General features: G+C 46.5%; 4 protein-coding genes across 7 annotated transcripts in view; 2 read left to right on the plus strand and 2 right to left on the minus strand.

Moving 5' to 3' along the window:
* LOC147239966 (chromobox protein homolog 2-like) overlaps window positions 1-3,446 on the plus strand; it is a 5,821-nt gene extending 2,375 nt beyond the window's left edge. Inside the window, exon 6 of the mRNA XM_086194465.1 lies at window positions 1-3,446. This exon is cut by the window's left edge and continues 559 nt beyond it. Within this exon, the coding sequence (XP_086050591.1) occupies window positions 1-812 (812 nt within the window). The 3' untranslated portion in view covers window positions 813-3,446.
* Window positions 3,447-9,674: 6,228 nt separating this feature from the next.
* On the minus strand, window positions 9,675-11,287 carry nog3 (noggin 3). The gene has a single exon (XM_086195329.1). The coding sequence runs from the start codon at window positions 10,901-10,903 to the stop codon at window positions 10,238-10,240; it is 666 nt and encodes a 221-aa protein (XP_086051455.1). The 5' UTR covers window positions 10,904-11,287; the 3' UTR covers window positions 9,675-10,237.
* Window positions 11,288-21,976: 10,689 nt separating this feature from the next.
* ankfn1a (ankyrin repeat and fibronectin type III domain containing 1a) lies at window positions 21,977-110,273 on the minus strand. 4 transcript variants are annotated; one of them, XM_086195371.1, is made up of 25 exons: window positions 110,089-110,273; window positions 108,761-108,888; window positions 107,791-107,991; window positions 104,398-104,609; window positions 99,592-99,872; window positions 83,919-83,956; window positions 67,378-67,479; window positions 60,507-60,702; window positions 55,523-55,733; window positions 49,835-50,029; window positions 47,526-47,639; window positions 46,529-46,626; window positions 45,280-45,370; window positions 43,352-43,459; window positions 39,036-39,135; window positions 37,431-37,563; window positions 36,806-36,922; window positions 36,434-36,649; window positions 36,171-36,337; window positions 34,267-34,438; window positions 33,781-33,949; window positions 32,682-32,848; window positions 26,884-27,106; window positions 26,610-26,802; window positions 21,977-26,349 (listed from the first exon to the last, which is right to left on the minus strand). In XM_086195371.1, the coding sequence occupies exons 2-25, from the start codon at window positions 108,874-108,876 to the stop codon at window positions 25,530-25,532; spliced, it is 4,440 nt and encodes a 1,479-aa protein (XP_086051497.1). In that variant the 5' UTR covers window positions 108,877-108,888; window positions 110,089-110,273; the 3' UTR covers window positions 21,977-25,529. The 4 variants fall into 4 exon arrangements, with proteins under 4 accessions (XP_086051497.1, XP_086051498.1, XP_086051499.1 ...); XM_086195372.1 differs by lacking the exon at window positions 110,089-110,273 and adding an exon at window positions 109,678-109,832; XM_086195373.1 differs by lacking the exon at window positions 110,089-110,273 and adding an exon at window positions 109,499-109,628.
* Window positions 110,274-118,018: 7,745 nt separating this feature from the next.
* Window positions 118,019-121,569, plus strand: LOC147239969 (transmembrane protein 100-like). Its single transcript, XM_086195217.1, has 2 exons — window positions 118,019-118,175; window positions 119,063-121,569. The coding sequence occupies exon 2, from the start codon at window positions 119,099-119,101 to the stop codon at window positions 119,564-119,566; it is 468 nt and encodes a 155-aa protein (XP_086051343.1). The 5' UTR covers window positions 118,019-118,175; window positions 119,063-119,098; the 3' UTR covers window positions 119,567-121,569.
* Window positions 121,570-121,896: the final 327 nt, after the last annotated feature.

The following is a 121,896-nucleotide window of genomic DNA, read 5'->3' on the forward strand; positions in this document are numbered from 1 at the left end:
AGAACTCTCTGTCCGAGCTGAAGCGTTCCATCTCAGAGTCGGGCAGCAGCAGCTTCAAAGGGTCTCCGCTGAAACAAGGCGGATGCTCAGGGTCGCCGGGCAGCATCGGAGGAGGTCAGTCGGGCCTGCAGCGCCCCCCGCTGGGCCACAGGAGGCAGGAGGGGGTTCAGAGCGGCTCGATCCAACACAGGCAGCAGGCTCATTGCAAACCGTCGTCGTCCTCACCTTCGCCCCGAGACCGAGCCAACCAGGCGCTCAGCCTCCGAACGCTCAACCTGCAGAGCGTCAGCAAACCACCCAGCAGCAGCGTCCAGGGAAGCAGCGGCGGAAGTGGCGCTGTGTCCAGGTCCAGCTTACGGAGCGGAGGAGGCCTGGTCGTGAAAGGAGCCGCCATGGGGATGATAAAAGAGACTCGAATGTCAGCTGGGGGGCAGCGCTCCTCTCTACCAGCAGGTGGCAGTGCAGAGCAGGCCAGGAAGGACATGTTGTTAGCAGGAGGCGGCTCCGGGCGAGGGAATGGCAGCGCGAGGCTGGAGGACAGGAAACAAAACCGGACCCTGAACGAGCTCAGCACCGGCGACTCTGACGAGAGCAGCAGCAGCGAATCAGAACAAGACGCCTCCATGTTTCCAAACAACAGCAGGCCCAGCTTCGGGGACGACGCCACAGAGTCGGATACTGAAACAGACTGGCGGCCGACCCGGAGCCTCCTGGAACACGTGTTTGTCACTGACGTCACAGCCAACTTCATCACGGTGACGGTGAAGGAGTCGCCAACCAGCGTTGGGTTTTTCAACTCTCATATTCACTGAAGAATGTCAGCGACAAGCTTAAGGACACTCCTCCTACCACAGCCTTCAGGGTTCCTACTCCTTCCTGTGTCGGCCATCTTTAAGCGCTGAGGACAAACACGGACTATCAGGATGTAACACGAGACAAAACCAGCGTGAGATCAAACTTCTAATTATGTTGGAACGGCGTTGGAACCCTGGCGATTAAATGCTGTTCACACCTCAATTTGAAATGCAGTTTGGCGAAAGAAAAAGATGAAGGTGTGAACCGTCTCAACAGGTTCTGAGCTGATCAGGATCTGACTTTGAACAGGATTCAGGTTTTCCTCATCTGCTGAGTCGTGATTCCTCAAGAGGTCTCTGGAACCAGGATGTTAACTGGGAACCTCGGAAAACTGAACCAGAAACAGAGATACCCTCAGGGTCTTCGAAGGTGTGGTAATTATTCTCTAAGTAAGGCCTCAAAGGTACAACTTGTAGCGGACGGAAACAATCTTCATATTTCACTCTCCCGATCAGTAGACCAGCAGTGTTGTGTTGAGCGTCTTCAGTCGACGCGCTCAGTATGGGACGCACCATAGCTCAGGCCTCGTCTCAACTTCCCCCGCCGTCGAGCTCCGGACAGAGCTGGTAACCTCCCCGGGTACCGACGCCGAGCTCTGGTACAGCCACGGCTCCCTCTTGAGGAACTAAATGGTATAACGTGACAAGCCAGACCAGCGCTAGCTAGCTGAGGCTAAAATTACCACCTTAACTTGAATGTCCTTTACAAAGGTCTTAAATGTTCCTCTTGGCCTTTTCGTAGGATGAATATTGTTAAGTGATAATTTAATTGTCAGATGTATAAAATGTTGTGTGTCTGTGTGTGCACGTGCGTTTAAAGCTCTTGACTGCGGAGTTCGCAGCGTCAGTCAGTCATCAGGAAAGGAAAACACGCGGCTCATGCTAGCAAAGCTGCCGTTAGCTCGTCGCATTACCCGTCTACGCTGCCGGCCGAGCTTAAAATTTTTCAGCTTTACACTAAACCACATCAGTCAGGTTTAAATGAACAGTTTAGATTAGCCCTGCCCACTTACCAGAAGCCCCACCTACACTGGAGTAAGCCCCACCCATTCTTTGTACAAATGGAGCTCTCCCTCATCTCCACATTTGCTGTTGGTCACGCCGCCTCCACGCCGCCGCAGTGTTAGATTTGTACGACTTTGGTTAACTACTTAAACCCAACAAAATAACGACTTTCGGAGCTGCCGTCACAACCTACATTTAACACCGTTGGCGGCCAGCTAAGCACAAGGATGGAGGTGCCGCCGAGGGCTGCGAGGAGTCAGGCGACTGGCTTTTCGTTCACTTTTTCTACCTTCCGTGGTGCTGACTGGACCTCTTGAGTAGTCGGCACGCTGCAACTCGCCGCTCTGTTTGCAGACTGCGTTTCATTCAAGGTGAAAAAAACTGGGGTTGAAACCCCCCGGATGGATGCACACCACCACCACCTCTGCAGTGCCTCAGGTTCTCTCACAGCTCCCAGCAGGGCCGCGAGCCCCCCGCCGCCGGCGGTCAAGGACGTTGGTGCTCGTCTGACCTTTCTCCAGACTAAACGTGGCTTTACATCTGGGCAGCGAGATGTTGGGGAAAAAAAACATAAAAAGAAACAAAACAAAGGATGGTTTAGTAGAGTTTCATCCGTACGTCATCGGGGTTCGCACAGTCTGAAGAGTCTGGAAAGGAGTTAACGAGAAGTCTGACCTCTAGTTGATGGCTCTGATCATTAGAGATACCGCCATGACACGTCCTGTTCCTAATTTAAAAAAAAATAAGGATTATTGATATTATTTGTTGGTGTCCTGGTAATTTTTTTCTTTTTTTCTTGTTGGGTCATGGTCTTTTCCAAGAAACAAGCGAGTGAAAAATGACCAAAAAAAAAAGAGAGAGAGAATTATCCAATTTGCAAAAAATAAAGCTAGATAAACATTTAAAAACAAGAAATATTTATGATTATTTATTGAACCTTTTCAGCACCTAGACTTTTATTTTTTTTGGGGGGGGGGGTTCTATTTTAACATCTTCTGGTGTTTTTTTTGTAAAATAATGAGGTGAACAAAACCAATTTTATCAAAAACAAAAAAACAAGATGAAGCCGCGTCTCTGTGGGGTCCAGAACGTTCTAAAGCATGAACGATTAAACCAAAAATCTCCGTTTTCTGAAATGAAACAATCCTGTTGCTGTTTTTTTTGGGGGGGGGGGGGTGTCGTTCTGGTGAGCGACGGCTGTTGTGTTCTTTCCGTTGTATTTATGGTCGTGAGTTGTCGTGGAGGCTGTACGAACCCTGCTGCACATATCCAAGCGTTTCGATCTTTCAGTTCCGTTGGGACCAAAGTTGTGACAAATGTGAATTATTTTGTTGTTGTTATTGACAGTATTCTTTGCACTATGTACACTTCAACTGATTCCTTCATCTCAGACCAGACGTTCCACTTGTATTTATCTGTTTTCTACCGTTTGAACACATCTTGCCGTCAAAGAGTCTTTTGGAGCTCACGCGTGTTAATTTATATTGTAAATAGGGTTTTTTTTCATGTGATATCTGGTGCTCATATCGGCGTACTCGTGTGCCTCTCTGCCATTTTGAAGGTATTTGAAATAAACCAGAAGTACCTAAAGAATGTGGACGTGTCGGTGTGGAATCATTGAGGGTTTGGTTTTTGCCCTCTCGCTGTTCTCGGTCCCACCAGCAGGTGTCCCCGTTGGACCTGTCAGTGCTGTAATTCAGTAGAAGAAGAGGCTCATGCCAGCTGAACATGATGCTGCTGGTGAGAGAGAGCAGCTACGGAGGCCCAGAGGAGCCAAGGGTTCCTCTGAGGAAAATAACAAGATGTGGGTCTGGTTGTGTGGTGGCTGACACACAGGAACGGGTCGAATCAGTTTACAGGAGAGTTAATTAATAATGATGATAAAAAAGAATTTGCTCAAACTCCATGACTGAATCAACAAACTGAGCGGCACAAATGATGAATAAACAGATCAAGAAACTGAGCTGATTAATCAATGACCTGAACTGCAAACAAGAAATGAACTCGATCGGTATGTAAACTAATCAAACCGATTGATAAACCGGGTGAGGTGACGGATAAACTGATCAAAGTTATGAGTCGTTAATAGATGAATCAGCAAAAATAAGGTTAATGTCAATGAACATAATAATGGATTCAGCAACTGAGGAGTAATCAATCGCCTGGATTGATCAGTGAGTCCTGCAGATTGAAAAATGGGGAAATGTCGGTGAGATTTATGTCAATTTATCAAAAAAAATGATCAAAGCCAGTTGATTTGTAGATGAATCTTAATTATGTGAAACTTCTCAAACAAAATCAGTGCGTTAATTTGATCAAAGCAAACCATCAATCACTCATCAATGGATGAACAAGTGATTGATAAACTGACTGACACCTGAGTTGATGAACGAAGCACACAGGTGGTAAAAACCAGCAGGAGACTGGAGTCCATCTACAGAAGGAATCAGAGTCAGCGTGAAAACTGATCAAAGCGATCAATAAACCAATAAACCCAACCACAAACGACCTATCGATAAACTGATCAAATCTTCTGATTCAATCAAACGAAATGATCATCTGATAAAAACAAGCGATGAACTGAAAAAAAGTCATAAAAGGATCAGAAGAAATTAAAACCAATCAATTACTAAACCGATCACATTTACCAATTAATAATCAAAGGAATTTTAGAATAAACCGAGCAGATGAAATCATCCAGCGGAAGACAATGACTGAACAGACTAATAAATCAAGTCACACGTCTGGGATGATAAACACTGAACGAACGGATCAATAAACTGAGGTGATTGATTGATGCATTTGTTTGTGATTAGAGTTCAATAATCTGTCGGGATTATTGAACAGAAGTAATAAATGAACAAATCAACAAGAGCTGCTAATCTGAGGTTAACATTACAAAAATGAGTAGCTGCATGTGTGTGTGTGTGTGTGTGTGTGTGTGTGTGTGTGTGTGTGTGTGTGTGTGTGTGTGACTGACACAAGCTATCATCCCACAAAGCTGCAGATTCAGTGATTTACGGTCGGAGTCCTGCAGAGGTGGAATTTTCCCAAAATAAGTTTGAGTAAACAGGCAGCGACAGAGGCGCCCTCACAGCACGCTGGTATGCATAAACAGTTTGAACAGTGCGGGGCAGTGTGATCACACACACACACACACACACACACACACACACACACACACACACACACACACACACACACACACACACACACACACCCGCTACATCGCAGCCTCACTTTAGCTATCATCACCTCTGCAGTTTTTGCCAGATGCGGAAAAGTAACTAAATTACTTTTTAGTCAACTACAATTTGAAGTACTTGTACTATAACTGGTTGTCATAAAACATGGAGGAGTAATTGTTTTAGTGGTATTATTGCATTTGAATCTCATTCTAACTCATTCAAATAATTCTAAGGAACTTTTTTAAAAATAGCTTCCGTATCAACTGAGACTTCTGACTGGACTTCAATGCTTTTTTTCATTTTGTTCCAATGAAATATTCCTACTTCTTCCAGTAACTTCCATGTCATGTGACCCAGTGCCTCTCCATCTGGACCTCTTCTTACTGCATTGTGCAGTTTATTCTAAAAAGTATTTTTAGTGGCATTTTCAAGGGCAATGTTTGCTCTTCGCAACCCTGACAGACAGACAGACGGACAGACAGACAGACGGACAGAAAGACAGACAGACAGACTGACAGACAGGCAGATGTTACGCTGAATTATTCTGTGGATCTGAAAGGAGGACAGACGCGTGGCAGCAGAGGGACGAGAGGACCGATGTTCCCACCTGACGCATCATTAAGAAATGAGACGGAGCTCACGGAGATCCACAGGAGAACAGACACACAGGGAGGGTAGGCTGGGATTACCTAACAACAGTGTGTGTGTGTGTGTGTGTGTGTGTGTGTGTGTGTGTGTGTGTGTGTGTGTGTGTGTGTGTGTGTGTGAGAGAGTGTGTGTGTGTGTGTCTGGGCCAGAGGAGTCTCCCTGTTGGCACAAAGACAACCAGACTGTCATCAATCTGCTGCTGTAATAACACTAGTAACTGTCAACACAGACCTGCAGCCTGTTTTCTCTCTCTCTCTCTCTCTCTCTCTCTCTCTCTCTCACTCAGTCTCTCTCTCACACACACAGATCTCTCTATAGTTTCGGGGGACACTCTTCAACCACGTCTAAATCCAAGCGACGAGACGAAGGCTCCAGCCTCTGGTCGCTGGAGTCAAATGCAGGTTTTAATTCACGTTGGGACAAAAATGAACGGCGTCACTGAATATTAAGAATAAAGCAGCACAAACAAAAGACTCATTGAATCTTCCAGTGCTGTGAGCTGCACCTCGATAGAGGAATTTTTGGAGCAGGTACCAAGGTGCGTTCCAGGGACCGATCCCTGCTCCAGGGTGGGGGGGGGGGGGGGGTGAGGGGGCGACTGAGAACATGTCTGATAGCTCAGCTGCTTGACTTCTATGTCTGACAGCGTTTCTGCCAAACTTCCAAAGCAAAAGTGTCCGTTTCACCAAGTACCTCCTCATGTTCATATGACAGATGCCTCCTAGTGGCAACAGCGATTATGACAGCGTGAAGGGGAGGATGGGGGTGTGTGTGTGTGTGTGTGTGTGTGTGTGTGTGTGTATAACATGATCTCTGGTCAGCTGTAGACGTGCGTGCCCGTGTGATGTGGTCATGGATCATCGAGTGGTGGACACACACAGACTTCTGTTGTAGTAAACAAGAACCTCAGTAGAATCCAGCTATTTCCCGTGTTGCTGCTGGAACAGCAGGTGGCGCTGTGCCCCCTTCCAGCTGAAAGCAAATTTCATTTTGTGTCAAGATGAAATTACAAACGTAACGTTTTGTGCGACAGACTCCGTAGCGGGACAGGGGAATCACATTTGTCGCTTCTTCATACAAGTTCAAAATATTCAGCATCGGTGTCAAATTCGCCCCAGTCGATCACCTGACGACAAATACACACCTCGACAGTCTCAGCGACAACAACTCACCGAGCTGCGTACGTTTGGCATTGAAATGTAGTTCACCGATGACGACACGAGCGCCTGAGACCGTCTACCTGCTCCCCACAGGACGTGCGACTGAGGGCCAGTCAGAGGAAGGCTGAGGCGACGCCACGTTCCTGGTGGTCGGGGGCTTCCAGCAGGCTCTCAAGGTGGGTGTTTTTAAGAGGACCTACACAGACGGCAGGTTGACTTCAGCCGGTGGTGCGTGTCTGTGTGTGTGGGCGAGTGGACGCTGGCGGCAGCCGGGCCTGGCGCTGGGTGGCGGCAGATGCCAGCTGTCTCCTCACACCTGAGTGAAAACCTTGAAACGTCTCGGTGTGACATCCGGCTTCTCCCACTGCTGCCTGTCAGAGGTGTCCAGTCAGTTTCCACAGAGTTGCATGTGTGTGTGTGTGTGTGTGTGTTTGTGTGTGTGTGTGTGTGTGTGTACCTGCAGGAAAGTGTGTTACCAGAGCTCAGAATAATCTACCCCAGTGGTCACCAACCTTTGAAGATGTCTACACTCTAGATTGTCCTCAGGTGTGAACGTGAGTGTGAGTGATCATCTGTATCAATGTGGGACTCCTGACCTTTCCAGGGCAGTGCCCCCCCCCGCCTCTCTGACAGCTGAGATAGGCTCCGCCCCCTGCAACCCTGAAACAGAACGATGGGTGGACGGTTTAGGACTCGAAGCCTAATAAAACAATTTTTCAGATCAAATGTGAACAGAAAACAGGGGATTCACAAGTGCCTGTTTTGCTGGGGAATCGAACCTGCGGACCACAGCACAGGGGATGGAGGTGGAGGTGGACACGTTAGCAAAGAAGCCAAATAGCATGAGCGCTGGCGTCAGTCGCTCGCACATCGGCTCACTGTTGTATCATGAACTGCCCATCGTGTCAAAACGCCCCAACAGAGACGGGATTTCAAGGGTCACATGACACATCTCAATCACGCCGTGTGAGGAGGTCGTTTATTTGTTTTCCACCTTGGCCGACGCAGGATGCTGCTGTCATAATCACCATGGCAACTAGAGGGCATCTGTCAACTCGCTCGTCCTTCACACCAGTGATACTGAGTTGTGTCTGGTGATTATAGCAGGAGGAGGAATCGGAGCAGCAGTGCGAGCTGCCCGTCAAACACTGACATCAAAGCTGGACTCTGACCTTGACCTTGAAACCTGAGGAGCCCCCACCCACACACACACACACACACACACACACACACACACACACACACACACACACACGCACGTCCTCAGATCTCCGTTCATCTGCAGACAATACTAGACTCAAAAAGAAGCAGGTCACACGCTGAGTCCCTAATCGCTTCAGATCAGCAGAAGCTTCCCATCCTGGTGGAACCTCGTGGGCGTCAGTGGAGAAAAATCTCGTGATAAAAAACGATATCAAGGACGCCAGCGACCTCCTGGCGCCGCCAGATGAAACCTGCACGGCAGCTTTGAACCCGCAGCAGCAGAACTCCTAAAAAGTCTTTTCATCGACATCCGAGGGAGAATTCAGCCATTTTTCTGTGATAAACCTGCCAAAAAAAAAAAAACGCAGGGCTGAATATTCACCATCATGGTTGTCATGACGATGGTGGCTGAAATCAGAAATGTCAAAACGACCCAGCACACGAGTGAAATTGAAGAACTTCACCGTGTCGGTTGACTCTCTGCAGCCGGACGCTCAGCCAGTGAGCGGAAGAAGAAAAAATCAAAGTGAAAGAGTAACGGATGACGCCGCCGGTCTTACACGCCACCGCCGCCACCAGCCCAAAGATGTTGGAAATCCAAGTTGTTGTTAAAATAATTGACTTTCAACCAAAGGATCATTGAACAATGCTGGGGTTTCTCCCTGAGTGGACGTTACCACGACGACCTCAAACACTGAGGTTTTGGTTGCGACATTTCTACGTCGAGGCGGTGAAGACTCGCCACTGGGAGGAGTTTTAGCCGCTACAACAAAACTTCAAGCCAAGCTTCAACCAAAAAGGGGAATTTGAGATGTTTTCCTGTGTTGCTTCTTTGTAACTTCAAAACGTAGAAGGCGCCAGCCACGAATACCGAGCTGGAAGTTACTGGAGACTGACGGCCAACGAAGTGACGGCGCAAGCATCTGTAATGATCAGGTCGTCTTTATCCAGCCGGACGCTGGGTAACCCACGAACACTTGGATTTCAGTTGCACACAAAGGAACTCCCCCCACTCTGCTCTCGCTCACTGTAGCGCCGAGTGACCAGCTGGAGCTTTCAGCTGAGCCCCATTCGCTCGCTCGGGTTTGTTAGGCTTTGTTTTTGGGGGCAAAAGCCACTCAACCAAGCCACAAATTCAGTTTGATGCTGCGTTCGCTTGCTATGCATCTCGGAAACCAGCATGTGTGTGTGTGTGTGTGTGTGTGTGTGTGTGTGGGGGGGGTGTTTCGAGTTAATGAGCTCTCAGGGGTGGGTGTGGCCCGCCTCGCTCGCACCCCTGATGTTTCTCTATATGTCTGAATGTCTCTGGTACACAGCAGATCAAACCAGACAGGAAGTCACAACACAAAAACGGCTTAGCACCTGGTTGATTTTCAAAATAAAACAGCCTGACAGACACTCACAAAAAATTGTACATACATCTATATACATACATACATACATACATACATATATGTGTGTGTGTGTGTGTGTATCGCATCACGACAAATGAAGTGGAAACTGCAGGATTTTCAGCACTGCTGAGACTTTGACCACAATCACAACATGAAAAACTCCAACCCATTTCACTCTTTAACAAGTTTTGATTTCTTTTTTTGGGGTCTTTAATCTCATCATCAGAGCCGGCAGGCGAACTGTCCTGAGTTCCACGCCAGACTGAATAAATAGAGCAACACAGGTCACGTGGTTTGTACACCAACTTCCCTTTTTATTCATCAGCATCAGACTGATTCATCCGCTTAAGAACGGAACAATAATCAATAGTCATTCATTTCCTCTAAAAAAAAAAAAATTGGTGTTGAATTCACTTTCCAAACATTGTGGGGCAGAATTCCTCATATTTCTCTAACAATAATAATAATAATAATAATAATAACAACAATAATAATAATAATAATAATAGAAGTAAAAAAACAAACATAATTTGTCAAGGCTTCAGAACAGACATTTCAATTATAAATATAAACAGATACAATCAAGGTATGATGATCAAATACAGTAGATTTGATTAAATACTAATACATCAAATATACAGTAACAACATGTACAGCAAATATACATTCTTACACCGGCAGTGCTCTGCAACACTAACTGTCTTTGTCTGATGCTGAAACTGAGTGGAAAAGTTTCTTCACTTTGTGTTTTTTTGTTTTTGTTTTTCCTCTTTTTGGAGTCGAAGTCAGTTGGCGCACGAGCACTTGCACTCGGATATGACCGGGTACTGGACGGGTATCCAGGCGCATTTCAGACTCGCCTTCTTCTGCAGGCAGCGCCATCGCAGGATCGTAAAGTGAGTCGATTTGGCAGGTTTGCAGACCATCCCTTCAGGGACCGAACAAGACCGCTTATTGTAGCAGCTCCCGACCTTCACGTAGCGCGGCCAGAACCTGCTGCCCAGGTCGTTCCACGCGTAAACAACCGGGCAGAAGGCGTAAGACCACAGCCACAGTTGGAGCCTCCTCCGGAGTTTTTTACTGGGCTTCTGCTTCTTGCCGTGCTGGACCTCGAACTCCATGGCCCGGATCTCTTTCGGCATCGCCCCGGAGAGTTTCTGCCGCAGCTCTGCGTCGCTCACGTCCTCGTTCCCCGCGTGTTTGTCCTCCGGCGGGGACACGGACATGAAGTGTGGGTCGAAGTGGCTCCCCAGAGAGCTCCGCAGCTCCGTCTCGTTCAGGTCCTTCTCCTTAGGGTCCAGTACTGGATCCGGGTCCTCCTTTAAGTCCACTATGGGGAGGGTGTCACTCGGGATGGGTCTGAGGAGATAGTAGTGCTGGCACATGCTCTCCTCTATCCTGGAGCCCAGCGACAGCACGAGCAGCAGCACGGCCAGGAAATAGTTCTCCATCTCCGCCGTACAGTTCCCGGGTCAGACGCAGTCGCGATACTCAGGGGTCTTCCTCCTTAAAAATGAAAAGAAAAGGCGCTCCGGGTTCCCCCTCGGAGTGTCTGGCTCCAGGGAAGGTATCCAAGTCTGAGCCGAGCTGGGGCGCGCAGCTGACGCGGCGCTCACACCGTGGGAGGAACCGCGGCGCGACACGCTCCAGAACTTCTGCGTAACTTTCAGACAAGAGGAAAGGTGTCACAGTCCAGGACCCGGGTCCAGAGACTGACTCAGCCCTGAGCGCTCCCGGTCAGCAGGTCCCGGGGAGACATCACTGCTCTCAGTCCACATGTTGGCGAACCGGCTGCCGCTGCCGCCTCTGGTCCTGCCGCAGCCGAACTGACGGCGCCTCTGACTGCACCCAAATATCCAGCAGGGCGGTGATGTAATCCCGCTCTCTCCCTCTCAATGTGAGGGCTCAGACACCCGCAGCCTCCGAGTTGACCGCACCCCCCCCCCCAAAACACACACACACACACACACACACACACACACACACACACACACACACACACACACACACACACCGTAACCATACTTTACGCACCAGGAGGCATGCTGGTGCGTAAAGTATTAATAATAATACTACATGAATATTATAAATACACAGTAAGCAAATTAAAACTTCCCATGTTTCAAATGAATATCCGACTCTCCAGGAAATCATAATCCTACAAAAAGAATACTTCAGTTACTCCAGTACTAGCATTAGTACTGCATCATCTGACTGAGGACAGGATGCTCATGATGTCACAGTGATGTCACTGGCTCATTATTATTGATTATTGTTGATTCAGGACCAGGAAATTACAAGCAGGGGCGGGGGGGGGGGGGCGCAGAATCTCAAGCTGAGTACTACAACTACGAGAAATAAAACAGTAAGTTATGTAATTGCTTTTTTCTGCAGCGTTAGCAGTCACGGCGCCAGAGGAACCAGATCAGCAAACCCTGGAATCGGTGCCCTCAAGAGTTCTCTCAGTGGTGGTGGTGTAGCAGTGTTGGTGGTGTAGCAGTGGAGGTGGTGGTGGTGTAGCAGTGGAGGTGTTGGTGGTGTAGCAGTGGAAGTGGTGGTGGTGTAGCAGTGGAGGTGTTGGTGGTGTAGCAGTGGAGGTGGTGGTGGTGTAGCAGTGGAAGTGGTGGTGGTGTAGCAGTGGAGGTGTTGGTGGTGTAGCAGTGGAGGTGGTGGTGGTGTAGCAGTGGAGGTGGTGGTGGTGTAGCAGTGGAGGTGGTAGTGGTGTAGCAGTGTTGGTGGTGTAGCAGTGGAGGTGGTGGTGGTGTAGCAGTGGAAGTGTTGGTGGTGTAGCAGTGGAGGTGTTGGTGGTGTCGCAGTGGAAGTGGTGGTGGTGTAGCAGTGGAGGTGTTGGTGGTGTAGCAGTGGAGGTGGTGGTGGTGTAGCAGTGGAGGTGTTGGTGGTGTAGCAGTGGAGGTGGTGGTGGTGGTGTTGCAGTGGAGGTGGTGGTGGTGGTGTAGCAGTGTTGGTGGTGTTGCAGTGGAGGTGGTGGTGGTGTAGCAGTGGAGGTGGTGGTGGTGGTGTTGCAGTGGAGGTGTTGGCGGTGTAGCAGTGGAGGTGTTGGTGGTGTAGCAGTGGAGGTGTTGGTGGTGTAGCAATGTAGCAGTGGAAGTGGTGGTGGTGTAGCAGTGGAGGTGGTGGTGGTGTAGCAGTGGAGGTGTTGGTGGTGTAGCAATGGAAGTGGTGGTGGTGTAGCAGTGGAGGTGTTGGTGGTGTAGCAGTGGAAGTGGTGGTGGTGTAGCAGTGTTGGTGGTGTTGCAGTGGAGGTGGTGGTGGTGTAGCAGTGGAAGTGTTGGTGGTGTAGCAGTGGAGGTGGTGGTGGTGGTGTTGCAGTGGAGGTGGTGGTGGTGTAGCACTGGTGGTGGTGTAGCAGTGGAAGTGTTGGTGGTGTAGCTGTGGAAGTGGTGGTGGTGGTGTAGCAGTGGTGGTGGTGTAGCAGTGGAGGTGTTGGTGGTGTAGCAGTGGAAGAGTTACCTTCACCTCCACCTTTTTGGGGGGAGTCTTTATGAGCTCCTCTGGTTGGCGGTGTCCTGTGTATTTCACAAGTGTCCCGTCCACTGGACACCCCAGTGCGCATTCGGACGGCTCCAGAGATCTCCTCCTCCTCCTCCCCCCTCTCCTCCTCCTCCTCCCCTCTCCTCTCCTCCTCCTCCCCTCTCCTCCCCCCCCCTCCTCCTCCTCCTCCCCTCTCCTCTCCTCCCCCCTCTCCTCCTCCTCCTCCCCTCTCCTCTCCCCCCCTCTCCTCCTCCCCCCCCTCTCCTCCTCCTCCCCCCTCTCCTCCTCCTCCTCCCCTCTCCTCTCCTCCCCCCCTCTCCTCCTCCTCCTCCCCCCCTCTCCTCCTCCTCCCCTCTCTTCTCCTCCCTCGCTGCTCCTCCTCGTTCTCTCCATCACGCCGAGTCTGATGCTTTCATGATGATGGATGCTAGAGCAGCAGCATCCAGCCACCGCTCAGCCAGCTGGGACATGAACACTGAGAGGAAGGTGACAAACTACAACCACAGTCAAAATAAATCCAGCTCTGCCAGCACTTCCATCTTCAACTTGCTTGTCAGCTGTGAAATATGAAAATCGACTGCCGGGTCTCGGAATATAAATCAGCCTGAGGCGAAACGTTTCCTCTCAGAGCTTTCAACTTAATCCCTCCAGTGACTGAAACGTGCGAAATTGAATCAAGAAGGAATTCATTTCATTCCCAGTGAGAAATGTATGGTTGTCAAGGTGGATACGAGAGCAGGGCAGTGTGTTCTGGAGTCCAACTATGAAGAATGAAAGGAGCACATTAACTCACGCAGCTGATAAATGAAGCAGAAAAACACACTTTAATCGTCACAATTCAATTAGTCAGGCAGCCGCCGGGCTCCCGCGCCCGGGAGGCTGGAACCGTTGGAATGTTTGCGCATGTTGTAAAGGTTGAATTATGAGCCTGACAAAAAAACAACTCTTGTCTAATAGCGAAACAGCCGAGCCAAGATAAAGGGCCGACTGTGCTGGGCTGGACCGCACCGAGACAGGGACAAACAAGCCCTGAATGTGGGGCGCTGGTTCCTGTTGGGAATCCCGCTGCCGAGGGTTTATGTGCCCACACGGAGCTGTAACACGCCACTACTGCAGGACTGGGCGTGACCTATGACCTCCACACGCTTCTTTAAAGTAATGAGTGACACGTCCGCCTCTCAGGAAAACACACCGTTATAAAAATCCCATTAGAGGCCCGTGGAGGGGGAACCCCCATCAGCTGCAGCATGATCCGCCCAGAACTCCTCAGACCCAAAGACCTGCACACGGACGGCGGAACTGGGTCATAGCGGGGGTCCGACTGTAACAAATGACCCGTTACACAAGTAAACCGCAATGTTTTGGTCCCACTGGGAAACGAATCGGTTCATCTGGGAGTGAACATCTCTCTCTCTCTCTCACACACACACACACACACACACACACACACACACACACACACACACACAAACTCTTCCCCAGCCTGGTTCAGGGAAACCACCGCGTTCAGGACCGTTCTAAAGTCAGAACGCTAGCAAAGAACCCAGCAGAGGTCAAATTACTGTAAAATTCGGACTATTGCAGTAGTAGAACAGTACAAGAACAGTACAAACACATTTTACATTTTTCACAAAGTCGTTGTGTGGTAAAATATTTCTAAAATACATTCATAATGTTTGCGTTTCTAGAAGACGGCATCTTTCAAGCCGCGTGAGACGTTTGACCCCAGAACTTGCTGCTTGTTTCCTGAGTGACCCTGCGGACCGATTTGTCTTGAACGCAGCATAAAGCAACGTGTTTGGGGACTAAATGAACGCCGACCTTTACCTGAGGAGTCCACGCCTTTCCAGAGCCACCGATGAAACCTGCAGGCTCCGGTCTGCAACCTGGAGAAGGTGAAACTATGGGCTTTTAAACTGAAGTCTTTCATCTGGAGACTTTTTCTTCTTCTGCCCCCCCAACCCACCACCCCACCCCCGTCTGTGGCTGAATTGCTGTATTTGGGTAATTTTCTGGCCGGCTTATGTGACAGCGTGTGACGGGCGCCGTTAAACTGTCATATCTTGGCGAGAGGAAGTCTCTCCAAGAGGCGATGCTAAGATAAGACTTCCTCCCTCTTTGTAAATCTTTCATCCTCCACTTCCATGTCAGGGTCACCGAGGGAGACTCAAGGGGTCCTCGAGGACTCCAAGGTTCCAGGAAAAGTCACCACGAGCCCCGAGGTGAGAGCGAAGCCACGAGGAAGCCGTGAAAGACGCCGTTTACAAGGCGGCTCAGCAAAGCGTCGCCTCAATAATCACGTGACTGCAGGAAAAAAAAGACTCCAACTAATCAGGTTTTGCTTTGGCATCAAGGCGGCGATCTTTTAGGGACCAGCGGGGGACAAGAGGACTGTTTTTATAGTCTAGAGACGATTGTGAGAGCTTGACAGCACACTCAAACATGGTATCCAAGGAACAGTTCCATGTTCCGTGTCTCACTACTTCATCACGTCTCAGGAGGAGGCGGGAATTGAACCAGGAACCTCTCCATAACCACAGCAGCCAATCTGGAAAGTGTGAACGATGCGAAACGTCGGAACCAAACATGGTGGAGGGGTGTGGAAGGGCTGAGGAGGAGGCGATGACGGTTCAGGCCTGAGGAATCATAGCGCCACCTGGTGGCTAGAGGAAGTAAACCTGACGTGACAAACATCCCAACGGGAGCCAGCGCCACCTTGAGGACGCAGAAAGTGATATTTCTGCCCCATTCTCGAAAAATCCAGATATCATCTGGCATCACCTTGCTCTTGTTCTGTGACACACACACACACACACACACACACACACACACACACGGGGGGGGGGGGTCTTTGAGTGTGTTCTGTGTCTTAAATTAAATGCTTACAGCTCATCCAGACATTTCTTTGTCTGGATTTTCCAAAGACAGCTGAGAAAAAAATCCCCTGCGTTTCCAGCGCGCACCACACCAGCGTAGCAGGACGCTACCTGGCGGGGACGAAGGCGCTACGTCCTTAAAAGAGATCACAAAATGGCGGCAGATTTCATCAGGTCTGGTCTGGTAGAATATTTGCACACTTTTTTTTTTTAGAGGAGTCGTCTGTCCACACTACGTCCTCTGCCTGACAACCGTCAGCTGAGACGCTGCTGGGCCCGGGAGACAGGACGTGACTCTGGCGTCAGACTGAGGTCAGACGCTGGATGATGCGTGCTCCCTCCGTTTGGACCTTTCGGGCTCCTGTGAGGATTTAGAAATGATTGATTTGCTCTTCTCGTGACTGTGGTCAACTTATTCAATATCTGTAAAACCAGCCACGCCAGACGCCGCCTGGATTTTGACGGTTGTCTCTTGACTTGCGAGAGTCCAAAAATGATGGGGTAGTTCAGAATATTTCTCTGTCACATTGGATTCAACAAGTGAAACCCTCGAAACCCAAACTGAATAAACTTCAGGGTTACTGAAGTGAGCTTTTTTTTGGGGGGGGGGGGTGAAAAAAGGAGTGGAAAATTAAATTAAATATTCATCTTTGAGATTCAAATAAACTCTTCCTTCTGTAAACCTCAGGACGACGCTGACTATGAGCAGACTCGTGTTCACATGATTCACTGAGACACTTGAAGGTTGAATCATCTTAAATCTCTGCACAGTAAAATCACTGACGGGGACATTTAGTACCTGAGGACATTCTGAAGACGTCCTCTGGTTTCTCTAAACCCCTGAACACATCTCAGGCTCAGAAATGTTGAGCTTTAAAGCGATTCTTCACACAAAAACAGTATTTTGCCTTTCAAAACTCAATAATAGGTGTCTTGAGCTCGTAAGGGATTTTGTTTTCTTTCCTGTATGAAGTCTTTGAGCCTCCAGAATGCAGGAGGAGCCAGCCTAGTTAGCATGTATAGTTAGCATGAAGCTAACGGGTATCTGACAGCTAACCACAGCAAAAACTGTTCAAAAATATTAGTTTACAAACTGCAAAGTTCATTGTCCATTATAATCCAGGCCTACTTTATCCGGCTGTGATAAAAAAAAACAAGTTTTGGTGGATTGTGGACTTCCTGTGGACTTCCTGTTTGCTGTTGTTATCTGCCGGTCGCTAGCTAAAGCACGCTAAGTACGTGTGGCTGGCTCTTTCTGCGTTCTCGAGTCACAAAGAAGCAGTAAAATCTTCACGAGCTCCAGACACCTATTTTTGTGTACTCAAAAGGCGAAATACACTTCTCGGATGCAGTCTTTGCTTCAAGCCCCGTAATTTCCCCTATAAGAAAGTTTAATTAGCTCGTTAAAAGGACTCGTCTTCACTCTTCGCCGCGCAAAACTGCAGAATCTCAGTCAGTTTGGCTCAAACCAGCGGAGGTGTCAAGAATCCCTCTCGTAAGCCGCCGTCAGTTGTGATGTAGAACAGCGTCTGGTTTCAGACATGAATAAAACATTACAGAAAGACACACACACACACACACACACACAAAAGTAGAATGTGCTTATGTTTTGTTTTCGTTTCTGGAATTTTAATTGAAAAATCTGTGAAATCCACAGCCGCGTAGAAACATGACGTCAAGTCCAGCGGTCACATTCACTTATCATCAAAAGCCTGAAACTGTCATTAACATTTTCCACAGTTTGCTCCTTAAAGAAGCCGAGTGTTTTTCTCTTCTTTCCACGACACACAGACACACATCCACATGTTCTGAATCACAGTTTCCTTTGATTTTCCAGAAGTCGGCGGCGATACGGCCGGCGCAGTGGATCACTGCTTCCCTAGCCTTTGACGGCTGGAGTGTGTTTGTGTGTGAATGTGATGTTAGAACACGGCGCGGGTTTAATCTTGATGGCGAATCAAAAGGCCTCCCAGGATGAAGCACAAACAGGCCGCTCGATTCGTGACCCGGCCAGATAACGACGCAGCGGGAAAAAAAGAAAAGAGTCCTTTGTTGTTGATGTAATTCAGCCACAAGCGAAAGCTTTGATGGTGATACAACAGCGGCAATTTGGACGCTCCATTTGGGTGAGAAGGCTTCAAAGTGGCACACACACACACACACACACACACACACACACACACACACACACACACACACACCACTTGGACTTGTAGTTACATTTAGACGCTGAACTTCCCTTTTATTTTTGCTTTTAAATGGCTCATTTGATCTCCTGCATCGAGATTTAATAAACATATCAAAGACTCTAATTTTATCATCAGGTGGTAAAACGGGTCATGTGACCTTAACAGCGTTCTTTCACGCTTCTCTGATGACGATTTCTGAACTGTTGATGGGATCGACGACTCCACCGTTATGGGAAGGTTCTGGAGTAAAACGTCAGGATCGGTCATAAGCAGGGGGAAACTCAAAGACTGGAGGAGCGTCTACCTCCGCCGTGGCGAGCTAAAGCCGCCGTCGACAAGTAGCGACGCCCTGTTGGCTGTTCAGTGGAGTGAAGGAGGCGAAACCGGATATCTGGATTTTGCATGAAGGAGCAGAATGAACATCGCTTCCTGTGACCTCTGGGCGGCGCTACAACTTTAATTCAGCTTGAGGACGTCTTCAGGACTCAAAGATCTGACCACCTGGATTCCAGTCACTACACGTTCCTGTTCTAAGGTCAGATATCAAACATGGCCGCCTCGTTCTGAAGGCATATTTGAGACGCAGCTGGTTGACCTCTTGCAGTCACTTCCCCCTGCCATCAGGTGGCGCTGCAACTGATCTGCCAGTTGGTCCGGAGCCAAACCTGAGAACTGATAACCTGTGGCGCCGCTGAGAGAAGTCAAACTCCATTGGAAAAAAAAGAAAGAAAAAAGTATGGCGCGGTCGAACCAAAGAGGTGAAGAGTTGAAAGCCATCAAAGAGAAAAGCGTGAAGGTCTGAAGTTCAGCAGCTTCTCAGTGCTGCCGCCTGCCTTCACCTTCAAAGCCAAACTTCACCACAAATCTTAGTTTGTTAATCAGTGACTCACCGCTCCACACCTGGAGGCCACGATGACGTTCCTCCTCCCCGGCTCGACTTCTCTGTGAATCCAGAACTTGGAAAACTGGCGCCAGCCGCCTGCTGCTGGGAGCTGCCGGAGACCAAGGATGAAACAGAAATGTCCGTTGACGAACTCTCAAACACCTCACCCAGGTCCCCTCGATCCAGTCGATCTGACTTAGAGACGACCTCACTGGAGCGGTTCTGGGTCTGCGGTTCCACGGCGTGACCACATGTTTGATCTCAGCTGACGCCACCTTGGCTTCAGCGTCGAATGTTTTACTTTACAGGATGTGGTTTGTGCAAAACGCTACATTTTTGGAGACGTTTTAAAAGAGACACTTTGACCAGATGATGGACCAGAGCGTCACACAACCAAGCGGCTGGTTTTGTATTTAGAGGCTGATAGACGGTCCCGTTGTGCTGATGTTCTCACAAGAAAGAAAGACAGACAAACCTTTCAAACCCAACAGAGTTTTGGGGGATCAGAGAATCAACGACAGCAAAAATACTAACAAGTATTTCATGAGAAGAAGTTGATGGAAACATCAAAATTTGAATGAATTAGCGACGTAGCTCACCAGGTGTTATCCTCACGGACACTTTGTCCAGATGTTGTCTTCGTCTGTGGACAGCAAACGTGTCGGTCAGCAGCTGGCGTCAAAGAACGCGCCGCTTCCTCAAGACCTCTCTCTTTCCTGCTGTTAAGACGCCTGAAACGAGGTCTTCTTCCTCTGCTCCTCTACAGCCAGGCACGATGTTTACACCGCCCCCTACTGACAGAAACACACAGTGTAGCTTTGTTCAGTCCCACCACATTAGTTGATGGAGCCTCATTTCTTTGAGTGTAAAGATGGTTTTAAAGTCCAGACACAACCAAGACAGACACACAAAGCGCAGCAGCAGATAAACGCTGTGGCTGAAATGTTCTCAGGTAAGTCTGCAGGGTTGAGGACGTGAACTCCTCGTCTCCCCGTGACTGCGTTCATACGTGTTCTTCACGGAACGAGTGAAGAGGGACGTGTTTATGATGAGGAGTGTGGTGAAAAGAACCCTCCGGTGGTTCTGATGAACTGGACGTGATGCCTGAGGAGCCTCGGGTCTGCAGCAGCTCCACCGCTCCTCTGAATGAATGCGTCTGCCTCCTCTCTGACGGACTCCTTGTGTGAGGAGCCAAGTCCTTCGGCAGCGAGGGCCGGGGGAGCAGCGATCCTGTGGCTTGGACCGACGCTCCTAAATGCTTCGAACGCTCCAGCGGGAAAACTCCCTGCCAGCGGTGGTGTGAGATTCCAGTTGGTTCACACCCTCCCACACGGCGTCCGCCGACCGCTGCTGCTCGGCCTGCCAGTCAGCAGCCGAGCGGTCGGTCAGATTCCTCCGACACCTACAGCCGCAGCTCTCTGACACGCTGGGCCGACCTCAGCGGGTCACAGGAAGCGTATCTGTTCAGGAGGAATTTGGCTGTTTTTTACCAAGTAGTTTGTGTTTTTGTGGTTTGACAGCAGGATAACCAGGAAACTACTGGAGCCATTTTCACGAAAGTTAGTGGAGGGGGCGGAGCCTGGGCCAAAGAAGGGCCCGATGAACTCTGGGACACGTCTGATCAGGTTTTTTTTGGTGGGTTCTGTTGTAGTCAGCAGGATGACCTTTCACAGGTGCTTCACATGTCCATTGCTCTGCAGCTCATTTGTGATTGACGTGTGTTAGTGAGGCGGCACGGTGGAGCAGTGGTCATCCCTGTGACCTCACAGCAAAAGGGTTGTGGGTGGAGCCCCAGCTGGAGCACGGGGTCTTTCTGGGTGAGTCTCCATGTTCTCCCTGTTCCTGCTGGGTTCTCTCTGGTACTCCAGCTTCCTCCACAGTCCAAAGACATCAAGAGGGACCAGGTTAATCCAGACTCTAAATTGACCGTAGGCGTGGCTGGGAGAGCCAATGGTTGTCTGTCTATATGTGTTGGCCCTGCCATGGACTGGTGACCCGTCCAGGGGGAAGGCTGCTGGGATAGGCTCCACCCCCCGCCCGACACCACCACCCTTGACAGGGTAAGAGGTAGAAAATGGATGGATGGGTGTCTTAGCGAGCTCTTCACCCTGTCTCTCCTCACACCACAACAACCAGTAAAGAAAACTCAGGTTGCTACAGGCGATCTGAAGTTCTACCACAGAGCTCCAGGACGCACATTTCGATCAGAGGTCAGAAATGTCAAGTTGAACCCATTGACCTACCGTGTGCAAGAGACGCACTAACAGAGGAGTGACATGGTTATGTAGGCCAACCTGAGAGTTAGTGTCGCCGTGGGTCCCCAAATGTGCAAAGCTAACGTTATGCTAAGATCAAGCTACGGCACCACAACTAGCTTCTAGCTTTTGACATGAGGACGTTGAACGAAAAACCTCTGCGGTCTCGTTTAGCTACTTAATAGCAACCGCCGCTCAAGCACACATGAAAAACTCACTTCAAAGTGTGACGCATTTTTATTGTAGAAGGAAACATTCAGACCGCAGGCCTTGTTTCAAGCGTTTAACCAACAACCTCACGGACTTCGTTGCGACTGAACGGCTCGTGAGGTCACGCTAACTTATTCTGGGTATTAGGGCTCTTTTCAGCAACTTTGGCAATGCTTCTTTCCTTGATGAACCAGATGGACTCCGACAAAAAGAGATGTTTCGAATGAATGTTTTTGGTTTTCACACTTAATTGGAGTCTCCTCTTTAGTCTCATTCACATTCTTGTCTGGTATTTTAGGTCCACTGATCAAGTTTGTCTCCTTTTGTGTCTCATCGTCTGTTACATTAAGTCCCTGAGTCTCTGGTCAGAAGGGAAAATGTCTCACGGTGCGACAATGAGGTCTTGTGAACCTCGTTTCCGATCCTCTCGTATTTCTCTTTTATCAAAATGTACAGACAGATTACGTTCCTGATTTATATTCGCTCATGAATCACCACGTTAAGTCAACGTCACAGATAAAGCAGCCAGCTTGAACTCTGACCCGCGGCGGCGTCCCGCTGACCGCCGATAAAAGACAAACTCCAGTCTGAGTGCACAACATCCACATGAGACAGCGTTTATTCCAGCTGTGAAAAATACATCCATTCACGTGACTTCAGAGGTCGCGGGATGATAAAATCCACGAAAACACTTTTCAATAAAAACATAGTGTCATTTGATGCAAATAAATAAGTTGAAAAGGCCTGTTGGGATAAATGACGTCTGTGTTGGAAACATGAAGATAAAGGAAGCGTGAAGGGACAAAAAAAACACAATATGAGAGAAACCCGCCGTTACAAAGCAGACGAATCGATCCGTGTCGGCGTGTGGGCTGTGTAGCGTTGGCGAAGAACCTCCTCAACGCAGCGACGCAGACATAGAGGAGAGCTCCTGCAGTCTTGAACTTCCGGGTCTAAATGTCTGTCAGCGTGTCGTCCGTGCAAACAGCAGCTGCAGTTCTGAAGCTCGGCGCTGCGTACGCCGCTGTGGGTCCTGGGAAAAAAACGCACCTTACCCACCAAATAGACCCCCGCCGGAAAAACCCCCAAACAATCAAACGTTAAAATAAACCCAATTCCACGTCAGCCGATGAGCTCAATGCTGCTGTGTGAGTTCATGCAGAGCGTAAAAAGACCTGTTGACAGTCAAAGAAAAGCTGTGAAAATGTTACAAATACAGCAAACACGCAAGCAGAGGTGGAGTTTTTCATGTGGGTGTTTATTTGGTGCCCCCGCCCTCCCCACAGCAGTACACCGGCGCGCATCAGAACCGCCGCCGTTTGTCAGCGGAGGAGCGAATCAGAGCTCAGCGAGGTTTCCAAAAGAAATGAAAGGGCCGACAGACGCGCGTGTTGCTGTGGATGATTGACTCTCACAGTTCTTGTGAGTTCAAAGTCATCTGATCTGCAAAGTGGATGTTGAAGAGTTCGATGAAACCTTCTAGGCATCATGGAAGCGACGGGAGAGGCATCAGTCGGTCTGCAGTGAAGCTGTGAAGCATCGTCACACTGCCACACCAGCAAGAACCTGCAACTCTCTGCTCCTTTATCATCAACACCTTTGAAGGACATCACGTAAACGGACATTTATAGTCAGTAATGATAAAAGCTGCCACAAGTTAATGCCCAACCGCATCATCAATAATCAATTAGCTTTTATTCCGTAATTGCAATGTGCAAACATTAAAAACGCACTTTTAAAATACTGTGCATACATTTGAAGGATCTGTGCATGTTCCAACAGCTCGAACACCGATGTTGTGTTCAGACCAAACGTGAGGGCAGTTCTCCTCTCCCGGGGTTACAACTTGTGTTTGATAAAACCACGCCGTCAACCGCTCTCACCCAGGAAAGAGGAGAAGTTCAGGGTCTTACCTCCATGTAGACGCACCACTTCTTCCCTTCATCCTCACGACTGAGACAATCACTGCCTTGTACCTGTGGAGGTCGCAGGTGTATCGTAAAAAACAAACCGTCCCGACAGTTTTTACTTTGACTGAACTGCAATCAAACTGAGCAAAATAATGCCAAAGCATAAATACGGTGATGCTGACTTGTACAAAGTATGAATGCTCGGTCAGCCAGGTCGGTCCACAAGATGACAAGCACACAACTTCAAAAACGCTCGTTTTCTCAGTGGAGTTTGGCTCGGATCAACTTCAGTCCCCACCGTTTCTGGCCAGTGATTTTTCAACGTGTCCTGGTGATTTCTGCACCATTGCCTGGCATGAAAACGCGTCTTTCACAAAACCGCTTCGCGTTTGGTCTGAACTCAGCATTACTGGCAGGAGTACTGTTACTTTTCTAAAACATGAAGAATACAGTTGCAGTTTCTGGTGCATGTTGTAGGTAAACAACGAAAAAAACCCAACATAAAACTCACCGCTGACTTTTTTTGGAGAACACTACAGTAAACGTGGATGTTTGTTACACCAGAGAAATCAAACCTAAGCGGAATAAAAATGCAACAGCACAACACAAACATTGTCAGGTGCGACTGCAGTGGGAGTCCGAGGAGTAAAGTGCAGACAAACGGACATAGTGACATCGTCATGCTGAACCAGGAGGAGGCACAAACTGGACAAAATAAACCGACAGCTACAAGCTACTTCATGCCAGTAAAACACAGCTCTGACTTATTCAGAAACATTCCAGGTAAAATAGTCATCTATCAGTCAGAGAATACAAAAATACTTCCATGTTTTAAGGTTTCTAGTGGTCCACGTTCAGTGACTGAGGCAGGTCACGTTTCAGACTCAAGGGATTCATAGATACAGATATATATTTTTTTCTCTCTCTCTTTGAACTGACCACAAGTTTATTCCACCACATTAAGACCCGATCGGAGCAGCTCAAGATAACACTGATTGAAAGATTCAATCATCACAGGTGACCACAAACAAAACAGACTGTACATTCACTTCAAGTAAATCAATGCTCTGACGACTGGGCCGCCGCGGAAAAGAAAAGACAGGGAAAAGAAATTTGTAATGTCGATGTCGATTCTTTCAGCGATTCAAGAGTTAATCTGAACTGGGAAATAAAAGGTATTTTTAACAAGCCGCATCAAACCACTATTTTTTTGGTTGAGTCATGTGCAAAGTTCCCGGAGAAGCTGTTTAGTTACTCGTTGCATTGATTATTTTCGTAACAGTCGATGCCATGGGTTCTGAGGCTTGGCAGAGTTGAACCAGCAACTTCAGTTGTCTCTATCATCCACAGAAAGCTCTCATTGGCCGTCGTAACACGCCGCGGCGGACGTCACTGCGGCGAGACTCGGAGACGGAACAGTGATATGAACCGATGTCCAGATACGACGCTCGCTCTCGGCCTTTGACCAGCCTGTGAGGGTGTTTTGAAGCCACACTGGGAAGTTTTCCCCTTCAGCTAAAGATGGAGCTTCGTCACATTTCATTTCTTCATAAAAATCCTCACTTTACGTAACGATGCAGTCTTCATGGCCACGCCTTCTGTCTTGAGTTTGTAATTTGAGAGGATATTCAGCCTTACAGTTGAATTTGTCTCATTTTTAAGGTTCATACACATTTTTTTTTACCAATAACTCTGAATTTTGATTTATCAACATGTGTATGCTTGCATCAGAACCTCAAATCTGAGGGGGATGTGATAATAGGAGAGAAAAAACTAAACAAAAGAACGTTCAGACTCTACAGGTCCACTGCAGGAACTAACTGAGAGGTTCAAGAGCTCCTCAGGTCCTTGCAGACTAAACCTGTACCTGCAAGAACTCTGGGAAATCGCCAGGTGGCGCTAATGTTTACAGGAACGCGTATGTTTCCCAGACAACAGCCCTGAAGGAGGTCCCACAGGGTTGTTCATGTAATAATGTCGAAAGTGGTGAAAATGTTATACTTCAAGTGGTGAAGACAAGTCGGCCTGTCTAACTAACCTTTACGTGCCTCTTGCCTACTGCGGTGCATCTCCTACCAGGTGCTGTGGTAGGGGTTCCCCCACTGGCCTCAGGGACAGAGCTCTAGACGGTCTTCACCTGGAGAATTGTGCCTCTCTAACAGTCCTGACGGCTGGAAGGGAACCGCTGTAAAACAAGATCATGCCCAGTGTAGCTTCAAAAACCCAAACATCTGATCCGTCCATCCAGACTGCTGCCCGACCCTACAGTGTGCTGCTGAGTATCTCTGAAACCTGGGTGTTGGTTTGGTCGTCTGAGTCCACGTCCTGAGCACCGGCCTCTTCTGGCTCCTCGCTACCAGATTCTACCTGTGCAACAACCACCGACACCCCTGCAGCCTTCAACGTCTCGGTCATCTCTCCCTCCTGCTCTTCCTCCCAGCACCTCCTCTGGTGGTCTAGCGAGAGCTCCTTACAGGGCTCAACAAAGATTCTGCGTATATGGGGGTGGTTCTCCCTGTGGCGGCCCTTCCGAGCCTCCAGGACACAGCTGGCGTGGCTTACATAAGTGTTGCCCTGCACTGAGGGTAGATCCGTGGACATAGGCAAGTCGAGGTCATGCTGCTTGGTGTAGACGCCCTCAGATAAGGACCCGGTGTGACTCTCACTGCTGTGGCCGCGGAGCCAGCGCTGTGGCCCGCTGAAATACTGGCCCCTGTGGCTCCTGGAGAGGAGTTTGCGTTTAGCAGGGGGGTTGGAAAGGGCCCTTAGGGGTGGGGTACCCTCCTGGTGGCTCTTTGAGAGCGAGAGGCCCTCCAGAGTCTTGGTGGTGTCAGACAGTGCAGGGGAGAGCGGCAGGGATAGTGGCAGGTCTTTGGAGAATCGGGGGGACAGGGGGACAGATGGTGAGGTGGGAAAGGTCCTGGAGAGGGAGGGAGAGCGAGGCAGACTGGAGGTAGAGAGAGGGAAGTCTTTGGATAAAGAGGGGGAGTGGGGGAGGCGGGGTGAAGATAAGGGCGCATCTTTAGGCTTTGCATCCTTCACCCCTGGAGAGAGGGGGAGGTCTTTGAGAGGGCAGCTGTACCTGAGAGGGTAAAGGAAGAGCATCCATCAGATTATCAACATGGCGGACAAAGTGAACGATGTTTGGAAGACTTTTACTGTAAAAAAAACAACAATTTTATCGGTATACCAAATTTCTCAAGACACAATGGGGGAAATGGGGGAGGTTTGTAATTGAGGGGAAAAAAGTTCCAGTTCCAAACAAGACGCTGTTCTAGACCTGCCCAGGACCTTTGGGAATATGCAGTATGTACTGTACGATGCCACAAACAAACAACTCACCTGAGCTCATGGATCTGGAGAACGTCTGGGGCACTTCCACCCAGCGAATGCATGGCCTGCTGGGATAGATCCTGGGACGGAGAGTAAAGCAGGTCCAGTTCACGGGGGCTCAGGGCGTCGCTGGAGTCATAATCGCTGTCAGTCGGCAGAAAAACCTCGGAGGAGCCATCTTCATCTGAGCCGAGCAGAGAATCTGCGAGCGCAAAGAGAGACACTGTAGAGGTGCAATGTTTTCTTTTGAGTATAAAATCAGACACATCTTCTAACGTCGTACCGCTGATGGCTTTCCTCCTGCAAAGTTCTGGTGAGGGGGAAGGTGTGGGCAGGTAGTCCATAGTAGAGGAGGTGGAGTCAGTCTTCTGCTGGTTGGAGCTACTCTCCGGCACACTGGCATCCACCAGGCAGGTGATGGGCACGCCGCCACGGGGCTGCTTGTAGCGGGCGTACTGCAGTGCATCTGTGATCCAGCGAAGATCACGACGCACCTCGTCCAGCTGCTACAGAAGAGCCAAAGATAAACCAATTATAACCTCTTAAAGTTGTAGCTTTTCTGCAAGAATCCAACTAAAGCTCAAATTACTTGTGTCATTTATTTGGCTTGAAAAACGAATCACAGGATTATCAGTGTCTGTCTGTATGCAGATGATACGTTCATATATTTATCATTTGGAATCGGCTCTAAGAATAACTGCAGGCCTGCTACCACAAGGCTCCGTTCTGATTTCAGTAGAGCGAAAAAAAAACAAAATTGTTTTAATGATTTGATCGGGGAAAAAATGATTAGTTGTACTGCAAAATACTGCAGCTTTCCTTTATTTTCCTTCTTATGTCTGACGATATTCTAGGAATGTGTTCACGGTCTAGAAATGTGAAAGCAGGCTGACATTGATTTTGTGCAGCTCCTGTTTTATTTTGGATCTTTAAATTAGAGTGAAACATATCAAGAGCGAGCGAGCACACACACACACTGACTGCAAGGATGACCTGGCTGGAAAGAATGCCGAGCCTGCGATGGAAGAGCGGGAGTCTCTGCGGCATAAAAACATGAAGGGGATTCCTCTCCGTCCCACAGAGACGCTGAACTTCCGACCTTTGTTTGTTTACCAACAACATTTCTCACTGGTCTCGTTCTCTCCCGGCCTCACATGCACGTCATCAACAAACTGGTCTACTCACAGCTGTCATATCATCGAGCTCTGATTAAATATTGAAACAAATCAACGAGACTCGCTGACGTATTTCCTTGAAGCCACGCTGAGGCTCAAAAGATGTCTGCATCGTGTTTCAAAGGTCTGGTGTGCAGAATTTAGGATTATTACATAAATTATTGTCAGAAATGGATTATAGTGTTCATAACTGTTTTCATAACTGGAGGACACGTTAATAAAATGGTTTAAACCTTGCTTAACTGACACGTTTCGCTGCCTGCGACGGCGCGGCACGACCGTCAGCTACGGTGGCAAATAATGCCAGGTTTGGGTTCATGGTTCTGCTGCGTTCAAGCCCTGAACGGCGGTCAACTAACTTTTATGTTGACAGCAATCACATTTTGTCAGAACAGATTCGCAGTCGGTCTATTGATCAATTTGTTCCCCCACCCGCAGTTTTGATTCATCGTTGATGATTTCAGTTCTTCAAATGATCTCTCAGTTGCGTAAAAAAATGGCTGAATTTGTAAGAAATATTCCTGTCTAACTGCTGCTTTAATTACAGAATTTGGAGGAATTTTCAGAAGCCTGTAATTAGTTGATGTGCCACAGACAAAAGGTTGGCATTTTTGTTCACGTCAACTCTGCTAATGTCTCCAACGGTTTCATTTATACGGGTTTATGGACACCTGTAATGCTCTTTACAACCCAAAAGAAATGATACTAAAATTTGGGCAGAACAACAAAGGAGGTTTACTCAAACTGCACCCAGATCACATCATTCCAGGGGACCCAGACATCTTCCCTCGTCTGATGTATGCTAATGTTTAGCAGCAGGAAGAGACGGTCGTATCTGTGACTCAGTTAGCCGTGAAGAAGAAAAGCCACATGTGGAGTGTGCAGACGTTGCTGCAGACAGCGTCTGCTGCTGTCTGAGCGCTGAATATTTTCCCCCATCAACATGTGGCGAGTCTAAACAAACTGTCCAATTAGACGGCATCACGTCATCTTCACACTAACCCACTTTCACTGCTACGCAAACACACACAGAGTCGAGACCTCCCAGATTGGACGAGCGGGGCGCTGCTCTGTGAGTGTATGTGTGTGTGTGTGTGTGTGTGTGTGTGTGTGTGTGTGCGCGCGCGCGTGTGTGTGTGTGTGAGATCGGTCTTTGTGGGGACCTCAAGGGCATTTTTAGAAAGTGAGGGCATCTTTGGAAAGTGTTGACATGTTTGCAAAGTGAGAATATTTTAAAAAATAACAAGACATTAGCAGAGAATAGAACATTTTTCAAAGTGGGAACAGAAAAAAATGGTTATTTTTGGAAAGTTGAGGACATTAATAGAAAGCGAAGGCATTTTGGAAAATGAGAACATAAGAAAGGGAGTGTGTTTTTTAAGCTAAAGTACATTTGAAGGTTTTTTTGGAAAGTGAGGACATTTGTAGAGAAAAGGCCATTTTTAAACTGAGGACTTTATTTACAGATCCTTAAATAGAATATTTCTAAAATTAGAACTTGAAGTGCTGCCAAGCCAAAGCAGCTTGAAGATAAAAATAACATGCTCACAGTGAAGCATCCTCACGTCTTTGGTGGAGACATGACACCACATCCCTGTCGTGAGCTTTTCCCTTACAAACTTTGATAGAAACAAATGATCAACATTCTCTCAGGCTGTCAACATAGGAGTCCACAGTTCACATGCAAAGGTCGGAGCTGGAAGTTTGAGTGGGGAAAAGTACTTTTTCTTTGTTACAGCAACATTTTGAGTGAAAGTGCCACCTTATAGGCAGTAAATTTAGCACATAACTGGAGAGGAGAACAAGAAACGACGGATCGTTTATAAGATATTAAACTCTTCCTCTTTGGCCTTCAATAATGTTTGAAATTTTTACAGTACTAAAATGATTAAAAAAAAACAACAACTTGTGTTGAGAACGACTGTAATTCTGCCTGAAATTTTTTACAACACTTAAGAAGTACAGCTGAATTTGGAGAAAGTTTATTTATTTGGCAAACATCAGGTGGAAAGGGGTGTGGCCAGTGTTGTTAGATGTGCGATCCGAAGTGAGAGGTGCTTTGATTGTGGCGCTTTCCCGCCAGTGGGCGTTTATAAAACCCGCATCCCGTGAATGATGTCGCGCATTGAGCCCCTCAAAAAGATGATTAATTCTGCGGTATGAAGAAGAGGAAGAAGAAGAAGCAGAAGAAGAGGAAGCAGAAGAAGGACTCCGTCCATGTTAAAAGGGTCTTCACACCAGCCTGACGAGTCAGTCTCCATTTTTGGGTGAAGACGCTCCTGAGACGAGGACGTTTGTGTCTGTTGTTCATCTGCCGTTTGCTGTCTAATTAGTGCAGTGTGAGGTTAAGCATCAGGTGTAGAGAACTGTCTGACCGTGACGCCCTCACAAGTATAGAAGAGTGTCTTTAATGACACAACTCCACATGCTCTGATTGGTATTATTTTTTCCCCTGACATTCTCTCACCCGCTCGCTCTCTCTCCCTCTCTCGGAGCAATTTGTGGTCAGGGGGGCCACTTTTTTCCAGACTTTAAAATCACAGACAGAGCAAGACGGATGGTTTTACACACACACACACACACACACACACACACACACACACACACACACACACACTCCTCTGGCAGCGCTGCCATTGGAGAGCACCCTCGTGGTTTTGTGGTCGGTGTCCATTAACGGCGGCGGCGAGCTCTTCACAGAGAAAAATCCCCAGAGGCGTTTACTTTCATACTTTCATACTCTCGGACGTGTGACAGCGCAGCAGCCAGTTGTGGACTTCTTTAACACAAGAAAAACAAGCTGTTTAACAGCTAATACGGCCAGCAGTTAGACTTTATTACATGGCTAGCAGGGATACGCGGCGCTGCCCCGGCAAAATTAACTTGTGATGTCCTCTCGTGCACAATTACATGAAAACAAAAAACCCTAAAGACAAATATAATTCAGTTCTACTTCATTCACTCATAATACAACAATGTAATGCATCAGTTCTGCCTTGAATTCAACTTCAAGTCAAGTTTTTGTTGACGCTGTGAGTGAGGTGATATTTCCACTTTATTATTGAGGCTGTAGCCAGTGGAGTTGATGTGCTGGACAGAAAGGTGGACTGGCAGAAAAAGACGGCACGGAGCAGCCGCCAGGTGTGTAACAGTGAATAAAATGCACCCTGAATGAATAAAGATTAAGAAAACAAACAAAAAGTGTAAAAGCCAATATTAAGATGCAAATAAATGCAAATGATATGAGGCAAGAATCTTCCCATCGGCTAAGAAATTACAACCCCTGACACGGCAGATGGTTTGTGATACGGAACCATCTGGTAAGTCCTCCGTTTTGAAGAGGACGCTTTCAAGAAATACTCACCAGACGATTGGATGAGCCATCTGTCAATCACAGGCTAACATCAACAGATCAGAGCAAGCAGAAGCCAGTCGGTGCAAGAGAGGAATCATGAGCTGCGTTCTTGGTTATTCACTTAAAGAGGAAACACTCCCCAGCTCTGAGGGAACCGATGCTCTAGCAGCGTCTGCGCTAACCCCTCGCCGGCTGCCATTGTTGCTCATGTCATTAGACCGAAAACCCGCCTGTAGCTAAAAGTAGCTCCTCCCTGATTGGCTGAACCGGGAAACTTGACTTGAAGCCTGGCGAGGCGGATTCCTCTGTGAATCCAACAACCTCGCATGGTCAGAGGATCTATTAATCCATACTGGGCAACTCCCACAATCCAGTCACCAGATGCTCAAAGCATTCCTCCGGTTAGATGGAGACAAAGTTTGATCATTTTTGGAGAATTACGATGACCTGGATAACGGAGAATATTCACAAACACAGACAAAGAAGAAGTCCTTCATTCAGAGAGCGCGAAGAGAGAGAAAGACGGCGCTCACCTCAACAATCTGCCATGAAACAGGAAGCATCGAGTTGGAAGCCACAAGTTATCCTCGAGACAATGGATGACAAAACATGAACTGGGGAACGTTCCCCTGGATTACTGGATCAGATTACCAGAGGAGATTAAACTAGACACAACGCGACCCAAAATCAAAGCTTTCTGTTGCAAATCCCATCCCTTGACAGAGGAACGTCTAAAATTACATTAAAAATCTAAAAATGGATTTCGCACTCATTTTATGTCATTTTTCTCAGGGAAAAAAGCAGACTTGAAATAAAATCCTGAAAATGAGCTTCATTAAAACGCTCCCTCGTTTTTCCAGTAAATGAAGGGCGGCAGTGACGTCGGTCCCGCTTTAATCAAGTTGAATAAATCAGAGTGTTAAGAAGCTGAAACCACACAACTTCTCTCACAACAACCAGCTGACTCAGAGCTGCAGACGTCTTTTCATTTTGAACACCATTACCAACCATGACAGAGGCTCCATTTAAAGAATCTATTAGAGGATTCTTTGTTTCACAGCCAAATTAGCGTGACTTTTCCATAAACTAGTTAGCAGACTTTTCCCATTCTTTCTGCTATTCTTGCAAAGGCAGGCTGAGAGTGCAAGCGCAACAAAGAGAATCAAGCAGCAACTCGGACAAGGAGTCCCACTAGCGCCCTCTAGGGCCACGGTTGATTCTGTCAACATAAGCTCATTCCTCATCGGCTCAGAGGGGGGATACCTCTGAAGGTCCGAACCCACACCAGCCGCTGTTGCAGTCACGCAAACTCTGTATTTTCTTTTCTCATCGCGCTATGGTGGCATTCCTCAAAAGTATCTGTAATTGCAGAATCTCCATGGAAACAGCTCCACCGCAACAAACAGAGCCAGTGTGGTTGCTTCACTCCCGCGCTACACGCACGTGGCGTAACACACATCTCCACTGTGTTTTAGGTGCAGGCGTTCACAAACAGGAACGAAGTATCGGCGCTCGTCCACTGGGAGAGAGCAGCGTAGGTGTGCTTCTTACCTGGATGTAGTCCAGTATGAGCTGATGTCTCTGTTTGGCTGTCGCCACCTCGCTGTCTGTGATGGCCTCCCGCAGTGCCTGCTGGGTAATGAAGGCATCCAGGTCCAGCACGGAGGACAGACGGCAGTACAAACTGATGAACTTCTCCTTGTAGGTGCAGAAGTGCACTGAGGGAGAAAATAGAAGAGGAAAATAATTCCAGGTGGATTTAATTTGCTGGTGGAAAAGGACGCAAGAACGTCCAGAAAAACAATCTATAAAGTAGTTTTCTAAAAATGTATTGTTAGCAATAAACCAAAACAGTGTGGGCGTGTATATTTCAGCTTTTCAGGTAACTGAGAGGAGAAAACACGAAAACATGGAAGCCACGACGACTGAAAGAGAGACGCTTGATCAACAATGAGAACTTGAGGACCAATTTTCAGATCTGTGTTGCATTCAGCGTAGCAGCCGATGAGGAGTCAGTGTGTGTACAAAGAGAGAGTATTGTGCAGTGTGTATGGGTGTTTCTGACACATTCTTGTGTGTGTGTGTGTGTGTGTGTGTGTGCGCGTGCGTGTATGGGGTCAGCAGAGAGGCCGTCCCGCTGGAGCCTGCAGACTGATTTAGTGCTTCTCCCTGCAGACGGAGGTGTGTTTGTGTGTGTGCCTGTGATAGTAATACAGCCCAGTCTGTCCCTGCTGATCCTCCTGAAAACACACACACACACACACACACACACACACACGCAGGACAGCACCACACGAAGCTGAGCTGCGTTACAGACACAACAGGATGCCATTCACTGAGACCAGAGCCTCCATCAGCCGACCACTGCTGGAGAAATTCGCTTGCTTCACGTCACACAGCAACGAATGAATGGTCATGAAAAGGTGATGTGAGTCAGCATCATTGGTTACATCACCAGAATGTGAGGAAATGACACAAGTGTCAACATGATGGCAAACAGCGACTTAAGTTAGCATGCTAATCAGCTAGCAGCGATCTGACCTGTATGGTAATACCACTTGGTGCCTCAAGAGGTGATAGTGAGACTATATAGTGTATGCATAGGTGTGTGTGTGTGTGTGTGTGTGTGTGTTTGACTGCAAGTTGTTACCGAGCTCAAACATCTGCAGGGGGAGGTGGAGGAATCCCGACAGTGGGGTGTAGGGGTTGGACTGGCCAGGGGCGGAGCAAACATCGTCTGCAGCCGGTAGAAGCAGCAGGAAGGAGACGCTGTGACCGAGCTCCACCACCTCCTGACTGTAGAGACGGAAGTGACGGGCCTATGCACGCACGCAAACACACACACACACACGCACGCACGCATGCAACACACACACACACACACACACACACACACACACACACACACACACACACACTCATTCCGTTACACACTATATCAAAGCAGGTGTGAAAAGTGCCTCAGATGTAAAATGTGATGCCACCTGATGAACTGCTTGCTAACCTGCTAAGTGAAGTACCAGCTTCGTGACAGGCGATCTGTTACATCTATGCTCATATTTGAAGTACGTGTTCTTGATCGCCTCTGTTACACACCGTTGTTATTAACTTGAACCATGTTAAAATGGTGGAGTACCTGGTGCAGAGGTAGGTTGATGTGTTTCAGCAGGGATTTGATCGCTGTCTGAAGCTCGTAGTACAGTAAAGGGGCGTGGCTTTCTGGCCTGGGCTCCGCCTCCTCACTGTCCTCTGTGGTGGGGTCTTTCTCGCCTGCAGCTGACAGCGTCTGCATCCAGTCCCACTCCTCTCTGATGAAGAGAGAACACCATCACTATCTATTCATTCAAAACTGACCCGTCCACTCTCCCCCTGGAACTCTTGTTCGTTCAGCCTGAGGTTGACGATCAGGAGCGTCCGAAGCTCAGTCGATTGCTATCACCTGTTTTCAGGTCGTGCCCATTAGCATTCTTCTAGTTCTCCACTAGCAAAAGCTGGTTTTACACCTCGCAACATTCCTGAGGGAAACCCTCGTTTTGACGATGATCTCGGATGTTGTTTTTGTGCTTCATCTGTTTACTTTCAGTGCCTGAAGTACACTGAAGAAACAGACCCTGGAAAAACAAGCAAAAACAAGGCTCAAAGACTTTCTGGAGTATCTCAGTGATTCTTTTCTCTTTTTTCTCTCCCTTTGCCACCTGTATTTCTCCACTCTTGTACATCGCCAGTTCATCTTACCACACCATCCCAGCCATTGCTCCGCCCCCTCCAGTGCTCAGGGGAGCACCAATGCTTTCTCTGTCACAGTTGGAGCCGTCCGCTCCATCTTTTCACCTGACGGCGTGGAGTTTCACAAGGAGGTGGTAGCATGTGGGAATATCCTGTTATCCGCCCCCACCCCCCCGTCCCACAGCTCAGCTCCTGAGTCTCTGAACATGTTGAGGAGCCCCGCCACAAACAAACACGCTCTTTTGGTCTAATTTCTCTCAGACTAAACAAGCAGATGGACACTGCTGGAGGTTATTCTGTTCTTATCAGTCTGCTGGGAGGTGACTGACTCATTCAGCTTCTGCCGCTGGTGAAAACTCCGGCCTGATGGTGGGAGTCATCTGAACATTCTCGCCTCCTCTCGGGACCTCAGATTGAAAACACCGGGTTCATCTCTCCATCACGATTCTCTTTCTGTACATTCAGCTCCTTCAGCCTTGAGCCGCGCGCGTATTTTATCCATTCCTTCTTACTTCTATTGTTAACCCTCAGCAGTGAAAGCTTCAGAGTAAATCAGCTTTGTATTGACCCTGAACCCCTGTGTTTTATAAACTTACACTGAATGAGTTGACGGTACCGTCAGAACCAGCAGGTCAAATCAGGTACATTAAGCTCATACAAAAGCACACAAGGGCATATTTGACGAGGACCTGTTTTGAGCTGTAAACTGGATGAAATCTTTCATGTTTTCACTTACAGGTGCACCATTGTGCGAGGAGGGAATGTTAATGCATAGAAATACTTTGAACTTTATTGCCAGATGCATGTTGTTTTGAAGAGCACAGCACAAGCAGTGACCGGTCCGGTCCAGAACAGAACAGAAAGCGCTGACTCAGACAATCGATGGCAGGCGAATACCTGCAGCCTCGTTTCGGTAAAACAGACTATTTTGGAAACGCTGACTTCCTTTTAAAGGAAAGTAAAAGCTTAGCCATCCAATAACAAGGCTACTACGATGGCATCAATGAAGAGGGTGGTTCTTCTCATGTGAGGGGGTTATCATTATTATTTTCTTAACTAAATTAATTCAACCAGGAAATCCCCTGAGGTCAAGAGGCCAAGAATGTGTTAAACGTGTGTGTGTGTGTGTGTGTGTGCGTGTGATATGTTTGATAGCCTGTTGTATTCTTTTTTTTTAGCCTACTGCACCTTAAGGAGTTCATTTTAATTTCATTGTACAGTGACAACAAGGACTTGGTATTCTTTCTGATAAAACTCAGAACGTGTTTAAAAAAGTGATGTGTGTGTGTGTGTGTGTGTGAGAGTGAGATGTACCTGGACACGTTAGCATTGTCTCGTATGCGGGTGTGACAGAGCATGTTTGGGGTCCTCTGGGAGACCAGGACCTTGATCTGGTCCACCGAGCTGCTGAGCTTCAGGTAGCCCAGGTAGAGTCCCGGGGCCAGCCGGTGAGTGCTGCGCCGCTGATACGCCAAAATGTCCTAGAGGTCAAAGTTCAGGTTTTAAAAAAGAAGAAAAAAGTGGCTGAATTAGTGAGTAGAAGATTCTACATTCTACTTCTTCTTCTTCCTCCTCACCTGTATGGTGATGATGAGGATGTCGAGGGCGTACGGCTCCTCAGGTGTGGACAGAGACTTCCTCTGACTCTGCAGTTTGGTCACCTGCATCCACTTCCCACTGAACAGTGAGTGCTGACTCTCCGTATCACGAATGGTGACCAGCAGGACGTTGCCATGGCGATCCTTGATGGGCTCGTAGTGGACCCGACCCAGGTTGTGAGTTCCCAGGAGATTCTGCGGGTGGGGCGAGTCAGAATTCATCTATTCATCTAGCGGATTTATGAATTGCAGAGCAGAATGTTTAGATGTTGGTTGAGAGACTCCAAGTGCGTTTGGGAATCTTAAGCTGAATAAAAGCTCCATGATGTCACTTTGAAGTCAGAGTCCCACCTGCAGTTGCCCGGCAGCGGTGAGCATCTTGTGCCTGGCCTGCAGGGTGGAGGATGACGACATAGAGACCGACATACTCTGTCTCAGCCACCGCACGTCCTCCCACATACAGGACAGCTGCAGAGAGACGCAGGGACAGAAAGACCGAGTCATGAGGCTGCAGCACCTCGTAAACTTGCAGCTACTAGCAACCTGATGTCTGGAGAAACAAGTCACTGATTAAATCCCTCCTGGGCGAGTTGTTCAGTAAAGCCCCAAGATAACTACTGAATAAGCACAAAGACTGACACCCAGGGCTGCAGCTCTCAGTAACAAGCCCAGCTTCTATAAAGCCCAGTGGTCGGCCGCCACTTGAAGAGGCAGAAAAACCTTTGCAGTTTTTTTCCCCAAGCCATCCTCGAGTCCCAGTGGACATTTGAGCCAAGACTGAAGAAATTCCCTCCATGTGCTCCAGAGACAGAGTGTTAACAGAAGACCTGAAAACATGATGACCCTGAGAGGTAAAAAACCCCCACAGCTCCTGTCTTTGACTGGACAGTGACTGTGTGGAACAGACGGGTCAGTTTATTTTCCAAACTCAGAGAATCTGTTGAAGCTTGATGTGTGCGGAGCCAGCGGGGAGCACCTTGGTGAACCAGAGGAAGTCTTGCATGAGGGAGCTGCTGTAGGAGTCGTCCACCTCCACGATGGGGATCTGGTCCTCTGCCGTCACCAGTAAACTGTCCTTGTGGTAGAACACAGCTGCCAGGTAGATCCCCCTGCACACAGAGTGGTACATCCCACAGTTTAAAAAAAAAACAAAACCAAAAACTAGAGCTGTGGTGCATCATATGACCGTGACACACAGCTACAAATCCTGCACGTGACAACACTCTTCTATGTAGTCAATATTGAGGATGTGGATTCAAGATTTTGTTAGATGAGGTATCAAAGAGGAAGCATCTGAATGGCTGACAGCTGTCCATCAGCGAGCTGCTGACCATGAACGTCTTCTGTTTGCTCTCTTAATTCTCAGGCGCTCAGTGTGTCCTGCAGTCCGCCTGACAGCCGCTGGAGAAGACCTGCCTTCCTCAGATGGAATTCTGCCGTCTGTGTTTAACCAAGCAGCTTTGACTGTGTGTATATGTCTATATATACACATAGATATACACACACACAAATATATATAAATATACGATTGTATTTATTGACAATAGACAACATAATTTGCACTGACACATCTAATTTCTGACAGGAGAGACGACAGAGGATACGGGACTGCTGCCAGCAGGTAGTTGCGATGTAAAAACTCCTCCGTCCCTCCATCAACGACTGTCCTCAGGACAACATGAGGGGCTGTGCTGTTTGTTTAAGACAAATTTCCTCAGGGGAAAGTAAAGGTAATGTTGTCTATACTGGCGCTGATCGAGCTGCAGTTTCAAGTCTCCTCTTCACAGTTGGACTTCCTGACTGAGATGCTGTTAAGCGACTAGAAGTTCTGTCGGGCAGCTGTTCACTCTCTGGTCTTGTCACGATCGCTCACCAGTGAGGCTCCAGCACAGAGCCTCAGAGCAAAGAGGATATTTGAGGACACGACCTGTTCCTCCTGCTGCCGTCTGGCCTGAGATATCGAGGTATCCACAAATGTAGCTACAAGCAGACAGCGGAGCAGCTTTTTTCGTCTGACTCATCCTCCACATTAACCGGAGTTATCTGTTCATAGCTGCATCCCTCCACCAACCAGTCTCATGCAGTTTGCTGCACATGATACAGTGGATGAGGTGCAGGCTTCAATCACTCACTGCCCCCTCTAGGTGAGCTCTATCATGCCACACAGGGGTTGAAGATAGCACTTCATAACCTAGGCTATTAGTCAGGCGCTGGGCATGGCAATTCTAGATTGATGCCTGAGGCCACGCTGACATTTCACCTGAAAAGTCAGATTCCACAGACATGGACAGAGGCTGAGGGCAGCTTCTTATCACTATTTTGATGGATCGTTTCCTCATGATAACTGAGACTTTTGTTCTCTCCTGAGCTGCCATTTGCTTCCTGGAGATCACCAGATAAATGATCACATGAAAACCGGCTTGGTTATCTGGAGATAATCACCTCCAAGATCTCCACATCGCTGCATTAACAACATATTTACAGGCTCTGCGCTTGTTGGCTTCCATGCCCGGGAAGTTTGTTTTACAGACAGGCGGCATCCCAGTGAGACAAACATCACAACCAGCTGAACTGCACAAACCTTTTCAGTGTTTTCACAAACTTGTTGGAGGAGTTGAAGAGGTGTTTGAGACTTCTGGAGACCGACTGCTTCCTGCTGGGATTCTGCAGCTTGGACGTGTCTACGGACGAGAGAGTTCAGATTTGATTTGACGCGCAGTGAACATGCAAAACATGGCTTGGCTTGAGGATGTGACCTGGTGATGTCACTCTTGTTGGAGGTGAGCAGTAGCGTGTGAGTGTTTGTATTGTTTACGAGGTCTGCGGGGTTGAGCCACTCTCCCATGTCTGACTCAACATTATCTTATCTCATTCATTAATTCAGCCGTCTATCTCTTTTCCCTTCCTCCGTCCTTCTCGCGTCCTCTCTGGCTGCCTCCGGCCGTCCTCCTGCCACTCAGCGATGCCAATCTCCAGACCGAAGCGCCCCCTTCTTACTGAGGCTGATTAAGCGTCGCATAATGACCGTCCTGTAAACAGACGGCAGACGTGGAGCCGTCTGATGCTCACAAACGACCCGTGTAAACATGTCCAACGCTGTTACAGACCACAGTACAGACAGACCACAAGATGGGGGAGGAGGACTGGAGCACTTTAACGTCAAATCTGGACTGCAGCAAAAAAACAGGAGACTTAAGGAGGCAGGAGCTGAAACAGAGTTTTTATAGAGAGGCAGGGTGAACAAAAGAAACTAAAATGTGCATAATGTGACCTCTAACCCTTCTCTGTATGCTAGGGGATGCAGTCTTTTGACATGTTGTGGGTGAGGGTGAATTAAACAGGAGTAACATGCCAGATATTTTGGGGAGATGCACTAATCGTCCATTATTTTAGTGTCAGACAAGCAGATGCAGACCCTTCTCTCCGGTGCGTGACCTCGGAGGTCCAGACCACCATCAGACGGCTGACTGCTAGTTAGCGTAGTTGCAAAGTTCCTGTAAACGAATAAGGCTGTATGGAATTACAAATACTTTGGTTGCTCGTATTTTTTTATATATTTATAGAAAAGTACCAAACTCCGTGTGGATTTTGGGAGCGCATTTGTGATGAAAAACAAACAGGAATAAAAACAGAAATAAGAAGTTTAGTTGCAGGAAACACTTTGGCCCAAGATGTGTGTACAATAGGTTTGTTTCCAGTGTTGAAAACATATGAAAGACTATCGAAGTATTTCGAACATTTGAGCACGAGATATTAAAGACAGCAATTTGATAAGTGCCCTTCCAAAGTATTTTACCTGGTAATGTATCTCAGGAGACTGTAACTTGGAGACTAAAGGTAAAAGTTCAATAAAACCAGCTGGACTGTATTATTATAAGAAAAAAAGCAATTAATTAATGTTCCCAAAACCTACATGTGCTCTGGCCTACGTGGGGGTGAAGTGGTTCTGTCGGCCCCCCTTCATCCACACGAGCTCACAGCTGCCATGTTTCTGCGAGGCCCTGCGTGACATTACATTGATACATTTGTCCCGCAGCGTGAACTGAGCGCTATCAGAGAGTCGTCCTTGAGCCCGACGCCTGCAGCCGAGTCTGCCAAACGTCTGAGGAGCCAGCCGGTTTTCAACAGGCCATTCAGCAGCACACATAGCCTGTTATTTCAGTAGCAGGTTGAGGCTACCACCAGCACTCTGCGCCTTTAAAAGGTCTCTATGAGTTGGCAGCGCTGGAGGCTAACTGGCTTTGACAAGTGGATAATATGACAAGAGTGCACCGGCCTACTGTGCAGCGCTGCACGTCACTCTGAATAAATAAAGAAATGAGTTTTGGTTGGCGCGAGCTGAAAAACATGATTGGAGTTGATTAATGAGGCAGCCACCTTTCCATCTGACGAAGGGCGAGAGCAGCAGAGGGAGGGCAGCTTGTTTGGTTTAGTCCCTGAGCCGTTCCATGAGCCTCTAATCTTCCTCTACAATGCCGTTACTTCAGTTACCTAATTATTAGGGCGATGACAGGCATCACCTAATCACACCGATAAAAGCTGGGGGGGGGGGGCGAATGACACCCAGACACATGTAGACGGCAGCTGCCAGCAACATTTCAATCCAAACTTCTCGGAAATCTACAAAGAAAAATCGAAGTGAATGTGAAGAAGACGCAGCTGCATGAATTCAAAGCTTAAACGACAGAAAACCAGAAAAAAAGCATGACATTTGGGTCGGTTAATGGATTCCTTTGAGACGTTTTCATTATCATATAATATTTTAGTTATTCTCTGAGTTGTCCAGCCCTCGCCAAGCTTTTGACAGTGACTGAAAGACAGATGTGAACTGTAATTAATTTCTTCTGTGTGTTGTCAGACCTCCTCAGAGTCAAACTGCCGCTCCTTCACCTCCCTACGTTCCAGCAGGTAGTTGGCGCTTCAGACTCCTTTTTTCCGGGCGTCTTGGAAGAAGTGAAATTGTGATATCTCCTTTTAGCTTGCAGGCAGTCAAAGCCAGGCGGTGAGGCTAACACAGAAGTCGGTTTTACATTCACACGCACCAAGAACGTCTGTTCAATCGGAAGCCTGCGGGCCGTCATCGCCCCGCTGATCAGTTCTGACAAATGCATTTGATCGAACAACTCCTCGTGGCTCACTTCAAATTAGAAACCAGAGTTGAATCACAGCTGGTAAAAGAGTTGTTTGTTTTCAAGCTCCGTACAAAAGAATGGCTCAGTGTGCCCATACATGAGAGAAGGACAGCTCAGGTTCAGCCCCCGAGACCTGAGAGCACTGACAGCACAATCTGGTGGAGCAGCCCTGACCTACAGATCAGCAGTGCATCTGCAACAACATCTCTTTGTACTAAGCTAAGGCTGACACAAACAGTGGGCACGAGCACACACACCCACCCACCCACACACACACACACACACACACACGAATTAAGATATCCAGATACGCTACTAAATGAGCTCTCTCTGCTCAATAGTGGTGGCTTTGTAACTGCACCGATTCATTTCACACATTTATTTTTGGAGAATAAATTGAATAAATACACACCAGCGGAGACGCGCGGACACATACACACACATGCACGCGCTCACACACATTTGGGAGTGTACATTACATATTCACACACAGCTGGGTAATGACTATTTGAGCGTGTTCTCTAAGCCTAAATTCAAATTGTTGTTGTTACACTTTGCACTTGAATGAGTGCAGCATCTCTCTTTACTCATTTGGGGGTTTTCTCACTCAAATTTGTTACTTTTATTGTATTTTATCAAAAATGTTCAATAGTGATCAGACAACCAAGGCATCCACCCTTCTCTGGTGCAGCCCCACAGGCCCCTTAGAACCACAACACCCATCCACCTCCTCTGGTTTCTGGAGCTTCTCGTTCGCTTGCTCCTGGACCCAGACGTGCAGTTTGCTTTCACAAGGTGCGCAATATCGCCCTCTACTGCACAACAGTGATAAGATGAACTTATAAAAAATCTTGCCAATTTTGAGTGAAAGAATAAAGGAGCAGTTTGGAACTTAAGACCGGATTTTTGTGCTAAGGTTGGATTTTGGTTAAGGCTCGGGTTTGATACTCAGTTGTCACGGTTATGATGAGCGGGACGCTGAGGAATACATTCTGACGATGAGTGTCCTCACTAAGATAGATGTGCAAGAGTGTGTGCAAGTGTGTGTGCAAGTGTGTGCAAGTGTGTGTGCGGCGGGAAAGAAAAAAACCCAGTGTCACTCAACCAACACTGAGTCAACAGCTATGATGTCACTGGGGTCACAGTGCATAAAAGCGTGCGCGCACGCGCACACGCACACACACACACACACGGTCTCGCTCTGTCAGGACGTTCTCATGAAGCTGCTGTTTGTGCTCCAGTCCTGCACAGAATCACTCTATTCCTCCGTCAGACTCCCACCTTCCTCCACTCGGCTCACTGTGACTGCGTGCTGGGCTGAAAGCGTCAGCTGCGCAGGTGGCGGGACAGTTGACGGAGGGGGAACCGATTCAGATGTGGAACGACGACGGGGAATGTTAGGGGTATTGGGGCCACGGTCTCGATGATAATGTTGAAACATTTTGAGTCGGATTTGGTGAAAACAAAACAAAACAAAAAGTAAAACAAAAACTCCGTTAAAATCTTGAAACGTCCACAAGCTCCTCAACGATTCTACATTTAGGACAGCTCCCTCATATCCTTCATACTTGTTCACAAAGTCAGAGTTCAAACTCTTCTTGTGTGAAATATGATGGCCAGAGTGCTGATGTCATCGCTGGAGAGGGAGGGGCTGAAATCCCTCTGGCCTAAAACATCCTCAGAGACACCAGTTTCACTCGACAAACGTCGTTTTCAGGATTTTCAGCCGTTCATTTGTACACAAACTATCTGCAGTGCCACTCACCTCCGCAGCAGTAGTGAGAGTGTGTTGCTCGGACTTGCTGAAGCAGGCGTTCCATGGCCTCGATGTGGCCACGCCTCCTGGGCTCGCGGCCGTCGCTCTCTCGCCAATCTGTCAGCACACAGAGGATAAAATACTTCGCCTGGAGCAGCTTTGTGGATGAATTTTTGAAGAAAATGAAAATACAGTGAAGGAAAAGAAAGAAATGGAGATGTATTTATTTCAACAGAAGAAAATCCTTTCCATTTCAAGTAACCTTCAAGGACTTGAGAAGTGATTACTGAGTTTAAAACATGCATTGAGACTCTGATGTCTTTTCTGTGCACAGCAATTCAGATTCCAGTTTACAAAGTGGTCATGAACGCACCTCCATATGGATCATTTACACTTGTGGAACCGCACGTTACAAAGCGCTGTTGATGCCTAATCGAGTGACTGAACCTCTCTGGTGTGGATGGTGTGATGTGTCCTGCAGGGTGAGAGAGTTCTCGTGCAGCTGCTGAGAGTGAGTCAGGGCACAGGTGAGTCCGCTCCCGTACGATGGTGGGCTGCTCCAAAAACAGAACCCAACTAGGAACCGAAGGCAGCCTGTAACTGGAGCTCAGACCGACTCGGTCACTCCACCAGCTGCTCTGGCCGATGTGATCATGACAGATATTTCATTAGATCACCACTGTGATTCAAAAATGACCCACTAGATTCACTTCCAAGATCTACACATCAGACCAAAGCCCTACCTTGCTTTGGCAAGTATTACTTCGAGACCCAGCTTGTGTTATTTGACTGATTCACTCACCTCAGACCCAAAGGTTTCATTCCGACTGCTTAAGGCAGAAATTGACAGCCTCTGACTTGGAGGTACCGACTCTAATCCCAACACTCAACACGCAGCAAACCACTTCAGGGCCTTTTGGAGGTCACCATCAACAAAGAGGCAGAGAAGTGCTCTACTTCACCTTCAGTTCCTATCCATGAATATCAAGGGAATCAGTGGCAAACCCTGGAGGAGCCCAACACCCACGACACCGTATGAGATCATCTGAGGCTCCGACTCTTAAGCACGCAGCTCCTCCTCAAAAATCAACATTAGCATTTCATGACATCAATCCTCTCATACAAACAGGTATCAGAGACGCTGCCGGATGCTCATAGTTTACCTTCTGTACAATTAAAGATGGTTGTTCATGATGAAGCAGAATCTGTGAATATCTGCTGAGACTTTACTCTGTACCTCCCTTCCTTTTCACTTAAACATTTATGTGCAAACACACACCCACACACTATCTGTCCTTGTGGGCTTTATGACATATGCGCACACACACTTCAACACGTGCGTGCAGAGCCAGACAAATGTGTGGCATGGGCACAAACACACAACTCAAGGCCAAAGAGCTTGAATGTGGAGAAAGAGAGTCGTGACAGACGGCAGAGCATTTCAGTTGAGTGTCGTCAGACATCTGCCTCTGAAAATTTTAATTTTCTACATCTCTCCGTACAATCTAGACAATTCTCTCCGACATCCCTGGACAACCTCTAATTCCAGTCACAAGCTGCTTTGCTTCCATCTTCATGTAAAAGCTCTTCACTTCTGCTCCGGGCTTCTGAATATTTCAGCTCCTCTCATACAATGACTGACACTGATTATGCGTCTGCTGGTTACTCTGTGCTATTAAATTCTTTTCACTCTTTAAGAACATTTTTGTGGATAAAACTGGAACATAAACGGAGGTTAATTCTTGTAAGATGATGACAGGCTTTCAGGAGCTGCCAGTCTTTAATGATTCTGTCTCTTACAGATTCACGGAGAGAAACATTAGCCTATGAGCTGATGGAAAGATTTCTGCAGCAGAGATGTAAGTGTTGAGTCAGTAAGAGGCCGGGATCTGCTGGACACGGGGGATCATCAGCACGGAGTGGAAGGAGGAACCTACTGGAAGGGGCAGCAGATGGAGGGAGGGAAGATGCTGGCGGACCCCAGCCCTTCATGTTGTAGGCCAACACTCGCACATAGTAGAGGCGACCCTGAAAAGTAGAAGTGTTTAAGTCAAGATACAGCGAGTTTTGAATAGAAAACTAGAGAAGGGAGGTCAAGATTATGAGAATCCTTAGAAACAAGATAATCAAACACTAAAATGTGCTGTATATAAATCTATGGGGCACTCATGGCAATGAGGATGAATGTAGTTACTGCAGCGGTGCAGCAGCAGCAGCTATGGCACAAGAACAATAAATGCATGACATTAAACAGCCGTGTGGCAACAACGGGGCTATGACACGAGTCCGCCGGTTATATACCCAGTCTGCAGCTGATGAGATGCAGTCTTGACAAGAGTGAAAACAATATGTAAATGAACTCGGGGTCACACCAACATGGGGGATGTGGCTCCGGCTGAGGAGCGTTTGCTGGCTGGGTTATTTATTCCGCTGCGGTGTCTCTGAATATCTTCAGGTCTATTGTGGGAGCGTCTGATGGCCGGCTGAAGCTCTGAATTGGGTAGACAGTCGTGCATAATCACAACAGCCTCTCTAAATGTCACGAATGCGGCGCAGCTAAACGCTCAACAACAAAGTTAAACGGAGACAAAACATCCCAGCGGTGTCTAGGCAACACACAAGACCAATTTACCGTGGCAGAGCCTTGAATGAGGACTAAGACCCCTGCAACTTCTCCAAGTCAGAATAATAACCTGGAAGGTTCATTCAGACCAGTGTGATGGAGGTCAGCATCGGCTGAAAGACCACGGCGATGGAGCCTGCGATGCTGTTGCATTCGCAGTAATTAGGCACCGACTGAGCTGCAGACGTTTGCAGAAACAAATACTGTATTCCTGCTCATGCAGAGCTTCAAACACGACCTAGACAAGAGAGAGTTCTTCCTCCTTGACGCCATGAGCGTCCCCACAAACCTTTATATATCCGAGCAGTGCCGTTGGAAGTGCCGACACAAAATGTATGACATTCACTGCAGTGTTTGTCAGAAGACGTTTCAATAAAGGCGTTTCCATGGCGCATGTTACATCAGCATCGTACTCAGAGGAACGTCCTCATTTCCATCGAAGCGTAGCCACTGTAACTGTGGTAAAAGTACTCGTAAATGAATGAAGGAGGACGTGAGGGGCAAAAACACGGATAAAGCTTGTGTGCGGAGGGGAGGAGTCAGAGCAGTGACGCTGGCGTTACCGTGGTGAGGCTGCTGATGGTGCACTTCAGCGTCTGCAAGTTGTCCAGCACCACCTCTCCAGCCAGCAGCGAGAAATCCTTCAGGCAGCTCCACTCCACTAGACACACATACACAGACACACGCACGCGCATCAGTCGGATTCGGGGGACGCGGCATTGCTCATCGACCTTCATCACTGTCTTTTTACGTCCATTTCTATCTCCGTTCCTCTCTCAGTCGTGTCTAACCACACCGGCATGTGATTACATCCCTCGACTGTAATACTTCGCCCCTGGCCCTCCACTCGCAGGAATGATTTAGAGCGATGGAGGAGTTAACTACACCAACACCTTATCATAATCCCCACTATATTACATATTTATACAACTTTTGATTGGCCTGTAATGTTTCCTCTGGGCTCTTCACGTAGCCGTTAAGGCTGTGTCTTATTAAACTGAGAACTCAGCAGCGGATTTGTTCACATTTGGCTCAAAGGTCCACTGGGACTCACCGCCGATGTTCAGGATCAGTTATTTGGACTAGGATTGTTGGACAGCGTGGCTGTTCGTGCCGCGTGATTTTGAAGACATATCCGACGGCAGTAACTCTTGACGGACACTGTGTGTTCGTTTAAACATTAACAACTCGAATGATAATGGCGTAATTTTTGTGGACATCCGACTCACGGAGGGATGTCTCCTTCAGGTCTGTCAAATATGACCTTGTAGGTAGCAACACAATATCGCACCTTCCAGCGATTTTCAAACTACAGTCGTCCATCTTAGGATTTCGATTACTTCTGCAGTGGTTATAAACGACATCCACGTCCTGGCTAAGTCAAAGCGCCCCCTACAGTACAAGAGAGAAATTACTGATCGACAAAACAAATCTTGTTGATTGTAAGAAAAGAGTTTCGCCATGGTGGTGCATCTGTGCCAGTTCAGAACTTTCTAGAATTCAGACTGCATGAGCGTCAGATCCTACATGCCGCTGCGTGCGGTCGCTTGTTTTTTTTACCTCTGTACTTGGTCACAACGGTGGAGTTGAGGCACCGCGGCTCCTGGAAGCTGACGGTCAGCGTGGTGCTGCTGCTCACGCTGAGACGAACCATTGACGGGGCCTCCGGGGGACCTGAGCAGGGGCAGGGAGACGCGTCACCAAGTAGCATCCATAGGCGCTGCTGTTAATCATACGTTCCTCTACGGGAGAAATCTTTTATTTCTGCTAAACCTTCATAATGTGTGTGAAAATGTCCGAGAGATTTCTTCCGACGCGGGAGGCTGCGTCTCTGCGGCCGTCCCCCCTTGCTGAGACACATCTCAGGTTATTACTTTAAAGCACTTAACAAGAAACACGTCAGGGTCGTTCTGCCTGAATGTGAATCGCTGCAGAAATCGATTCAAAGAGCACAAAACAACGTGAGGGGTTCATTTGGAAGTGGCCAGGACCCTCCACCCTACCAGCAACCCCCCCCCCGCCTCACATGCAGAAAGACCGCTTTGGGCCCTCAGACACTTTTTCTTTAATTTGATTTTGAAGAAAATCCTTTGACAAACTAGCCCACTCGTGGAAAGTTAAGTGACACTTAGAGGGACAGGCCTGACCCCGAATTAAATGTGTTTTTAACGAGAAACACCCCGACTCTTAAGGTAATTGGCACTGCTCCACGGCGGGGGGTTGGGATTCCTCTGGGGAGGTCTCGGCCAAAAACACGTTTAATTTCAGTTTTATTCAAACTTCGCGACTGTTGGAAAAAAAACAGCTGTCCTCTTTTTTTGAAGAAAGAATTTGAACCAAGTCTTTAAACTTCTTTTCTTGCTGATTCAGTCATGACGTCTCTTTCTTTTTTTAGATCGAGAGATTTAAATAACGCAGAAGCTGAGAACCACCGTCCTCAGAAATCCTCAAAAAAATTTTTTTAAAAACAACCTTTTTTAATTGAAGTTAATTAACTTATTAGCCTATTTTTTAGACAGATTATTTTGAGACAGACAGTCAATTTAGCTCACCTGAACGTGTCGCAAGTTAAACTGTTAATTAAAAAAAAAACCTTCACTAATTAATGAATTCAAAATAATGAGGTTCATTCTCTTGATAACTATTAAAAGATTATTAATTAAGAGAGTCATCACAAACAGTGCTCCGCTCACTTTCTGTCCAATGGGAAAAAGGTAAATCTCTTTTTTGCAATTTAGAATATTTGGTAACTCTCGATGTCTGTGTAGGTTCTCATTCATCCAGGTCATCGTAGATCGAAGCCAAGTAAAATCTGGTCAACTGGACGTAAGTTTATCTTGAAGACGTTTCACCTCTCATCCGAGAGGCTTCTTCAGTTCTAGTGAAGAGTGTGGAAACTCCAGCTTATAAACCTGTGTGGGAGTGGTCAGTGCTATTGTGGTGGAAACGACCCTCCCGAGACTCACCTGGCCTCCCCAAACGACAGTCGTTCAGCACAGCTCATTAGCATCTGAGTGGTCAGTGAAACTCCCTGACACCGCACAACGACTGTCGTTTGGGGAGGCCAGGTGAGTCTCGGGAGGCTCGTTTCCACCACAATAGCACTGACCACTCCCACATAGGTTTATAAGCTGGAGCTTCCACACTCTTCACTAGAACTGAAGAAGCCTCTCGGATGAGAGGTGAAACGTCTTCAAGATAAACTTACGTCCAGTTGACCAGATTTTACTTCGCTTCGATCATTTGGTAACTCTCCCTCTCTCCTCCCTCCTTCCCTCTCTCTCTCCCCCTCCCTCCTCTCTCTCTCTCCCTCCCTCTCTCTCCCCCTCTCCTCCCTCCCTGCCTCTCTCCTCCCTCCCTGCCTCTCCCTCTCCGCCTCTCTCTCTCCTCCCTCCCTGTCTCTCCCTCTCCTCCCTCCCTCTCTCTCCCCCTCCCCTCCCTCCCTCCCTCCCTCTCACTCTCTAAACTTCCTTTTCCTAGTCATCTGGGTGTCAGCAGGATTACACCGATCCTACAATGACACAGTGATTCTGGATATCACGCTGACAGTTAATTAAAAATTTCAGGCACATTTCAACAGTCAGACTCTTAACGTGTAGGATTTTAATTAAAAAGTGGGTGGAAGTCCAATGTGTTCATAGCTTTAGTTTGCTTGCCGGATGTTGACCTACTTATTTTGAAGTATTATGCTGCTTATGAATCATTTAGCATTCATCATATTTGTTTAGGGCACATTTGTTGGGTGGACAGTATCAACCCAATCTGGCAACACTGGCTGTGTTGCTCTGCCGAGCGTCTGCCGAGCGAAGGAAGGATGTCCTCGATAGGTGACAGCATGGAGGTCCACTGGAACCGGGCGGATGACTCACGTGTGTGCTGGAAGCCCGTCCTCATGCGTTTGTACAGCTTGCTCCTCCACTCCCAGGCCCTCAGCTGTTTGTCTTTGTGGCAGGCCTCCAGCGAGAGGCCGTCCCTCTGGGCCTGCGCCGCCAGGTCTGCCGCCCGCTGCTCCGCCTCCACCACCAGAGAACTCAGGTGGGCCTCCCGACTCTCGACACTCACGACTGCAACACAGACCACCAATCAACTGAGTTCAGAATGACAGGAAGGGCTTTTCTGCCTCATGCTGATGCATGATGGGAGGGTCATGTGGAAAAATGGGGTAATGAGACACGGTCAACTACCTGCCTGTCAAAGTCTGGGGATTTCTGAAGGTCTTTCTTACAAGCGCACGCCCCTTGCACGTGGTCAAGGACGCGCCTTATCGGAAACGACACTCACCCACAACTGTCCAGGGTGAGAGAAGGTGTCCGGTGAATCATGTCCTGATGAGACTGTCTCAGTTCCTAACCCATGAAAATGTTTCACGTGACACTCTTCAGCACCCCCGGGGGAGTGCAGTGTTCACAAGTACGTGACTGCAGCACAGCACTGTCCTAAACACTTTGGATTGGTTCTGGAATGCAGTTTTTTTTTTTCTTTTTTTTTTACAACACGCCTGAAAGAAACGACAGGCGCTGTCCACACAGCTCCAGAGGTTAGCATCTGGAGCTACGGAAGTTACCCAACAAGCTTTCACTGGCTCCATAGTGTGGATTGGAGCACCAAGAACTCCTCAAATGTGGGTCTCAGATTGGAAGCAGCTGCAAATCACTGGGTCCACCTGAGTTAGGGGTTCCCTTCAGTGTCGGCGGGAATCAGAGCTGATAAATAACCATGTCTACTGTAGAGTCATTTGAATGCTGGGTAAATTTGTTCCTGTTGCTGAAAATAAAGCCTGATTTTTGCACGTCTTCTGGCCATTGTGACAGGAGCTCCACTGATCCAATCCCCTTTTAAAGAAACAAAACTTGGGAGGTTTTCCAGGAAGCAGGTGGAGACGAATGCCTGAACACGAGTACCTCCGTCAACAGAAGCAGGGTTCTGAGCTGCACTTTCGTTCACTCCAAGTTAAAGAAACTTCCACCTTCATTTACCTTTTGATGTCTAGTCATCTCTTTTCATTTCATCCACATCCCTGCAAGGAGATGCTGGGTACGCTATCGATCCTGTCTGTTAGAGATGCACAGGTGGTTTAAGAGTTTATGGCCCTGTATCCACTCTGTTTATCCTTCCAAATATCGACCTACTAAGCGTCTGATGTCTTTCAATGTTTCTTGGCATTCAGTGGTGCATAAATAAATGGTTCAATCACTGCAGGTAGAGGGCAGTGACATCCTGCATGCTTAGTAAAGTACTAATAGACCGTACGTACATTTGTCCCCACTCTTATTCCTCTAGTAGCTCACGGGTCCTGCCAGTCGATTTCAAAGTATATAAATGATTTTTTTAACCATTATATTAGTTATTTGTGAGCCAAAGTGACAATTTTAAAGAAATAAATCAATAAAGACTGTGACATATGAATCACGTTGGTGAGAAAGCACGGCGCGTCAGACTGAAAGTGCAGCTCCGTCTGTTTATTTCTACAAGGAGGATGAAAGAAAACATGACAGCAGACCTCAGGACCTCATCTGGGAAGCACATGCACGCTTGTGGTCTGGTTAGTGCTCGACGGTGAGAACATGTTCTCCTCCTGTCAGGTATTGAAGGTTTTCTCTTGTTCGTGTGGAGACGACGGAGTCAAAGCGGCAGTTTCAGCCCTGTGAAGGCCGCAGAGGTTGAGGCAGAGTCGTGTTTCACAACGAGGGGAAACAAGAGTGTCCATGTGAGAGGGAGGGAAAAAAAAAAAAGAACAAATCAAGGCCAACAAGATGGAAAGTATCTCATGTAACCATATATGGTCCACAAGTGAACATCCAGTAAGTCTGAGGGAGAAGGAAGCAGAAAGAGTCAAGCTGTAAAAAGACTGGTGCTGCAAGTCTGGAACTGAGATGCCCGTTTCCACCCGGGAGTAGACGAGCTGGCTTTTTCTGGAGTCCCGTTTGTAGGGAAGGCTGAGTGTAGTCCCCCACCCTGGTCTTGAACCCGGGTCCATGTGGTACTAAACGCCCTCTCTGACCAGAACAACAGCCAGCCATATCTCACAAACTCTTAAAGTGTGAGCCTGTGTCTTGAGCTCACAAAGATGACTTTTCCCTTCATTGCTTCACGATGTCTCCAGAATACACAGCTTTGCTGCTGTTAAACACTTTATTTTTGGTTCCTTCAAGGTAAAAATACGTGGCTGGGTCTTTTGGCAATCGCGGTTAAGTAATGCAGGAAGCAGAAAATGTCTTTGTGAGCTGAAACCTATTTGGCTGCAATGAAAAGGTTTCCCTTGACAGCGCTGTGCTGGATCCAAAGGATAAAGACAGCCCTCCAAACAAAACCTCTTCATCTTGATTTTCCTTTGACTAAATAGCGAGAATGTAGCGAGAGCTTTTATACACACGGTGTAAAAATAGAGCAATAATAAAATGGGCTCAAGTCTGATGTGATCTCAGCATTCAGCTTTTATATTTACTTGTAGGAAGAATTATCAGAGGCAGAGTTTGTGTGTCTGAGAGTAGACACGGCTGGAAACTTCATGTGTGAATATTTACCTTCTGACAGCATCGCAGTTTATAGGGTTTTATGCTACTCGTCTTTCTGCACGCTAACATGAAAAAACAGCTTGTTTGCTAGCTGATGCGAGCACACAGAACAGGTATGAAGTCTGACCGAAACTTTCATTAAAAACACACCTGCATGTGTGTCCAAACATCGCCTCCTCACTGCTCTCGCTATCCCGTCCAGGTCTTATTCATGGGCCGTGACAGCAGCACAGACACACGAACAGAAACAACGCCCTCATTGACCGCCGAGGGTGTGCGGCTCCAGAGAACTCCACTCTTCATTTAACGTTCTGTATCTTCCAAATGGAAATGATTTTTATGTTTGTTTTCATGTAAATAAGCCACTTCTCAGTCTTGTTTTCACAATTCCAGAGCAAACGGTGATTGGTGGAAACCACTGGGGTTACGCAGAGGTGGAAATTTTTCAGTAAATTTCTGGAGAGTGTCTGGAAATTTTCCTTGGGAAGTTAAGCTTGTTTTAACCTTTTTTTTTTTGCAAAAGAGCATTCCATGGAACTTAATAGGAATATGGTAAATTTGAATATATATATAAATACACACATATATATATATATGAGTTAATAGAAATAAAGTATATTAACATGTCATTGAAGGTTTTGGTCATTTGGGTTCATTTCTCATCTTCTTTACTCAAACTGTGGATTCTGCCTCATGCAAAGACAATTAGCATCTTGCAGCTCCAGCAGTTTGACTCAGGGACAACACACCATCTCAGACCTCCCGACTGAGCTGAGAGTTTGATCCCGAACATTAAGAAGCTTCCAGCAAAGAAACACTACACGCATAAAACTCCCGATCAATTATCTGTGCTGCCGAGCTCCTCGCTGGATAATAAGAATACGAGAATGAGCTGAGGTGTTTCATTCGGTCTCCTGATGACGACAACCGTTCCTTGGATAACAGTCTAATTAGTGGGTTTAGTTTTGTGTTGTGACACCGGGGCGTCCACTTCCGCGATGATGTGTCATCTGAGACGTGCCGGATCACTTAATTGAATGGAACTAATTGTTACTTCCTGTGAGATGTGATACGGTTGGCGCGGAGTGAATTGTAAAGTGATCCGCGCGACAAACTTCAGAGAGTAGCTGATGAATAAACTGCGGTGCAGTAAGGCCCCCCTCCCCCGACTCGTGCAGCAGTGTGTGGATATTCAGCACTTTTAAGAACTTATTTTGATAAAATCACTTGCTATTTTTATACTGTTCAGACTCCGAAGGAGCTTGGATAAAGTTTCTTCATGGAGCAGACCAGCCTCTGACGCAACATTTACACGAGTGAAAATATCAGAGACGTTAACGAGCCTTCAGAGGCGGAACACGCCAGCCTCTTGGGAAACACAACTGTCGCCTAGCATTTTTAGACCCAGACAAGCAGATGCATAGTTGTTTTTCCTCTCTGTGAGCAGAACAGCACTCCAAACCTCCTCTGGACAGCTGACTGCTGGTTAGCTTGGCCGCTGTCAACACGAACATTGAAGCGAATTCGCATGAAGCGTCCAAAGCCAAATACACGTCTCTCCAAAACAGGCTTTACTTGCTCTCGCCGAACTTGGTTGGTGCTCACGTTGAACAAAACTGCTAAGGATGATACACAACACGACCCCCGACCACCCACCCCCGACCCCAAGCCTTCAGGTGGAGGGTCTGGAGCTCAATAACGCACACAGAGGTGAGGAGGGGATCTACCTGCTTGTCTGGCTCTAAAAATTCCGCCCCCCTCCCCCCCCCCCCCCACCAGAAAGTTGACATGTTCCTTTAAAGTCTTGCTGTCATGACACATCCTCACTCCGCTGCTTCCGATGTCAGTCTCTCTTTCGATTTAAAATTAAGGTTTTGGTATCGTCACGTCCAGCTCTTGAGACTCGACCCACACTGCCGCCCCATCAATGAGTCGCAATCCCGCTAAACCCTCTTCTCAAAGAAGAGTTACTCTTTTAGACCCTCGACTCTCAGTAGAGTTCTTACTCCAGAGTCTTCAAGCCTACTCACACATGGCATGGATGTTAGTGAGCTCTGAGAGCTGGGGGGGGCTGTCAGGTCTGGGCAGGCTGATTTACTTGGCACTTGAGGAATGACATAAACAGAGAGCAGCAGGCCCCAGGAGGGAAAACAGCGGCAATGTTTACTCTGTGTTTGTTTACAAGGATGGGATTGTACCGCCGCCCAGAGTCCAGGCCGCTATTTGGAGAGCCCTCGCCGCCGCGGCCCAGTGGCACAATAAATCACTTAGCTGTAATTGCCCCGGCGTTACATGCATCATTGGAAAAGTTAAGCCATTAAACGACAAACCTTGTTAAAGCTTTTCAGCAGGAGTCACGCAGGAGGCCAGCTCGCTGTAAATTGGCCACTGTTTCACCAACCAACCCCCCCCCCCCCTCCCCCATCTACACAGAGTAGACGTTACTATCTTTGTGGGGACATTCATCTGCATCCCCCGGTCCGCTGGTTTGTACAATTTTCCAAAATCGAGCCCCCTTTGAACCATTTTTCAGCCGACTACCCCCTGAAGAGCAGAACGTTCTGGTAGAAAAACGTCTTGCATAAAGAGGCACAAACCAGCGCTGCAACAACAAGCCGGTGACTGGAAACGCGTCAGTGCTGCATTTCAAATGTTTCAGATCCATCAGTTACTTTTTCCCCCACCATGCAATGACGCTCAGACACAACTACAGTACAAGCGCCTCTATTTGAGCGTTTGGATTGGAAATCTAGTGGAAAATATAGTTTTATCAAAGATTGCTGTCATTCAGGGAGGATGCCACTAGGGGTACCCCTGATTGAGACATAATCCCCTAACCCCCTTTCCCTGACCTTAACCATCACACCTGAAGGCCTGACCCTGACCTTGACCCCTCAAAGTCTTGGCTCTTAGTGAGAGACAGAATTTTGGCCCAACGAAGCGCATCAGTTCTACAAGTAGGGTGACTTTATGGGTGTGAGACCCCACAAATGTAGTTGAACAAGTAGAAAAGAAACACAGTGGACATGGTAGTCTACTTACAGTGCGGACTCTCCTTGCCGCCAGCCTTCAGCAGCAGTTTGGCGATGGGTGTGTTGTTGGTCATGATGGCGATATCCAACGGCGTCAGGCCCTGGCTGTTTGGGGTGTTGAGGTCCAGCTCTTCGGCCGAGTACTGGAACAGCAGAATCTGAACCGTGTCCAGGTCCTGCTGCTCCACCGCCTCGAAGATGCAGTCGCTACCCTGCATGGTCTGGGACAGAAGAGTAAGCAGCTTTTACTGTAGTTACCGCGAAGACCTGATCAGACCCAAGGTTCACGACGTGATGAAACAGTTGCAACTCATCTCTTTCTGAATCTTTGGTCTGAACCGGCCGCAAGCGAGTTTGTTCTTTCGTGAGTTAGAGCAGGTTAGAACCTGGGCACCTTCTCTAGCTCGTCGCCAACCGTTGCTGCAGCAATCAGGTTCCAATCAGAACGGAACCTTCAAAATTAATTTGTGATTGCTCTTTTAGTCAGAACCAGAGTACGAGTATCACTCCAGCTGACAAATTTACGCTTAAATTTAACTTTTTTCTTACTCTTTCAAATAATTTGAAAGCGAATTTCAACTTGAGTTGAACTTAAAGCACAACAAAAAAAAATGCTTTTAGAATTTCAAGGACTCCCAAATAGGTCTCTACAGCTCATAAAATTGTTTGACTTCCTTCTCTACAACTTCATTGTGACTCCAAATTGCAGAACAAGTCAGCCACATATATTTAGCTCGACGCTAACGGTGACTGACAAAACAACAGCAAAACTGAGATCAGCCGTGGTTCGAATGTGTGGCGCTTAAAACACCATCAAAAACCTTCTGTTGGAGTTTGATACCTCTGGTTCTGAAGGGTTTACTTCAATATAAGGGACAGCAAAGTAAAACACCGTTTTAATCAAATAATTCTTCAAAAGAAGAAAACGCTGCCAGTTGCAAGGTAACGCTCCATCTTAGTTGAATCACAAGGGCTACAGATGTTGTTTTCTTTTACTTCTTTTGCGTCGCTGTAGATTTGTTGTCACGTCAACAGTGAAGAAATATGAAAATCCATTTGCTCCTTCTCGTGCCTGGGGGAGTTACAGTAAATAGCCTCCTAACCACACCCAGGCAAGTGTTTGTGGGTCCTCTGAGCATCTTTACATCCTCTGAAATGGAAAACTGTGAGCACAAAATGCGAGCGTGCGTTTGTTGTGGTAGAGGCGACGATCACAGGTAGAGCTGCTCCGCTGAGGTCAGATACAGACGAGCAGCAAACAGAAGAGCTTCAGGGTACCTCGACATGCATCTCTAGAACTCTACTGGGAGGAGAAACACCAGTTCTCCCAAACATGGCCCGTACTTCGGTGTTTGGATGACACGCTGCTCTCAAATCTCACATCTGTGATGAGACCTGGGGACTCCTGAGCCCATATTTAACAGATTTATGAAAAACAGCCTTCTAGATTTAACATAACCCTAAAAAAACCGGCGTCGATGTATCGATTTATATTCCTATGATCCGACTACACCGATCTGTGCTCGGCAAGCTGGCCTCCCGGACGACATATATCAATCTAACATTGTGTCAAAAAGCAACCAATCAATTGTATCGATACTAGGAAATAACAGACAACATTTAAGCAGGGCAGAATTTACAGAAATGTGTTTTTTAGTACCTTTAATAATAAAGACGTTAAACGATACGGTTTGATGTCATCAGCACGCGCCAGCAGCAGCGTGAATTTCAACAAAACGTAGCCTGGCGGACGACGGAGGAGAAGCCGGCGAGCAAGAAATTATCAACAATTGCGGTCTGGTGTGTTTGCTGTTTGTAGGGCATGGAAGAGCAAAAGTAGCGGGTAAACCTGCCTTTAAATCAACCTGAAGTGTTGGTTGCACTTTATTCAACTAAAACGTGAATGCATTTGCCATTAATTGTTGTTTGTTTATATCCATAATTAATTTATGCCTGATTGCCTGACAAGAAACAACAGGAATCTAGGAAACTTCACCTGCACCGTCCAGTATCCAGGCGTTTATTTCACAGTCACACTGCTGGAATTTTTGGCTAACAGTTACTGAGTCGACGTCAAGCCCCTGAATGGTTTGGGATCGTATGGTTCTAAATGAACCGCTGTCATCCTTGAATCGTATCGGTAACCAGGGACCGTGACACGAATCAAATCGCCGTTAAAACCAATCGTCACACCCCAACTTTCGACAGTCAAACAAAGTGAACACGTTGCTTCCTTGGCGAAGGTGACAAAGATGGCGGAGCGAAGTTGGCGCAAAAGTGAAAGTTTGGGGGAGTTTTTGGTTTTTTTTACTTACATCTTTGAATATTTACTGAGGAATACTATCTTATAACCCTGTTTATGCAAAACATTTCCAATATGTTACTGAGGTATCTTTTAGGCAGCTAGCTAATGTTGGCTAGCCTTTTGTAGCTTTCGCGCGTTCACTTATTTATTAGTGTACATTTACTGGTTTCAAACTCGACTATCCACTTTTGTTGAGGCAACACTGTAAATGTCCCAGTCTGGGACCTGATGAAGGATGATCTTACGTAGTCGATGAAAGACCAGCCTGCTAATGCCGTAAGCCTGAGTTCACCATGGCCGCTGACTTGAAAAGGTCATTCAAAACAAACAGTCTTCACACGGAGGGGAAGACCCCGAACCAGCAAGGACAAAAAATGAAATCATCAACTCCCTTATTTCATACCATACCAACCATCATGGCGGCTCACTTTCAACTGAGGTTTAACGACCGGCAAGCCGAGGCCGTTACCTGTCATTGATTAAATGGTAAATCCCACCGGGCCTCTGTGGTCATGTGACTCGCATGATTTTGGCTTGTGTTAATAACATTATTTGCCCTGTCTAGGTTTGTTTTGGTTGTGTGGAAATGATTCATAATCACTGTTTACAGGACACCAGAGTCCTGTTGCCTCTTTAGGGTAGAATGTTTCATTGTATTTTCTGTATTTTCTGGGAGAGCCTGCTGAGCCCAGTGGGAGGGGCTACAGGTGAAGCCGTTCTGGTGTGGCGGAGCCTCTCTGGAGCGGCGGAGCCTCTCTGGAGCATGTTTGAAGTGATTTATGGAAGAACTCCCTGTTTGGATTTTTTTCCTTGCACGAATTGTGAGTTGAGGTTTTTTTTTTTTTGGACTCCTTTTTTCCCCCCATATTCAGTTGATTTTGTTTTTTTTCACGACATTTTTGCACCTTGAAAATAACTTCATCGGCGCACTTTGGACGCCGTCAAAATAAAAGAACATTAACTTGACTTTTTTTCCCCTGACCGCGCCAATTTCATCGTTAATTCTCTCAACCGGGTTTGAAGAGCTCAATGCTTTCAGGTTTTTATGTTGTGATTTAGGGAACAAACAGATACAGCGATCTATGGCGCGTTCCTCTCTCTCCCCCCCTCTCATACAACCCTCATCTGCCTCCCTTTTTCATGTCTGCTGGCTCGGTAAATGTCAGCAGGCTGGCAGAGCGCCGTCTGAAGGCGTCTGCCTGACCTGTAACACCCTCTGCACACGATTAGTCCCACTGACCAAATGTTTCACAGGGCAGCAGGAAGGACGCGATGATATGAGAGAGGTGGTGATGAAGAGCGAGCTAGCGTGAAACCAAATGCTCACCAGAGACGCTGTGTTCTTGAGCAAGGCATTTCACTTCCCCATCACCCATTATCACTTTGGGAGGGAACTAAAGCCAGACAGAAGACAACAGAGAGCAGCGAGAGACAGAGATTTTGTGATGTAACCCTGAAAATCAGAAACAGCTTGAGGCGGCAGCTTGGAGATTTAATCAGAGACGTGACAAACGAGGGAACGGAGAGTTCAGGCTGTGGAGACATCGAATTAGAGAGACACCAAACGAGATGTTTATTGATCCCTCTGTCCCAGACACAAGCAGCCTGGCAGGGTTTCCCCCGAACATCAAGTGTTCTCTACATTTCATTGAAAATTATTCAGCAACAAGAGAAACACTGGGCAGAAACATCTGGACAACTGTTGGATGATTTATACAGAAAAACATGCTCCTCCTTCTTCAACTTCTCTGAAGCACCATTAACAGACTCTCCACCAGTGGGGTCCTTAAACTGGAGTCCCGAGGGTCTTTAAGGGTCTTCCGAGAGGTCCTCAGCAAAACTGTTAATCACTATTGTTTACATCCTTGTGGAGAGTTCAGAGGTTTGTGTTGCTTGACTCCATGAGGTGGAAATAGAATCAGAGCCGGGAGGCGGCACGGGAGCAGAGGTAGCCGCTCTGCTAAAGCAGTGGAACACTGCACTTCTTCAGATGAATCCAGTGCAGCGTAACAACCTTTACACTCAACTACTCGCACTCATGCACACCAATGTTTCTGAGCTGCTGTTCAACCTTTGACCCTCAACTCAAGTGTGACATTTAGGGTTCACGTGGCCTCTATTTGGTTGCTGCTTGATCAGATATTAGCTTCACAGCCAGGCTTGACGAGGTCGACGCGTAGCCACTTGTGTAACCACAGTAAGCAATGAGCGCTGTGGACACAGCGCCACCGGTGGGGCTGTGAGGGATCGCCCATGGGCTTTTGGTCTTGTACCCCAAATCGTTTCAATATGTTGCATCGTCAGTAACTTTGATCAAGTTTTCACACACATTCTTTTCGATTCTTTAGCACCGAATGTAAACGTCAAACACCGATCACCTCAGAATTTTGGACCCACAAGCATGAAAATTAAGACTTTTATGACCTTAAGCTCTTAAAACTTAATTTTTTAAGATTTTTTACTGATTAGAGGACTGGAACTTACAATACTGAAAGGAAAATAATTCCCACTATAACTTCCTCTAAGGGATTTACGACCACAGACATGCTAGTCACTGGATTATTGCATCACACGAAGTATGCTCTGCTCTTCGCAGTGGAATGTGATGATGATACGTACTCAGCTGCTCCATTCATAATCTACAAACGTTGGACCCCCTGCACCCCCTCCTCTCTCTTTCCAAACTCACCGAGGCCTTGCGGAGGCGGTCCGTCTTGCCGAAGAAGTAGGCATCTTCGAAGGAGGAGGTGCTTCCTCGCAGCTTCTCCGACAGGTTACGATAGAGGCGCTTTGCGGCACTGGGGGAGGCCGGCCCACCGGGGCACTTCCTGGTCTGGGACAACTGCAGGTTCTGCATCTGCTGGGTCATTACAGCCGGGAGGCGTCTGCCGCCACGGATGAGGGGGTGGAAGGAGAGAAGCAGAGGTTAAGATCAAAGTTCGAAGACTGAAATCATCCAAGTCACTGGTGTCCGCAGATATTGGACATTTTAACATTTCTGTATTGATCCGATCCTCCACTCGCTTCTTCTGATCAAACAACCGTAGTAAATGGATGACTTTCCATGTTTTGTGAATGAAGTAAAATAATTATCTTTCCAAATTCACGATGTTTACATTTGTATTCCGGAATTTACAAAACGTGAACACCACGACAAATTCTTTTGGTGCAGATAACAACGTCTGTGACACATCAGAATGGGGGCACCTCAAAACCACTTGTTCCCTCCCTCGTATCCCTCGCTCAAACAGATGCTGGGGTCATGTGACCTGACACTGGCACACCGAGCGAAAAGGTTGGGAACGATTCAGGGATTTCACAATTCGTTTTAGATGATCAGAGCCAGGAATCAGTAAGTTGACTCGTCTATAGTTCTGACTGGAATATCGTGTTGATTTACTTTATCCTCCATTTGCAATATTCAGTCACCTCATACGACCCTCTGTCTCCTTCTCAGTAAAACGGGTACGATGAAGGCGTGATAAATCAATTAAATGTATTTTTAGCCGATGCGCTGTAACTTTAACATAAGAATTACTTCAAACGTCCAACTTCATCCTGCACACCAGATGCACTGACACAGAATTTCTGTCATTTGTCAGTTGACTCTCTTATGGCTTCACAGTTGATTTTTATGCTGTTGTTGTTGTTGTTTTTAACTTATCTTTTAATCACAAACACGCACAAACACTCAGAATACAGTGATTTAATGCAATATCACAAATTTTACTTCAGATTTTGCCTTTTTTCCCTACAGAATCAAATCGTTCTTTGAGGAACTGGCGGAAAGCTGAAAATCCAGAGAACCTTTGTGATTTCGCAGTTTCTTGCTGCGAAATGAAGAGAAGAGAAGCCTTTTAAAGCCACTGACTTTCTGGGAGGTTCAGTCACTCGATTAATTACTTTTTGGTCTCTCAGTGTTGGAAACTTTTTGAAATTATCATAAAGCTCCAGAAACAAATGTTTAGTGTCTCGACAGGAGCAGGGCCTCACATGAGACACTTGATCAGGACTTTTCCGACAGCTTTTGCTTCAAAGATTAATTAAACAATTAATTGATTCACCCATTAATTTTCTGTCAGCAGACTGTCTGAATTATTGCCTGAGCTGGGCTGTCACAGTCCCGTGATCGGCTGATGCTGACATTTGGGGGACAACCGATCTAATTAACTCCTCACATTAATCAAAGACAGACTCAAAGCCGATCACAAGCAGCATAATGGCACACGAGCCTTTGCTCATTAGGACGACCCGCTCCAGATGTGCTGAAGAGACGCTGGGTAAGAGATTAATATCTAGAAATCAGAGAGAGACGCGGCTGCAGCTGTGAGAGGGATGCGCCAACAGCGGACGACATCGAGGTGCAGCTCAGGAAACGACCTGTGGTTTTATGACATTGCGCTGCTGTCAAATGCGCTGCTCTGCTGGAGCTCTTGCCTTTGGCCCTCACGCTGTCGGAAGAGATTGCGTTTCATCTGGCTCCTAAATGACCCTGTGTCGCTCGCAGCCTTTGCTCATTCTCTAAATCACGCTTGGGCAACCCCGACACGTGACTGAAATGGCACAACTGTCAAAATGAGGCTTCTACGGGGGCTGTAATGAAAGAAGGCAGGTGCTTGATACAGGAAGGGGCTGCACCCGGTGTGGAGTCTCCACAACGTCTCTGCTGCAGTGCTGGTGGTACCTTCACGATCCAAAATGGAGGGTTGCCTCCTGGTTTACTGCTGCTTCATTTTCCAGTGGAAGCATTTTCTAAAAACCGGCAGCATTTTTGGAAATGTGCAGCATCAGCAAGACTATGATACCTGATTAAAGGGTGCCTCTAAAGCACAGCAAACTACATCTTTTACTTACATACTTTTATATATTTCTCGCCTCATTGGTCTTCAGAAACGTTTAGCTGTAAAATGAGGTTGTTGGCCACATGGCAGCCATGTTTGAAAAAGCTGAGCCAAAACCAAACGTCACCCAACTACACCGAGCGTCACCGATCGTGTCGCTTGAACAAACACCAGCCAGTGACAAACTCCAACACTCCACCGCTAAATAACGGCATGTATCATGCTGACCCTGTTCCAAGCTCCAGGGTCCAGGGTCAAGCACCCAGGGTCCAGGGTCCAGCCAGAAAGTCCCAATAACATAGATTTTAAGTTTCTCTTGCCTTCATAAACACCATTCCGCAGGCAAATTAAAGGCGTTTCAGCGGACAGGAAATGGAATTTGTCCCGTGGTCTTTGATACTCTGCAGCCATCGTAACCGCCCTCTGGAGTATTTTACTCATCTCAAATGGGCTGGAAGTCTGAGCGCTGCGCATCCGTCAGGAAACAGACGACAGAAAAACTGATAGGTCCTTCCACACTAACAAACTCTGTGTGCTGATGCTGTGTGAATGTTCAGTAGCGCGGCCATTGTCTTCAGAGTGAAAGGGTAAAACCTGCATTTATTCCTGGATGCTTTTATCGAATCCAGCATGTTGGACACAGGACGCAGCTTCTGCTTTAAAAGCAGACCCACGGATCAATGACTTACACGGAAAAATGAAAAACTAACTTCGAACGTTCAGCTAATTCTTCAGTACATATGGCAACCAGGAATAACGTCATAATGTGGAAGAAGACTCGTGTTGTGCGTTGCTAGGTTTTTGACCCAATTTCTAGAAGCGGAAAACATTCCTGGTCCTGAGCGCGGATCTGTGGCACGTTTCCTCTCTGGGAGAATCGATGAAGTCACAGCTCTTGTGGAGGAACGAGCGTCAACATCCTACAAGAATCCATTAACAATCTCATTGACTCCACGTAAAGGGGATGAATCTGAACCAGCAATGATTTGGTTACAATTTTTGAAGCATCAACAAGCAAAGTGCTGACAAATCTTTGGTGTCGTGTGTTTGAGCAGAGCGTTGACATCACCGATTGTCTACTCATCATTCACGGACAATCAAATTTCAGTGGCACCGTTGCTCCCGCGCTGATCAGAACTAGACAAGCTGCTGCAAGGAACACACCTACAATGCCTCCTCATTGTCGGGGGTCAGAAAAGAAAAGCTGCTCCGCCCAGCACGGCGCCATACTGACGACACACAGCAGCTGATTAGCTCCTTGTCTGGACTCGTTGTGTTAATGGTACCCAACACACATCTCTTTAGTCGTAATTTGGCTTTGAAGCCTCCTCAGGGAATGAAGCCGCGGTAAAAGGGTGATGCTTATTTGTCCTTTTACATTCAATTTGCATGTGTGTGTGTGTGTGTGTGTGAATAAATAGTCTCAGCTAAAAAAAATGAATATCAAAGTTCAAATCTGGAAAAGGAACACAAAATGAAATTCATTTCAATTTAAATCTTTCAACAATCATGTTTAAAATGGTTGAAAGGAACAAACTCAGTTCAGCACTGAACGTCAATGTTGACTTGTTAAACTTTAACAGCTTCTCGCTATCCGCCCAACAATGCTCAGGCAGGCGTACGCGCACAGATGATTTGACTTCACTTGGTTTTTCAGTGAATTCAAACGTGGAAGAGCTACAAATATCCAAAAGTCTCCTGTCTGGGATCATTCCAGTTTGGAATGTGAGCAAAAGGAAGTCGCCATGTGTTACTGAGCACGCTCAGAGGCTGGATGGAAGAAGTTTCTGGGTGCTGTTGTTACGCCGCCGCCGCCATCCACCCCCCCCCCCCCCAAACAGAAAAAGAAAAGCAGTACAGAAAATGGATGGACGGCCTCTCATGGCCAAAAGTGATGCTGTGTTGTTACATCACTTTTAAAAGCTCGCTCTTGTTGGAGGAAGATGACCTTGGTGTCTTCAGCATTTTCAGGTCTATGCATGTTCAAAGGGAAAAACATCAAAGTGTTAGCAGGCTACGCTAACACCAAGAGCAGCGCCTCACTTGTTGGCTCCTCTTCCAGGACAGCTTTACAAGTCAATCATTGATTGACTACATGGTGGAGTGGTCAACGACTGAACACAATTTTACTTGGAACTTAAAAGCACCAAATCAACGGTAGCCAGCCGGCATGTCCAGGTAGTTTCTAGAAGTTGGTTTGAGCTCATTGAGCTGGTGTGCACGCCACTCTTGACGAGCAGCTGTGAAGGCAGATTTTTTTGTTGCAGCCGACCGGTCGCCGCTGGTATGAAGCTGCTGCCATATAAAGGAGTCGCCCTGTGAATCGGCCTCAGGGGTCAGCAGCGCTCTCCACTCTCTGGGACCCTACAGAAAGGTGTCGTTAAAAAGAAAAGATAGGACCAGGTACCAGGTGCTGTCCATAGTGTTAACCCAAAAAAGCAGCGCTCCAACAAGTCAACAGCGTGCGGTGAGACTAAAGGGCTTTTAAGTCAACTTTTGACGCCAATAATTACTTTCTTCACTGAGTAATCTACTGATTATCTTCACATTCAATCCGTGAACCAATCGACTGTAAAATGTCAAGAAAAATACTCCTCACAATTTCCCACAGTCTGAAGTGACACACTCAAGTGGACTGCTTCTGTTGTCTATTCAACAGTCTGAAACCAACAGTCGGAAAGACAAAAATGTTTCCAAAGGCGGGGGGAAAGAAAGAGAGAGCAGGAAGCATGAAAATTTAAGCATCTGGAAGCAGATATTGTTGCTTGAAAAACAAAACACAAAATGACCATTGAAACAGAAGAGGATTCTCTATCTTTCCATGAACTTATTAAATGATGAATTGTTCCAGCTCTGGTTGTGCTGGTCTCCGTTTATCATATTCACAAGTTTGCCCTGAGCTTCAGAAGAGACTGCAGCACAAGGCCGCTTCGCCTCTGGAGACAGAAAACACTCCAGACTGGAAACAAAGAGACGCAGACACAAAAACATCAGGTCCTTCATGCAATTCTAGAGGACACCGAAGGATGTCAGCCACAGAGCTGCTGAGGCAGAATCAATCCACCAGATAACACACACACACACACACACACACACACACACACACACACACACACACACACACACACACACACACACACACACACACACACACACACACACACACACACACACACACTCTTGGATAATTGGCATGAGTTCAGCAGGTCAACTAGCTCACGGGCTGCACACATTCATTCTTCAGCATGTATATTTCACTATATTATCACCGCTATGACACAGAAGTCCCCTCACCACTGTGTTTTTATGGAACTGCTGCTCTGAATCAGAGCTCAGTGCATTAAACCGAGGGTAACCATGGCAACACTGGTGATGCTCCAGGCTCTGTTCGCAGCTAACTGGATGGTGAAACTAATACTAACCCCAAGTTTGACTGCCAGCAATCATACCCCAACTGCCATCACGCCACGGGTCCCTGAAGTGTTTCCCACCAGCGCCAATCACCCCTCCAGCGTCCACTCACACAGATCTGCTCTGTACTCCTCAACAAACAACAAAGGCATCGGCTGGACGTATTTTCTAGGCATCAGGTTCAATCATTTCAACTTTATTTCTAAATACTCGGCTCTTTGTTTAAAACACTCCGACTCCCATGAGCCCGAGCGAGTGTTTCTTTGGAGCGGGGGCTGGTCAGAGTTGTTGAAGTCATCGAACAGGACAAGTCTGCTGCTGGGACTCGGAAATTACATTAACGGCTCAGTTTCTCTGTCCATTGATGTGTGGCGTTGACCTGAATTAATTTTTTTCTTTACGCAGACAGATTCTGTAAAAACAAATCCCCATCGCACTTTGTTGACAAGAGTCACATCCCTCAGCAACGGCAACCAAACTCCCTGCTTAGAACTCGGTCTTTCTTTTAACATATATTCCAAATATCAAAATCAACCAGAGCCATAAAAAAAAAAAAAAATATCAGACTCAACCCTGAAACTACAGCAAACAGTTGAAAATGTTGACAGAGGTTGTAAGGCGCTGTTGTCAAGTTGTACTTCTACAATATGTGTAACACTTAGGGGCAATCAAAAAAATTGATATTCATTCACGTTATTACAATTTTTTTTATCAAATAAATGTTTCTTTTGAATCCTCTCTGGTAGAGATGCACAAAATTGCTGGTATTCTTACATATTTACTGAAACTGATGTTATCGATACAGAAGAGGTTTATATAATCTTCACATTTTGCATATCATGTCCAAATCATTTGGGAAAGCCAAACTTCGTCCACGTCACAAACAACAGGCGATGAACCAAGAAGACGAGACGCGAGAGAAACTGGACCAGTTTTAATATCACAAGTGGGTCTGGAGCTGTCATGACTGCGCCGTTTCCCTCCAGCTGCAACACTTCATACTGACATGAAAATGAGCTCCAGTCCGCAAAGGGAAGAGGAACTGATTGGGGATCAGTGTTGTTGGGCTCCAACATCGTCTTAGAAAACGTTGCCAACTTTTACAGCAGGAAGCCACGATCATCTGTGAAAACACGCTTAGCGACTTGGCTCATAATTTGATGATGAAGGTTTAATTCACTCCTCGTTCAGAACTCAAGAGTTGATTTCGTTTATCAGGTCACCTTCTTATGCAACAAGAACGTGCGTGTGTGTGTGTGTGTGTGTGTGTGTGTGTGTGTGTGTGTGTGTGTGTTTGTGTGTCCTCACCTGTCCAGGTTGTAAAACAGGGGCTTCAGGTCTTTGATCAGAGCATCTCCTGCCGGCCTCTGGTTCCACCTCTCGGCCAAACGAGAGCCCTTACACTCCGACCTGCCACACAGAGAGAGAGCGACACATCAGTGCCTGGCGACAATAGAACCAGAAAGAAAAGCACAAAAAGGGGGGAAAAAAGTCCCTGATAGATTTGACAGCAGAATGAGGGGAAGCGGGTCGCGTACCCTCCGAGCAGCCACTGTGAGCCACCTGCAGCTGCCACTTGTCCACACCAACAACTGTTCGGCAGTGACGGAATAAAACGAAAGGTGGAATTTCACAGAGATTTGAATAAATCTGTGAGAATCTCATTGAATATCTTCTTTTCCGAGAAGAGCACGAGGATTCTGAGGACGTAGCTGCAGTCCGACTTCATGCTGGACTGCAGCAGAAATTCAACAAAGCTAGAAGTTAAACTGGATCCCAGTGAGCGCAACGCCTCACCACAAACTACTCAGCTCGCACACAACGCATCAGACAAGACACCTGCAAGGTCTAAAGCTGAAAAGTTGCCGTCCAAGTGCTCCCCGAGGTTGTTACATCTCTATCAATCAGCCTGGAAGTGGTATCAGTGATACTCACGGGAATCCCTGATGAGAGAATGTCTCAGAGCGAGAGCAACAGCAGCAGATCTATCCCAGCCTCAGGCTCTTGGGCTGGGCTAAACCTCTCTGACTGAAGCCTCCTGGAGGATCCAGAGAGGGAGCAGAGATCCAGCAGCCCCCAGAGGTGATGCTCAGTCCTGGATGTGTATCTCTATCTGCTCCCTACTCTGGAGCTCCAGCTCTGTCTGGCTGCGCTGAACACCTGTTCACTGAGCGAACACATCGCGACACACACACACGCGCGCGCGCGCACATGCACAAGCATATACACACAGTGGAGAGCGGGAGAGTGAATGAGTGGTTTAGAGAGAGAGGGGGAGGGAGGAAGAGGAATAATGAGATAGAGATGTTTGAGAACAGGAGAGAATAGCAAGGCTTGGTGTGTGTGTGTGTGTGTGTGTGTGTGTGTGTGTGAGTGAGAGATATAAACAACACAATCCACATAAAACTGGATGGAGGAGGGGCAGCAGCCTCAGGCTTTGAAAAGGCTGAGAATAAAAGGGGGGGCATGATGAGAGGTGAGGAGGTGAGGGAGGCAGAGGACGACTAAATGTTGGATGCTCCAGCGTCAGGACAAAATAAGCAATTAAATAATCAGGAGGCGGTTGTGTCAGGGCTGAGGAGCCGGAACGTTCGTCAGTGAGGTGTCGAAGCAGGTGGTTTAGTTTGGACCTCTGGCTCAACCAACGAATGTCTGAGTCCTGGTGATCCGGTGATCATTCCTCCTCTCAGGTAAAAATCTTACCACAGAACGACTCTGCAGTGGCTCTTCATCGATGGTTTCACGACGGAAGGCTTGTGATCAGCTGACACCTCCCAGAGAGCCGCTCAGCTCTCAACCCTCATGAGGATTTACTGCTTTAGAGAAAATATCGAAGGCAGTACATTTGTCAGGTATATAAAAGGGCGGGGCTACTGGGTCTGATCCTGCAGGTGGCTAGAGGGGCGGGGCTACTCAGTCTCTCCTTGCAATTAGATAAAGGTGTGGGGCAACTGGGTCCGTCACTGCAGGTAGATAAATGGGAGTGGCCAATTGGTCTGTGACTCTAAGTGTAAAAGGGGCGGGGCTATCGGGACAGTACCTATGAGAGGGTAGGGCAATGGTGTGTGTTCCTGCAAGTGGACAAAGAACAGGCATACAATACTAATAAAGTGTGTGTGTGTGTGTGTGTGTGTGTGTGTGTGTGTGTGTGTGTGTTTGTAGGCATAATCTGAATGGGCACACCAATGTGTATTTTAATCCCATTTGCAACTAAAGATAGAACATTAAATGTATCGAGAATGAAGGCTGGATGTTTGACTGAGGGACATGTGATCAAGATGAAGACTGGATTCATGGTGAAGCCCCACGCTGCTACGCGGGTTCACGCCTGCCGATGGAAAACAAACCCAATCGATTGTCTGCCAGTTAGTGAGAGGTCTCTGCAGGCCGTTCTTCACGGCCTTCCCTTTAAACAAGCGTACTGTAACGTCCCATAGGACCTGCTGGTTTACTTTGGGTGAATGAAGCCGTTCTGCCCTCCAGACGTCCCGTCTTTGACGTGTCAGACAGTAGAAACTATTTAATTTGGGGTTCTAAATAAACATGATGGCAGGGAGAAGGTGGATCCACATATTTACACATTTTCACGGAAGACCAGCAGTTTTATTTGCTCCAACTGAAATGAGGTAAAACATTAGGGACAGGATGCAGCTATGAATGAGGCGAGGAGTGTGTTGGGGAGAAGGACAGCAGGAGGAGAGCAACCTGTTGCTCTGTTCTAAAAGCTTTTGTCCTTCTTATCAGTCAAAGCAGCTGCTTCATCTGCTGCTCACAGGAAGTGCTCTGTGTGTGTGTGTCACTGTAATAATGGTTGTGTTAATAGTAGAGGGTAATACATGAGAGCAGCAGCAAGTAAATTGTAGCTCACAGTCGCACACAAACAAGACTGAGGGATCACGGCAACTCTGAGACGCCGCAAAGCTCATTGAAAGACACGAACTGTAAGATTCATGTGGAGAGAACATGCTAGCATTCGCAACGGGCCTTCCATCACAAACCACCTGCAGTCCGCTAAATGCTTGCTACTGATCGGAGTCGCTCGCTCACGAGACTTTGAAGCCCTTGAAAAACACAAAGCAATTACTGTTGCAGTATAAACCAGCAATAAAAAAGCCCCCAGGAGCAATAAAAACTAGGTGCGTCATGTATTTCCAGTCAAGCACTAATAGCTGGAACTGGTTCGGAGTAGGTCACATGACTGTGGAGGTACTGAAAACAAAACCATTAAATTTGCAGTATACGAATAACAAAATTTGTAAAGCAATATTAAAAAAGAGGAGTTTCCTGTATTTGGAGTCCCTATGTCACATGACTTTGAAGCTAAAGAAAAACAATAAAAAAGAAAAGTGCGGCTTGAACACAGGCTGCATGCCGACAGCTGGTATTCGATATGTGTGGCATTCAACTGAGAGAAACACGTTTACTTTCTGCTGAGTCTTTGTTCACCAGAGTCATGGATAGAAGAACCTTTCCACCAATGTAGGACACCTGTTCACAGCTGCGTCACCTCAGGACCTCCAGCCGCCTACAAAGACCTCGGTCAAATCTGCTCCATCGGCGATCGGGCCGGATAGAAGCCAGGGCTCATGGAAGATGAAGAGCATCATGGCCGACAGAGAGAGACTCCTCGCTGCTCCCAGGAGAAGCTCGGAGAGCTCAGAAGAGACGAAAAGCTGCGAGCTGCTGGGGCTCAGGAGGGAGAGGAGGGAGGCTGATGAAAGCCTCCAACCTTCCCTCAGCCCGAATGCCGGGCAGGTCAAAAGCTACGCTTGGGAGGAGACAATTAATTAGACACTGAGCAAGGATCCGAGAGCGGCGAGGCCAAAGATAGAGGAGGAGTTCCACAATGACTAAGAAGACTGGGTTCTAGGACTGCGAGGCGTTGGGAGGCAGCACGGACAGATGAGATGGAGAGCAGAGAAAAACAAAGGAGATGCAGCCCATTTCCTCCACGCTTCCCCTCATCCCTCCGTCTCTACCACACTAGGATTTGGAGACGAAAATGTTACTGAGGCATCATTATCAGTTGTTTCCTTGAAAGTATTGAACATCAGCAGGATAAGGGGACTTCCCTGTACTTGTACTACATGAAGCGTGACTCTCTTTACATCGTGTACTGCAGCAAGTGATCAGCAGATTCCTGGGTATCTCTGAGCGATGATGTTTCCACCTGCCTCGACTTTACAGCTGGGCAGCGGCGGTGGAAAACTACTGACTTTGCCGCCCCCCCCCCCCCCACACACACACACACACACACAACTATACACACAACCACACGCTCGCACAACTATACACACAACCACACATACACACATTACGTTACCAAAGAGAGGCTTTTTTGCCACAGTGTAAAAGGACCATTACAATGCTTCTTCAAGGATTTAAGCTTAGGAGGAAAAGACGAGGACATTCTTTGTGTCATGAAACAACAATAAAAAGCCATGACAGCACCAGATTAAATTCTAAAAAAATCTGAGAATACTGTTAATGTTACCTTTTCATTGTGTTTTATGAAGGGTCGTTGAGTGAGAAATTGTGAGGAATAAACCTTCAGCAGACAAGACGAAACTAAACTGTCAATGTTCCCTGACATCACACAAATGATTTCTCAAAAAATTCAGAAATAAAAGAGAAAAGTTGACTTGAAGAAGCAACAGCTATTTGCCCCGCCACATTTCCTCAGATATTAAAGACACATCTACAAGAAAACAATAATTTACCTGTAAAAAAAACAATCCCTTGAATATTCCTTGAGGTGAGGTGTTGTGACAAAAAGAAAACTATATCAAACTGTCAAATCAAAGTTAAAAGATCTTAAAGATATCAAACTGTCGTATTTACAGCGAAAAAAATACAAATTGAGTTAAAAAAAAGAATATTGCTTGAGTTTTGCATCAAAAATCTGTGGGAAAATACAAGATTGATGTGGGAAATTTAATCGAAACAAAGGAAAAACTACGAAAAAAAAGCTTGTGGTGTCACAATTTTACATATTTTGTTACCAAAATATTGCCGTATATTACTGGTCATCATCAAAATCCTTTGTTTTTCCTTCAGAAAAAAAATGTAAGTGCAATAAATAGCAGTAACATACAAGACATTTTACAACATGAAGCCATTTCTGCGACATCATTTCCTCTACCGGTCAAGAAATAACTGCGATTTCAATACAAAGGCTATGATAAATCACGACTGGACAGGCTGACATCAGGATGGCGAGTCCATGAACTGTGAAGCAGCTAAGGAACCCAGCACCCTCAGGTCCGTCCCTTCAGCTGGTGTCTTGCGGCAGCAGAAGGGAAATCTTGGGAGGGACAAAACGCCTTGAATGAAGGAACGCCAACAAACAAGACTGTTGTGACATCAAAAACCATTAATGTGCCAGCATTGCGCCAGCCTCTGCCGAGGGAAGGAGCCGAGCTGCAGCCAGTGGCGGCAGCTCATTGGCTTAGACCGGCTGTTTCCATGACTCCCATAAAGGAGCAACAGGTGAGGAGGGTGGTGGTAGTGATGGGGGGGGGGCGCGGAGACACACGAAGACTCTGCTCTAACAAGTTCAATTTCCACACGCAGACATTTGAATTTCATCTTAATTTCCACACTGGTGTAACTCATCTTCCAGGCTCCCACTGTGATGCATCGCTCTGCTGGTTTTCTACCCGGCAACAAATAAAGGAAGCTTGAGGGGATAAAGCTGCTGTTGAATGATACTCCTCCCTGAATGCGGATTTTCACGGATGACTTGTTCGTGTGCGCTAACGTCCTGGAAAGACGTCTCTGAGACCCCTCACGGAAACGTCTTCCATGGGGAGAAAAGTATCAGCAGCAAATCTCACCAGGACGAAAAACATGCTAGTAAACGCAGCGATAACAAAACATCAAACATTAACATCTAATTTTAATCACTTATGCTCTATTTCCTCTTATTATTTGAATTTTTAAAAATTATCATTCTTCATAGGCTCACATGAAGTTTCAGCTTCCATGTGGCATCGCGAGACGCCGGCCGTGGTGGTGTTCCTCCCGCCCAGGACGCTGCACTCACCGAATCGCAGGCAAGAGCCACCGGACGTGACGTTAACATGAAGGCTGAGTGTAGGTCAAGGGATGGAGACGCCTCCACATCTGCACAACCCCTGCTGAAAACACTTTCATATGATTTGGAAATATTTCAGATTACGGAGAGAAGACGGCAGCAAAACGGCATTTGCAGCTTTGTTTGCAAGCTAATTCCTGCCAGACTTTAAATCGAGTGATGAGTTTGATGTCACTCGGAGAGGCGCCACGTTCTGAGTTCTTCCTCCAAACGTGGTGCAGAGAGAGACTGGTCCTTTATTAAGGTTTACGGTCTGCATCTGTTAGATTTGTTCCTGTATGTTGTGTGTGTGTGTGTGTGTGTGTGTATATATATATATATATATATATATATATATATATATATATATACACACACACACACACACACACACACACACTGTAACATTACTTTTCGGTGGTCTTTAATGGTGCAAAACAGGGTTGCAGCATTTACTTTACTGGCAGGAAAATTACATTTTAAAGTTAAACTTCTGTCTTATAGCACGCGCACACACACACACACACACACACACACACACACACACCGCAACAAAAACAACAGCCAACCTCTCCAGGGCCACGCCAGGGCTCGGTACATCTAGGCCTTCTGTCTCTGTATGGAGGATCTAGTCATTCGTCAGACTCCAGCAGTCTCTGCTCTGTACGTCTTTGCTTGTTTTTGTTTGTTTCCCAACGGTAACAAGACATTCTGCATCGTGCCCTGCATGTTTAGATGTGAGACGCAGCCTGAAGAGGACGAGGAGGTGTGAAACCCGTCTGCCTCTCTGATTCTTCGCATCGCATCACTGATGTTGCTGCAGCGATGTTCAGCAGAGCGGGATGTTCTCCAGCGACACGAGAAGAAAGATGAACGCTGGTTTAATGGAGCAGCTAGCGAGGAACATGCCAAGAGAAATGATTGCAGGATCAAACACTCTCGATCAATAAATTCTTCACTGCCTGCATTAATTATGTTCCCAGGCTACATGTTTTCGAGTGAACAAAGTGTTGCAATCATATGCAGTTCAGTGCCGTCCTTTCAAGGAAACGAGGCTGGTCACACTCCTCTGCTGATTAGATTTGGTATAAATGTATGATTTAATTTTCAATCAGCAACATACACATTCTCCCAAAGACCTCCGGCTTTCCGGAGGCAGCCAACGTATAAATGTGGTTTAACCTCCAAAAGATTCGCTTCGATAGAAAATCGATTCCTTAGGAGCTTCATCACACGAAAACAAACCAGGAGCCACACAATTACAGAGAGAGTACGAGTCTTTCTACTACTGATGCTTCTCGGATCACTCGCCCACCAAGTATGTTTGGTCTTTAAGGGGCGCACCAGAAAATGTTTATTTAGCTTGAAGCTGATGGGGAGTGACGGCTATCAAAAGCAAAACCGTCCAAAACCATGTTCACGTCAGGAGTTTCAGGTTTTACCTGACGATGTGCTTGACAGTTTGTTCACCGGACATTTTTAGACAGATTTGCCCTCAGTGTCAATGTCGAAAACACATGAAAGACAAAGTACACTTTTTGAGTGCAGTATCACTTGAACGTCTCAAGGTTTGAGACACAGACAGAAGGAGAAGACTCACGAGGCAGAAATGTATGACACACCTTTGTTTTCTGGGTTGAGGAGGAGTTACTGTCATCTTGACACTTCAAGCCCTGATTCTGCACTAAAGAACCAGTAGACAACTTTCATGGACAGCAGGGTGTGTGTTTATCAGAAGAGTGTTTACAAGTGTGTGGGAGTTTTTCAAGCAGCACTTCAGGGAGTGTGTGAGAGCGAGGAAATGACTCGCATCTATCAAAGAATGCTGCATTAACGCCTCTCTGGGTGTCACACTGTTATCCCCCAGCAGCCTGTGGCAGCTAACAGGATCGCCGCAGTGACACTATCCAAAGGTGGGAATCTTTGGGAAGCTTGTGATGCCGATTCAGAAATGGGTTCTACTTTAGGCTTTAATCTAGATGACCATCTGCCAGACTGCTGCCAGCTGTTTGATGCTAATATCCACTGCATCATGTCTCTTTGCTGCAGCACTAAAACTGAGGATCAGAAACACCTTCCTGCCGCAGGGCGTCACACAGAAAACAGATGATGGAGATACTTGTTGTCTTACCGGGGGAAGTTGTGCTGCAGTTCATTGCTCCCCCGATAAGTCTCTGCTGCTGCTGCTGCTGCTGAGATTAACTCACTACTTAATCTCATCATGATGACTTTTTATGAGTGTGCTGAGGTACTGCACTGCACTCACTCTGGAGCTTTTCCTCAGAACAGCTCCTGCTACTAATTGCATGAGGTTTAGAACTTCCTTGACCACGGTACACCAGTTCCCCTACGTACCTGGTTCCTGGGACCATCAACACCATCAGTCACCAGACTGATCCTGACGAGGCTGCGCTCCCACCTGCCACCCAATCATGACGGCATGCTAGTCGGATTCCATTTTTGATTCCCTTGTTGTGATTTAATTTTGAAGTCTGAGTATGAAGTGCAACACCACAGTGCAACTCTCTCGGGCAATGTTGTAACTCTGCAGTCACTCAACAGCTATGTAAGGCAATGCCGCAACTGGGCAGAGCAACACTGCAGCTATGTAACACAATGCCGCAACTAGGCAGAGCAACACTGCAGCTATGTAACACAAGGCCGCAACTGGGCAGAGCAACACTGCAGCTATGCAACACAATGCCGCAACTGGGCAGAGCAACACTGCAGCTATGTAACACAAGGCCGCAACTGGGCAGAGCAACACTGCAGCTATGTAACACAATGCCGCAACTGGGCAGAGCAACACTGCAGCTATGTAACACAAGGCCGCAACTGGGCAGAGCAACACTGCAGCTATGTAACACAATGCCGCAACTAGGCAGAGCAACACTGCAGCTATGTAACACAAGGCCGCAACTGGGCAGAGCAACACTGCAGCTATGTAACACAATGCCGCAACAAGGCAGAGCAACACTGCAGCTATGTAACACAATGCCGCAACTGGGCAGAGCAACACTGCAGCGATGTAACACAAGGCCGCAACTAGGCAGAGCAACACTGCAGCTATGTAACACAAGGCCGCAACTGGGCAGAGCAACACTGCAGCTATGTAACACAAGGCCGCAACTAGGCAGAGCAACACTGCAGCTATGTAACACAAGGCCGCAACTAGGCAGAGCAACACTGCAGCTATGTAACACAAGGCCGCAACTGGGCAGAGCAACACTGCAGCTATGCAACACAATGCCGCAACTGGGCAGAGCAACACTGCAGCGATGTAACACAACGCTGCAGCTATGTAACGCCACGCCGCAACTATCTAACACAAAACTGCAGCTACATGACGCGACACCCCAGCTCTGTGCAGCTACATAAACCAACACTATAGACCAGTGAAGGACTTTAGTTGCTCTCTACAGCAGAAGAATGGAGTTAAACAATTGAGAAAGCGAAGATGACAAGATTTCATTATTCTTGTATAAATAATTGTGTATATAAACGTTTAAAAAAGATCATTGAATTGTGCTACATTTGCATATGAAGCAATGGTAAATCAATACTCAAAATGAAAGATGCTGTAGTGATGGGAGATTACTCCCGATAACTGCACAGTATTTCTGTACTTGTACGGATACACTGACTGCATGGATCTTTTACAGGAGTTGTTGGCCAAAAGGTTGAAAAGTGTCTCAGGCTTAATTTTTGTTGATGCCTGCCGACTTCACCTCAACACAATGAACGTTACTGAACATGTCATACAGGTTGAGGTGCCACAGTTGAGCATTCAGCAGGGGAGAGATGAGCCTCACAGTCGTCGATCTTCTCATCAAAGGCCACCTTGACATTTTCGCCAAATCTCGGCTGATTCCATTTCATACTCTCGCACACTCCCACACATCGGGCAGAAGCACATCTTTTGTGTCTTTTATCACCTTTTGGTCAAATGGAAACATCTACGGAGCCTGAGCTGCTGCTCTCAGGATGGACTATTGTCTGGGAAGATACCAACCTGCCGAGACAATCATCCAAGAAAAACAAGAGCTTCCACCATTTGAGGAAAAATGCCTCATGAATGACTGATAGAAAACAAACAACCAGAACAACAACAAAAAAAGATTTAATAACCTGATGAAGTGCATCCCTGCATGATGCGAATGAAAGTAAAATCCCTGTAAGAAGTTCCAGTGGTAATAAACTGGTACGGTAAAGGCGAAAGAAGCCATTGATAATATTGGCTGTCCAATATCGAGTATCTAAGCTGTCAATCCAAAATTTGTAAAAACAGAGATAAACACAATTTTTGGGTTAATTTTCAGAAATGTTAGATGAATTATTTGTGAAACAGTCACGTCTCTCCTTTGACGAACAGCAGCACTAGGATTTCAGGGACTGAGTTGCTGGGACCCATACTAGTCTACTGTAGGGAGGCTTGCCACCAACTGGTCCCAGCCAATGGTTGGGAATCCTGGAGACAGCTGGGATGAGAGGTTTAGGTTTCTATCAGGAAAGTTCACAGTAAAGTGTGAAAATTAGGGAGTAAAGACAACATCACCTCAGGGTTGTGTATAAATGTCATTAAAAAGAGACATATTTCTATTCTTCAGGTCAGGTTATGGAACAACCCTCATATTAATTCAGTGGCCATTTAATACACAGATTGTTGATGTTTCGATACGCTTTACATTTACTGTATTATGGGTGATGACTGGATAAATACTTTCATTCTTTCCTAACAAAGTAAGTCAAGTCATAATTTCCCTACTGGATTTTCAACAAATGGCTTCTCGAAAATCATTTTATGTTGAGAGAGAGAGAGAGGGAGAGGGAGAGGGAGAGGGAGAAAGAGAGAGAAAGTCATTAGAAAATAATAAAAGCAAGTTGACAAAGCTGCTTGGTGCAGGCAGAGTTGAAAACATCCATTAACCACCGAGTTACAAGCTTTGTCCCTGCTAATGTGTCCCATCAAGTGAACCCCGACAGGATTACTCAGCCTCCTTCACTTCGGTGTGTGATTTTCAAGAATGACTAAAGTGCAAAGAAGGAAATAAACCATGAGTAATGTTTGTTCCGGCCAATGTCCCACACGAAGGCTTCATGTCCCTGATGTTTAACCAAATTTTGAAGTTTCACTTTCGACCCACATATGAGGGATAAAACGCTGCTTTCAGCTGTGACGGACACAGGGTTACCTGACAGTCGTGGGTTATTTATTTATACATACAAAAAAACACAAAACAAAGCCTCGACGTCACGCGAGTTCCATGCGTGAACGTCTCCCGCTCCTGGTGATCTGAGCACTGTGTTCCAGTTAATTATGGACACTGAAACAAACAAAATTTGAGGCACATCATCAACTTACTTTGAAAGCAAGGCCAACGTATTTTAGGGCTGCAACTAATGACTATTTCAATAGTCGACTAGTCACCGACTATTGAAACGATTAGTCGACTAATCGGATACTTAATTTTTTCTTAAATTTAACATTAAGTTGATTTAATTATGTGGCAAATGATAATAAACACAATAAAGATGGGTACAACGAAAAATACATCTTTTATTGAACATACTGCGGATTCGTACAAAAATTAAATAAAAATGTCCGGTCTAAAACCAATTAGGCCCAGTGCTCGGTCAGTAGAGACATCAATCCATAAATAAAGAAACCTCTGTCCATTTGTTTAGGGACAGGCAAATAAATAAATCAAAATCAAGTAAACTTTTTATAGCGAAAACACGCTGATAAAATGTACAATGAATGTCATAAAAACCGTATTGGCTTGAATGTCACTTGAATCTCACCGAGGCGAGTCAGACTCCGTTTCGTTCAACTGCCCGACGGGCTTCTTCAAATGTTCCTGCATCACCGAGGTACTGCCATGACACCGAGGTCCGCATTGCAAACTTTGAAAGTAGTCTTTTTATTCGCGGTATCCAGGCTAAAATGTTCCCAAACTTTAGAAGTTTTGGTACGCATACCTGATGTTGACGCCGCCATTTCTGTATGTTACAGCTCAGCGAAGAGACGCTATTGCGCATGCGCGAGTGTCAGCGATTATAATAAAGTGAGATGCCTCACTCTGTTGGAAAAACGCGTCTGGCGACAATAGTCGACGATGGAATTCATTGTCGACTATTTCTATTGTAGATTTTTGTCGACAACGTCGACTAATCGTTGCAGCCCTAACGTATTTGTGCATATTCTCAGTCATGCAGGTCATCGTAATCCTCAAAACATAATCAGTTTAGGAAACTGCACAAGAGGTGAGTCCAGTTGCCTAAACTGATTATTTGTTGAGAAAAAGCAAGGCAACGTCAGCTTGATTGCAAAGTAAGCCAATTGGTTCAGCTCATCACTTGAAAAGCCGATTATCATAATAGCAGCATGTTGATTTGTTAGCTATTATCCACTTAAACTTTAGCAAACTTAATGCTCAGGATGCTGTGAATAGATGCAACAAGAAAGACAGAAAATAGTGAGGATGGAAGTGTAGAGATGCGTCATACACGTAATTATTATTATTCATCATCTAGATCGTGTCTATATGACAATTTACATAAAATCTATATGAAATCAGTCATAACACCACACGTGAATATCGCAGGGCACTTTCTAACAATCAATAACTAAAGTGTGTGTTGCACGCTAGATTTCCGCAAATATACCATGAGCTGGAGCCTAAGCACCGCGGTTCTTTCTGTGGCAATCGACCCGTGATGCCAACATCATACACAGACATGTATGTGTAACAGTTCATGGCATTTATCTGTGAATTCACGCTACCGCTCCTTACAGCCGAAGCCAAGCGTCAGCGTTTTGCTGGTGGTAGTTGCCGAGCTACGCTAACCAAAGACAACATCCACTCTCATTCACGCTTGGTTAAGGCGGCGGAGGCATTCGGGAGATGTATTATTCAGGACTGCGGTAACTGTTAGCTAAGACAGGGCGAGAATGTAATGGATAGTAATGATGACACCAAGCCAGCTAAAGAAAATGACCACAGACCCAAACCTCACAGTGAGAATATGCAACAAAATACTAAATAGCAGGTGTACGTAGCAGCTGGCTGTTCGGTTGATTGGGCTGCAGTCATTGTGAGCTGGAGCAACAATCCAATCCCAGATAACAGCAAGTTTTGCCATCTAAAGAGTGGAATATTCTGTCATTAATATCACCTCTTCCAGGAGGGTTGAGAGAAGAGGAGCAGAGACAAAGAGAGAGACAGATCCCTCTGATGAGCCTGTGAGTCAGAGAACTTCTAGTCACGACTGACGCTACTCAGCTGCCGTTATTGTGTCAGCAGTGTGTGTGTGTGTGTGTGTGTGTGTGTTTTGTAGTTATTTCAGGATATTATTAATGTCTTCACACACCTCCAACCCCACCTGAATACATCTCGAATACAACGAAGGACGCCTCTTCATCTGGTATCACACAAATAAACGCACTCTGCTACCTCTGTGTGTGTGTGTGTGTGTGTGTGTGTGTGTGTGTCTGGATATGTGTGTTATCAGCCAACAGACGAGTCTATCGTCATGTTCTGAGGCCACCGTTTGATATAACATGAACTCAGGGACAAACAGTGGAAGCAGACGAGCCTTTTGCCTGCAGCTCCGATTGTGTTTTAACTGCTTCTCCTATTTCATGAAGACACACACACACACACACACACACACACACACACACATACACACACACACACACACACACACCAAGGTATAAACAAATAAGAATGTCAGCTTAATCAGAAGCTGTTTCCTGTGTTTCCTGGAGTGTCAAAGTCTGGAAGTGTTGTTGGAAACATTGGAATAAGTGATATTGAGCTGTAATGTGAGGTCGTCTCAGACGGGACTGGGCCGTGTGTGTGTGTGTGTGTGTGTGTGTGTGGGGGGGGGGGGGGGGGTGTTATTAAAAAGATGACATAACGAGGCTCGTTTTGTTTATTTACCTCATCATTACAGGTGACCACCTCATTATGTAAAGAAAACTAACTCATGTTCTCCAGATAACAGGAACCATTTGTTATGATGGCCTGACCTCGAGGTAGAGACGATATCCTGTAAACACAACATGCCGGCATAGAAAGAGTTTTTGGCTGACACAAAATATTTTCATCCAATTTAACAAAATCAACACAAAAAGCTAAATCAGATCCTGGGCAGTACGGTTCAGTTCCTTCTTCGCTGAGTGGAATTTTTGGGGATTTGTTTTGTTTTCGAGGTCGGTGTTCGCCAGACGTCAGGCCTCAGCCAGAATGCAGCGACAGGGAAACCAAACTGGTGTCACCGTTACGTTTCACCACATTTTGTGTGTTTACATCTCCCGCTTACAATATCGTGTTTATTTTCGAACAATCACAGAAGGGTTGGGTGTGCGGAGGGGGCCGTGACAGCCAGTGTAGCAGCTCCAGCATGGGTGTTCCACGGAAGGGGGCTGCAGCGAAAATAAACATCTTGATGCTTATTTTGAATGTTTCTTTACGGCCGTCTCAAAGTTGACTTTAAGGAAGCAAAATGGCTGTAAAACTGACAAGAACGTTTGTGTGCCTGCAGTGTCTCGCCTTCGTTTATCACGGGAGCTGCTCACTTGACAGGAGCCCACGGGCTCTTTTGTCCGATCATCCTGGAGGGGCACGTCGGGGTGGGTGGAGGAAGAGACCCTCGATCCCCTTCATTGATTGGTTTCCTTCTTTACAAGTCGTAATGTGGTCAAACTCCAATGAGTCCAACGAGGCTGCTGTCAACAGTTGTGTCAGGCAGTGCGAGCACATGTAAAAGACACGAAGCTGAAATTTCTCTTCTGTTCATTTGCGCCACTAAAAGCTACCTTTCTTTCCCCTTTTCCATCACCATGGCAACACGTCGCCGGAGGCAATTAATCTTAATGGCTACCTTGGGCCCCTGTGTGTGTGTCTCACATAACAGTCACTACAAAGTGGCACCACTGCAAAGCCCCCTGAGGTAAAGTCTAATATTCTGATGAGTGAGCTGCATGTGTGTGTGTGTGTGTGTGTGTGGTAATGCATATTGTTCTTCTGAGCCTTCAGTGCAACTGCAGACATTTTGAAATTGTCAAGCAGCATTTAAGCAGTTATTGTTACATTAAATCACATTAAATCATATCGTGTGATCCCCCCCACACACACACACACACCTTTCCAGACAGAGAAAACTGAATTATAGGATGAAGCAGCCAGAAAACAAGTTTAGAGAGAGCTGAGCTGTCAGGTGAGAGTGTTCATTAAGCAGCACAGAGGCGCACCTTCATTGCTCTCAGACCAGTTACCGTGGTCATTATAGCGATGACTTACGGTGATGTATAGCCACGATTACCAGTCATTTCTAACGACCCAGTTTCAATACAGAACAGTAGAAGACAGTCAGGCAGACTTACAACAACAAAATGCAGCTTTGGCTGAGCAGTGGCAACAGCGACCCCTGCTGTTGAGAGTGGTATTAATAGTTCTCTAGATAAGTGTAACCAGAGCTTGACCATCATTCCGAAACCTTCAAGTCTGAGCCCCGCACGCGTCCTCACCTCCTCTACAATGTTCTGTTTCTGGAGGTCTGCGTAGTTGCACTGGAGCGGATACACCCGCACCGCGACTCACTCTCATCACACACCACCAAAACTCTTAAACCCTGCGGGACACGGCCCACCTCCTGCACTCGAGGTGCGGTCTGGCTCGTTCCAGTTCAAAACGACATCAATTGCGCACCATCAACACGCCGCCATAACCTTTCACAAGGGCCCTCAGATGCTCGTCCCAAACTACAGCAAAGTTCAGTTCAGTGCAGTAAAGTTCCCACTGTGGTACCGCTGCACGTGCCGTTTCTCATTTAAATCCCCACACGCCCTCATCTGGCTGAATGTTTGTCTACACTGGACGATAAAGTTAAACTTCGCTTGAGCAGCTCTCATCTTACACAAATGCTTGCGCTCGCACACACATACACACAAGTGCACATACACACACACACACACAGGGTGCTGATGTATGATCATGTGATCATGTGTCAGTGTTCCATCGAGCAGAATGAAAAGGCAGTTTGTGAATCGCAGCTGGTGAACTGAGGAGGCCAAACACAGAATGTGCTCAGGTCTGTGTTTTACACAGCTGACAGGTTTCTCACACACTCACTCGCACACGCACGCGCACGCGCACACACACACACACACACACACACACACACACACACACACACACACACACACGTGTTCTTTTATTATCACATTTCAGCCTTACATCACATTTTTGTGTTCGGGGGGAAACAATATCAAATTTTGTCCTGTTCACATCACTGGTTGCCATTCTCTCTCTCTCTCTCTCTCTCTCTCTCACACACACACGCACAAATACACACACTCACACACATAACCAGTGTAGTTAAATCTTACAAGCAGCAGCAGATGCATCCATTTTTCTGACAACCAGGTGATTTTCCAAGCTAGGCGGAGAAAAAAAAGGTCCAAACGCAACAGCAGCACGTATGAATCACCGAGATCTGATTCATTTTAGATCTCAAACTCCAGCGTTCAAAACTCTGCCAGCGCCGGTGTTTCAGTTCATGTTAGTCACGCAAGTAACAGGAATAAACTCCAAGTAAAGTAGCAAATGATGTCATTCACACAACAAGAGAGCATTCCCCCAAGAAAGAGAGTCCAGGCTTCTAGGAAAGAGATGAAAACACAGAGGTGCACAGGAAGATGATGAGAAAGACGATAAAAGATGATGCAGCCGGTAAAGTGTGAACACGGAGAGGAGACAGGACCTACTTTTTCCTGGAGTCGTATCTGCCTGTGGTTCCCAGACTCTGTGAGAGAGACAGATCAGAAAACGATTATTACACCTCCGGTTCAATTTGCACTGTTGTTTCTGCTGAGGAAATCGATACAAATGTCGCACCAGACACACGCCTCTCTCCCCAGAAAGACAGAGGCGATAAGAGGCTCTGCTGACAGAAAATTAAAACATTTCAGATGCAGAGAACAATTGCTGATTCACACTGGAAACCAGATACACACACAGAGCGGTGGATGAATCCACTGCTGCAACACCAACAGGGAACCTTTACCTTACATGATTGTACAGAAAGTACCACGTGTGCCTGTAACACGCATGTGAGTCACGATGCGTTCGGAGCAGACTCGCTGCTCGTCCATCTGATCCAAACTCCATTCAGAAAACAAAGATTCTCAAACTTTTTTTTTTTGCTTGCGGAGGGACGTGACAGATTATGAATTCATTCACTGCACAGATCAGTGTCACGATGTTGCTTCAGCATCACGCTGACCCGTTGATTGCTATTCATTCACAGAGAAACCTAAATAGGAAGCATCCAGACAGTTAAACTGAAACTGACGACTGACACAAACAGTCAATGTTCGTTTTCTCCTTTCAGGACATCACGTTTGAATATTTCAGGGTTAATGATTTGTAGGCACGCACAATATTATTGGCACGCAATTGGTATCAGCAGATATTAGTCACGTCCTTGCAGAGTGGTAGCGGTCGAGTGGCTGCTACTGATGTTGGGTTAGATTTGCCGTTTACATGAGTTTTAGGTTTGCAACTAACTTTTTTGTCATCTGAAATCAGACAAAAATCCAACAAGAGTGATGCCTCCTAAGTTGTTCTTGTTCAAGAGTAAACTCACACCAGTGGTTCTGTTTCGCATTCGGTCTGACCACATCATAAACCCTGGATCATAAAGAGCTGCTCCTGTCGCCTAGCAACCTTGACATGTTTAAACATTAGCTGTGATGCGTTCTGACCTCAGAACTGCTTGCTTGGCGATGTGTGAACGACACCGGACGTGTTGGCGAGGAGAGAGGATGGTTTGATTTGATGAAGGGTTGGCAGGATTTGGGCATCATGGGATGAAAATGTAGAGTTGCCTTGACAACTGCAGACAACAGTGTGAGGGGGAAATTGCGAGCTGTCCATAAGTGCTGACTTTGGTTTAATGATGTCCCGCTGACCCCCTCGTCTCTTTCCAACAGGGACCCTTGCAGGTCTGGAGATGCACAAAGAATCCACCTACAGGGGACGTCCATATCTGTGTCTCTGCATGCTGTGAAGACTTAACCTTGTCCATTTGTCCTCCAAACTGTTTCTTTCCTGTCAAAACACTCTGATTCAACAAACATCTTATGGACAGGAGCAGTAAGGTTAAGGTTGTGGCACCGCCTCTCATCTGCTCACTTTCCTCAAGCCGACTTTCTTGTTCTACTGCTGCTGCTGCTGCTGCTCTTTTGGCTCGTGACGAGGGCAGCGGGGCACCCGGGTGCCATTCTCTCTGAAGACAGATGCTTTGCCCCCTGCCGGAACTGAGATGAGATTATCTATCGCTCAAAACGCAGCAAGGAAAATTTTGATGGCAATAAAAACACACACACACACACACACACACACACACACCACGGCTTCACTGTCAAACACACACGCACACACAAAACCACTCAAACTCCTAAAGGTACGCACAGGTGAGTCATCACGAACATGAGGGCAAAGTCGTATTTTTTGTTAACAGCAGGGCTGTCATGGGTGGCCATGAATGACATATAGCCATTCTTGGTAAAGAAAACTACATTCATACAGCCAACGTTGCAATATTTATACCCCTCAAAGTGACAAAAAAAACAACAGAATGTCAAATACATCTGATTTCATTTAAAGGCCAGTCTGGTCCCATCCTGAGTGACACTGTGCGTTCTTTCCTTTCCTTGCGTACAGGTTGTGCTGGGTGAACACTAGGGGGTTATTTATGCTCTGATTCAGCCCTCCGAACAATCATGGTGGTAAAAATAATGGTGACGGTGTTGCATCACAGTAATCCTTCAATAACGCCCTGTATCCCTCCGCCCACCAGTCACATATAACACTAAAAATAAAAACAGCTCTTTTTATCTTCAACCATGATTTAATTCTGATTTCCTTTCCGCTAATTTCCCACTAAAAATTGCCCACTCAGGATCAGCTACTTAAGACGATTGTCCACCTCCAAGTTTTTGTTTTTCTTTCCTCGTCTTTGATAGTTCCTGTGAAATCCCGAGTCGCTGGACCTGCCACCCCGTAAGATGAATGCCAAGTGTGTGGTCTTGAATCTTGACTGAACCGTTGAGTTAAATCCGCCATTATGATTGTGCTCGGAGTTATATTCGTCCTGGTGCTCCATCCAAAGTGTTTGCGATGGAATTTGTAGGATTTGGTGGACCAAAGACTCCTGCAACATAACTCGCTGCTATGACTTCAATGTTTTTGTTGTTTCTATGCTCCGTTTCAGACATCATTGAAGTTTGCTGCTGCGGAGCACAGAACTGACGGCCCTGTATTCCAGTTGGGAAAAACAGTCTTAATATGAAAAAAATGTGCAGTGCAGTTTGATTTGGGCAGCAGACCAAGAGTCTGATGCCCAGACATGGAAGCTGGCTTTTGGGACATGGAATGTCACCTCTCCAGCGGGAACATAAGGAGGTCCATCGGTGCATGTGGCACCAGGACATCCTAGGTCGTAGGTCTATGGTGGATTTTTATAGTCGTATCATCTGATATGTTCTGGACACTCAGACGAAGAAAGGAGCTGAGCTGTTAACTGATCACCATCTGGGAATGAGTTGGATCAGATGACAGGGGAACGCGCCACGCAGACCTGGTAGGCCCAAACGAGTACTGAGGGTTTTCTAGAAACACCTGGCGGACGATCTTCAACTTCAATCTCCGGCAGAGCTTTGACCGCAACCCCAGGACATTGAGTCCAAGTGGACCATGTTCCACTCTGCCATTGTCAAGGTGGCTGTTGTGAGCTGCAGCCATAAGGCTGCTGGGGCGGGTTGCAACGGTAATCCCCGAACCCGCTGGTGGACACCGGAGGTCAAGGGAGCCGTTAGGCTGAAGACAGAGGCCTACAAGGTGTGGCTGGTCTGTGGGTCTCCAGAAGCAACTGACAGGTACCGACGGGCCAAGCGGTGTGCTAGCTGAAAGGCGACGCTCTCGATTTACCAGTTTTGGGTAATGACTGAAAGAACAAGATCGCGAATACAAGCGGCCGTAATGAGTTTCCTCTGCAGGGTGGCTGGGCTCTCACTCAGAGACGAGCTGAGAAGCTCAGTCATTCAGGAGGGACTCAGAGTAGAGCCGCTGCTCCTCCATGTTGAGAGGAGTCAGTGGAGGTGGTTCGGGCATCTGGTGAGGACGTCTCCTGGACGCCTCCCTCGAGAGGTTTTACATGCATGTCCGACCGGGGGGAGGCCTCTGAGCCCACCCAGGACACGCTGGAGGGATTACATCTCCCGGCTGTCCTGGGAACGCATCAGGATTCCCCTGGAAGGTGGAAGTGGCTGGGGTGAATCAGTCTGGGCTTCTTCAGAGGCTGCTGCCCCTGTGACCCAGACCCAGATAAACCTAGGGTGACGACGACGACGACGGTATAGAAAGAAAACCAAACCAGTTATTTCCTGCTGTGCAGAGATGAACAACTTTGTAGAACTGAAGAATCCTGGTTTTACCAAATGACCTTCACTTTTTCCTCATCTTTCTAACAACTTTGAATAAAAGCGCATTTTGATTTCCTGTGAAGAAGTTTGTGTCATGTCTTTCACATGGGGTGATGATCTCCCAGCAGGCGCGTCCATCAGTTGCCTCTAACCCTTTCAAACCAGAGTTTATTAGTGTGTCTTTCTGTTTCCTGTGTCGGGAGAGCAGTAGGATCACAATCCTTATAGAAATAAAGAGCTCTGACACCAAGTCAGATTCTTTAAAATCCCCTTTTGTATAACAAAGAGGCCCAGGAGTCATATGAGAGGTGGGGGAGGCAGGCTACAGTCAGACATGATGGAAACACCGGAAGCTGATATAACACACTACATGACACTGGACAGAGAGCTGCAGAGACAGACATGAAATATCACCGGAAACCACTGAAATACATCAGTGGTCATGATTTATTTCACTTTATTATCTAAATTAACAGGTAAAATCTTAAGGTCAGCTTAATTTTTCCCACACGTGGAGAGAATAAGATGGTCAGGCAAGTCTTAGCACGCGAACTTCGATTCCACCTCCAATAAAATTGATCGGCAAATTCTCTCCAGGGGACACTTAGAGGCGAAGTGGCACATTGCCTCTTAACTCCGTTAGGAGTTGGCCTGCAGGATGAGTCTATCTGCAGTTTGCAGATAGTGTGCCAGTTAACACAAGCTAACAAGCTACGAGTGAGCTAAAATGCTACTACCATCTCTCCATTTATCCACAACACCATAGGTACACAGACGACAGATACAATTAGCTCCTTGCTGCAAGCTAATCAGGAGCATTTTCTTTCTCAGAATTTAAAAAAAAAAAAAAATTATCATTCCCTGCAGTGACATATCATTGTTAGCCTGAGTTAGTCAGGTTTCTATCAAACACATTTTTGATTCATATTTTTCAGATTGGCACCACGGTGGTGCAGCAGTCAGCACTGTCGCCTCACAGCAAGAAGGTTCCAGGTTGAAGCCCCGGCTGGAGCACGCGGTCTTTCTGTGTGGAGTCTCCATGTTCTCCCTGTGCCTGCGTGGGTTCTCTCTGGTACACCGGCTTCCTCCCACAGTCTGAAGACATCAAGAGGCACGAGGCTGATTGATACTCTAAATTGACCGTAGGTGTGACTGTGAGTTAGCCACTTGTGTTGGCCCTGCGATGGACTGGTGACCCATCCAGGGTGAACCGCGCGGAGGCTGCTGGAAGAAAATGGGTGGATGGGATCTCTCCAGTGCCTCTTGCATGTTCGCAGCCCATTTTGGATGAGAGAAAATCTGCTTCGTCATGTGCAAAATGCAAAAAAATAATAATAAATACAAAAATAAAACTAAAGAATAAGCTATTTTCTTTTATCTAAACCCTCCTGAGTCATAGCGGCTTCAGTCAGAGGCCTCACAATCTGAAGGGCCAGCCCGACCGAGTGTGTGATGACAATTTCAGGAGCAGATCCCCGGGGACATCTAGGTCGGCGGGGAGTGTGTGTCCACAGAGAGACGACTGTTAGCACAGCCAGATGTTATGTAAGAACACACACCATCCCACTACACACTCCATGACAGCAACGGGAGCTGCCACACCCCTCTACCAGCCAACTGGACCAGCAATTCTCACACGTATCCTGAAGTCAAGTTACATCCACTTGGCATGAATTTGTGTTTTGTGGGAAATAAGCACAAGCCTGTGAATGTGGCATCGATAGGAATTCACAGAGTTTTGAGTTTTCTTAAAATCCACTCCATCACATTTACTCCCTCCGCAGGGACTCAAGCAACAACAGGCAAAGAAATAATTATTTTTGCTGAAGTAATTTTAGCCAGAATGATGGTGTTGCATCAAAGTAATCCTTCAATAGCACCCTGTAGATGTATCCCTCCGCCCACCAGTCCAGTTGCAGGTTATACAGGAGCTATAAATCAGAGTAGCTCATAATACTATCCTGAAGCTTTGCTAGCAAAGTACCAAGATTTGTCTATATTATACTGCACCAACATTACCTGCACACCTGAAGATGTAATACCCCTAAAAATGCAGGAACTGTGGTGGTGTCAAATTCAAATACTTTGACAACACAGATGGAGACAAAGACATCAGCACATATACAACAACCCTGTTGACATGGCAACACATTAATCAGTTCATAACATTGACTGTTTTAATAAAAATACTGATATTTGGAACCACTGAATAGTATGACTACTGTACTATAAGAGCAATATTGCAATATATTGCAGTATTGATTATTTGTGTCACGAGGGATGCACAATATTGATTTTTTTTTTTTTTTTACAGAGAAACGATATTTACTACGGTCGATATCACCTTTATAAAAACAGGTTTGCACGACATTTACACGCTGATAAACACATTAACATTCAAAAATATTTTGAAAAACTCTTGAATTATATATTTACTGCACTGCTTCCACATCCTAAGCGACAGAAGATGAGCAAAGATGAACAGAATCAACAGATACTTTCAAAAAAATGCCCATTATCTGCCGACATCATTGTGCTTCCATACGTGCCACCCCGGTTTGCTTCGTCTGAAATAAAAATCTATAATAAAATAAAACAATAAAATTGACAGAACCCAACAGCAGGAACCATGGATCATTGGGTTCGTTCTATCAAACTTCTAAAGAAAAAGCAATCCTCCAGATTAAATTCACAAGTGTTGAGACATTTGTGAGATGGCGCTGAATGAGGGACAAAAAACAGTTTTTTGAGAACATTATGATGTTACCTTGAAGGTGACCCCACTGATATAAAATGTCATCACTTTGAAAAAAGTAAAATCCTGTACAGATGCGCTGACTCTCCGTTCATTCTGTTGCATTCACACGTACTCTGTCAGACAGACCTCAGGGGGGGAGTTGGAGCAGGAGGGGTGAGGTCTTAAACATCCTGATTTAGTTCCTACTCATGTCTTCATAAGTTCAGTGTTGCATTTCCAAACACATACTTGACATGAAACATCACAACCTGATTAAAAGACACGTCAGGGGTGTTCCACCATCTTTGCTGGCTGGTGAATTCTGGGATATCTGGCTGCGACAGGTGAGAACTTCAGGACAGAAGTAGGGTGAGAAAGAGCCAGCGTCAATCTACCTGCCGAGTTTCACCGCTAATGTGAACTAATATAACCTCACACTCTCCATTACAGCCACCACACTCCTCTCACACACTCTCTCTCTAGCCTCACCGCAGACAGCTGAGCCCCCCTCACCCCTACCCTGTGCTTCTCACTTCACCTTGCTAATTTGAACAAGGCTTTATTCTGATATTTGTCAGAGGCTGAACTGTAGCAGGCTTGTTGGCCTCTCCCCGGTTAATTAGGCCAGCAATGCTAGCATTCATGGCCCAGCAAGAGCTTGCAGACAGGGGAGGCCGAGCCGTCCCTCCTGGCAGCGTCCGGCGCTGGCTGGCAGGCTGACTGACATGCTGACTGACGTGGGCATCGATTGGGTACAACACAGCGAACGATCACTGGAACGAGTGGAAGATATGCAAACTCAGTCTAGTGCAGCTATAGCGCCCCCAGGAGGCCGTTATGATCATTAGCTGCTGCTCTCACATCTCCACCCGTCATGAAAAAAAAAAACTAGCTTTGTTTTGTTTGTTTTTTTCAAACTCAGCAAAGCAAAGTTGAATTTCTGCAGCACATTTCACACACAAAGACAAGGCTCCTTTCAAGCAACTGCATTCAAACTGTGAGAGGACGAATTTGAGTCCAAAAGTCACCAAGTGCTGCTGCAACATGCAAACAAAAGCATGAACTGAACTTCAGAACATAAAAAACCCATATTATCTCACACAGACAACATAAATGAGGTGCGGCACAAAATGTTCCTCTTGATAAAGTGCTCGTATGATTTGGTGGCTGAAGAGTGGATTATTTTCATGTGTCACACTCTTTCCTCATCGTTTGCAGGAGGAAGGTTACAGATGGGTCTAAAACCAAAGGGCCTGCTCTGTCAATACAATGCATGATCCCCCCATCTTCATCCCGTTCATATACTGCGGGTGGTAGATCAGTTGGTGGCAACACGGCTGTCAAGGCAGGGTTAAAACCTTGTGTGTTGGTCAAAGCTTGTCAGGGTATGAACTGTTGGGGCGGGGCTGCTTAAAGACCTGCGCTAGTTTGACCTCCATACCAGGGAAAGCTGCTGGCACTGTTTTTAGGGGTCATCCGTCCACATGTCCCTCATTAGCACGATATCTCCTCAGGCAGACTTTGTGCAAATATCCTCATACGTGTCACTGTGTCTCCAGGATGAACTGAAAAGATTTTGGTCATCAAAGGTCACAGGGCATGGTCATTGTCACACCACATATGCGTGATATCGCCAGAAAACCTGGAAGAAATGTCACCAAATGTGCCATAAACATCCACTTGGACTCAAAGTTCAAATAAATGATTCGGTCCTCGAAGGCCTGGATCTGGTACTTTACTTCTTGGTTAACTCTCGGGCGATACCTCTTAAATGACAGAGGAAGTTCAATGTACAGCAGCTACATTCCGACTGCAGAACGCCGGCAAATAGCGTTCATTGGATGTCTTTTTGTATCATCACTCAATTTAACAGAAATGAATTGGAATGTTCCATTAATAGCAGACTTGAATGTCACTGCAGGGTCTCCGAGGTCTGGTTACCTCTGCTGAGGAGGTCATGGATTTTTATGCGGTTTGTCTGTCTATCAGCAGGATTACGAAAAAATTACGAGGCCGGTTTTAACCAAGCTTGGTTTGTGGAAGAGAGTAGCGCGGGCCAAGGAAGAACCCACTAAATTTGGGGGCAGATCTGTTTAATGTCACAGAAAAAACAGCATTTTTTTTTTAGGGGGGACGGGGGGGGGTGGCTGAGTGTCTTCTATCTCTGATTGCAGACGGCCAGTTTAGTGGCTGATTGAACAACATCTCAGTCTGCATACCGTTCCACACATGTAATTTCTGGAGTGCTACAAAATGTCTGTTTGGAACCCAACAACAGTGTCTGCTGCTTTTCTCTCTTTTATTTCACCATAAAGTGAATACATTCAGACAATCAGCAGTTTGAAAATGTCATGTTGGATTCTGGGAATTTGACAGAAGAAGTAGACGAATCAGTAATGAAAATAATTATTAGTTACAGCTGAAACTCTCCTCTGGATGCCTGAGGTCATTATTTGGCGTTTGTGTGCTGCAGTGCAGAGGACTTCTTCCAGCCTCGGTCTGCAGAAACACATCGAGAAGTGTGCGACTGCAGCCCTCCACATTTTGTTTATGCAGCGCTCTCATATCATGCGGACACACTCTCCTGAGGTGGAGAGCGGTGGTGGGGGCTGAGGCACCAATCATCCGCTCCACGCTCCGTGTTTTTTTAAGGGATTAAGCTTAATAAGATGGCAGCCTGAATTTATGGAGCTAATATTTCATGGTGGGGTGATTCATGGAGGATTTGGAGCGGCGAAGCAGCTTAATGGATGTTCAGAAAGAGTTGCTTGACTTGTGCCCTGATATGATTAGCCCCGCGGGAGTAGGGCTGCTTAATACACCACTGTGTGAGGGTTTGTGAGTGTTTGTGTACAAAGACGGCGAGCCGGGCCTGAGAAAAATGTAAGAGTAAACAGGTCACATACACAAATCCCTCCTGTACTAGACGCTATGTATGGAACATGTATTTCTACTTCATGTGGCCTAAATGACAGTAAACAGGCGCCGTCTTTTCACCTCATATCACCTCATCTGTCCAGCAGCAACTGACGCTAATAAACCATTCACCCGTCTTCTGGCTGATCAGTCGGTCAACATGTCAACATGAACCCGCAGCTCCAGACGGAACGGCACGATTAGCGTTCACTCACTCCTCACAATCACCGAGTGACTCAGGCAACAAAACTTCAATCCATCTGCCCTTCAGACACTGAGGAGCGGACGCTCATTAATGTACTTAAATTATTAACTGATCAGTCAATTAAAGGGCCAGTGTGTAGTATTCTAAGGATGGATTATGGTCAGAGAGGGAACATAATATTTACAACCACGCTTCTTGTTTTCATCTGTGAGCCCTTAAAAATCTAATTTCAATGTTAAAACCTGTGCAATTCCCTGCAACTGGCTGATTATTACTGCAGTAACCCTCATTACCTTGCTGGATTTACTGCGGTAGGGCAGTGTGGCTCAGAGGTAGAGAGGCCGTCTAGCAACTGAAGGGCCGCTGGTTTGATCCTCACTTCCCCTGGTGACCATGTCCAAGTATCCCTGAGCAAGGTATGGAACCCCTAACTGCTCCTGATGGCCCTGCCATGGACTGGTGACCCATCCAGGGTGAACACCGCCTCTCACCCAATGTCAGCTGGGATAGGCTCCACCCCCAGTCCCTTAACGGATAAGAGGAACAGCAAATGGAAGGATGGATGGATTGCAGTATCATTATTTAAAATATCCTAATATTTCACTTTAACATGTCATTTTTGTCTTCACTGAGACAAACCAAGAGTTTAAGTATTTGTACTTAATTTTTAACTGTCGTTACTTTGTGATGTAGAGTCAATTTATCTCTCTACCTGGACATAACGATGCTCGTTATCCTGTAAAATATGGATATAACAGAATCATTATCATTTTAATGTTTTATTTCATGATAACAAGTAAATTAGCTCATTATTGGTGTAAAACGAGCGTCTTTATACTGAGACATTGATATAATTAACCCCGTTTTCACGAGCTCATGAGTTTCATTGTGTCGAGATAACGAGATGATCAACACATGATCCCCACATGACAGCATTAAAAATAAAGTTATAGAAATATACCCGATATATGGCTATTCTTGAATGTATTTTTACTGTCTTCTTCTTAGGATTGTATTGTTTTTTTTACTGCACGTATTTGCTCTATTTCTATTTGTCTTCTTGTGCTTCTTTGCCTGATGGTTCCTAACTGCAGCAGTACCCATTTTCCAATCGTGGATCAAGTCAATATTTCCTCCGGAGGAGAAGGTGAGGAGAGGACGAGGTCGCCCCCTGCTGGTGTCTTTGACACCTGAACTACAGTTTCTTGAGCTGAGGACGACTTGCATTCATGTACCATAGAGACGGGAATCAGTGGGAACCCAGACCATATTTCTAAGGTTCGTTGACTTGTAAGAGATCAAGACGATTTACTGAATGTCCAGTGAGATCCGTCGTGTTCGTCACCTCTGGACCAACGTGAGATGAGAGGATCTTAAACAATCGTGTGGATCCAGAGAAACAGCAGGTCTATAATGCAACGACGTCCTCCTGCATAATGCAACATGTCTCCCTGAGGATGTCCCCACATGCTGCATCTCCACCTTACATTTTCCACAAAAAAAAGGCAACAATTCTGACATGGAGGTAAATACCCAGGAGCGTGTGTGTGTGTGTGGGGGGGGGGGGCTCCCTTGGTACAGGACCTGTGGATGTCTATGTCTCTGTGCTGTCACTTAGCTGCCTGTGTTGCCTGGAAATCTATTATTTACTGAGACAACGGAGCAGGATGACACCAGCTGCACATTTTTAAAATCCAACTGAACCTCATGAGAGTCCTCGTCAAACACAGGAGCAATATCATCATCATCATCATCATCATCATCACCACCCTCGTCATTGTCATCGTCACAGTGAAGCTAACTGATTCCCGAACAGGGAACCGTCTCCTTGTGATCGAGCTCACTCCTGTCAGCGGTGAAGCTTGTCAAAAGGCAGCCGCATGAGTAATTCATCCCAGCGTCAACAAACAGAACCTTGCGAATTTTCCTTGCTGACAAAACAGCTAAGCAGAGTCTGTTCCCGTCAAAGGTAGAAAGCACTCAGGGAGCACATAACCCCATGAGGGAGGCTTCACGGACACCCAAAATGGACATAGTAGCAAGCCAAAGACAGGTCTTCCGGATCCAGAACCCGATTCCTACCACCTCCAGGAGTTACTTGGCTCCAACCAGTTCCTTGAAAACACATTTTACAGTGAAATCAAGCAGTGAGGGTGGAAAACACAGAGCCACTCACAACACATCACAATAGCTGATGAACGGCAGAATCACGACACAGCGTTAATGAGATCAAAATATTGCAGGACAATTAATCTAATATTTGAGTAACTGAAGAACGAAAACAGGAGCAGGAATTATTAATGTCACCTTTAATTCAAGAGTGCACGACGAACGTACATCCGTGTTTGTAGTCAGTTTATCACTGTGACACCACGAGAGGAAGTGTCGTGATATGTCGCTGCACCCACCAGCAGTCTCTCTGGAACCTAGATACTCAAAGTAGATATTTACTGTTTGATATCAGCATAAAGCTTGAGTGTTGTCTTTTTGGTTTAATGGCTGCATGATAATAAAAAGGACACAATTTTCTGCACTCAAGTATCCATAACAGCCACATTACTGATGATTACTTCTCAAAAATGCCAGCGTTTTGATTGTCCTCCTCACATCGGTACCACAATATCTGACATCGAGGTGCATCGCCTTACAATTAAGATGATTTCCAGAGTCTGACAATTAGTTTCATCCATTTTTCATGGACTAAAGAATTTCGATGGAAATTCATTGATAAAGTGGGGAGAAAAGTCCTGCTAAGAGCTGAACACTTCCAAAAGATCCAGGATCTACAATTTGATCCAGATTGCCTTCAAAACTAATTTCTTGTTCCCTGTAATATTGCATACCTTCCCATCCAGTTTCATCGCCATCCTCCCATTGGTTTTACAGACAGTTTTTATTATCAACTCATCTATATTGCTTTTTTCAAATCAAATATTACAAAGTGCTTTGGGGGCAATGAGAGAGAGCATCACCAGGGAAGGAGCAGTGAGGATAAATATCCTGCTAATGAACACACACACACACACACACGATCAGGTTACCTCCTTTACAGAGATAATTAGGAGTAATCAATTTTTATTCTGAACAAACAATGAGAACTTCCAACAGAGTTCCTTTCATATTCAAAGCCATTTCACCGACTGCTGCAGCAACCTGATCAGCTGTCACAGATGATGCAGGACAGACTTGACCTTCACAAGAGCCACAAAAATACACAGTCACATCCTGCCAGATCCCACTCAGGGATTCAAAAAAGGAACTAACAGCCAGCCTGTGTATTAGGCATCCGATGTGTCAGTGCCGCCCACGCTGCCACGCACTCGTCATGAGTGAGTGACGAGCCGCCGATTCGAGCCGTCTACAGCAGGGGTCCCGTGGTGGGACATCAACACATTTGTAGCCAGACAATTTGGTCCACACTGAGTAAAAGTCTACATTTTTTGATTCTTAAACGTCTGACCAAAAATACTAAATTTAGTCAGTTCCCTCAAAGCAAGGATTAAAACTAACGACGTCCCGTCGTCTCGGGGACGTAATTAATCGTCATCGGGAGGATCAATATTCTCCCTCGGGTCGGCCTCGGGATGAAGAGAATTTCGTGGGCACTGACTTCGTTTTCCTGTTCACGTTTTCAACACTTCCTGCGAACCAGAACGGTTTGCGCACGCGTTCGGTGGAAAGGACTTACGTGAAAAGATAAATGGAAAAAGGACTGAGCTTCGTTCAGCAGGCTGGCGCTCGCGTTTGTGTTGTTCAGTGAGGCCCTGAGCTGAAGCGGAGCAGAGGGTGATCTGAGTCCTCATGTTTGAAGGGAAATAAATATCTTGTTTTATCAACATAATGTACTGTCTTTTTATTGAATTATCAGTAAGTAACGACTCCAAATGTAAAAAAGATTTTTGGGAAAAATTTGTGACGATTCAAAATGTTTGTCGGGACGGTGGTGAAAAAATTGAGTTTGAAGCCCTGCCTCAAAGGTGCGTTTGGTGACTCGAAAGTACAACACTGCTCTTTAACTGGCCAGAAGTACACATTTCACTCAGAGTAATGCTACAAAGTGAACGGAAGGAGACACAGTCCCCACCTTATGGTCTGCTGGACAGACCTGAAGCCGTGAAGTCCTATTTTTGTTCTTGTCTGATATTTTTGTGTCCAGAACACCAGGAGTTTTTCCAAAGCCACATCACGAGAGACAAAACAGTAAAAGTCCAGTTCTGCACCTTCAAGTTACAAAAGGAGACATTTCCTTACGTCTGGCTTCAAATTTGACAAATTCACAAAAAATATGAAGAATGAAGGCAACAAAGTCTCCATTCAGTTAGTCACCTAGCAACAGGCTGTCAAGACTTCAGCAGCTCGATATGAATTCACCACGTTAACTTGACCTCACCAGAAGATTCAGCTCAGGTGAGGAGGCCCTGCTCTATCTGGGACAAACCCAGCTCTTGTATCAGCGCTTGGTGTGTTTGTCATCTTTACAATGAACTGGCAAATGTGGCAAAAGTTGGGAGAGCATCGCTATGGCAACAGGTCAGAACATGACCTTTCATTAGCCCCCGCGGGAGGTATCAGGCTGTGCCGTGAGTTATTGTCCGGGCTTCACAACAGGTGGCAGCACTCTGTAGCCCCGAGCGACCTTTAATCTGCCTTCAAATCCTCCTCTCAGGAGGCGGAGAGCAGCTTGACCCGCTGGACGTCTTCATCGTTTCTGATAAATGGCCACCGCAGCGCCTCCAGGGACAGTGACACTCTGTACCTACGATGGCATGGGACGTCTACACTGTGAACACGATCCATATTTTCCTTCAACATTTGTTATGTGCAGCCAGGTGAGTCACTAACAAGTCACGGTGCAGGTGTGTCAGGTCAAGGAAGGACGTTGGTTCAGTCTGGTCACTTATTAAGCTGAAACCAAGAAACACCTCTACACATTTTGATAAATGCAAAAACAAAAAAAAAGGGATTTAGGTATTATTTGATTGTTGACGAGATGTTTTAACGAACCAACCTGACGGATTCATCCAGATTCATAAAAAAAGCCTGGCATGTTTTCTTGCTTGCACAAATAAACGTGTCCTTCTTTTGGGTCGGACCTCCAATTCTTCAGACCCTCATCAGAACAGACTGTTTTGTTCCAACTCCTAAGTTGTGAGTTTGATGAAAGCTTCCAACTGAAGCTGAATTATTCACCCATCTGCAGCGCAGCCTGACAGGCTGGAGAGCCGACGATGCATCAGCGTCTGACTCACCACAACATGAGTGTGAAGAGGCTGGATGAGTCCAAGTTAGAACCGAGTCAAAAAACGCTAAGAGCTTTTCAACAGACACCAAACACCAAGAGACAACAACAAACCTGCCTGCTCGGGTTCAGCCACAGAGGGTCAACTGGGAACAATCCCTCACTGAACACCTGACTAAAAACAGCAAATTTATAGTTCCGCAAGCCGAAACTCTCCAAAACAACATTAGCTAGGAATTTCTGTGACTTCATCCCGGTGTGTCTGGAGATTAAAAAAAACCAACACTGATGAGTTGGAATCAATATTCTGTGACAACGTGGTCGATTCTTGAAAACATTTGTTTCTATCAGCCAACAAGAGAGCCACGTTACGAGGACTTTTAGACAAAAGGATCCAAAAGATGGATTGTTACTCAGCCTGGGATTGTTTTTGTTATTTCTAAACATGTGTTTATTCAGGAGAAACCCACTGAGAGTGAAGCTGCTCAGTGGAACCACGGTCTGATCCGCAGCCACTGAGCAACTCCTGTCGGGGTTCAGGGTCTTGCTCAAGGGCACCTCAGTGGTGAGGGTGGAGCCAAGGCTGCCTCATCCCGTCCCTGCCAGTTCCTGGGAAAGAGGACCAGCGACCCTCTGATCACAAGCTAGCTGCTCTAACCCAGAGGCATCATCCTGCTAATGAGTAGACGCCTCCACAACCTCATGAGTTAACCTGCTAGAAAAACCAATGGTTGTGATCACGTGACCTCCTTGGCGGATGTAAAAATGCTCAACAACAGAAACAAACAAGCATTCAGTCTAGAATGAAGGTTTCCATGAGGTGAATAAACTGACAGAGAGGAGAATGAGAACTCACATGGATGTTGCGGAGCTTCTTCCTGCCTCTCTCCAGCCGACTCAGCAGTCTCAGCTGTCGCTGCTCTCCACCCACCGGCTGCAGAAGACGCTCATCCACCGAAGCCGTTTTCCTCAACACTGCCCTGTCGCCGGACCACGCCGCCGATGCTCCGCCCCCCTCAGAGAGGAGGACACTCCTCGCACCTTCACCACCAGCCCTCTCCCCCCCAGCTGCTGCTGGTATACGCTCCCCTGATGCTGGAGATAGATCAGGTGACCAGAAGTCGCGCTGCAACGAACCTGTATGAGAGAAACCAGAGACGCTCTGCTGTTACTGGAAACCACACACACATGCACAGGAAGTACATGACCTGTGTGGATGCAAACATTACTGCAGAAAAAGGACCTGCAACACACATTCCTCAAGGTTGATTACGCTAACGAGGAGAATTTAGAGCATTTCTAAGGAGGAGAATGCAATCTGTGAAAGGACAGTATTTCAAAACAATCAAATTTGTCGTGCAGATCAATGACCGTCTGCTCCCACAGCCGGTTTACCTCCCACCAGCACAGCGGTGCTGGGACGCCAGGTAAACCGGCTGTTAGGGCCTCTCCACAGAAACGGGGCTTCACAACGTTGCCCCGCAGTCTCACCCACCGATGGTGGAGGCACCAACGTACTCATCAGGAGCATGAAATGTTCTCTGAGTGAGGATTGAACCAGCGACCCATCATTGACTTGACAGCCACTCTGCCTCCTGAGTCACGGCACCTGTTAAATCCCTAACTGGTGATTTTGCAGCTCTTCACAATAATCATGTTTAACGCTGAACATTGGGATTATTTTTTTTTAAACTGTCTGTCCGCTCATCTTCAGGCCACCGAGAGACTCGACCATAAAAGTCTGATACATACAATCTCTTATATTTTAATGTAATGGATTCTATGAAATGCTTTGAACATCCTTGTGTGATGGAACATTCTGAGATCAAATCAGTCCAAGCACCTCCAGAGTGATATGCTGGTAATTATTTTATTTTCCTGGACTTTTAGTTATAAAAGCATCTGTCAGACGGATAGAAGAGAGAAATGAAAGCGCGGAGATGAAAGTTTAAAAGCAGCGGCGGGTCAGAGAGACGGCGCTGACGGGGGAGAGAGGGAGAGACGGCCACCGACGAGACTTGGAGCAATTTATAAATATAAAAGTCAAATTTGAACGCCGGCTGGTGGGTCTGTCCCGACTCCCTACGGTTTCAACACAAAAGCTTGGTCCTGCTCCCCTCAGGTGGGGCAGTTTCATATTTCTATTCATTCTGTGTGTGTGTGTGTGTGTGTGTGTGTGTGTGAGTGAGTGAGTGAGTGAGTGAGTGAGTGAGTGAGTGAGTGAGTGAGTGAGTGAGTGAGTGAGTGAGTGAGTGAGTGAGTGAGTGAGAGAGAGAGAGAGAGAGAGAGAGAGATCAGGTGTCCGGCTGCAGGCCAGCTGACAACCTGAGCAGTTGCATTAAAACTAAATGAGATAACTGGAGATAAAACAGCGGCCGCTCCCTGAACACGTTGGTGCTGTTCACCTCTGAATTACAGCACATTTGCTGGTGCTGACCCGAATGCTTCAGGGCTTCAAAGCTCCACTGGTTGGCAACTGGCACTCAAATCAGTATTCAATGGTTTTGTGTTTATTTTTATTCATTAGGTTAAATCAATCATGGCAAATGGCAAAGATTCTAAAGACTGGATGAGGAGTCATTCCTTTGATGCACATTCAGAGTTCATTGCGCTTTACTTGGATTAGATTGAAATGATCTGATGGGACCGGTTGGAACTCGTCAGGGTTCGAAACAAAATTCAGAAATTAATTTTGGGTTTCAGGTCTGCCTCGTCAGCTCAGGAAGCATTCTTCACACGGTGAGTGTGAGCTCCATGAGTAAAAATAGAGCACAAGGAACAAATAGACACAACGGGCCCTCTGGTCAGTGCCATTATTTACGTGACAACACATGAACGCAACAAAGAAGCTGTTTTTGAATATTTACAGCCTGAAATGTAAATGTAAGTCTCACAAGGGACGCGCGCGCACACACACACACACACACACACACACACACACACACACACACACACACACACACACACACTCGTTAATTGATTTGGCCTCATCTGTCAGCCAGGTGGTGAAGGGTCAGGAAGAGGAGGACAGACAGTAAAACACCATTAAGGAGATGGAGTGAGAGGAGACGGACAGACGCCTTCGGGGCAGAGATGAAGCTGAAGAGGAGGATGAAGGTTCAATAACACTTAATTAAATGGCATCACGACCCTGACCAGGATTAACAGGTAATTGGCAATTTGTATTCTGGCAGTCCACTACTCAGGTCATGTGACTAATGTTTGCAGCTCACCATCATTAAAGAATCTACCCTGTGATAGATGTGGACATCACGGCGTCTCTCAACTCTCCCTGCCCTTCCATTCATGTCTGATGTCAGGTTGGCTCGTAAACGGCGGCACCACGAGGGAAAAGCTCACAGATCCAGTTTAAAATACGAGGACACGACTCCAGACGGGACCGCTGAGGCCAATGGGAGCGCAGGGTGACTTTGATGAGCAAACTGGGGACTGTAAAAGTGTCTTCCCGTGGACAAAAGATACAGCGAGACGTCAACTAGTTGCCAACTGTCAACCGTTTTGATGATCAACTGTTTTGAGTCATTGCAAAGAAAGTAAAATGTCAAACATTTTCCGATTCCAGCTACTTGAATGTGAATATTTTCTAATTTTTTTGTGTCTTTTCAGACTCAAGACATTTACTGATGTCACCGCAGGGACTGAGAACCTGCGATTACCAATTTTCCACCGCTGTCTGACATTTTAATGGTTCAACAACTATCGACTACACAAGGATGTGACACTGCCAGAATGGCCACTAATCACCCTGCAAGGCTCCGGACATTTCTATCCTTGCCTTTTTTTGTATTTGTAGAACAAATCATTTTAATTATTTGTCTGGTTCTTTTAAAGTCAAATACCATGTTTGTGGTTTTTTTTTTCTTAATTTCCATTTATTATCACTTTTCAATTCTTAGTATCTTGGGTATGTAGGTTTTTCTTTAACCTGGTTGTTTTGTTTGTGTTCATGTCTGTACGTTGGTTTCTTCCTTTCAGGGTCTGACTCACACGACAGCGACAACAGCATTTATCTGCAGGTTTGTCACCATTATTTCAATGAAGCTGATCATTCACATTACACCACCATTCATTTGCTTAACGAAGGAAAAGTCGCCCACAGAACACCAGTAACGTCTTGACTGTCAGGAACTTTCAAGCAGGTTCAGGATTTTCATCCCGGATTAGTTCCCCTGGTCCAAGTCTCACACACACTCAGCTGGAGCTATGTTTCCATCTAGTGGACAGAGACAGGAAACACACTCAGCTGCATTCAGACTCGAGGGTGGCAACCTTCAGGAATCAAACCCCAGAAATCCTCCAGTGGGTGAAGCTTACACACTGCCTCAGCGTTGTAAAAATGCACTTTGGCATGTGTGATGGAGGAAGTCTGCACGGACAAATCAGTCGTGTCTGCACGTAGGGAGGCAGATGAGGGTTTGTGTCCTGGTTCCTGCTCTAGCGCCTCCTCTGGTCAGTCAGGGCGCCTGTTGGGCACAGAGAGGAACCATGGGGACTGATCCTGCCACGCGCGCAGCAAAACTCATCTCCATCAGTTGAGAGGATGCAGCCCCACATGAGATGGAGGAAGCATTTGTGTGTCTGTGATGCTCCCCAGAAGAAGGGGCGGAGCAACCACCAGAACAGTTTGGTAGAGTGAATTCCCAATGTGCATTTGTGGAAAAAAAAACAAGGGAAATAGCAAAAATAAATAAATGAATAATACGATTAAAAAAACAGAGTCCGACACACGACGATGAGCTGCTGAAGACGAGCACACAGGCTGTAATCTCGTCAACAGGAAGCTCATTATCATTCCCCAGAAGGGTGGCGCAAACGAGACTCACACAGGAAGCAAAGTCCCTGGACAGCATAAACAAGTGTGTGAGTGTGTGTTTGTACATGCAAGTCAGAACTAAACATCAAGCATTCCTCATGCTGTGATCATCAGGGCAACGGGTTCGTGTTTGCGTATACAAACCTGCCAAATTCTAAGAGACCAAAGCTTAACGAGTCCCTCATCACTGTCACGGAACTGCAGACCCATCGGGAGACTCACTCTCACAGCGATGAAGACAACTTTGCAAATATGTCCGTCCAGAACGTTCTCCAGGAGGTTTCAGAGCTACAACATACTCCTTTTCCTCCTTTTTTACACCACCTTTGGAGCTCGAGGCTGTTTCTGATTGGTGCAGAGCTCCACGTTAAGGATTGTTTGGGGAGAGCGAAGTTCTACGTTTCACCAGTAAAGCGGGCAACTCACTGGGCAGCTGAGTTGCCCGCTCCAGCTCCACACTACATAATGCCGCTCCATCTGGAGCCTTCTTTTCTCTTCCTGTCAACATCAAATCAAAAATAATTTAAAAAAAATCTTTTTGCCTAATCACCAAAAATAGTTCTAAGAATCATGGATGCTCCAGAATGACCCTCCTCCAACCATTCCAGATGGACCATGACATTTCCACCAATACAGCTAATTGCTACATCTTGCAAACGGCTTACAATTTCTTCAGGATCCAGGGTCTACATTTTGATCCAGATCGCATTCAAGGGATTTAAGATGAAACAACAAACTTAGTTTTCATCTTCCACCTCTAATGAAACAGTGCATAAGTGGACAGGTAGACTCGGAGACATATCTGCACACCTGAATGTCCGTTCATACCTGCAGAGTTCCAGTGAAGTCCTCCAGGACTGGCAGCGATGCGTCTGCGTTTCCGGACGCTGACCCCGCCCTGAGAGGCGGAGTTTCCAGATGACAATAGCGTAGCAGCAGTTGCAGGGGTGGAGGAGAGGATGGGCAGAAGGGGTGTGACCAGAAATTGTGTCTCCTTCCCCAAAGCAGGGCTGAGGAAGGTGGAATCCCTCTCTGACGGCCTGCAGGAAGAGAAGGAGAAAAGTAGAAAGTGACAGCATTTTCAAACGTACATTCAATTGTGTTTGCTTACAATAAATCAACAATCAAATTCTGGTTATTCCATTCATCAATTAGCCATCCGTTCGTCCATCATCTGCTGCTTATCAAGGACCCAGTCGTGGTGGCAGTTGACCGGGCTTTGGTCGTAAATCAACTGGTAAATCAAGAGCTTTGCCTTTGGACTGAGCTCCCTCTTCATCATAAAACATCTATGAAGCACTCGCAGGACTGCGGCTGCCCGCCTCACACAAGAACAAGACCCCCAGATACTTGAACTCCTTCACTTGGGGCAGGGTTGCGCTTGGTTGCACAATGCCCCTGGGGACTGCTGGAGGTCAGGGCACTGATTAGGCAGAGGAAAAAATATGTACTGGAAACTATTTTTGATTGTTTCGAGTCATTTTCCAGAAACATCATTTGAAATTAGATGAACTTCTGGTTTAGGGGTGTCAAAGGAACGCATACTTCCACAGCAAGTCATCTGTTCTTTTTTTAAAACCAACCTAAGTATTTTAGATCTCCTCATCATTCTGTTTTGTGTCAAACTCTAGAATAAAGATATTCTTAGAGGTTGAGTCAAAATCATGCTGAAGGGATCAAAAGCATAGCTCTGTTTTATCAGAGCAAATGCACTCAGTGCACAACGCAATGCATGCCACAGAAACAATGGGTCTCATTCATGAAATGGCATGATGCACATATCCAGCACTTCTTTAACCCCCAATTTAGTCTTACAGACAGGAAGCAAAGCCTGGTGGCTGTTTGTAACTCCTTGCCCCCGACACCTCTCGTAACTTATGATTATCCAGGCTTTAATGTTTCCAAATCCGGACCAAAGAGATATTAGATGAAGCACTGAACTGAATTAAAATATGTGCTGGAAGTGGCTCTGTGTCATTTATTCAATGTTTCCATACCAACTTATTTTGGGAATTTCTAGTGTGTCTGCATGGAGCGCCAGTGCTGCGTGTGGTCAAATAAGAGCCAGTTTGACTCAAGTGTTTGGACGGAGGCCTCGTCTGGCGCCTGAATATGTTTTGATTCCTCATTTCAGCCCCTTTAGAAATTGAATTTGACAGCCCAGTTGTAATGTGAACTAGGCACAAACCGTGTCAGCAAAAATCACACAGGGCAGCATTGAAATGCAACGCCACACTGATTCACTCCTTTTCAGCAAAGCAAATCCCGTGTAACAGATGAGGGATGATGTATTTTCATAGGACAACCCTGAAGTTAGCATCGTCACGGGTTCCCTCGACCCCGACGGCTCCCGTGGGATTTCCTTTACATCAGATTTTTGGATTCCTGCCATGAATCAGCTCTGTGGGTCAGGGGTTCAATAAAAGAGAATGAGACTTACAACGTTTGCTCTTCAAGATAATCTCCAGTTACGGACAAAACTTTGATGATTTTTGAAGCATAAAAGCAACCCTGAGAAGCACAAAGCTAAAGATGCTGCAGATGCACGACTTCCACGTCACAACAACTAGCACAGCACATCCTCTGACGCTTAATGTTCTTGATAACCCCTGTAGTCCCGTTGGCCACTTTTTAGCGACAAGTGTTGTTTTTCCTGGCGTATTTTTTTGCCATAGAACAAAATGCAAGAAAATCCTCACCTTTTGTAAACCACAGACCTTTTTTTCAGGCGTTGCCTGAAAACCCACTGACGTTAAGATGAGGAGACCAGACGTTCAACAAAACTAACTTACTTCTAGGGGTTTAAGACTTCTCCCTGCGCCTCCATAAAACTGAACTTCAGAACACACAAAGACTCGGATCATCATCTACTGATACCTGGCCTCTGAGACCATGTAGCTGCAGCTCCGCCATGACCTCCTGCTGTGGCGACTTCCCCTCTTTTTCCTTCGCCGAACAAACTCCAGCAGCTGAGCCCAAGTCACCATCTCTGACCGGCAAGTTTCCTCACATCAACAAAAATGATGATTCCCCCACCCCAAAAAAGACAAAACAAAAAGCCATGATGATCTAAAGTGTCATTTAAGCAGGAAACGTAATCACATACACTTAAGTGGAGGTCCGCCACTGACGGAGAAAAGCCTTTCCGAGTGTTCTGTGCCCAGCAGGGGTGTAATGTTACCTCAGTGTGTGTGCGGTGAATCGAGAACTTCCGATATCAAAGCTTATCCAGTGAGGCTGATCAGTGAGGAAGCCTTTGTGTAAATGAAAGGGAACCTTCAACCCAAAGAGAGGCGGTGGCTCCCTCGCGTTGGGTTTACTTCCCGAGAAGTTCACAACGTTTTCATGAACGTGAAGAGGCGAAACAACATCCAGCAAGAACTTTCAGTAGGTTTGGATTAAGGAACGACTGAAAGAGCACCGCATTCGTACACACGCGCACGAAAACAAAAAAGGCCCACACTTAAAATTTCATCACATCCCTAAAGTCATGCAATACTGTCAAACTTTATGAATAAAGCATGGCGTCGCACAGATGCTAAACCCGCGAATCATTAATCTATCATTATCTACAGACATAAAGAACAGGCAAAAATCACTCCGACATTCTTTCCAGTACAAAAGGAGTTCTTAAATTAACATTCCCGTGTAAATCTGTCAAAATAACCCCAGCACAACCATCTGTGACTTATCTTTCAGCCCCCGGCCAAAAAAAAGAAACTCTTAACTGATCAAAAAAACAAATCTCATCATGTAGAGCCCTCCTGCTATAGAACATACACACTCATTATGACCAGCTTCCTTACATTAGCACCACCCCCCCCCCACTCCCTGCAGCCTCTTGGCTTATCACCATGGTGCCAGACACACTTACACAGCTGCAACATGACAGGAACAATGAGTCAAGAGGGCAGAGGCGGCCACAGTTGGACCAGTAACTGCTGGTCTCAACATCCCGTCGCCATCAGGACCAGCAAATCCAAACAGATACGGCGGATTGTTTAATTCTCAGCCCAAAACACGCGTCCCAGTAAAGTTCAAACCTTTCAGCCCCACGCTGGCTTTTGAGTATGTTTGGTTTTTCATTGGGGCAACATTTATTCATCATACTTCTAATTTCCATCAGCCTTTGCCCGTCGTCACCACACCTCCTGATCCACAGAAGAACCCTGCCGACTGAATACTGAGGCGGCCGACTAGCCATCAGAGGCTTGCTGTTACCTGTCCGTCTCTCCTGGCTCACTGCAGGTGGAGCGACGGGAGTTGGAGGCCACGGAGGAGGAGGAGGAGCAGTTGGAATCATTGCAGATGGAGGAGGAAGAGGAGGTGGAGTCCAGGGCCCTGGGCAGCAGCAGCGAGGACGGCATACACAGCCACGTCTCCAGGTCCGAGAACTTGGAGTAGCTCAGCATCTCCAGAACGCTGCGGACAAGAGACAGAGCAGCTGAACCCTTCAGACGACAAACACACAATCGCTGGCGTTTTTATACTGCGTTACTTTACTTTTACCATATTTCATTTATTTGCAAGGGAAAGTGCACATGTTAGGGGGATGTTTCTTGAATCCTTGGACAAACAAAGTTCGATGTACACTTATGTCAGGAAAAATAACTCTGATATCTCATCAAAACGTCCGATGTGAAACTGACCAGATCCTGTCGAAGATAAAATTAAACTGAAGCCATTATCGACTTAAATGAGACTAAAAGTCATGTGGTTAAAAGGAAGATGTCCGTTTACCAAAAAACAAACAAACCTGTAAATATGTATTTTTAACCATCGGTAAAACTTACAGACTCAGATAACTGTTGGAAATATTGGAATTGGGTTTTTTTTAATAATTGTTTTTTTAAATCATCGTTATTTTCTGTAGTAATAAGTGATATTAGTGGACGCGACTGAATGAATATAAATATACAAAATATAACTTTACATGTACCAAGTACCATTTAGCTTTGACTAAAAAGGTCAAACATCATTTTTGATGGAACACTTATTTATGAATATTTGCTGAATGGTGCCCATTTCATTCCTCCTCAGAGCTCCGAACATCTCATCCTCTGCTACTTCATTTCTATACTACAGAGATCATCGCACACACACAAAAAAAATCTTGCTTGCTTGTAGCGCTGCATTCAGGTACTAGAAACGAGTTCTGAGTCCTCAGACAAGACAGCAGAATGTCGACTACCTCTCCTCCCCCACTCCTGGGATGTCATCTTTCTCATCGGCGCTTTGGAAGATGCAGGAAGTCCTGGAGTCTCGCGATGACAACAAAACACAGGAGTTATCAGAATCCAGGGACATCTTCAGCCATATCTTTGAGGATCAGGAGAGAGGAAAACATCAGTTTAACACAGAAACACAGGGGATAGACCACAGCTGTGACACTGTAAATACACAAGTCTGAAGATGGGACACCAACTGGAAGGCCAGATGTTGCAAAATTACGTTTGCTCACTTCTTCAGCAAACACAATCTTTTGAGAATGTTTGTGTCGCCATGTTGAAAACATGTCAGAGTCAAATAAAATGCACCTTAACACCTCTAATATTAAAAAAAAAAATAGTACAAAAGCCAGTCCTAGTACTTTGTTGATTATTGTCTGTAATTAGCTTATTAGTAAGGCTGATATAACATTTGCTTGCTATATCAATGAGTTGGTATAAAGCTACACTAACTCCTTTTTTATAAATTAGCTGTAGCAGCTAACCTTAGCTTTGTAGTTAAACTGTTTGGTGGCTAGCTGATAACATTAGCATGTTTTCAATAATTACTCTTTTTAATTGTTCTTTTCCGAAATGTAAATTAAAATTAAGAAACTTTAATGAGAAGAAAAGCCGTTACCAATTTTGTAGCTACTTCGTTAGCCTAGCTGGTAGCAAGACATAAGTTAGTGAGAGAATTTATAGGCAGCTGCTAAAATTACCTCGTTAGAAGGCAATGACAATATTTTTAAGTTATAAAATGTTACAAAAATCTATTTTTTTAAAAGCTTAAACAACGAGAAAATAACAGTGAATAAAGAAAATTTCTCAAACAGGAAAATTTGTAGAGAGGTATGTAACCCTTGTTAGCAGCAGTGACACATGCTTGCTAGTTGATCACCTTTGCTGGCAGCTAGTACTAGCAGCTAACATTAGCTGGCGCTAGCAACTTGTTAAACCAATTAGTCATTTGGTTTGCTGTCGGTTAATTTCCTGGTTAGCTGGTCATAGCTGGTTCAAAGAGAACATCACTTAGTGTGGGAAGAGCTAGTGATGTAACTACTCGGGGTTGCTGTTGCCATGGGAACCCGCGGTTAAGTCAAAGTCGAGGTGTAGGTTATCCAGGTATGATTGTGCGTCACCTCGAGGACAGCAACACAGGGAGGGTTCGAGTCCAGCAGAGTCCGGGTGCTAATGTGCAGCCACACGTGGCTAATGTTTTGGCTAGTCAGTCCAAAAAAAACGAAAAGGTAGCGCGAGCAACTGAAAGCCTCACACACCAGTAGAACACACACAAGTTGTGTCAACAAACCTTCCGGGCTGTTTGAATCCACAGAAACTTTGTCTTCAGCTAAAACATAGCGAGGTTTCCCCGGAATCCGTCCAGTCAGCTGTGCTTCTTCACCCCCACATGTCGCTGCGGCCGCAGCTCAAGACTTCAACCCACAACAGGAGTTAGAAAAGCGGCTGCGACTGGAGCAAAGTTTACCCTCTCCGGGTCTCTCTCTCTCCCCCCCCACCCCCCCTTTCCCCTGCTGAAATAGCGTGGCTTTTTTTTTTTTTTTTTTAATTCTCCGTCTTAAACCAGGAGCAGAAACATTTGCTCACAAGGAACTCCGGCCTGGAAACGTGTCTTTGTCCTGCCCCGTGTAAAACATCCCAAAATACAGCCGTCCGGGCCAGGGCTGGCTCACATTTCACTGCGGTGAACTCGCCGCACAGACGCCCAGTGCCACATCTGGGAGCGGCCGAGCCTCAATACTCTTCTGACTCACACTCGACGACCGCCAATTAGCCGGCAAACGAAACGGACCCGATGAAGCCCGACTTCAGCCGAACTCGACAGCTACCAGAGTGACGGGTGGATGAACGTTTTTAATATCAGAAACAACCTCCCGCTGGGGGTTGCTTTGATTTTTCTTTTCAGTAAACAAGGGAGGGAGAGGAATACGGGAGGAGTGCTTTAAGTATTTAATGATTCAAGTATTACATTCACTAGTGCAAGGTTAAAAAAAATACTGCAAGTTTCTGAGAAAAATTAAATTACTTAACTTTTTCATATCCTTAAAGTTTGTAACAGGATGAGCGTGTGAAGAAAATAAACTTGCAGCACTGTTTCATTATTATTATTATTATTATTATTATTATTATTATTATTATTATTATTATTATATTGGGATTTTTGTAAGTTTTGGATAAATTGAAGAAATAAAAATGAAAGAGAGGGAAGATTCAAGTAAGGAAGAAAAAAAATTAAAGTAGATAAATGAAAGGATGAAAGGAAAAGATGGGAGGAGGGAAGGAAGCAAAGAGGGGAAGTGGAGAGCAAATGGAAGAAGAAGAAAGGACGAAGGAGAGGGAAATGAAAGGGAGGGAGGAGGCAAGGAATGAGAGAGGTAATGAAGGGGTAAAGGAAAAAAGAAAGGACTTGAAGGAAAATTGGGAATAAATGGAAGGAGAAGAGAAGGAAGGATGAGCAGAAGGAGAGGAGGGAAGCCTGAGAGGCAGGAAGGGAGGAAGGAAAGGAAAGAGTGTGTTGATGGAAGATGGCTGATGGATAAAAGAGGGCAGGAAGGAGGCTGTTTGTACTCGAATTATCTGAACACAAACAACCGTCTTCTCATGTCCTAAAATAGACCAGCAGCTTGGATTTTACTCACGTCGGAGCTTCTACCTGCTGCAGGAGGGTTGTTTCCACCGGGGGTCTTCAAAGTGGGGTCTGGGGTCCACTAGGGGTCCTCAAAGTGGGGTCTGGGGTCCACCAGGGGTCCTCAAAGTGGGGCATGGGGTCCACCGGGGGTTCTTGAAATCCTTCCGGGGTCCGCAGCAAAATGAAGACTCGCCTGGTCATTTTGGATCCAGCAGAAATCTCCACTTTTAGACAGATAATTTTTTTTTAAATCCAGTTTTATTTCTACATTCTGACGGATTTTGTTTTTATTTATTTAAGTTTATTTTTTTAAAAACAATGCCAAAGTTTTATGTGCTGATTTCTGGATTCCGGAGGAGAGGAACACGGATCTCTGTTAAAACACGTTTCTCCTCTGGAAACGGTCACACAGTCGCATGCTAATCTCATTTTCGTATCCAAACATAACATTTTAAATAAAACTGGAACACAAAATCAACCGTTATGTAGAACAACAACAGCTCACAGTTAATAACCTGCATGTTTTGCTTTCCCAAAGGCAGAGGTGAGCGTCTCCTGAGCCGTCAAACACCAGAGGGCGCCAGAGAGTTTCATATGAGAGATATGTGTGGACGACAGTGAGCAGAGTACAGAAAAAAGCAGGTTTTGATCTCGTTCTCAACACGGGTTCCTATAATTCTAATTTCTGATTCTACAAGCTGTTTGGTTTTAGCAGCAGACTTTTAAACTTACGACCAAATAAACCATTGTTCTATTCTATTCAGGCACATCAGGACACACCTGCTGCAGGGAAAAGAAGCACTTCGCTCTTTCAAACGTCTCCCCGGCGTCTCGATTCAGTGTCTATGTGACCTGGTGACCTTTGAGCTGGAGGCGCTTCTCCAGGGCCAGGGTCTGGTGTGCTGCCACTGCTGAAGCAGCAGGAAGTGAGGTGATCCCACAGCTGGCCTGACGAATCCCAGGTGTGAAAACTTGACGGGAGACGTAAAGATATACAGCAAAATTTGAACACATAAAAAAGTTTATTCCAGCATTATTTTCAGGAAGGCGCCGCCCACGATGATTAGGATTGGAAACAGAATCCAAACAAGCCAGAGCAGACGGCGGCAGGAGCAGACGGCGGCAGGAGCAGACAGCTGCAGCACCGCTGCAGCGCCATGGCGGCGCTCACTACGTCTCTCCTAACACACAACGCAAAACTCCTGCAGTGCTTTGACCCCTGAAGTGCTGTTTTTTTCCTATCCTAAATATTAAACGTGGGAGGACGAAAGTCACGAGGGAGACGCAAATGTGTTTTTTGGAGGGACACAGAGGTTTCTGGGTAGAACAGCATCGTTTGGGTGGGGAGATCTCGAAAGTTTGGGAGGAACGCAAAGGGAAGGGAGCACAAAAGTTCCGAGAAGTTTCTTGGGAGAATATCGTCTCTCCGGAGAGGCGGTTCTGTCAGAGCAGCCGGACCAGGGAGAACCTGAAGTTCTGCAGAAGAAGGAAAAAAACATCTTCCCTCAAAGTAAATCGCGCTTAAATAACGATGCATCCAGTTATTACGAATCAAAAGGCTGCAGGGGGTTTTCTCCTCCTGTCTTCATTTCTTTTTTCTTTTGTTCTTTCGATCTCTCGCTTCACATTCCAAGCAGGTTCCTTTTGTTCTCAAGAGAATTTCTCTCTCTCCCCTCAGGCTTCTCTGTCTGGCTCATTCATTCATTTATTTATCTGAAGACGATGCGAGCCATCATTTTATAGTCTGACGCCAGGGTTTGAGCGAATGTTTGATTTGATTGTTATTTATTTCAGTCATTTATCCGCCGCTGATGGAAACCCTCGCTGAGCTTTAAAAGACAAAGACATCATGACGGGGGCTTTTCATCGAGGGCCTGTGACCTGTGACCTCCTCATTTTATCTGGTTTAGGTTTTCACATCCTGTCACTCTTTCTCTCTTTGGTTCGTTGTTCTCTCTCTCTCTAACAACATCCTCCGTTTCCTCCGTCCTAATAATACCTCCCGATGATCCGTCCTGACGCTCTGGATGCTGAATGGTTGTTTATTTCTCCTAACATGTGTCTGATTGAGTCGCGACAGCTAACGTTTAAACGCTGCGTGTCAATAAAATGGTTTGTCCCGGGGCTCCACTGAGTCGGTTTCAGTCGACGTATCCACCATCTGCTCCAAACGTTTCCTCTCCACTTTGGCGAGGTCTTCCCTGACGGTCTGCTCAGTGCACACAACAGATTGGCTCATCCACAGGCCCTCTCGGAGCCGTCATTGATAAATTGCGCAAAGCACAGTCCGAGGAAAATGGCCTCCGGTCCACATGTCCACGCTACTGTACGTTTCCCGTGTTGGGGGACGAGCTCACGTTCCCGCGCTGTCTCAGATCTGAGCGGCCGAGTCAACCGTCGCTCCCAGAGACATGAAAAATTACACAGAATCCACAGCAATGTTCACGATGTCTGCGCACAATCTTCCTAAGCGTCTAGAGAGCTGGAGCGAGCAGCTCCCGACTTTTTCAAGCTTTGGAATATTCCCCTTTACCGCGCCAGGGCCTTCGGTCAGGCCCAAGGTTTGTTGATAAACAGACAGCAAAGGAACGAACACAGAGCAGGAGAGTCAGAGAAAACAAAGGGGAAAGAAACATTCCACCCTGCCCATCCAGAAGAGTGCCTCCACATCGTCTGGCTGGGGAGCAACAGCTGCCTCGCGGCTCTCCGGCGCCTCATCTGCAGAAGCCATGTTTGAGAGATGTTTGACTTGCAAATCCAGCATCACTTTCTCCCCCTGGGCAGAGCTGGCCTTGGAAGCAGTTATAAAAAGAGAAAGTACGCTTAACGAGAGCCACAACGACGCAGTAATTAGTCATCCATCAGAAAGGCAATCGAAAACATTGAAAATAAAGACACCATCGGTTGGTTTCCCTCATCTAGAGGGACACCAACAAATCTCCGAACCGCTCAACAGGCAGAATATCAATGGGATCCCACGGGAGCAGCAGCCCTCAACGATCCTCTCACACGCTAAACGTCACTTGTCAGACTGATCACCATGACAACCAGACTCAATCCAAACTCAATCCAACAAAAGCAGTAGACGTTTTTGACAGAAAACTTATTTCTCATCACCCACATACTTGAGAAACACAACTTCCCACTTTTTGACAGCATCAACACGCGCGTGTGTGTGTGTGTGTGTGTGTGTGTGTGTGTGTGTGCGTGCGCGCATTGGTTGTACAGTCTGACAGCAGAGGAAGGAAGGACCTCCTGAACCTCTCCTTCACACACTTGCGGTGAGGGAGCCGGTCCCTGAAGTATCTGATGCCTCCCTCCACACGGGGGAGCTCTTCTAACTCCAAGCAGTGTGTGTCCTCTTTAGTTATTTCTCTCTTTTCTTTCTCTCAACTCATTTCCTGCGCAGAGCTCCATCAACGATGAACAGACCCATTATCAAGAATTACTGGCTGTTCAGATGACATGAAGTCATTATGAAAACCAGATGAGAGGCGCAAATCCTCCGTTTGAGATGATTGTCAGTTTCCTCCACTTAAACCTGGAGGAGACACAGGCTCTGATTATCGATCCAACAGTTCAACAGTTCTGCTTCCTGGGGCCACATTTGATAGGCGCTGCCCACCAGGAGGACTCCACAGGACCTGCTGTTTCATCCATCCATCCCTCCATCTTCTCCTAATTATCCTGTTCAGGGTGGTGGGGGTGGAGCCTATCCCAGCAGCCTTCCCCCTGGACAGGTCACCAGTCCATGGCAGGGCCAACACATATAGACAGACAACCATTGGCTCTCCCAGCCACGCCTACGGTCAATTTAGAGTCTGGATTAACCTGGTCCCTCTTGATGTCTTTGGACTGTGGAGGAAGCTGGAGTACCAGAGAGAACCCAGCAGGAACAGGGAGAACATGGAGACTCACCCAGAAAGATCCCGTGCTCCAGCCGGGGCTCCACCCACAACCTTCTTGCTGGGGGGCCACAGTGCTGCTCCACCGCACCGCCCCTGTTTCATCCAGTCGTCAGATTTTGTCAAAGTTGCACAGATCATCATGTCATCGACCTCAAGAACTGACAGTTCACCCGCCGCGTCATGAGCTCTGGTCCAGTGCACTCTGATCAACAAAAGATGTTTGCTTTGCGAGGCGTTGTTTTTTTTGTTTTTGTTTTTTTGGTACTCGTGCAAAAAAGAAAGAAAAAAGACCATGAAAACATAACAAGCTGAATAAGTTCTGACGCCACCGGCACTGAACTCACACTCCACTCAGGACGTCTTTCCAGTTTCGTCAACGACAAGACAACATGGCTGCAACGACAACAGCTTCGTGACACCCAAACATTCCACATACATGTGTTTGTTTCCGGGCTGTGACCTCCATTCCTACCTCCTGCTACAGACGTGTTCACGTAGGGTTTTTTGTTGTTGTTGGTTTTTTTTGCTTGTCAGGTTATTTCATTCACTTCAGTTGTCAGTGATTTTGCTGTTGTGTCTGATTGGTAAACATCCACAAAGGGGGGGTCAAACACCGGCCCTCACACTGTCAAGCCTGTCTGGACCAGCAGGCTCACGCTCCAAACAGGCCTGAAACCTGGACCTGGAGGCTCCAGCAGAAAACATCAGCTCAGTGTGGGAAAAACCTCCAGCCTCACTGGTGTGACTAGACACTTTTCAGCGTTGTTTTTCTGTTTTTTTTTAGTAAAGAGGATGTGTGAAAACTCCAAAGTCAGCTTTTCCACTCTATTTCAGGCCAAATGCAATGATGTGCATGTGCAAATAGATTTAACACACCTGTACTCACAGGAAGGAGCGGCGGCGTTCTCACGGAACACACAAACGCGGAGATGTGCACGCTCCAATAGCTGCTAACCTCATCGCCTGAAAACATCTGCTGAGGAGGAAACTGGGTGGACGTCTCTGGAGAGACCGAACCAGAACACAGAACTCACATCATCGCTAACCTAGAAACAGATCCGGGAAGGAAGTGATTTAGCGCTCGTCCTCCGTCCCTGGACAGCCAGGAAGGAAAATCTATCCTGGTGCATTTCTTAACATCTCATTTGGGCCTGATTGCTTTCCATGGAAGCGATTCAAACTTCTCAAATGACCTCTGGGGAAATAATATGAGGTGGAGTGGCTCATGAATCTGAAAAGATTTGATCATCATGGCTCAAATATTTCTTAAATAGGACCAAAAAAAACAAACAAAAAAAGATTTTCAAATGAATGCTGCATGTTAGAAGCTCCCAGAGTTCTCGCCGGGTCACGGTGTTTTGACCTGTGCTGCAGTGACCCCTCGGTACGGATCAGAAGGCTCACTGGGGCCCTCGCTGGCCCTCGCTGGCCCTGCTGGCCCCCCGCAGGCAGGATCGTCTGAGAGAGCAAAAGAGAGCAAAGCTTGGATTTGAAAATAAGGCCAGATGTGCCCGGCTGGATGCAGAAACCTGACACCATTTTCTGTTTATGTTGTCCAATTCAAACACTCATAGGAACTTTCACAGAACTCGCAACCCTGACCAACACATCTGGCGGTGGAAGGTTTTTCCAGCACCTCACCCACTCAGGAACAGAGAAAGACTTCAGGATGAGGTCAGCGAAACAGCGAGGACTGGAAGGGTAGCTTCCCTTTGTGCTATTTTGGCTGCAGCTGCATGTCTGGAGGGATGAAACCTCCTGACAGAGACGCTGACCAGCAAACACACACACCTGCCGCTGACCGACCACATGAGCTTTTCACTGCTTTGATCCACAAACATGCAGAAGAAAAATGTGCCACAAGCAGATATCCAGTTAATCATTTCCCTTAGAAGTGTCGGGTTTATGGAGAAAAGGTTCATTTTTGGTCTTTTGTGCATTCACGTATTCGCAGAGCGACTGCAGCTGCAAGTTTACTGTCTTGGTTGACTCAAGTACTACGAATAATACTTCATGAATCTGCTTATTTCCATTTCCAGCAGCTACAGAGCAAAATTATCATCCTTTTGAAGTTGTGTTTGTGTCACCGGTTTTCTCTTTATTCTCTCCCAGCTCTCTCTGACTCTTCAGCCGCTAACGATGTTCACCAGCTCGTCCTCAGCCGCCGTTCAGAGCTTTTCCTCTGAAATCAGCTGTTGCGAATCCCGTCGTGAGAGACGTGACCTGCCACCCAGGGTCGACCAAAGCACTCAAGTTGCAGCCGTACAGAAAGACAATCAAAACTCAAACTGGCCGCTAACCTTTGTAAAAGGGGAGGGGAACTCCACACACGTCTCTGTATGCTCATCAACGCCCAGCACGCTGACACTTGTTTCATGCTCGTGATAAAAATATACACAGATGTGGATTATAGCTTTGAAAAGACAGAAACGAGACGGCCAACCGACTTCTCTTTTTTTTTTAACAGCCACACAGCAAAAGAAAGAAATTGCATGATCTGAAAAAAAAACAAAAATCAAAAGATACGAATCAAGAGACATTCACGTTCCTGTGGTTGAGCTGGAGTGGGAGCTGGAGGGAGGAAGGAGTTAAAACTTTGGTTGTTGGTCCAGTAGGAGGTGGTACCGAGCGTGTGTGTGTGTGGCTGGGGGACGGTGCCCCGTTTTTCTATTGATAGCAGTATCCCCCATTTATTCCTGCAGTGCGAACGATGCAGAGGGAGGAGTGGGGAGGAGAACTGAGGGAAGGCGAGCGGTAGAGCGGTAGAGCAGCAGAGCGGCTTCACAGCGCTGGAGTTCATCTCTGGGAGAGAGAAGGAATGAGGAGCTTCACTCTGTAACTGTGAGTGTTTTCATTTATCCAGGAGAGCAGGCAGGTGTCTGGCTGCAGCATTAGAAACGAAGCTAAGCTGAAGTTTAACAGAAGTTCATTCAGATCTGCAGCTGAGTGAGTGTGTGTGTGTGTGTGTGTGTGTGTGTGTGTGTGTGTGTGTGTGTGTGTGTGTGTGTGTGTGAGTGTGTGCATGTGCACCTTAAAGCCTCCTTTTCATCAGTGGAATGTAGAATAAGTAACTTTAAAACATCCGATGCCGATCCATAAAGCTTTTAAACAATAATCAATGAGTCTGTGACCACTGCTCTTCTAGTTGGTGGAGAAAAAGACGCGTGGAGACAGTTTTTGTTTCAACATCAGGACATGAGGACTTCAGCGTTTCTCTCCTGCAGTGGAAGACAGTACTGATTTCTGGCTTTGTGAAAAAAAAAAGAGAAGAATTTCTTTGAGTATCCATCTTGTAATAATTAAAAAAAAACATGGAATCCATTTACACAATCATTTCACACACATTCATGGGAAAATTGAGGCTTTTACCTTACATTTCTACACGAATCTGTATTTATTTATTTGTGTAGTATGGCAGTTTTAATAAGCAAGATTATTTTTCTTAGCAATTATAAACCATTGGCTCGTGATTTATGAAAACATACATATTTTGCAGTGTGTGAGTGTGCTTGATGTGTTTTGTGCTTATTGTTCCTACCTGCAAGGAGCCTGTTGACGTAATATCAGAAATGAACACCTGATTAAACTTTATTAATGATGTATTAGCATCAGAACTGCAGGATGATTATTTTTATGTTGTGTCATAAATTTAAAAAAAAAAAAAAACAGAGTAAAAGTGGGACCAATTGGACCTTATTTAACTCTTCAAGTTTGCTGTCTGGCTCCAGGTCGCTGCGCTGTGATTGGCTGACATCTGGATCACCATGGCCCACCTCTTCCTCGCCAGCAAGATCATCATGCCGGACGACCCCCTCGGCCGAGGCGGTTCCAGGATTCCCAGGGGCGCCGTGAAGATGCCCATCTCTTCTGAGAAAATGAGCTGCGACAAACCCAGGAAGGACCATTGCGTTGTCATGGCAACGCACATCCCACACATCAACGAAGTCCAGCTGACCGCGGCCACGGGTGGCGCTGAGATGTCCTGCTACCGCTGCATCGTGCCCTTCGGCGTGGTCATCCTTATTGCCGGAATCGTAGTGACGGCGGTGGCGTACACCTTCAACTCCCACGGCTCCACCATCTCAGTGCTGGGTCTGGTGCTGCTGTCCACCGGACTGGGCCTGCTGGGGTCCAGCGCCATCTGCTGGAGGGTCCGACGAAGAAGGAAGAAGGACAAGCGAAGGGAGAGTCAGACGGCCCTCATGGCCAGTCAGGAGTACTGCGAGGCCTGATGGTGTGGCGTGAAGCTGAAATGAGAAACGGAGAACCTGAACACGCCAGAGTGATGACAGCGACGCAGGCTGGACGACAGCTGAGGCGACAGTGACGCTGCTGCGATTCCTTACTTACTTACGCCGTCCGCCCAATGCTGCTGCGATTAGACGATTCAGTATTTTGGATTTTATTGAAGTCACCAGGTCAGACTGGGCGTGCCTTAAATCCTGATCACATGACTTCAACCGAACAGCGTTCATAAGTTACCTGGCATCTGGAAGGAAGGTCTACTAGCTGGCATAGCTAATTAGTTGCGTCACTCGTTTGTGTGGCACTTCCAAAGGTTCTGGTCAAGATATCGTGAATCATGGCAGCAGAAGCACTGCACGCGATGCTGGCGGTCTGGTGTTCAGAAGGAAAAAGCGATTGGGGTCCTGATTGTGCAAAAAAAAGTCAAATGTATATGTTAACGTAACCAAGTGCTAACGTCACTGGCAAATGCTAGCATAGCATAGCATAGCATAGCATAGCATAGCTGCGCGAACCAGTTACTCACAAGGTGGAAGTGTCTCTGCTTTTCCTCTCCAACTTTTACCCTCTTGACTTTGTCACTGTCGTCCCTCCAGATCAAGAAGCAGCTCATGGGGGGTCCGGGGTTTTATGAAATTTAATATCCAAAAGGATGAAACCAAGGTTAGGGTAAGCCCCTAAGAGCTAATCGCTTATATAAAGTAACTGTAATTAAATGCTGCTAAAAGACATTTGAAAAGGTACTTTTTGACTTCAAAATCCTTTTTGTGGTGTTTATTGGGGTGGAAATATTGGATTTAAACGTTTAAATCAAATATTCACTCTCCAGGAGAAATTGAAGCTTATTACATGTTTATCACTCAATCTTTTATTTTAAAAACTCTTTCCTCAATAAAGGATTTTGTTTGAAAGAAATAAATGAAACTGAATTGCAGGCTGCAGGATATAAAATAAAAGCTGTAAGGAGCTGAGGTTGTTGACGTGTTCATGTAGTTTTAAAATATCAGTCACGCGAATATTTTAGTTTGAATAGTGCTGGATAAAGCATTCGTTTTTTTTATTGTTTGTCAAATTAAACAATAGAACACATTTTTCTACTGCGTTCTACTGCGCAAAAGAAATAGTTTGAGTTGTTACTTCAAGTCACGAATTTGCCGTTTCTATGGAGATGTGGGGCGTAACATTGATGTGACACGTCAGTGAATGCGACAGGAGCAAAAACTACTGCGCCTGGGATATAGAGGGTTAAAATACAATAAAACTGAATAAAATTAAGCAAATAAAAGTGACACCTAAAGTAAAACAAGGGTAAAAAAAAAAAAAAGTAACGTAACATAAGATCATGAACGTTTGTTCAAAGAAGTTGCAATAATCAAATGATGGAAACATCAAGTTTGCCGAGCTCAGAAAACACAGTTTTCTAGCTTTCGTCTTCCAGCAGGGATGTCATCTGTCTTGCTTTTATTTATTCCGGGACTCATGACATGCAAACATGTCTGTACAGTTTTAATAAACTCCTGAAACTGAACGTGTGAGTTGTTTTCAGAGGACCGATCGGAGAGTTTGAGCAGCTCGGCTGTTATATTTAGTTGTGTTTATGTGGCCCAGCATCCCCCGGGAGGGTAGTGTGTGCATATGTGTGTGTGTGTGTGTGTGTGTGTGCGTGTGTGTGTGGGGGGGTTCATGGCTACAACGCCTTGTCTCTTCTACAGAGCTAACTTTATCGCCATCAGAGAGCAGCATCCTGGGAATGTATGGCATCGGAGGAGAGGAGCCAGGCTGCAGTGTTGCATCAGCGCAGCGAGATGAGACGCAGCAGCTCTCTTTCAACTCTGACACCCGCACCCGCGAATCGAAGCCCCGCATCCGACGCAGCCCGCCAGTTAAAACAAGGTTTAACATCTAGGGACTGAGGGCCTATGGTAGCCTCCAGCATCCTGCAAGGAGGATCATCTCTTGTCAAAATTTGGCCTCTCAAACATCACAACCAAAAAATGATTCTCCGACATCAAAAAAGCACTGGATCAGAACCAGAAAAAGTTTCATTCGTCTTGTAATATTTGAAAAGACTGAGGTCCTCCTGGTCATGCTGACGGATCACGTCACTGCACAATGACAAGGGAGGGAAGATGTAGCAGGCGCGCAATGTTAGCCCAACAGTCTGTCAGTAGCTGCCCTTTAGCGTCATGAGACCTCTAACAAAGGGGGCAAGATGGGTTTTTTAATCAAAGCAGCACCGCTTCTTTCCACTCTGGTTTATTCCCGTCTGCTCCCATGGCAGCGATGGTTCGCGATAGCAGGGACGTCCTTGCTTCAC

Source organism: Aulostomus chinensis, chromosome 23 (genome assembly GCF_037954235.1).
Source record: "Aulostomus chinensis isolate RoL2024-O1b breed Wild chromosome 23, RoL_Achi_v1.0, whole genome shotgun sequence".
Taxonomy (NCBI): domain Eukaryota; kingdom Metazoa; phylum Chordata; class Actinopteri; order Syngnathiformes; family Aulostomidae; genus Aulostomus; species Aulostomus chinensis.

What these genes read in the sequence shown, in the direction of transcription:
- nog3 (XM_086195329.1), bottom strand. Translation starts at nt 10,903, where the DNA reads ATGGAGAACTATTTCCTGGCCGTGCTGCTGCTCGTGCTGTCGCTGGGC.
- LOC147239969 (XM_086195217.1), top strand. Translation starts at nt 119,099, where the DNA reads ATGGCCCACCTCTTCCTCGCCAGCAAGATCATCATGCCGGACGACCCC.
- ankfn1a (XM_086195371.1), bottom strand. Translation starts at nt 108,876, where the DNA reads ATGTCCCTGGATTCTGATAACTCCTGTGTTTTGTTGTCATCGCGAGAC. An exon ending in GAGCCAGGAGAGACGGACAG is followed by an intron (nt 104,610 to 107,790) that starts GTAACAGCAAGC and finishes CTCTTCCTGCAG; the next exon opens with GCCGTCAGAGAGGGATTCCA. An exon ending in AGAAGCTCCGCAACATCCAT is followed by an intron (nt 83,957 to 99,591) that starts GTGAGTTCTCAT and finishes TCTCTCTCACAG; the next exon opens with AGTCTGGGAACCACAGGCAG.